This window comes from Oncorhynchus masou, chromosome 27 (assembly GCF_036934945.1).
Source record: "Oncorhynchus masou masou isolate Uvic2021 chromosome 27, UVic_Omas_1.1, whole genome shotgun sequence".
In the NCBI taxonomy this organism is placed as follows: Eukaryota; Metazoa; Chordata; class Actinopteri; order Salmoniformes; family Salmonidae; genus Oncorhynchus; species Oncorhynchus masou.
In genome coordinates this window covers 42791392-42935570 of record NC_088238.1, presented here as the reverse complement: position 1 = coordinate 42935570, position 144179 = coordinate 42791392, and the positions used below count along the sequence as shown (strand labels likewise).

At 43.8% G+C, this 144179-nt stretch overlaps 4 protein-coding genes across 7 annotated transcripts in view; 2 read left to right on the top strand and 2 right to left on the bottom strand.

Moving 5' to 3' along the window:
- Window positions 1-36024, top strand: part of haus3 (HAUS augmin-like complex, subunit 3) — a 41151-nt gene extending 5127 nt beyond the window's left edge. The window contains exons 2-7 of one of the 3 annotated variants that reach the window (XM_064940349.1): window positions 9099-9225; window positions 28487-29521; window positions 29715-29927; window positions 30160-30398; window positions 34236-34530; window positions 35331-36024. In XM_064940349.1, coding sequence (XP_064796421.1) covers window positions 28514-29521; window positions 29715-29927; window positions 30160-30398; window positions 34236-34530; window positions 35331-35561 — 1986 coding nt within the window. In that variant the 5' untranslated portion in view covers window positions 9099-9225; window positions 28487-28513 and the 3' untranslated portion in view covers window positions 35562-36024. Of the gene's footprint in view, window positions 1-9098; window positions 9226-12196; window positions 12295-26419; window positions 26602-28486; window positions 29522-29714; window positions 29928-30159; window positions 30399-34235; window positions 34531-35330 lie in introns of those variants that run through there. The other 2 variants (XM_064940351.1, XM_064940348.1) reach the window with 2 other exon arrangements.
- LOC135516221 (prostaglandin reductase 1-like) lies at window positions 14507-26407 on the bottom strand. Of its 2 annotated transcripts, none has more exons than XM_064940352.1 (10): window positions 26309-26407; window positions 24884-25008; window positions 24704-24749; window positions 23665-23724; window positions 22745-22912; window positions 20875-21031; window positions 20642-20758; window positions 20317-20422; window positions 19054-19172; window positions 14507-14851 (listed from the first exon to the last, which is right to left on the bottom strand). In XM_064940352.1, the coding sequence occupies exons 1-10, from the start codon at window positions 26323-26325 to the stop codon at window positions 14741-14743; spliced, it is 1026 nt and encodes a 341-aa protein (XP_064796424.1). In that variant the 5' UTR covers window positions 26326-26407; the 3' UTR covers window positions 14507-14740. The 2 variants fall into 2 exon arrangements, with proteins under 2 accessions (XP_064796424.1, XP_064796425.1); XM_064940353.1 differs by having other exon boundaries at window positions 26277-26351.
- A 6174-nt stretch (window positions 36025-42198) lies between the features above and the next one.
- Window positions 42199-124535, top strand: poln (polymerase (DNA directed) nu). Its single transcript, XM_064939123.1, has 24 exons — window positions 42199-42778; window positions 43483-43613; window positions 48171-49013; window positions 50516-50685; window positions 50799-50911; window positions 51015-51157; window positions 52091-52159; window positions 52587-52647; window positions 52837-52901; window positions 55223-55306; window positions 55381-55476; window positions 55566-55622; window positions 55736-55792; window positions 56192-56257; window positions 87697-87754; window positions 90205-90282; window positions 98315-98426; window positions 102081-102163; window positions 111456-111587; window positions 121029-121139; window positions 121227-121305; window positions 122125-122192; window positions 122520-122581; window positions 123260-124535. The coding sequence occupies exons 1-24, from the start codon at window positions 42199-42201 to the stop codon at window positions 123350-123352; spliced, it is 3411 nt and encodes a 1136-aa protein (XP_064795195.1). The 3' UTR covers window positions 123353-124535.
- Window positions 124536-128267: 3732 nt separating this feature from the next.
- On the bottom strand, window positions 128268-143939 carry LOC135516218 (N-acetylaspartate synthetase-like). Its single transcript, XM_064940343.1, has 3 exons — window positions 143506-143939; window positions 141640-141804; window positions 128268-133418 (listed from the first exon to the last, which is right to left on the bottom strand). The coding sequence occupies exons 1-3, from the start codon at window positions 143819-143821 to the stop codon at window positions 133051-133053; spliced, it is 849 nt and encodes a 282-aa protein (XP_064796415.1). The 5' UTR covers window positions 143822-143939; the 3' UTR covers window positions 128268-133050.
- Between the last annotated feature and the right edge of the window lie 240 nt (window positions 143940-144179).

The window sequence follows — 144179 nt, the reverse complement described above, 5'->3', positions numbered from 1 at the left end:
CCGCCGATACCGATACCGATTATTGGAGGACCAAATAAAGCCGATACCGATTAAGCGGACGATTTTTAAAATTCATTTGTAATAATGACAATTACAACAATACTGAATGAACACTTATTTTTACTTAATATAATACATCAATAAAATCAATTAAGCCTCAAATAAATAATGAAACATGTTCAATTTGGTTTAAATAATGCAAAAACAAAGTGTTGGAGAAGAAAGTAAAAGTGCAATATGTGCCATGTAAGAAAGCTAACGTTTAAGTTCCTTGCTCAGAACATGAGAACATATGAAAGCTGGTGTTTCCTTTTAACATGAGTAGTCAATATTCCCAGGTAAGAAGTTGTATGTTGTAGTTATTGTAGGAATTATAGGACTATTTCTCTCTATACCATTTGTATTTCATTAACCTTTGACTATTGGATGTTCTTATAGGCACTTTATTATTGCAGGTGTAGCAGTATAGCTTCCGTCCCTCTCTTCGCTCCTCCCTGGGCTCGAACCAGGAACACAATGACAACAGCCACCCTCGAAGCAGCGTTACCCATGCAGAGCAAGGGGAACAACCACTCCAAGTCTCAGAGTGAGTGACGTTTGAAACGCTATTAGCGCGCACCCCGCTAACTAGATAGCCATTTCACATCGGTTACACCAGCCTCATCTCGGGAGTTGATAGGCTTGAAGTCATAAACAGCGCAATGCTTGATGCACAACGAAGAGCTGCTGGCAAAACGCACGAAAGTGCTGTTTGAATGAATGCTTACGAGCCTGCTGCTGCCTCCCACCGCTCAGTCAGACTGCTCTATCAAATCATAGACTTAATTATAACATAATAACACACAGAAATACAATCCTTAGGTCATTAATATGCTCGTATCAGGAAACTATCATCTCGAAAACAAAACATTTATTCTTTCAGTGAAGTTCGGAACTGTTCCGTATTTTACCTAAGGGGTGGCATCCATTAGTGTAAATATTCCTGTTACATTGCACAACCTTCAATGTTATGTCATAATTATGTAAAATTCTGGAAAATTAGGTGGCACAAACTGTTGCATATACACTGACTCTGTGTGCAATGAACGCAAGAGAAGTGACACAATTTCACCTGGTTTATATTGCCTGCTAACCTGGATTTCTTTTAGCTAAATATGCAGGTTTAAAAATATATACTTCTGTGTATTGAGTTTAAGAAAAGCATTGATGTTCATGGTTAGGTACACATTGGAGCAACGATACGCACCGCATCGATTATATGCAACGCAGGACACGCTCGATAAACTAGTAATATCATCAACCATGTGTAGTTAACTAGTGATTATGATTGATTGATTGTTTTTTATAAGATAAGTTTAATGCTAGCTAGCAACCTACCTTTGCTTACTGTATTCGCGTAACAGGCAGGCTCCTCGTGGAGTGCAATGAGAGGCAGGTGGTTAGAGCGTTGGACTAGTTAACTGTAAGGTTGCAAGATTGATTCCCCTGAGCTGACAAGGTGAAAATCTGTCGTTCTGTCCCTGAACGTTCTGTCGTTCTGTCCCTGAACGAGCCATTTAACCCACCTATAGGCCGTCATTGAAAATAAGAATGTGTTCTTAGCTGACTTGCTTAGTTAAATAAAAATTAAATAAATGTGTAAAAAAATAAAATAATAATAAATACATCGGTGTCCAAAAATACCTATTTCAGATTGTTATGAAAACTTGAAATCGGCCCTAATTAAATCTGTCAACCTCTAGTAGATAGTGTGGTCTACCGCTTATCATGAGGTACTCGACCTCAAACAAGCAATACCTCGAGACTTCTTTAATATTAGACATCGTGCACCATCTGTTATTGACAAAAAGACACACCCCCAAGTCTTACCAGACTTAGCATCTCTGTTCTGCCAGTGCATGGAAAATCCCACCAGCTCTATATTATCCGTGTCGTCGTTCAGCCACGACTCAGTGAAACATAAGATATTACAGTTCTTAATGCCCAGTTGGTAGGATAATCGTAATCGTAGGTCATAAATGAGATTTTCCAATGACTGCATGTTAGCAAGTAGAACGGATGGCAGTGGGATGGCAGTGGGAGTTTACTCGCTAGCCTACGGATTCTCAGAAGGCAGCCCGATCTGCGTCCTCTTGTCCTTTGTCTTTTCTTCACGTGAATGAAGGGGATTTGGGCCTGTTTCCGGGAGAGCAGTATATCCTTCTCGTTGGACTCGTTAAAGGAAAAAGTTTCTTCCAGTTCGTGGTGAGTAATCACAGTTCTGATGTCCAGAAGTTATTTTTGGTCATAAGAGACAGCAACATTATCTTACCTCATTTCATGTGTAACTCTGTGTTGTTGTGTGTGTCGAACTGCTTTGCTTTATCTTGGCCAGGTCGCAGTTGTAAATGAGAACTTGTTCTCAACTAGCCTACCTGGTTTAATAAAGGTGAAATAAATAAATAAAAATAAAAACATTATATGCAAAATAAGTTTAAAAAATAAGTTAAAACAATGCAAAAAAACTAACAAAATAGCACAATTGGTCAGGAGTATGTAAACCGTCAGCCATCCTCTTTGGCGCCATCTTAATATGCCAAGGACAGAGTTTCTCTATCTACCAGGACTACTCCCCCACTGTGTCCAGGCAGCGCGCAGCTTTCAGGCAGACCACGGGACCATCCATTTTTCATGATGGAAAAGACTACACCTTTGATTCTCCGGAGGAGACTATGGCTCACATTCAACTACACACCAAGAAGTCTTGAACTTGCTCATAGATCAGCAACTGTTGCTTGCTAACTGTGGATAGTAAGTAAGGAGTACCCGACCTGTGGTATAACTATATTTAGTTATAACTAAAATTCCTGTAAAGTTCGGGAGTTGGCGAACCCAGGTGAGCTACTACTCAGGCTCATTTGATGTGATCGAATGTTTTGATCATCTAGTGTGCTTGCCTTAAAAGCATTCTGTAACGCTTGTCGTTGTAAGGAAGAGTGGACCAAAGCGCAGCGTGGAAAGTGTTCATGATCTTTATTGTCTAGAATCACTAAAACAAAACAAAAATAACGACTACGAAAGCGAACAGTTTCGTCAGGGACAGATACTAAACGGAAAACAAAACCCAAACGGAAAATGACAACTTATATATGATCCCCAATCAGAGACAACGATAGACAGCTGCCTCTGATTGGGAACCACACTAGGCAAAAACAACAAAGAAATAGAAAACATTGATTCTCCTACCCGAGTCACACCCTGACCTAACCAAACATAGAGAATAAATTATGATCTCTAAGGTCAGGGCATGACACATTGTCATTTTTATTTCATTTAATTAAGGTTTTACGTAATTCCTTTGTTTCTATGCTGTCTCAATGACCTATTCAGTATGTTTACATATTATCTCATTGACTTTTGGTTATTTGTTTACCACATCCGTTTGTCTCAACCCAGTAAACAGTAAATGTTCTGAGGCTACATGTTTTTGGGGGTCTTTACTTCAATGTTGAAGGCTTTGAACATAATTTATACCCAGCAAACGTTCAATGTTGCACAGACGTAGTTTTGTGGTCTTGGCTGTACATTGTCACATCGTCCAACTAGATTTTTTTTTCCTACAATTTGCTTACATCAAATGAGAGGTTTTTGGCTGAGAGCTTGTCGTGGCAGAATCAGAATCCTTTAGGTAACATTTATAAATAAGATGTTTTATTAATTTTTATAAGTATGCTTATGTGGAAAAGGTTACTTGGGCCCAGAGAGGTGAGAGGTCGGGTTAGTCTTATCTGTGAATGTGTCTAACTATTCCTAAACCATGTGAAGGGATGGTGTGATTAATGGGGAACCAGTTAGGTTGGCTCCACAATGTCTGTGTGCCAGTCACGTCTCTCTGTAAGCTTGTCCAGGAGGGGGTGTATCTGATATACAGTGGGGCAAAAAAGTATTTAGTCAGCCACCAATTGTGCAAGTTCTCCCACTTAAAAAGATGAGAGGCCTGCAATTTTCATCATAGGTACACTTCAACTATGACAGATAAAATGAGAGAAAAAAAATCCAGAAAATCACATTATAGGATTTTTAATGAATTTATTTGCAAATTATGGTGGAAAATAAGTATTTGGTCACCTACAGACAAGCAAGATTTCTGGCTCTCACAGACCTGTAACTTCTTTAAGAGGCTCCTCTGTCCTCCACTCATTACCTGTATTAATGGCACCTGTTTGAACTTGTTATCAGTATAAAAGACACCTGTCCACAACCTCAAACAGTCACACTCCAAACTCCACTATGGCCAAGACCAAAGAGCTGTCAAAGGACACCAGAAACAAAATTGTAGACATGCACCGGGCTGGGAAGACTGAATCTGCAATAGGTAAGCAGCTTGGTTTGAAGAAATCAACTGTGGGAGCAATTATTAGGAAATGGAAGACATACAAGACCACTGATAATCTCCCTCGATCTGGGGCTCCACGCAAGATCTCACCCCAAGGGGTCAAAATGATCACAAGAACGGTGAGCAAAAATCCCAGAACCACACGGGGGAACTAGTGAATGACCTGCAGAGAGCTGGGACCAAAGTAACAAAGCCTACCATCAGTAACACACTACGCCGCCAGGGACTCAAATCCTGCAGTGCCAGACGTGTCCCCCTGCTTAAGCAAGTACATGTCCAGGCTCGTCTGAAGTTTGCTAGAGAGCATTTGGATGATCCAGAAGAAGATTGGGAGAATGTCATATGGTCAGATGTAACCAAAATATAACCTTTTGTTAACCTAACTCGTCGTGTTTGGAGGAGAAAGAATGCTGAGTTGCATCCAAAGAATACCATACCTACTGTGAGGCATAGGGGTGGAAACATCATGCTTTGGGGCTGTTTTTCTGCAAAGGGACCAGGACGACTGATCCATGTAAAGGAAAGAATGAATGGGGCCATGTATCGTGAGATTTTGAGTGAAAACCTCCTTCCATCAGCAAGGGCATTGAAGATGAAACGTGGCTGGGTCTTTCAGCATGACAATGATCCCAAACACACCGCCCAGGCAACGAAGGAGTGGCTTCGTCAGAAGCATTTCAAGGTCCTGGAGTGGCCTAGCCAGTCTCCAGATCTCAACCCCATAGAAAATCTGTGGAGGGAGTTGAAAGTCCGTGTTGCCCAGCAACAGCCCCAAAACATCACTGCTCTAGAGAAGATCTGCATGGAGGAATGGGCCAAAATACCAGCAACAGTGTGTGAAAACCTTGTGAAGACTTACAGAAAACGTTTGACCTTTGTCATTGCCAACAAAGGGTATATAACAAAGTATTGAGATAAACTTTTGTCATTGACCAAATACTTATTTTCCACCATAATTTGCAAATAAATTCATTAAAAATCCTACAATGTGATTTTTTGGATTTTTTTTCTTCTCATTTTGTCTGTCATAGTTGAAGTGTACCTATGATGAAAATTAAAGGCCTCTCTCATATTTTTAAGTAGGAGAACGTGTACAATTGGTGGCTGACTAAATACTTTTTTGCCCCACTGTATGCCATTGGGTGAGGTAATGTCTGGGTCCTAAGTGGTACCAAGAACGAGATAAGAGCTTCGGTTTAGGAGACCAAACTGAACGATAATTTATAGCTAATGCTATAAATTATGGGATACTCTTTTTTCTGGTAAAAGGTTCTTTGTATAATGTTCCTAAGATCTGTTATTCATCATGTGAGTTTTGATGGGTGTGTCTTGGCTATAATGATACTAAGGACTGTTTTGTAAGCACTCTCAGAGAATTAATTTATAGACACTGAATTGATCTGAGAGTCACAGGGCTATGGTGAAGCTCATATAATTAAAAATGAACTTTATGATAACTCTGACTTGTGTGTGGTTTGCTCTCTCGTGATTTGGTAATACAGGAAATTTCCACGACAAGCCTTAGTACATTTTATTTATTTTCTCTCTCAATACCTGTTATAAGACTGGGAATATCATTTTATAAATCTGGTGCTTTTCAAATTTTGTTTGCACATGGGATTCACTTTTTTTTTTATTCCGTTTATTTTGCTGCTTGATTCACTAACGCAGAAAGCTACTTCAAATGGCGGGACTGTGGGTTTGGGTTTAACACCGCACTCTCACACACATACTGTGTGAAGAAAACATGTTTGTGCCTCGTTTGGGGAGGTATTGTCTGGGTTGGGGGGAGGAAAGAGTTTGAATTGTTCAGTTCTAATGTTGTCATTCTGTCTTCTTTTTAGTTTTTTTCCTGTACTTTTTCCAAGTATCTTACACCGTACATTATTACTCAGACAGGTTATTCTAGGGTTTTTGGCTATTCATTGTTTTTCCACTCTATGCTCTAATGACAGGGTTGTATAACGGGAGTGCTCGGGGTGTCCGAAATAATACCATCAAGTACATTTCATGGAACATCAAATGGGCTAACAAGAGGGTGCTGACACATTTTAAAGGGTTTGAACGCAAATTTAGCAAGAGGCTGTCTTGAAGACTGGTGAGCACTTTAAGATTAGCAGGGACTGGGTTGGTCAACTGTGTCACTCAGACTTTCATAGTAAATCAAAGGGTGCTGCCATTTTGGTTGATAAATCTACTCCCTTTGTAGCTTCTGAGGTTATTGCTGATAATAAGGGACAGTGCGTCATAGTAACTGTTAAACTTTTCTATCCCTCTTGTTTTGGCTAGTGTTTATGCCCATAATTGGGATGACACAAGTTTCACTTTTACCTTTTTATCTGCTATACCCAATGTAGATTCCCATTTGTTGATTTTAGGGGGGATTTCAACTGTACAATATCCCCAGTTCTTGACAAGTCCACACAAAGAACTACAGGCCCATCTAAATGTGCCCTACTTATTCAATATTTTCTTCAGAAATATGCTATGTGTGAGGCCTGCTGTTTCCTTGACAGTATTCATTTTTTTCTCTCATGTTCATCATAACATACTCCTGCATTGATTACTTCTTTGTGGACAAAAACGCCTGCCTAACCTTCGGCAGTGTACTTATGAGAGTATTGTTATTTCTGACCATTCACCGTTAATGCTTGAACTCGAGTTTTCCCAGCGACCTCCTATGTGTTATCAATGGCGTCTTAACCCCATTTTACTCTCAGATAAGGAGTTTGTCAATTTCATTTCTTCTGAAATCACCTTATTCCTAGAAATGAATTCAACCGCAGGGATGTCCTGCTCTTCCATATTGGAGTCCTTCAAAGCATACCTACGTTGCCAAATTATTTCTTATACAACCAATAAAAACAAAGCTCGCTCTGAGCGGCTTCGAGACCTGAGCGAAGCCATAGCTACATTGGATGAGAAGTATGCCACAAATCCGTTCCTCTGATCAATATAAAGAACGCCAGCTACTCCGATCTGAATTTGACAAGCTCTCTACCAGACAAGCTGAACAATTACTCTTATGAGGTCGATACAGAGTGTATGAGCAAGGCGACAATGCCAGTAAACTACTTGCACGTCAGATCTGTAAATTGGGGGACCCGGATGTGGTGGTTGCGCTTGATGCCTAAAAAGCTTTTGACGGCGTTGAGTGGGACTACCTAACAGCTGCTCTTCATAGATTTGGCTTTGGTCCCAAATTCATTGCTTGGATAAAGATAATTTATTTCTCTCCCATAGCTTCAGTACGGACTAATAACTTGTCTTCTGACAATGTTCCCTTGCACTGTGGATCCAGACAGGGTTGTTTTTTTGTTGTAATCGAGCCCTTCGCCGTCATACTGCACACGTATGATGCTATTCAAGATATACTCAGGAAAGGCTTAGATCAGAAAGTCTCGCTATATGCTGACGACCTCCTTTTGTTTATCTCCAACCCTGATGCCTCATTACTACGTGCCTTATCTATTCTTAAACAGTTGATTTCCTGTACAGCTTTTGGATCGGGTTCAGCGCAAACTGAACATTGTAGGGAGAGAGGATTGACATCAATTAATTTGCAGCTCCAATTTTTTTTTGAATATGTTGATCAAGAATATGAACATTTTACTTTGCAGGCTCACCAGCAATGGGGAATAAAGCAACAATGCTAGCATAGGACTGCTGGTCTTTTGGCAAGTCAAAATTGCTTGAAACATTTAGACCGATTTATGAAACTTGCATTTGGAATTTGTTAAAATTAATTACATAACCAAAATGTGTGAAATGGTCTATCTGGTAGCCTCAATAAATAGACAAAGATCTGTAGTTTAACAAGTCATTGCCTGTATAGATTTTTTATACTTGACTTAACTTGTGGCCTGGCTTAACTTGCTCTTAGAATGCAAGATTTGGACGTGACTGGAGACTCGACCCATTCTACTTGGGACTCGACTTGAGACTTAGAACTTGCTTGTGACTCAAATAATAGTGACTCGAAAACCGATATGGGACAGAGTGCACTTAAAATACGCTGCATGCAATACGAATTGCCTTGATCGTAATGAAGAGGTACTCCGTTAGCCATTTAGCCAATTTATTGAAAGTGAGGGCAATGTAAGTTTTACTAGCATAGCCAGCTGTGTAAATGTCAAGTTGCGTTTTATTAGCTAGCTAGCTCTGTCAGCAAATAAAAAAAATGTAATCATGTTTTGGCATGGTGGCGCTACAAAGTATTAACTTAAGGGGGCTGAATAATTTTGCACGCCCAATTTTTCAGTTTTTGATTTGTTAAAAAAGTTTTAAATATCCAATAAATGTCGTTCCACTTCATGATTGTGTCCCACTTGTTGTTGACTCTTCACAAAAAATACAGTTTTATATCTTTATGGTTGAAGCCTGAAATGTGGCAAAAGGTCGCAAAGTTCAAGGGGGCCGAATACTTTCGCAAGGCACTGTATGTGGTCAACTCCAGATAAACGGTTGCTGGCCCACTGCTGTATTTCAGAGCCCCTTGTAGCTAGCAGTTGTCGCATTCTGACCAGTAGTTGTTTGGACTCCTGGATGGTGGGAAGGCTTTGTAGACTTATCTACATATGAGTGCAGTACTGAGTTGTTCTCTCAGTTGTACAGCACGTTTCTGCAATGCATATGTGGCACAACATGGACTGCAGGTGGCGCCAAAGGGTAAGACTTGCCACTCATATACATCTGGGGTTTTTCCTTTCACTCCCCTCCACAGGAATCTCAGGAGAGAGCGGTTTTTGGGAGGCCGTCGTACCTGGTGAAACATGGACTCGATGTCAGCACTGATGGCGATGCTGTTCTGGCGGAATCGGAGGAGCACATTGAGCAAGGATGGTCCCAAGGTGGGTCCAGGGAGATGTTCATTCTGGGATTCTCCTTGGTACAGGAAGGAGTAATTGAACATCATGATGATGCGGGATTTACCAGAATGCTTTGTTGGGGTCCATCTACTTGATCTGTGTTGAGATGGCATTGTAGCCAGCATTGACCAACTTCATTACCTTTTGGTAGTAGATGGTAGCCAACTCAGGTTTGTGCTCTAATTGCCTCTCTGTATGTCGGAGGATAGGTATGACTGCTACCTTGGGAGCATGGATTTGGGGTGCCATATTAGTGTGAAGGAGGTGTGTTGAGTAGTGGTCAATCCCATTAATGGAGTCTAAGGACATGGCTTCTGTGTCTTGCTTGGATCAAGTGGTTAGCTTCTCATCCTGGAAAGGGAGCACATCAACTTGCCATAGTTTCTCTATGTTGTAGAGTAAGTTAGATTTAGGAGCAAGGGATGTTGTGAGCAGGCACTGCTGCAGAGTGGACTGGTCTAGGAGATGGGTATGGCCTTGGAGTGTCCATCCAAGTCTAGTCTTTAAGTCTGCTGGTGCTCCTGGTGGACCTAGGTGAACATGCTCAATTGGAGTGATGAGATGGGGGGGGTTATCAGATCCAATGAGGAGGAGGTTAAACTCTGGAGAAGGCACACAAAGGGAGGCCTTTGAGGTGATGGTGGCATCTCTGCATTATATCTACTGGGTAGCTTTGTTCTTCAAGGCCCATCTTGTTGGAGGTGAATGCACCCTGGATGGTGAATTTCTTGTTGCAAGTGGACTGTGGCTCCTGCTAGTGTCTCTGTCGCTTGTAGGATTGTCCAAAGCACTAGGTCTTCAGCTGCTCCGTTGCGCCCTAAGTGCTTGGTAGCAGCTGACAGTAGCAGTATGCGTTCTGAGCCATCATCCAGAATAACAAAGATCAACATCTTGAGATTTATGCCACTCAGAAAGACTTTAACAACCTTCAAGAGTACTTTGGGGGAATGGCTTTGTGGGTTGACATAGACTCTAGAGTCTGGTTTTCTGTTGTGGACATCATGCAGGATGCCAAGATGCTTCCTGTGACACTTGGTGCAGGGTTTCTTCAAGTTACACTCTGAAGCCATATGTGGGTGTATGGAACATTGTCTGGTGGGTGAGGATTTGGAGGTAGAATTGGAACCATGCAGGACTGTAGCTGTATTAGATGAGGGCTTGGAGAATGTCTGGCAACCTTTCCTTTGTGTCCAAGATGGTGCTTGGTGGAGCTCACAAACCTGGGCAGCAACAGCCTGACACTCTGCTTCATCTTGCAGCCACGAGGAGAAGTCCTTCAGATTGTACTGGACACCTGGCCTGGTTCTGTGGGCATGATGGGCATAACTGGCAACTTGTTCTCCTGATAACTTACTGAGGAATTGCTAAACATGGGAGGAGCAGGCCAGCTCAGCAGATCCCTCGCCATGCTGGAATGACTGGAGCATCCCCACCAGTGAGCGGATTCGAAGGGCAAAAGCTACTGAAAGCTCTTGCTTGAATCACCTGGGCATATTCTGAATGGTTGCTATCTCTCTCAGGACTAGGTGGTGAGGTTGGCCATAATTCTGGTCCAGTGCTGAGGAGTATGGCTTGGGGTCATTAGCATAAGCCAGGCCCATGTGGCAGGCAGAGACCAAGTGCAGGTGATCCAAGAGGATGTGGTACTTGTACTTCTCCGTTTCCTCCTCTGGCAGTAGGTTTGTGAGGGCCATTCTTAACGTTGCAAACTCTAAAGGATCTTCGTGAATGAAGTTGGGGAAGGAAGGTTCCTCTATCCGGGATGAATACCTGGGTCTCTCCGGAGCTACTTGTGGGGTGTGAATTGGTACTACTGGGACTAGCTATTGGTCAGACCGTTGGAAGTAGTGAGCAGTAGGCACATCGAAGGCTTGTGAAACTGGTAAAGCTGGTTGGGGTCTACCATACTGCTGAAGGGCAGAAACTGAAGGGTAGCACACTGGGGGGGGGTTGGTGTAGGACTGGCATAGGACGGGGTAGGATAAATCTCTGGGTGGAGGAGGCTGGTATTAGTTGGAATAGACTTGAGACTTGAGGCTCTGGATAGTATTGTGGTTGTTGGTGAAACTGCACAGGAGGTCGATAGCGCATGGAAGGCCGGTACACATCAGGTAGGGATGGAGCTTGTGAGGATGCTGATTGTTCAGGCTGAGGGGTTGGTAACATGTAACCTGTAGGGAGGGGAAGAGACTCCGGTTTACTTTGTGGAGGTTTGGGGGGGGGGGGATATGCTTCTTAATAAAAACCTATTTGAAGCAAGCCATTACACTTCGTTAATATCATGGCATTGCATTATTATTATTCATGTTATTACTTAAATATGAATCAACAAATTAAGAAATGCCAGGCTGGAGAGGATACGTCACATTTTTTTATTGACATTATTGGAATCAAAATAAAGATATAATGTATGCCTCCCTGGTCTTTGTCTGTTGGCTTTTCTGCATATAATTTGTTATAATACAGGTCCTATTTCGACGCACAACCATTCAAGCAAAGTCCGATGGGTTTCCTCGGATAATGTCACAAACCCTGCTGCTGCGGTCCTTCGATGGCCGTGGCATTGACATATGTTCTTCAAAGAGAGGATGGCGTAATGAGAGAAATAAGGTAGCCTAAGCTACTGAAAACAGGCATTTCATAAGATTAAATCATGACAGGAGCATTTCATTCTTATTAAAGAGAGATGGAGTCCAGACATGGTACTTTAGGAAACTTTCTGTATAGAGATAGGCCTATGGAAAGAATCATTTCTCTCTCTTTCTCTCTCTCTCTCTTCCTCTCCTCTCTTTCTCTTCCTCTTTCTCTCTCTTCTCTTTCTCTCTCTCTTCCTCTTTTGTCTCTCTCTCTTCCTCTCCTCTCTCTCTCTCAGCACCCGTCAATCATGTCAGTTACAAGAGGAAATATTTATCCTTTGCTTAAAATTGCAAGTGTTGGAAATGTTTTTCAAATACTGTGAGGAACTATTATAATTTGAATGGATGTTAAAACAGATATTTACTTTGACTCACGGTGTTGAAGCATTATTATATTTCTTTTTCTACTGAGAAGGTGAGCTGGGAACTTTCCTTCATTTGTGAGAAGCAGTTTTACTTTATTTAATATCAAAGTTAGCAAGCAATGAAAACGTGCATTGTATAAAAGGAAGTACACACAATGTTTTTACTAAAGTCCCATAGCTGATAGGCTCTACATACCTGCGCGTCTCGGGATTAGCTGGTCAAGCATCAAAGGTCAATTGGAAAGAGATGTAGAACATTTTAATAGACAAAGTTAGAAAAACAATTGCTTTATAATCATTAGTAAATACTCCCGCTATTAGGTCAAGTTTATCTTCATAAAAATAAAGTTAATAAAAATAAATCCTAAAATGAATGTAGGCCTATTTAAAATGTTTTTATTTTATTTTCATGGTCTTCATCCCTAACCGTCAGTTACACGGTAAACGTCGCAGCCCTATGCATATGGGGTCTCAATGTCTTAATAGTGACGGCAGGGCTAATTCTAACTGCAGGACTTGGTGACTAGATAATGGGAGACGAAAGTGAGAGATGATGATAATGAGTAAAGACGCCTACCTTCCATCTTTGAGGACATGCATTTCCATCGTTAGAGCGGTCACCCTACAGTGTAAACATTGTTAATGTCGTAAATGACTATTGTAGCTGGAAACGGCTGACTTTAAAAAAATTGAATATCAACATAGGCGTACAGAGGCCCATTATCAGCAACCATCACTCCTGTGTTCCAATGGTACGTTGTGTTAGCTAATCCAAGATGATCATTTTAAAAGGCTAATTGATCATTAGAAAAACCCTTTGCAATTGTTAGCACAGCTGAAAACTGTTGTACTGATTAAAGAAGCAATTTAACTGGCCTTCTTAAGACTAGTGTTACGTAAAAGAAAGTTCAAATAAGAGCAGCAGTAAAATAACAGTAGAGAGGCTATATACAGGGGGTAGCGGTACAGTTAATATGTGGGGGCACAGGTTAGTTGAGGTTATTTAAGTAATATGTACATGTAGGTAGAGTTAGTGACTATGCATAGATAATAAACAGAGTATCAGCAGTGTAAAAGGGGGGGGCAATGCAAATAGTCTGGGTAGCCATTTGATTAGCTGTTCAAGAGTCTTATTGCTTTGGGGTAGAAGCTGTTAAGAAGCCTTTTGAACCTAGACTTGGTGCTCCGGTACCGCTTGCCACGTGGGAACAGAGAGAACAGTCTATGACTAGGGTGGCTGGAGTCTTTTACAATTTTTAGGGCCTTCATCTGACACCTCCTGGTATAGAGGTCTTGGATGTCAGGAAGCTTGGCCCCAGTGATGTACTGGTCCGTATGCACTACCCTATGTGTAGTGCCTTGTGGTCGGAGGCTGAGCAGTTGCCATACCAGGCAGTGATGCAACCAGTCAGGATGCTCTCGATGGTGTAGCTGTATAACTTTTTGAGGATCTAAGGACCCATGCCAAATCTTTTCAGTCTCCTGAGGAGGAATAGGCTTTGTCGTGCCCTCTTCACAACTGGCTTGGTGTGTTTGGCCCATGATAGTATGTTGGTGATGTGGACACCAAGGACCTTTAAGCTCTCAACCTGTTCCACCACAGCCCGTCGATGAGAATGGGGGTGTGCTCGGTCCTCCTTTTCCTGTAGTCCACAATCATCTCGATCACGTTGACGGAGAGGTTGTTATGACCACGCTGTTTAGTCAGATTCATGATATTCCACACCGTTCAGGTGGATGAATTATCTTGGCAAAGGAGAAATGCTCACTAACATGTATGTAAACAAATTTGTGCAGAAAAGGAGAGAAATAAGCATTTTGTGTATAGAACATTTCTGGAATCTTTTATTTCAGTTCATGGAACATGCGGCCAACACTTTACATGTTGTTATATATTTTTGACCAAGTGCGCATGCACCAAATCCACTTAAAGGAGAATCGTCATTCAACGTCTCCTGTAAGCCCAGATCCTGGTTCAGACTAGGCTGTGTTTTTCTGGGTCTATTTAGTCAGTTATAGTATCGTCAATTGTCACTGAAAAATAGGTGTTTGACGAATATTTAGTGACTTTTTGTTGAAGAAATTAAAACTGGAGCAGAGTTATTTTTAGAGCTATAGCCTGCAATAAGACAGAACAACCTAGATCTGGTACAGTGTGGCGATGCAGATCTTACCATTACTAAATTACTACTTGCTTGCCTACGAAACCCTATTAATTCATTTGAAACTGATTCGTGAGTAAAAATATGTAGTCAGACAACCTTTTTACAAAACAAAAGCCTGAAAGGACTTTAATACTTCATACAAAGTAAACATTTTTGAGTCAAGGACGGACTATGATGTGCTGGTATAATAGGGTTGTTCTACGAATACACTCTACAATACAAATAATTCCAAAATGCATTGTCATAGTTACACTGTGGCTTTCCTATGGGTAGAATAGAATGCTCCTTGAATCCTAATTCTATGGGTTATAGAGTATCTATTGAAGCCACATCAAACTTTAACAATAGCTTTTCCAATGTTTTCTCCCTGCAGCATTCCCATAAAGGCAGCAGGCATGTTCTCAAAGCCTTCAGTGACTTGCTCACGACACTGCAGTTTCCCCTGCGGATGAAAACACTACATTATGAGGTGGTCATTCAGCAGTCACCTCCCAGCAAGCACATTTGGTTCCTTGGAAGTTTTGGGAATGTACGTTTTTGGTTTCCCATTGATTCTGGGAACGAAGCCATAATTTTCCTGATTGTTAAAACAAAATGTTTTTTTAAACGTTGTGAGTACGAAAGTGAAAATTGTAAAAGCTGGCAATTAGGCCTACCGGCTAATGGAAGATTTGATAAGCCTTTTCAATTCTAGTTAAGGATACGATAGTTATCACATTGGATTTATTAACTACAAAAAGGTATTTTAATTTTAATTCTGATGCCACAAAAAAACGATATACAGTCACTTTTCTGGGGTTCGAACCGGTTCAGAACTTTATTTTGCTTGTCAGAGCAGTGGAACGGAACAAAAAAATGTGGAAAAAAATTTGTTCCAACCCTGCTTTTAACTTCTTTAACTCATACAAAGCTGTTCATTTCAGATCCTATTTCAAAGGATCATTAAGATCAGGTGTGGCCAATTATTGGGCGCGGCCCACAAACATGAACACACTTAGCAAGAAAGAATTATTATTATTTAAAAAAATATATATAACATTCTTACTACATTCTTTGAACGTTGCTAATGTTTTCTTATGGAAGGTTTTCTTAATGTTCTGAGAACGACTTTAAATAGAACCATGAGGAAACCCGTCAAACGTTATGCTGAACTACTGAAATTCCCACAGAAGAACGTTGTTTCTTAAGGTTTCAGACGATTGCTTTAAATATAACCATGAGGAAACATTATGGGAAGGTTGTATGCAATATAACAATCATGCTTTAAGAAACATATGGTTCTCAGAACGTTATGTGCTAGCTGGGTATAATCTAAAGTATACAGTGTCAAGAAAAAGTATGTGAACCCTTTGGAATTACCTGGATTTATGCATAATTTTGATCTGATCTTCATCTAACTCACAACAATAGATAAACAAAAGTGTGGTGAAACTAAAAACATAACATCATTTAAACATTCATAGTGTAGGTTGGGAAAAGTATGTGAACCCCTAGGCTAATGGCCTCTCAAAGCTAATTGGAGTCAACTAACCAATCAATGAGACGAGATTGGAGATTTTGGTTAGGGCTGCCCTGCCCTATAAACACTCAGAAAATTTGAGGGTTGCTATTCACAAGAAACATTGCCTGATGTGAACCATGCCTCGAACAAAATAGATCTCAGAAGACCTAAGAATTGTTGACTTGCATAAAGCTGGAGAGGGTTACAAAAGTATCTCTAAAAGTCAGTCCACGGTAAGACATTGTCTATAAATGAAATTTCAGCACTGTTGCTACTCTCCCTAGGAGTGGCCGTCCTGCAAAGATGACTGCAAGAGCACAGCGCAGAATGAGGTTAAGAAGAATCCTAGAGTGTCAGCTAAAGACTTACAGAAATCTCTGGAAGATGCTAACATCTCTGGACGAGTCTACAATACACTAAACAAGAAAGGTGTATATGGGAAGACACCATGGAAGAAGCCACTGCTGTCAAAAAAACCCATTGCTGTACATTTGAAGTTCGCAAAAGAGCACCTGGATGTTGCACAGCGCTACCGGCAAAAATATTCTGCGGATAGATGAAACTAAAGTTGTGTTGTTTGGAAGGAGCACACAACACTATGTGTGGAAAAAAAGGGACACCACACCAACATAAAACCTCATCCCAACTAAACTATGGTGGAGGGAGCATCATGGTTTGGGATAGCTTGTTATCATTGACAGAAAGTTAAACAATTTGTCTGCCAATTGAAGCTCAACAGATGTTAGGTGATGCAACAGGACAACAACCCAAAAGACAGAATTAAATCAACAACAGAATGGCTTGAACAGAAGGAAATTCGCCTTCTGGAGTGGCCTAGTCGGTCCTGACCTCAAACCTATTGAGATGCTGTGGCATGACCTCAAGCTGTTCACACCAGACATCTCAAGAATATTGTGGAGCTGAAGAGGAATGTTCCAAAATTCCCCCTGACCGTTGTGCAGGTCTGATCCGCAACTACAGAAAATGTTTGGTTGAGGTTATTGCTGCCAAAGGGGGGGTCAACCTGTTATTACTCCAATGGTTCACATACTTTGTCCTACTGCACTGTGAATGTTTACACGGTGTGTTTAATAAAGACATGAACAATTATAAATGTTTGTGTTATTAGTTTAAGCAGAGTGTTTGTCTATAGTTACATGAATGACTTAAATGAAGATCAGATGGGCCTCCCGGGTGGCACAGTGGTCTAATAGCTGTGCCACCAGAGACTCTGGGTTCGAGCCCAGGCTCTGTTGCAGCCGGCTGCGACCAGGAGGCCCATGGGGCGGCGCATTGTTGGCCTAGCATCGTCCGGGTTAGGGAGGGTTTAGTCGGCAGGGATATCCTTGTCTCATCGAGCACTAGCGGCTCCTGTGGCAGGCCGGGCGCAGTGCACGCTGACCAGGTCGCTAGGTACACAGTGTTTTCTCCGACACATTGGTGCGGCTGGCTTTCGGGTTGGATGCGCGCTGTGTTAAGAAGCAGTGCGGCTTGGTTGGGTTGTGCTTTGGAGGACGCTTGACCTTCGCCTCTCCCGAGTTGTAGTGATGAGACAAGACAGTAGCTACTAACAATTGGATACCACGAAATTGGGGAGAAAAAGGGGGTACAAAAAAAAATGAAGATCAGATAAAATGTTATGACCAATTTATCCAGAAATCCAGGTAATTCTAAAGGGTTCACATACTTTTTTCCTTCCCACTTCCCGGATGTCGTACTAAAATTCGCCAATATATGAAGTATACACACAAAGGACGCTATTTCCTTCAGGGCTCATAGTGAAATTCAGAAAATGGGCTTGGCTTCACATCGTTTTCAGATTTTAAGAAAATGGCAGAAAATATGCAGCCGAATTCCAACGATAGCGGATACAATTTAATTGCTTTAACTAATTATGACAAATGTTAAAATGTTGAGCAATGTAATAAAGTAATTACTTTTCAAATAAGTTACCTTACACGTTATGCTGGCTGACAATTTGTTAGCTACGCTGTCCTTACGAACCACATAGCATATCATTACAGCACACCGTATGTTAGCTATGGGAAGGTAAACTTGCCACTTGTCAAACTTGCCAGTATATTAATTACAGTCTCACTAACTACCCAACGTTAATTGACTTGATTATTCCCGTTATTCTTAGCTTAGCTAAATGGTATAGTCGTTGTGAGTTCTCAATGGACATTCGGGTGCCTTCGTGAATTCACTTCGGCTATCTAATGTGATTTCAGAGCATTCTCCTGAGTGTAGCAGAATAATGGATTTACGAGCGCTCAACTCCGGTTGAATATGGCCTGTGTGAGTTAACGTCGGCAAAAACGCGTAATTAAATTGTTGCCAGAAACAGTCACCAACGTTCTGGATAACAAATTGCCGAACCAGCTCTGTCAGGGCGAGTAAAATTGACAGAGCGGTCACTCATTTGAGTCTGGAAGTAGCTAGCCAATGTTAGCTTGGGTGCTTGACTGCAGTTGTAAGGTCAGAACGCTCAAATCAACCCTACTCCTCGGCCCCAGCGTCCAAATGTTCGTTTGTAAATTCAGAGCCTTGTCAGATTGTTCGTTTGTAAATTCAGAGCGATCTGACAACGCTCTGAATTTACGAGCGTACTCTGACACTCCAGATTGAATTTAAGAACACACCCTAAATCGTAAAATGTCGAACTAGTCATTTGTTATGCTACCTAGCTAGCAGGTGGTTGCATAGCAACATCATCAACTTCCGCTAGATCGGCGAAAAGCTAGTACGCTCAACTGAAAGGATACTGTTCCGTTGACAGTGTACTAAAATGAACTAATAGCATGTAGTATACACTATTTTAGTATGGGTATTTGAACACAGCTATAGTATGTGGCAAACATTTAATATTGTAAATGTGAATACCTGCAAGCAGGGTGTACAGTTAACAGACATATTCAGAATATGTAAAACATGGTGTCCAAATTGATTACCATAGAATTGTCATGATATGGTTATGATTGGACAGTTTTATCTGTCCTGAAATCTCAAACCTGTTTTGTGCTAACATTCCACTCCTTGTACTCCATGCCAATGCTAAACTGTGTGCATGACAATGAACAAGGAGTGGAATGATGGCACAGACTGATACCCAGGCTAGTTTTTATCCCAAGTACTGTACTTGCCTCTCTCTTCCAAGCCATGAGTCTCCTCAGAGACTCTGGGTTCTTATGCTCCCACCTGCCCACCATGAAGCCCTCCATCTTTAGCTGCTTGAAGATCATGGTCAGGTGGGGGTATGGGCCTGATAGATAAGATTAGATACAGTGCATTCAGAAAGTATTCAGACCCCTAAACTTCTTCCACAGTTTGTTGTGGAAAAAGGCTGTAACATAATAAAAAAAAACTGAAATTACATTTACATCAGTATTCAGACCCTTTACTCAGTACTTTGTTGAAGCACCTTTGGCAGCGATTACAGCCTTGAATCTTCTTGGGTATGACGCTACAAGCTTGGAATACCTGTATTGCAATTTAGAGTCCCAAAGGGTCTGAATACATATCTAAATAAGGTATGTTTTTTATTTTTAATCACTGTGCACTAATTTCTAAAAACCTGTTTTTGCTTTGTCATTATGGGGTATTGTGTGTAGATTGCGGAACATTTTTTAATGTTATCCCCTTTAGAATAAGGCTGTAACTTAACAAAACGTGGAAAAAGTCAAGGGCTCTGAATACTTTCTAAATGCACTGTAGATAGATTGATATAGACAGAAATAGGAGAGAGAGGTGATGTATAGGCATATTTTTTGATGTTGATTTGACCATTTAAAATACACAAAGAAGCCACACCAAGCACCAAATACATCTACCGAAATGGCAGAGGATTATATACACAAAAAGTCTAGACTTGTTCCCATTGTGGTCCCATATAATGGAACACAGAGTTCCAATATGTTAATTCATATATTTCTATGTAATCTCTCATGGCCAGATCTATGTAAACATAACTGGTACAGTAGAATATTTTGTGACTGAGCGAGGTGCATACGGTTGTTCCGTTGTTTGAGTTTTTCGGTGCTAGCATCTATTCAAACATGGGACATTCAGAGAGGGGGAATGAAGCGTCTTGTTCCGGTTCCTCTCCTTGTTTTAGCATTTCTTGATCCCTTCTCTTAACATGTTTGGACCCAGAACTTAATCAAGTAGTTGACCAATTACATGAGACTAGTTCTGGGTTAATCGAGATGATTTACTATGCAATGAAACATGAGTAAATGCATTCAGTTGGTCACAGGTCAGTCTGAGTGTAATGCTGGCTAATGGTGCTCTCTAGTGGAATATTAAAATGAGCAACACTGACAACATATCAACGTACCAATACAGTATGAGAGTTAGGCAATGTAGACTTGACATCTTTGAATGGTTTTGAAGATGAGAGATCAGACCTGTCTGTGGATTGGTGTCATTATAGGTTGAGATGCTGCCGCACACAGCTATCCTTCCAAACTCCTTCATCTGAGGAATGGCGACACTGGAGAAAAGTCCTCCCACCTTGAAAACGGAGAAATGTCCATTATTTCGAGCAAAATATGTTAAGATGAAATAACTTTTACCCAATACTGACAATTTATATTCATGTCTAACAATATTAAAACCAGAGAAATACTACTTTATCACTAAATATTAACCCTCCATATCTAACAATATTACCAACTACCAGAGTGAATTACTACACTTTATATAACTACAACTAACTACTTTATAACCTACGTTCTCAAAGAAGCAATCGTATCCTTCGGGCGAGGCAGTCTTCAGGACCTCCTCCAGTGAGCTGACTGTTTTGTAGTTGAAGGCCTCATCGAAGCCTAGCTCCTTGAGGAAGGCCACCTTGGCATTGGGAGAAAAAAAAGTGAATGCTGGCCCCTTTTTCATTTTCTGGATAAGTAAGGATAGAGATCACTAGAATTTGTGCCTCCCACTATTTCATCTTAATCCCCTTTTACCTTGCCGTCGGACCCAGAGGAGCCCACAACTCTGCAGCCCTTGATCTTAGCGATCTGGCCCACGATGGAGCCCACGGCCCCAGCTGCAGCATTCACCAGTAGGGTCTCTCCAGCCTGAAGTCCCAGTACCTCCTCCAGACCGTACAGGGCTGTCAACCTGAAGTCAGAGCACAAAGGGAAGATGGAATAGAAAACAACTTCCATTCAAACAGAAATGTGTATTTTGCGATTTGTTTATCCATTCTCAACCTCCTGGAAACCATGCACGTACACACTGGTGACAAGTCTGCAGTCAGAGAAAAAGAGGGGTAGCTCTTTAATAAGAAATGTAACTACAGTCACCTAGCTACAGTAAGATCGACGTCGATGGAGTTTACTTCCGTTAAAACAAACAGTATCAAACTCATTATCAACACAAGCAATCATACACATAACATTTGTGTATCACCACCAATTGTCTCGTCATCCTAAAGCACTGATTACCTTTCTCCCCCTCGTCTCAAAACAATCCTCGCTTCAGTCATGTGTAACATTTAATTACTTGTAATCAGTGTTGTAGTACTCGAGTCCAGTCTCGTGACCACATATTGAGTATCTTCGTCTTGGATACATTTTTACTCCGTCTTGGACACGAGGACTCATTTCTTCCCGAGACCAGCTGAGACAAACTCAGAATTATCAGCTTCTTTTCTGTCAGCGCATAAAACCGCTTCCCCAGGCCAAATAATTACAGTCCATGTATGACACATGAATATCTTATCACCTATTGAAACTTGGGCCTCCTACTTTACTCGTAGCATTACCGTCCTTTCCTTTTGTAGAAAAATATCCTCAAACTTGGTGGCGCTCATCAGAATTTCCTTGATTCCCTGGCAGGGAAGAGTGGGGGAAATGGTTTGAATGTTCTGCGCTCACTTTTAGTAAGGGAGATCGGGGAAATTGTAACAGTGTTTATCTATTATAGGCCTGTTTGAGTTCGTAATCATTTGTAGAGTGGCACTGTATTTGCCCTCAGCATCCATTTGTTTCGCCATTCTGACTGGCTAAAGAACCCATATGTTGTTCTGAAATATGAACACAGAAATACTGGATATTTTTAGCTCTTATAATGGTGGCGATTTGACAAAATTACAATTTGCTTCGGTCTTGAATCGGTCTCGCTTTAGGTGGTCTCAAACCCAACACTGCTTGTAATATTGTAAATTCAAAAGATTTGTGATTCAGTAAAATCTGCTTTTTGTTCTATGTTGCTATGTCTGTATGCTACGTCTTGCTTGTCCTATGTTGCTCTGTCTTGCTTGTCCTATGTTGCTATTGTCTATATATTTTAATTGTTTTTAATAACCTGCCCAGGGACTGCGGTTGAAAATTAGCCGGCTGGCTAAATCCGGCACTTTTACTGAAACGTTGATTAATGTGCACTGTCCCTGTAAAAATAAAATAAACTCAAAAACTCTTTAAAAGAGTTCTGTTGGAAAAGAGGAACAGGACCATAAGTGGTGACCGTGACCTGCTTGCGAAGATACCTGGGGCCCAGATGTTTATTTTGTCAACCTAGAAGGAAAACATGCAGCTGCTTTTCCTGGCAGACTTGAACTCAACATTTTTTTCTGCCTTTTATTCTGTGAGCTAAAACTATGAAACAGTTGTGCTGTAAGCTCTCCCACACTAGCTCCACTGTTAGCATAAACGGTTATGTTAGCATTTTAGCATCCCTCTTTACCCAGGACGCCAGAGTGTGACATGCATTTCTCTTCTGGCACGAAAATATAAATGTTCTACTCTTTGTGGCCAGAGGTTCATAGTGACTGCCCCCTCCCCCATATTTTACCCAGAAAGCACCGGCACTCAGGAAGCCCCTCCTCCTTACCCTGGCATGCCGATGGCCCCCAGAGCCAGGGACATGGAGACATCCTGAGGCCAGTCAGACAGAAGGCATGTCAAACCTGTCCCGTCAGACACAGTGTGGGTCCTCCAGCCGCATCTACCAACCACATGGCACCCCACAGGGAAGGCTGGGTTGATGCTCTGGATCACCCTACAAAAAAAAACACACACACAAATAAACAAACTGAATTAATGAGGGTTGTTTATTATAATTAAAGTCTGTCTACAACAAGCCTGTGTCAGAAGACACAGATTGTAAAGTATGCTTAATGGAGAGTCTTCCATTGAAGGTGCTTTTTAGTTACAGAGAATGCTTAATCTGGGTCTATATGAACCACCCTTAGTGGTTGTTAAATGGTTTTATCTGGAGGCTAGATCAAAGACATGCTGTAGGAAGAGTCAATGGAAGCCTTTGGGATTTTCCCGAAGTATCTGTACTCCTTTATAAAGACAGCACTCAGGCAATTTAAATTAGTGAAATAATTTTAAAAGCCCTAGGGGGCAGGGAAGAGTCATTGGGTTCTGTATATTTTCCCAGACTGACTCACTCTCACAAACAAACTTTCTCAGTGAAAACACATTGAACCACTCACTTGTGGCAGGAATGGAACCTCGGAACACACTGCCAAGTACATTCAATTTGTTCTCTTACAACTGAAGTCATGAAGAATAATCTATGGCCTCAGAAATTAAAAACAGGTGCAGGACTTTTTCTCTTCCAGTAAACAGCAGGCATGCATGTCACCTCATGGTAGAGAGATGAAATGCAGATAACTTGGCCTGCATCCCAAATGGCACCTCATTCCCTGCATAGTGCACTGCTTTTGACCAGGGGCCTAAAAGCAGTGCACTATGTAGGGAATAGGGTGCCATTTGGGATGCAAACTTGTTTATTTTCCTTACTTGGCCACTTGAGTTCCGATCATCACTTCCCCCTCCTTCATACGCACTCGGCTGAACGGTCTGGAAACAACCACAGATGGCAGGAGAACAATCAGACGCAATGTTTTTCTGTACTATCTACTGAAGTATGTGATTTAGTAACGTTATGGAAAAGTCAATACTGTTCAGAGAACTTTCAATGTTCTAATATGAAGAGTAACATCTGCCACACTGATCCTCAACACTGGGCCCCTCAGGGGTGCGCGCTTAGTCCCCTCCTGTACTCCCTGTTCACCCCCAACATAACCAACCAGAACACCATCATTAAGTTTGCTGACAGCACAACAGCGGTAGGCCTGATCACCAACAACGATGAGACCGCCAATGGGTAGAAGATCAGAGACCTGGCAGTGTGGTGCCAGGACAACAACCTCTCCCTCAATGTGAGTAAGACAAAGGAGCTTATCGTGGACTACAGGAAAAGGAGGGCCGAACAGGCACCCATTAGCATCGACAAAGCTTGAAGTGCAGCGGGTCGAGAGTTTCAAGTTCCTTGGTTTCCACATCAAGACAGTTGTGAAGAGGGCATGACAACACCTTTTCCTTCTCAGGAGACTGAAAAGATGTTGCATGGGTCCTCAGATCCTCAAAGTTCTACAGCTGCACCAGAGAGCATCCTGACCGGTTGCATCACCGCCTGGTATGGCAACTGCTCGGCATCTGACCGTAAGACGCTACAGCGCGTACAGCCCAGTACATCACTATGCGGTGTCATCACTAAAAATTGTCAAAGACTCCAGTCACCCAAGTCATAGACTGTTCTCTCTGCTACCGCACGGTAAGAGGTGCCGGAGCGCCAAGTCTGGGACCAAAAGGCTCCTTAACAGCTTCTACCCCCAAGCCATAAGGCTGCTGAACAATTAAATGGCCACCCGGACTATTTACATTTGATCATATTCCGTATAGATATCACATTACATGAGTCATGACAAAAAGCGTTCAGTGGCAAACGTTAGGGGAATCCCTCCCTGTCCATTTTTCTGTCGGAATTTTCTCCTACCTCATGTATGGATCTACACTGAGAAACAGTGCCTCCAAAAGCACCTCTGAAACAGAAAAAAACTAAAACATTAATGTATGACATCACTTGGCTTTAGTCAGGTACAGGAATGTTGTATTTAGTACAAGTACAGGTCCAGATAGCCTCAGTAATAGTGCAGATGAAACCTTCAGTCATTACCTCCATCTTTAGGCTCTGGCAGCTGCTCCAGCTTCAGCTCAAAGTTGCTGTCCTTCGGGAAGCCTTCAAAGTGACGTGTCAGGACCCAGGTCTTGGCTTGAACCATGGCTCTTTGCTTTGGACAACTGAAAGAATAGGCTGTTTACTTACTACTTAGTTAGTTATTTGCTATGCCAAAATCTGAAGTGATCTCAGAGCTCATCTTGAGAACCGTTTTCTTCTTTTCTATATGTGCTAGGAATTTTAAGGTAAAGAGAAGAGCAGTCAAACAATATCTATTTGCTTTATTACAAGTTGTAAGAGGGACACACCTCCAGCACAGAAGCAGAGAAAATGTCTAGCAAACCTCTTGGAGACCCTTTATATCCTAATCAGACAGCACCAAACATTCTGTTAACACCAGCCCGGGAGGATTGTAGGAAGACAAACAAAAAGGAAGTGACTGAGCTGCAACAGAATCACACTGTGTTCACACAATGTCATCAATACAACAGTGAATAATCCGTGTCCTCTGTCCTTGGACCTCCAGTCTGGTGTCAATCACTATCAACAGAGATGAGGATAATCCATAACTTGCAGGATCAAGTCTAGTGACCATCAACCCACACCTAGAGTTTCACAAACAGAACACTGGGAATAATGCGTATTTCAGAGAGGGAAAATATATAAATATGCTAAAGATCACTCTAAACTGAATTTGAACTTCAGTTACATTTCCCCATAACAGCAAACTTTTCTACTTAAGTATCCTACATTTAGCAACATGTTGCTGTCAAGTCACCTATATACAAATATCATACTTTGAGATCTAAAATAGCCAAAGTGAAGAAATGTAAAAGAGACAGTTGAAATACCCACATGAGTCTATCATAGCAGGAAGATGAGAAACTTGAATACTTCAACAAAGGTTGTTATTCAAAGACTTTACCTCACTCTCTCTCTCTCTCTCTCACACACACACACACACACACACACACACACACACACACACACACACACACACACACACACACACACACACGAGGAAAGGAAAGAGGAGGAGGAAAGGAAAGAGTGCACTGGTGCCAGAAGATGCTGCACAACTGAAAAAAATATGCTGTTTACTTTGTTTAGTATATGCATTGATTTACAGTACTGAACAATTCTGACTGTAGTGCAGGTTGCTATCTAGAATAGCTAAATTCACATGGATTTATTTGCAATCTACTGCACTAGCTTAGCTTGCTAGATAAAGGACTTGCAGAACCTAGGAGAGCGCTGTGCATTGTTGCAAAGTGAATGCCATGCAAGCCCGCTTCACAGTGGGCTGTCAACCACAACCGGTGAAGAAACTATCTAAACATTTCTCTCCAAGGACGGGGTTTAATATCATGCGGTACTCAGCAAAACTCACCTCGAATAAATGATCAACAAATGGACACCTACCGGTCACTGCTCTCCATGCAGAATGAAAGAACTATCCAAATTTCACAGAAAGGACAAAGAGAGCGTGGGTAGGCTGTGCTCGACTACTTTATCATTGGCTAAAAACGGTTGTTAGTTGATCCGCCTCCGCGTGACGTACTCTACGCAATGTTTCCGGAGTGAATTCATTTTGGATGAGAACGCGCGCATTTACCTAGCCGAATTTTGGCTAACTGTTACCCGTTTCCTTCTACCAGAGAAACTGTCGGAAAACAAGTCTGAAACGGATTTCTTCGTCGAAATTACTTGGCAAGGTAAAATAATACTTAAAACAGATGGACAAATTACTTCAGAATTGACGGTGGTTTTGGAAAAATTATTCACGAACCTCAGGCGTTATATATAGCATGAATTATGCTGTGGCTAGCGGTTAATTAGCTAACGATAGCTAGCTTGCATAGCTATCCGTGAAACAACTTATTATATCGTTAGCTAGCTAGCCTGTAACGTAAAGGACACTGATAGTTTAACTGTCATACCAGTTATAGGTAAACAAAACAAGTGTTTGGTAAAGTATTTCTACAATGATCAGCTCTATAATGCCTTTGCATGAGTAAGTAACTTAGCTAGCAAGCTAAGTAACTTAGCTAGCAATCATTGTTGTGATTTCTTTCAATTTCCTCGCCTCCTAATAAACGTGGGCTAACTAGTTACCCATCTAATAAATGGTGGATATTTTTGACTGACATACAGGCGATCATCAGGGCAGAGAAACTCTGCTCCTGGCAACTTGTTTGTCCTTATAGATTTCACATTAAAATGGCTAGTTAAGACTGGGGAGGATGCCTCATTTCAGGGACCGTCTTCTCCACAGGAAATTGTCTCGCTTTAATCAGTGTTTCCCCTAGGATTTATTTCTGCAGGGTGGCAGCACCCCTGATAAATGAATATAGGGGAAGCACTGCTTGATGGTACCATTTCTATTAGGGGTGTAACGGTTCACCATGGTTCAGTACTTATTGTGGTTTTGGGGGTAATGATTTGTTTTCTGAACAGTGGAAAATGAGATGCCAACAGTTACTGTAGTTAATTTGTTTAAGAAAATAGAAAGTGTTGGTATTCCTGATTCCATTTGATCATGTGTCATATAATGCCTGATGACTGCACAATCAGGAATAACAACACTTTTTTAATTTTCTTAAATCAACAACAACACTAAAATAAAGTGCAATATCTGTGTGAAATCAACATGTAAACATGGCTCAGACAATGTATAAGCTTATGTTATGTTGCAAAGAGGAAAAATATGCTCACTTGTGTCACTCATAAAAGGGGCGTGTGTTTAGCACAGTAGGCCTACTTTTCGTTTCCCTCTTTTCATTTCCACTGCGGTGTAATGTGATGGGCTGTCACTTAACTAGCGCTCTGTAACCCTGGAGGTCCATCCATCTGCAGAAAGGGGATACCCAGTCAGTTAAACAAATCAAGACTGGTTGAGAGAATGCCAAGAGTGCAAAGCTCTCATCAAGGCAAGGGGTGGCTACTTTGAAGAATCTCAAATATAAACACTTTTTTTGGTTACTACATGATTCCCTATGTGTTATTTCATAGATTTGTGGTATTCACTATTATTCTACAATGTAAAAAATAAAGGAAAACCCTGGAATAGTAGGTGTGTCCAAACTGTTTGACTGTTACTCTAGGTGCGAAAAGGCAAAGTTCGTAATTAACTGGGCACTTCCACGAAGTGGAACCACCGAGAATGGTCGCACATCTGTGGCTATAAGCAGACCTATTGCTCATGTAATTTATTTGGCCCGGTCAGAATCGACTGCGGTTTGTCTTGCTCCAGTGGTAGGAATACTGGGTTTATGTCACCGTAAATGTGTCAACATGTTTGAGGTGTTGGCGGTTGCATAGGCCGTTCTCATTCAGCAGTGGCGACACACACTCTCTTTCCAGGCATAGCCTATAGGCCTGGTGTTTAATATTTTTATTTATAATTTTTATATGTATTCATTCGGGTTCACTGTGCGGATCGAAGAGGTCCCCATACCGAACAGTTTGTTACGAATACGTGCACCGCTACACCCCTAATTTCTATTGAGTGACTGATTTTACAGTGTAAATATCGTTGATTATCTTTCTGTCAATTCTCATCTGTATAACTCCCACCCTTGACCCTACTGCTTCTGACAGTTTGGTAGCCTGTAGAGTGCTGTCATCATGTTAGACGGTGGTCAGTTCGTGGAGGCGTTGGGTCGCCTAGGTTACCCAGGCACCCCATCCCTGAAGGGCTCTGAGTTTGACTGGCTCTTCGACTGCGCTCCGGAAAACCTCCAACTCCTGCGCTTTGTCTGCCGCACCCTCAACCAGGGAAATGTGCTCACCCCAGAGGAGGCCCGGGCCTTCAAGGCCCTCCGCAACTCTGGCAAGCCCATCCTCGATGGGACTGCGCTTGATGAGGTCCTCAAGACCTGTGGGCCTGCTGCTGGAATAGGTTTGGTCGGTCCTTCCTCAGCGGAGGGGGAGGTGAGCTTGGAGGATCTAGAGGCGGAGCTATCTGCTCTGAAAAAGGAGAAGCAGCTAAAACAACGCAGGTACAAGAAGCTGCAGGTGCTCGCTACCGCCCGGGCTGACGTTGCGCTCCGATTGGCCTCCCAGCAGGACGCTGCCGCCAGCAGGCTGAAGGACGCCAACGCGGCGCTGGGGGCGGAGAACGCTGGAACCAACGCTGCACTACAGAACCTCATGGACGAGGTGAAAAAGCTAGGATCATTCCTCAAAATAGACCCAGTGTCCAACGAGGGAATGGCCCAGGGAGAGGCTGCTGCCTCTGGTTCTGTGACCATCACCGCCCCTCCAGGGCCCCCTGTCCTGCTCTCCCAGCTGTCCCTGGAGCCCTACCTCCACCAGGAGGAGCTTAACACAAAGGCCCTGGCCGCCCTCACCCAGCGCCAGTTCTTCCAGGGCATCAGCAACATGGTGGAGACGTCCTGCTCTGAACGCTTCCAGCTCCTGGACCTCAGCCTCTGCGATGACGGGGATGAAATAAAGGAGAAGGGTGGAAAAGAGACGGAGGAGAGAGTTGTGGAGCAGAGGAGGAAGGAGATGGCCAGGCTCCAGTGGAGTCATATGGTGGCCCAGCACCAGCTGATCAAGGCCAGGGCAGAAGAGCAGGGAGCCAGGGTTGGGCTGGAGTGGATCACAGGGAACCTGCAGTCATTCACCAAGGTAAGGCACTGGAGAGGGTTAGAGACTAGAGTAGTACATCTACCACAGTTCAGCCTTAGTCTTTAGTGCTGTTGGTTTTGTAAGTGTTGCATGCTCTGTAGTCTGTACACACAATCACACCAGCCTTACAAACAAACATCATCATACCTATTCTCTAATGCAACCTTTTATCGTTCTTTCTCTCCTCTCCCAGGGCACCACCAACTCTACCTCTGCTCTCCAGGCGCGTGAAGCCGTGTCTAGGCGTGAGCTGCAGGGTGTGGCGGCTGATCTGGAGTCTCTCCTCCAGGGGTCTCTACCGGCTGCTCTGAGGGAGAGCGCCAGGCTGCTCAACGTGCCCGTGGTGAGGGGAGACCTGGACCTGCAGCTGGCCAGACAGGACTACTACACCTCCAGACAGGAGCAGGTACAGTTACTTAGTTTTGTACAAATGCTGTTTTGGATCTTGTTGTTAGAATATCCATACTCAGATCTGCATGGGTTTTCCCATTTTAGTTTTGAACACCAGGTGAAACAATTATCATCATCCAGCCCATCATTATCATCTTGTACGTATTGTCAATGTTTCTATTGTTGCCCTCCTTAGAGGATAGTAACATTCTCTATCTATCCATCCATTCATTCATCTCTCCATCTAGGTCCGAGACCACCTCCTGCGGCAAAAGGCCTCATTCGAGCTGCTCCTCCTGGCCCAGGAGATGGAACTGAGGATGGGTAGGCAGGTGCTGAAGCAGCTTGGGGAGGTGGCAGGCCGGCTGGGGGAGGGAGGAGAGGAGGCAGCCCTCAGGATCCAGGCCCTAGCCCATCCTGAGCTGTCCCATAACCCCAGACCCAGTCCTCAGTCCATCATCAGCTCCAAGGATGCATCCTTCACCAGGTAAGGATTAGAGGAGGACAGGAACCAGGGTCGTGCTCAGTCAGGGAGCAAGGCGTTCTTATTGGACGGGTTTAGGTAGTTATTTCCCGTTTCACTGAAAGCGACCCAGATGTATTTGCTTCTCTCACACTAAAAGAAATATGGAACACAGTGCATTGATAATCAGTACAGTAGTGATTGGGGTGGGGGGTATTGATACAGTTGCATATCACAGTATTATTTTTGGAAGATATATTGATATTTGACTCCAAGTGTTGATTTGTAAATAAATAAATAAATAAAAATATACAGTGAGGGGGGGGGGGGGGAGTATTTGATCCCCTGCTGATTTCACGTTTGCCCACTGACAAAGAAATTATCAGTCTATAATTTTAATGGTAGGTTTATTTGAACAGTGAGACAGAATAACAACAACAAAAATCCAGAAAAAACGCATGTCAAAAATTGTATAAATTGATTTGCATTTTAATGAGGGACCCCCTCTTAATCAGAAAGATTTCTGGCTCCCAGGTGTCTTTTATACAGGTAACGAGCTGAGATTAGGAGCACACTCTTAAAGGCAGTGCCCCATAATCTCACTTTGTTACCTGTATAAAAGACACCTGTCCACAGAAGCAATCAATCAGATTCCAAACTCTCCACCATGGCCAAGACCAAAGAGCTCTCCAAGGATGTCGGGGACAAGATTGTAGACCTACACAAGGCTGGAATGGGCTACAAGACCATCTCCAAGCAGCTTGGTGAGAAGGTGACAGTTGGTGCAATAATTCGCAAATGGAAGAAACACAAAAGAACTGTCAATCTCCCTCGGCCTGGGGCTCAATGCAGGATCTCACCTCGTGGAGTTGCAACGGTCATGAGAACGGTGAGGAATCAGCCCAGAACTACACGGGAGGATCGTGTCAATGACTTCAAGGCAGCTGGGATCATAGTCCCACCAAGAAAACAATTGGTAACGCACTACGCCGTGAAGGACTGAAATCCTGCAGCGCCCGCAAGGTGCCCCCCGTTCAAGAAAGCACATATACATGCCCGTCTGAAGTTTGCCAATGAACATCTGATTGATTCAGAGGTCAACTGGGTGAAAGTGTTGTGGTCAGATGTGACCAAAATGGAGCTTTTGGCATCAACTCAACTCGCCATGTTTGGAGGAGGAGGAATGCTGCCTATGACCCCAATAACACCATCCCCACCATCAAACATGGAGGTGGAAACATTATGCTTTGGGGGTGTTTTTCTGCCAAGGGGGCAGGACAACTTCACCTCATCAAAGGGACGATGGACGAGGCCATGTACCGTCAAATCTTGGGTGAGAACCTCCTTCCCTCAGCCAGGGCATTGAAAATGGGTCGTGGATGGGTATTCCAACATGACAACCCAAAACACACGGCCAAGGCAACTTGTGATTGCCACAAGGGTTTTGACACCATGAACTAAGTAATGTTTTGCAGACGGGTCAAATACTTATTTCCCTCATTAAAATGTAAATTAATCTAACATTTTTGACATGTGTTTTTCTGGATTTTTTGTTGATATTCTCTCTTACTGTTCAAATAAACCTACCATTAAAATTATAGACGGATCATTTCTTTGTCAGTGGGCAAACGTGAAAAATCAGCAGGGGATCAAATACCCCCCCCCCCCTCACTGTAGTTAGCGTTAATCGGCTGTACCTGCACCCAAACTTTTTTCTCCATTCTGTGTTTATAATTAGTGAGCCAAAATGTTTTCAGCACCTATATTTCCCCGACTAGCTAGCTCGGTTCCATCCAATTGGCGACAGATTTTAATACAAATATTCTAAAATCTACAGTAATTAAAATAAGCACATTTTACCACCAGAGATGTTCCCATAAAATGTACTTGTTGCGGATAAAAGTCTGTGTGATGACGTAACGCACATTTATTTTAATTTTTTACCCCTTTCTCGCCCCAATTTCGTGGTATCCAATTGATCGTTAGTCTTGTCCCATTGCTGCAACTCCTGTGCGGGCTCGGGAGAGGCGACGGTCGAGAGCCGTGCGTCCTCCGAAACCTAGCCATGCCGCACTGCTTCTTGCCACAATGCCCGCTTCACCTGGAAGCCAGCCGTACCAATGTATCGGAGGAAACACTCTACACCTGGCGACCGTGACAGTGTGCTTTGCGCCCCTCACAGGAGTCGCTCGTGCGCGATGGGACAAGAACATCCCTGCCAGCCAAACCCTCTAACTCAGAAGACGCTGGGCCATTTGTGCTGCCCCCCCCCCATGGGTCTCCCGGTCACGGCCGGTTGCGACAGAGCCTGGACTTGAACCAGGATCTCTAGTGGCACAGCTAGCACTGCACCTCCACCACTCGGGAGGCCCCACCTGACCAACATTCGGTGAAATTGCAGAGCTCCAAATTCAAAAATAGAAATAATCATAATAAACATTCAAATAACATACAAGTGTTATACATCAGCTTAAAGATTAACTTCTTGTTAATCCAACCATTGTGCCAGATTTCAAAAAGGCTTTATGGCGAAAGCATACCATGCCATTATCTGAGGACAGCACCCAGCACACAAAACATTACAAACACTTAACTGCCAAGTAGAGGAGTAACAAAAGTCAGAAATCGCGATAAAATTAATCACTTACCTTTATGATCTTCATATGGTTGCACTCACAAGACTCCCAGTTACCCAATACATTTTTGTTTTGTTCGATAAAGTCCCTCTTTATATCCAAAAACCTCAGTTCTGTTGGCGAGTTTTATTCAGTAATCCAATGGCCCCAAGGCGGTCACAATAGGCAGATGAAAAACCCAAAAGTAAGTATAAACATGTCGAACGATGTTTATAATCTATCCTCAGGTTGTTTTTAGTCATAATAATCAATATTTCAACTGGACAATAGCTTTGTCAATATTAAAGAAAAGCAAGAAAGGTGTGCTCTCGGTCGTGCGCAGTAAACAGCTCTGGGACACTGCAGGGTCCACTCATTTAGAGTGGTCTTACACTCATTTTTCTAAATACAAGCCTGAAACAATTTCTAAAGACTGTTGACATTTAGTGGAAGCCATAGGAAGTGTAATCTGAGTCCTAAGTCATTGGATCCTGTAAAGGCAGTCAATGGAAAATTACAAACATAAATACATCCAGGAAGTAGGATTTATTTATTTTTTCTCAGGTTTTTGCCTGCCATATCAGTTCTGTTTTTTAAAATCATTTCTGACATTTTTTAAACAGTTTTGGAAACTTTTCATTCCAAATCTACCAATTATATGCATATCCAAGCTTCTGGGCCTGAGTAACAGGCAGTTTACTTTTGGGGCACGCTTTTCATCCGGAGGTGAAAATAGTGCCCCCTACCCTAGTGAGGTTAAATTCTGCAAAAAAAAAAGTAAAAAATAAATAAATCGGGCTCTATTGGTGGTTTTGTCACATTTTGTCTGCGCTCTGGTATTGACTCGTGCGGTTATAGCCTACATAATAAGATTATGGACAAAATGGCACAATTATTTTTATTTGTCAAACGGCAGCCAAGCTTCGATAACCAGAATAAAACACTCAATATTTATTGGAAACAAGCATCAAGGTCATCACTGTGCACTTTCATCACCCTGTGAAGTTCATCATTTATTTCATCTGTAGCCAAATAAACTATGGTTTCCCGAGTCGTACTGGGAGGACCACACACCATATCATCGTGTGACTCCAAGTTTACTTCGATACGATGGTTATTATATCATTATTTGCGCATAAAAGCGTTTCCACCTCCATTTCTCCCATGATGCAATAAGATCCCACCTAATCTAGCGTGTTTACAGTATGTAAATATACAGTATGTTTCACACCTCTCACTCCCCCAGGCTTCTCCGGATCCTAGAGTCAGGCCACGCCTCAGGACGTGGTGGCCGCGAGGAGCCCTTCCGTACCTACGAGGGGTTGGAAAGTGCTGCCCGCGACCTCCAGGAGGAGCTCCAATCCTGCCGCGAGGCCCTGGCCGGAGCCGCCCGCCAACAGCACTACACGGGCGCCCGTCTCCACGGCGACTGCGAGGCGTTGCGCCGGGCAACCTTCTCAGGGTTGCAGCAGCTGTTCTTGGCGCCGCAGGTATGTCCTACGGCGACGTCACTTGACCAGGATCTCTGCCCCAATGCACAGGTAAGTTTATGAACACCCACACACTTCCTCGTTATCATCGTCTTCTTCTCAAAGTTGCGTGAGTTAGCAGAGTTTTATTCTAAAACACGTTTGGGAGATGAGGTGGTAGCACAGGTCCTATGGATTTTATACGTAATTTGCACTGCTGCCGGAGTAATTGCCCGTTTGATAAATACAGTATTTTGAAATGAATGGAATTCTGTTTAGTGGTGGATTCACTGGTGATGCTTCACTTGTAGAACACTGCATTTGTATATGGGTTTTGTATAGTGACTGCACTGGACAATGAGGCACTGCCACTTCTGTAATGTACAATATGTAAAGAGCACACGTTTATTTCTTCCAGATTAACAGGGATCCTTTTCACCCCCTCGGTTCTTTTCTTCCTCTATGTAAAATGTACTAAATTCATGTTTGCTTCATACAGGGTTTCATCTCAATTCCCCCTGCAGTAAAGAGACACTTTCGTTTCTCTCTAAAAATGTGTCGTTGTTTTTAAATGTCTTATTGTCAAAAAAGCTGTGAATAACCTTCTGTGCGAGGAACTGTTGGTGTATGTCATTCAGTATTCTAGAAAAGCTCAACCACTTGTGGTATGCAGATGTGAGAAAATACTGAGTACTGTTCTTGCAGTACAGGATAGGACTTTTAAGTTAGTGCCCCCACTATTTGTTACTTTATCAGCACTAGCTAGCAATTATCTGACGTGTCTCTCTGGATGTCTACTAAATGCCCCTTTCCCTCCATCCTTCCTCTCTCCCCTGTCTTTCCTTTCCATCGTACCCTCCCCCTCTCTCCAGGAGTTGACAGTGAAGCTGGGAGAACTGGAGGTCCAGCAGAACAGTCTGTATAGGCTGATGCAAGACGTGATGGGGGAGGTCCGGGGTAAACGCTCCCAGCTGGACCACAGCCCCCTCCTCAGGAGAGAGAGGGAGCTGTATGTTTACTTCCACCTGGACCCCAGGCTGCTGAACACAGTAGTGGAGGAGCTGGAGAGCAAAGCGGCTGCTGCCAAGAAGGGCCAGTTGTAACGGGGCTCTCTTACCACCTCCTACCTCACCTCTCTTCCCCTCTCCACGACCCCTTTCTCTGGGTGTGAGCGCAAAACACAGCTCATACAGAACAGTGGAGAATCCTGCAGAAAGTAGTGGCGGTGCTTCAAGGTGAAGTGGCCCCTGAGAAAGGTTCCTGCTCTGCCTTAATGAACCCTGGCTTACCCATTTCCTCTTCCCTCTCGCCACCCCGGGTGCCAGTTCAATGCCAAGCACCTTGGATTTGGAAATACAATATGGAGAGAGGGTTCTGACCAAAAGACAATTGGATGAGGATGACTATTGGATCTCTTCTGTTTTCTTGTGGCAATGTTTCAATTCAATGTAATGTCACTTGTTTTACTGCTAGTGTTCTTTGTTAATGTTCCTGTAAGCGCCTCTGTGTAATTTGTTTCGTAAGAAATTATAATAAATATTAATGTCTTCACAACTAATAGAAAAATGTTTTGTGCGAGTATTCCGTTTTATCGTCCCCCCCCCAAATTTATTTGAAGACAATTCGGCTTGATATAACCAGTGACAGGACAGAGAAAGCATGATCATAACTCTGATATTCTTCCTGTTCTTTGTGTAGGCAGCTAGAAGGAATAGGAAATGGAGAGGTACAGTAGCAGCAGTAATAGGCTGTACTCGGGGCCTCTGTCTGCGTCTGGACAGAAGATCCTAGCAGCTCTCCGAGCCCAGAGCCACAACCACTACTCTGACACAGCCAGGGCCCAAAGCTACAGACAGCGTGAGTCGGCAAGGACTGAATAGTGCAGTGCAATATTTAGAATGATGCCGATAGAAATGTGACCTACATATATTCTATAGACCTGACACCACTCTTTTATTCTGAACAATCGTAAGCAGTGATGTAGTGGTAAAAAGAAGTGGGTAAAGTAAGTATTCTCTATTCTACTGTACTTGTAAAAATATATTGTAAATGTAATGGTAAAAAGCCTTTGTTCAAATGTTAGATGAGCGGTATGACAGCAGACCGAGAGGGTACCAGTCAGAGGCCAGCTGGAGCAGAGGAACACAGGGGGAGAGGAGAGGGAGAGAGGCAGACCGGTGAGGAGATGATACAGTAGCAGGGGAATAAAATTAAAAAAAAGCAATTGGGTTGGGTGTATAGGCCGTGTTAGTTGTCATTAGCAACCAAACATGGTACAGAATGAAGTGACAAACTATTTTATTTGGTTAGGGATAGGCAGGTAAGAGGTGTCGTCAGAAACATGAAATGCAGTAAGATGGTATGTTCTTCAGGGAGATGGATTGAGTCCTTACTATATGACTGGTGCATGTGGTGAAATTCAATTAACTATTGGTCCCTTGAGGAAACATCTGGTGATATTTCTTGTGCATGCAACAGACACAGAACATATAGGCCAGTTTCCCAGATGCAGATTATGCCTATAGTCCTAGACCAGGGATGAGTAACTGGCGTGGTCCCTATTTTGAAGGCCCTTAGAACTCAGTCGGGGTCTCGACTTAATGTTGCGAGTTAGCATAGTATAATAGACAATGTGCCACTTTGAAATTTGGTTGTGCATCGTCAGTTTTTCTCTTGTTTCGGTCACTGATAGTCAAGAAGCCCATGTCAGCCAATTTGTTTTTAGATCGCTACATAATTTAGTGGCCAGCTATCAAAATTTATGGTTGAATTACCAGCCGTGGTGCCCCCATTGATTTTGTTTGTCTCATTCAGATGTCATTAAAATCTAACATTTCTTTCCACCCTCTGACAAAATGTGTAGAATTGCAGGAAATTTGCTGTACAACAGCTTATTTTCCTATCCGCCCCATGGCAAAATGAGTAGAATTGCATGAAATTAGTTATATAGTTGCAATATCTTCTCTAGGCTCCATGGCAAAATGTGTGGAGTTGCAGCAAACTTGCTTTCAAACTAGTGTTGTGTTTGAGACCAGCTATAGTGAGACCGGTTCAAGACCAGAGGTCGGGGCGAGAATGAATAAAGACCGGGAGGAGGACAACGAGACCAAGTCGAGACCAGAAAAATGCGAGTCCAATTCAAGACGATGATTGTGATTTTGTCAAATTGCCACTATAATAAGAGTTAAAAATGTCCAGTATTTCTTCTGTTCATATTTCAGAAGAACATGTGGATTCTTTATACATTCAGAATGGTTTAAGAAAGGCATACTGAGGCCAAATAGAGCCACTACAATTGATTACGAACCCAAACACTGGGGACCAATGAGGGCTTTTATATTATTACATTCAATGATGTTCTGATTTAATCTATTCAGTTTTTGTTTGAAAGGAAACAGTTAACACTGAATTTGAAATAAAATGTTTCTTTGGTCTCCGGGGAGATAAATCTAGCTAACTAAGTCAGCCATTGGCTAGGCCATCAGAAGCTAGATAATAAGCCTCTGCCATTCAACTGTATTAATTAGGGCAACATTTTGGAGTGACAGTGGACTCATCACTTTTTGACTGGGACTGTTTTTACAAAAGCTTATGGAAACCTCTGCCTTCAGGAAGGCCAAGAAGTCACTGCAATACCAAAGAGTAGTTTTCCCAAGGTCCAGCTAGCCAGCTTTTGCTTTAGGCTTGTTTGCAGGGGCTGTAGCAGGTGTTATCGAAGAGGATGTTTTGTTAGCTTCTCCCTTTTCAAGAATAACTTTTAAGACTAGGAAATACACATCATGACCAAAAGTAAGTGGTCACTTGCTTGTCGAACATTCCAAAATCATGGGCATTAATATGGAGTTGGTCCCCCCTTTGCTGCTATAACAGCCTCCACACTTCTGGGAAGGGTTTACTCATTCGATGCTAGAACATTGTAGAGACATGCTTCCATTCAGCCTCGAGCATTAGTGAGGTTGGGTGGTTAGGCTTGGCTCGCAGTCTGCGTTCCAATTAGTTCCATAGGCAATCGATGGGGTTGAGGTCAGGGCTCTGTGCAGGCCAGTCAAGTTCTTCCACACCGATATCGACAAACCATTTTTGTATGGACCTCACTTTGTGCACGGGGGCATTGTCATGCTGAAACAGGAAAGGGCCTTCCCCAAAGTGTTGCCATAAAGTTGGAAGCACAGAATCGTCTCGAATGTCATTGTAAGCTGTAGCGTTAAGATTTCCCTTTATTGGAACTAAGGGGCCTAGTCCGAACCATGAAAAACAGCCCCAGACCATTATTCCTCCTCCACCAAACTTTACAGTTGTCACTATGCATTCGGGCAGGTAGCATTCTCCTGGAAACCGCCAAACCCAGATTCATCTGTCGGACTGCCTGATGGTGAAGAGTTCCAAAGAACAAGTTTCCACTGCTCCAGAGTCCAATGGCGGCGTGCTTTACACCACTCCAGGCGAGGCTTGGCATTGTGCATGGTGATTGTAGGCTTGTGTGCGGCTGCTCGGCCATGGAAACCCATCTAATGAAGCTCCCGACGAACAGTTCTTGTGCTGACGTTGCTTCCAGAGGCGATTTGGAACTCGGTCGTGAGTGTTGCAACCGAGGACAGACGATTTGTATGTGCTTCAGCACTTGGTGGCCCCGTTCTGTGAGCTTGCACGGCCTACCACTTTGCGGCTGAGCCGTTGTTGCTCCAAACGTTTCCACTTCACAACAACAGCACTTACAGTTGACCAGGGCAGAAATTTGACGAACTGAAATGTGGCGTCCTATGACGGGGCCATGTTGAAAGTCACTGAACTATTCAGTAAGGCCATTCTACTGCCAATGTTTGTCTATGTAGATTGCATGTAGATAGCCTACTACATAATTGATCAATTGTATTCAACTACACTACTTGAATATGCATAATTGGGGGTTAAGAAGTGAATATATGCAATATGAAAACAAAGTGGGTATAGGACGTATATCTGCATGTAGCATAGACTACACCACTGACCTCTTTTGTATTACAAAAAATCAGAGGTGTGAAGTACTTAAGTAAAAAGTACTTTAAAGTAGTACTACTTAAGGTGTTTTTTGGGTTATCTGTGCTCTACTATTCATATTTTTGGTAACTTTTACTTCACAACATTCTTAAAGAAAATAATGTACTTTTTACTCCATATATTTTCCCTGACACCTAAGAGTTTGAATGCTTAGCAGGACTGAAAAATGGTCCAATTCACACACTTATCAAGATGTCATTCCTACTGCCTTTGATCTGGAAAACTCACTAAACACACTTGCTTCGTTTGTAAATGATGTCTGAGTGTTGGAGTGGTGCCCCTGGCTGTCCGTAAATGTAAAAACAAAGAGAATTGTGCTGTCTGGTTTGCTTAATATGATCATTTTGAAATTATTTATACTTTTATTTTTTACTTTTGATACTTAATAAGTATATTTTAGCAATTACATTTACTTTTTATACTTCAGTATATTTAAAACCAAATACTTTTAGACTTTTACGCAAGTAGTATTTTACTGGGTTACTTTCATTTTTACTTGAGTCATTTTCTAATAAGGTATCTTTTACTTTTACTCAAGTATGAAAATCCTGTACTTTTCCCACCACTGCAAAAAGTACATTCTCCTACATAAGTGCCCTGATATTACGGTTGTTTCAGCATCACGATGCTAACCCTTACCCCATCATCCTTTCAGCATCACGATGCCTGTCACACTGTAGCCGAGATCCAATAGGTTTGCCACTGTGCAAACATGTCTGTAATAGATGTAAAAAACTGTTACAAATCCCCCTCTCTCCCCTTACTAATAGTGAGGGCACAACTTTCCAAAAATTTCCCTCACTCTTCCTTACCAGTGACTCAAGGAAATGCGTACAGTTTGAGGATATTTTTTTATCGAAAGTAAAGGACAGTACTGTTACTAGTAAAGTAGGAATCCCAGGTTTCAGTACATGATAAGATATTCATGTTTCAAGAAAGGAGTGTGTATATTTGACCTGGCAAAGCGGTTTTTATGCGCTGACTGAATGGAAGCTGATAATTCTGTGTTTTTTTACTCAGTTTGTCTCGGGAAGAAATTACAAGTCCTTATGTCCAAGATCAAGTAAAGCTTTATCAAAATCTTGGAGGGGGGGGGGATACGCAGACCCGCGAGCAACTGCGGCCTCTCATGATGAGTTAATATTTTTTTTGTGGCCCCCAGCCCCATTAAATTTGCTCATCCCCGTCCTAGACAAACAAATATCATATTCAATGGAGATTCTCCATAAAAATGCTTCAAAACTAGGCTTAATCTGTGTCTGTGAAACTGTCCTGTAAATCATTAAATGGTACCATCCTTCTCTGTTCATGTATTTTTAGTACATGTAAAAGAGACAAAACATAGAAATAAATGGTAATATCCTTCTCTGTGCTGTGTACCAGGCCTTGGTCCAGACCCCAGTCCTATTCCCAGTCTTCCTCCTCATGGGACGCTGCATCCCAGAGGGACTACTCTCAGACCCCAGCACTGTCCCAGGACTCTGCCTCCTCTTCTACCCACAGAATGAGGTACCCTTTGTCTCTCCACACGCCCTCAAACGAGCCTCACTGGAGAGAGTGAGTATCTAAGCACCTTTCTAATACATAACAACAACTAGCCCCTAGTACTGCTAGATTCTTATTTCTCCTCAGCGTGACAGATGCATCAAGCTTGGGTTCAGTAGGGGATTTTTTAATTTAAGAGGTACTATCTCCGAACAGATTTTCATTTTCTCTGTTGACTGATTACTTTTGGTCTTTTTCCATAGCGCTCCTGAAGAGACAGAACCCACCTTCTCACTCCACTTCGCCTTGGAGGACCAGGGCCCTTCCAGACCACCCTTGCCCAGAGTGGAGTACCAAAGAGAGAAGCCAACTGGGGCCTGTGGACCACCATTCTCCAGAGCTAATGTTAGCGTAGCCCCAAAGAACCACGTCAAAAGCCTAGAAACTCACAGTGAAGGCTGGCACTTAGGCAGTGGAGATGGGGAAAGGCAATGCCCTGAACGTAGCCAAGAAGAAACCTCCATAGCCCCAGAGGACCAAAGAGAGAGGCTGGCTAAAGCCAAGCCCATTGAAGTAGCCTTAGCTGGTGGAGGAGATGCTGACCGTCGGGCCCCAGTGCCTGTTACTAAATGGCAGTTTGGGAGTATAGTACTGCCTCCACCTCAGAGAGCTTACAAGGCCGAAGAGAAGGCAGACTGTGACAAAAAGAGACCAGCGAGAGGGCTGTTACTTCCTGCATCAGAGAGTGAGGACTTCACAATGGAGATGGACAGTGGTCCGAGCTTTGAACTAAGAATGGAGGATGACACTGGAGAAAGTTGTGCATTGGAGAAGGATAGCTTTGGAGCAAGTCACACGGTAGAAAGGGATGGCTTTGGAGCAAGTCACACAGTAGAAAGGGATGGCTTTGGAGCAAGTCACACAGTAGAAAGGGATGGCTTTGGAGCAAGTCACACAGTAGAAAGGGATGGCTTTGGAGCAAGTCACACAGTAGAAAGGGATGGCTTTGGAGCAAGTCACACAGTAGAAAGTGATGGCTTTGGAGCAAGTCACACAGTAGAAAGGGATGGCTTTGGAGCAAGTCACACAGTAGAAAGGGATAGCTTTGGAGCAAGTCATGCTTTGGAGAGGGATCGCTTTGGAGCAAGTCAAGGTTTGGAGACTGACTTTGGAGCAAGTCACACAGTCGAAAGAGATGGCTTTGGGGCAAGTCATTCAATGGAGCGAGATTGTTTTGGAGCAAGTCATTCACTGAAGAGAGATGGCTTTGGAGCAAGTCATGCTTTACAGAGGGATGGCATTGGAGAAAAACTGCTATTCAATGAGGGTGACGTCACTGTGGGCCACAGGGACAGCACAGAAAGCCCGTGTGTAGTTGGGTTAGTTGATCAGCAGGGGGCGCTGCATGGAGACACAGCCCAGTCAGAGGAGGAGATCGTGACAGGAGGAGGACCAAGGGAGAACCTCAGCGAGAGAGACCCCTTTAAGAGGAAACGGCTCTTCGGTGATATGACTACTGACAACCAGAGAGGGATGGGGGGTGGAGAGATGGGGGGAAGAGTGGAGAGGGAGAGAAAGGATGACATCAATAAAGGAGGGTTGAAGAATAAGCTGGAGAGGAAGAACAGCAGGAGTAGTACCAAACCCCACCAGCAGAGGAAGGTGTCACCCTCACTGGGGCGGATGAGGGATGGAGAGGGCCAGGGGGTGACAGAGACGGATAGTCACCCAGAAGAGAGAAGGAACATGGATGGGCCATTGGTGACAGCTGCAGAGAGGAACAGTGGAGGGAACACAGGTTAGTTCAGGACCCGCCCGCACACACACACACACACACACTTACACACAGGTTAGTTTAGGACACGGATAGATAAGGTTGCCTTTTAGTACAATATATGAGAGCGGATTGTTGGGGATTTATATGCTGGGCAAATTGGCACTTTAGTAATAAGCCACTAGATGGCGGTACAGCACTTCATTCAGTAGTTACCGAATGAAGTTGTCCATAGATGCTATTTTATGGTCAGTTTTGCATTTTCCTTCTAAGCTGATCCTAGATCTGTGCCATGGGCAGCGCTGCTATGTCCAGCAATCTATAGGGCCCTGAGTTTTCCCCTGACCACAAGGCCTGACTAGGGAAAACTCAGGGCCCCAGTGAGCTCATATATCACAGTGCTGATTAAATAAAAAGTGTGAACAAGTATACAGCAATTATGAAGGACCAGTCTGAACACGCTGACAGAATCTGGACTGCTCTTGTTTCAGTACACAGGAAGTGTGTGCGTGTGTTGTGTGAAATGCTCAGTCAAGAACAGCGTAGTGTAGTGGCAGAATATCAGTCCTGAGCAATGCGTCTGAGTTTAGCTGACCTCACTCTATGCAGACACAGGTCTCGTATTCAAACGCAATCACACACACACATTTACTCATTCAGACACAAGTACACACACACACACACAATTTTAAGCAGAGAGAACGCATATTTATTTTTAATTTTTCCAGAACCCTTAGCTGCTGGACATTTCATTCCGAAGCCGTCTCAGGAGGGTGGGAGAGTATTCAGAGCCCCCACTCTGCAGGGCACCTGTCTGGGACAGACCCCCCTGGCTACTAATCATCACAACGACACTCAGGTATTTTACCGCTTCAGCCAGAGGACCATACTGCTTCTGTGCACATAATAGAATGTTTTATCTGCAGTCTGTAAAAACAAAACAAAATGGCCTCCCAGACGCCATTTGTTTTGGTGAACAGTGAGGGATGGGCCTGGAGAAATGTAAGCTTGTAATAGTTGGTATTTAGCTACCGTGCAGAAAACCACTGAAACCTCAACCCCCTGTCCCTCTCCCAGAAACCCCTTTTGCTGCATCCTAAATGTAACATTTTCGTCATTTAGTAGACACTCTTATCCAGAGTTAGTGCATTCATCTTAAAGGGATACTTTGGGATTTTGGCAATGAGGCCCTTCATCTACTTCCTCAGAGTCAGATGAACTTGTGGATACCCTTTTTATGTCTCTGTATCCAGTATGAAGAAAGTTGGCGCAATGACTGGAAGTCTGGGTATCTGAAAATAGTCAAGCGCGAGTGTTAGTTCAATCGAGTACAGGCTTAACTGAATGAACAACAGAGACGAATACAATATGGAATTTTCTTAACTAGTTTGGGGTAAGGCCTCAACTCTGAGGGATGCTCCTCGGAGGCAGATGCTGATGACAGGTTGCTATGCTTTTATTTCTTTTTTTTACGGGCAGAGGGGTGCTGTGGGGTTATTAAGGATACTCTTTGAAGAGGTTTCAGCTGTTTTCGGGGGTTGGGCAGGGACTCTGCTGTCCTACCATCAGGGAGAAGCAGGTTCAACTATTGGGGTGCCAGGACAGGGAAGAGATTTGACTGGGCTTAGCGGGAGCTGCCTTCCCGTAGGGGTCAGAGGGCCAAGAGACCAGAGGTGGCAGAACGGAGTACTCGGGTTGGGGTGTTGGGTTTGAGCAGAGCATGAAGGTAAGGAGGGACAGTTCCTCTTGCTGCTCCGTAGGTAAGCACCATGGTCTTGTAGGCGATGCGAGCTTTGACTGGAAGCCAGTGGAGTGTGCGAAGGAGCGGGGTGACATGGGGAACTTGGGGAAGGTTGATCTTGGGAACTACTTTTGACCAGAGCTCTATGGGTCTTGATCAAAAGTAGTGCACTACATAGGGAATAGGGTGCCATATGGGACGCATCCTGGAGGGTGAGGGGAGTGAAATAGAGAGAATTCCCCCAATGCTCATTCCCCTTCATTTCCATGGAAATGGAAGACTTCAGCAGTATTACACCACACCACAGGAAAGAGAGGTGATGACTCCCAGTTGGTTACTAAAGTAAAAGGCCTGGCGATCGGGCCTTCTAGTCTATTTACTGTATGTCTCTGTGTGCGTGCGTGCGTGTGCGTGCGTGCGTGCGTGTGCGTGCGTGCGTGTGCGTGCGTGTGTGTGTCAGTGTCAGCAAGTAAGCGTTTCTGTTTACAAGGAAATGAGCAGAGCTCTCCCTAGAGAGCTGAATCAGTTGATGATGTTCTCTTGGTAGAACACACACACACTGTTCCGGCTGACTATTTACCTCTACAGTCCTATATTCCCTAGAGCACAATTCAGTTCACTCACACACATACACACGCACACATTGACTCGAACTCTGCACTCACTTTGCATTAAAAATGGAGTTTCTTCCTATGAATAATGCCAGTGTTCCAGTGCAGAGTAGAGAGACTTGGAAGGTTAGATGGAGGTTAACCTGTTTTCTCTGGACTGGGAAGTCTGGACTCACTGTCTGGGACTAGCTGTGCCGTAGAGAGCACTGTCTGGGACTAGCTGTGCCGTAGATTGCACTGTCTGGGACTAGCTGTGTCGTAGAGAGCACTGTCTGGGACTAGCTGTGCCGTAGAGAGCACTGTCTGGGACTAGCTGTGCCGTAGATTGCACTGTCTGGGACTAGCTGTGCCGTAGAGAGCACTGTCTGGGACTAGCTGTGCTGTAGAGAGCACTGTCTGGGACTAGCTGTGCCGTAGAGAGCACTGTCTGGGACTAGCTGTGCCCTAGAGAGCACTGTCTGGGACTAGCTGTGCCCTAGAGAGCACTGTCTGGGACTAGCTGTGTCGTAGAGAGCACTGTCTGGGACTAGCTGTGCCGTAGAGAGCACTGTCTGGGACTAGCTGTGCCGTAGATTGCACTGTCTGGGACTAGCTGTGCCGTAGAGAGCACTGTCTGGGACTAGCTGTGCTGTAGAGAGCACTGTCTGGGACTAGCTGTGCCCTAGAGAGCACTGTCTGGGACTAGCTGTGCCCTAGAGAGCACTGTCTGGGACTAGCTGTGCCCTAGAGAGCACTGTCTGGGACTAGCTGTGCCGTAGAGAGCACTGTCTGGGACTAGCTGTGCCGTAGAGAGCACTGTCTGGGACTAGCTGTGCCCTAGAGAGCACTGTCTGGGACTAGCTGTGCCCTAGAGAGCACTGTCTGGGACTAGCTGTGCCCTGGAGAGCACTGTCTGGGACTAGCTGTGCCCTGGAGAGCACTGTCTGGGACTAGCTGTGCCCTGGAGAGCACTGTCTGGGACTAGCTGTGCCCTGGAGAGCACTGTCTGGGACTAGCTGTGCCCTGGAGAGCACTGTCTGGGACTAGCTGTGCCCTGGAGAGCACTGTCTGGGACTAGCTGTGCCGTAGATTGCACTGTCTGGGACTAGCTGTGCCGTAGAGAGCACTGTCTGGGACTAGCTGTGCCCTAGAGAGCACTGTCTGGGACTAGCTGTGCCCTAGAGAGCACTGTCTGGGACTAGCTGTGCCCTAGAGAGCACTGTCTGGGACTAGCTGTGCCGTAGAGAGCACTGTCTGGGACTAGCTGTGCCGTAGAGAGCACTGTCTGGGACTAGCTGTGCCCTAGAGAGCACTGTCTGGGACTAGCTGTGCCCTAGAGAGCACTGTCTGGGACTAGCTGTGTCGTAGAGAGCACTGTCTGGGACTAGCTGTGCCGTAGAGAGCACTGTCTGGGACTAGCTGTGCCGTAGATTGCACTGTCTGGGACTAGCTGTGCCGTAGAGAGCACTGTCTGGGACTAGCTGTGCTGTAGAGAGCACTGTCTGGGACTAGCTGTGCCCTAGAGAGCACTGTCTGGGACTAGCTGTGCCCTAGAGAGCACTGTCTGGGACTAGCTGTGCCCTAGAGAGCACTGTCTGGGACTAGCTGTGCCGTAGAGAGCACTGTCTGGGACTAGCTGTGCCGTAGAGAGCACTGTCTGGGACTAGCTGTGCCCTAGAGAGCACTGTCTGGGACTAGCTGTGCCCTAGAGAGCACTGTCTGGGACTAGCTGTGCCCTGGAGAGCACTGTCTGGGACTAGCTGTGCCCTGGAGAGCACTGTCTGGGACTAGCTGTGCCCTGGAGAGCACTGTCTGGGACTAGCTGTGCCCTGGAGAGCACTGTCTGGGACTAGCTGTGCCCTGGAGAGCACTGTCTGGGACTAGCTGTGCCCTGGAGAGCACTGTCTGGGATTAGCTGTGCCCTGGAGAGCACTGTCTGGGACTAGCTGTGCCGTAGATTGCACTGTCTGGGACTAGCTGTGCCGTAGAGAGCACTGTCTGGGACTAGCTGTGCTGTAGAGAGCACTGTCTGGGACTAGCTGTGCCCTAGAGAGCACTGTCTGGGACTAGCTGTGCCCTAGAGAGCACTGTCTGGGACTAGCTGTGCCCTAGAGAGCACTGTCTGGGACTAGCTGTGCCCTAGAGAGCACTGTCTGGGACTAGCTGTGCCGTAGAGAGCACTGTCTGGGACTAGCTGTGCCGTAGAGAGCACTGTCTGGGACTAGCTGTGCCCTAGAGAGCACTGTCTGGGACTAGCTGTGCCCTAGAGAGCACTGTCTGGGACTAGCTGTGCCCTGGAGAGCACTGTCTGGGACTAGCTGTGCCCTGGAGAGCACTGTCTGGGACTAGCTGTGCCCTGGAGAGCACTGTCTGGGACTAGCTGTGCCCTGGAGAGCACTGTCTGGGACTAGCTGTGCCCTGGAGAGCACTGTCTGGGACTAGCTGTGCCCTGGAGAGCACTGTCTGGGACTAGCTGTGCCCTCGAGAGCACTGTCTGGGACTGACAGGTTTGCTCTGTTAACGCAACTAGACACCCACTCTCTTTCTCTCTTACTCTCCTCTCTTTGGCTCTTCATCCTTTCACTTTCTTTCTCTATCTCTCTATCTGGCTCCGTTGCGGTCTCTCTGTCTCTCACTCACTCACTCACTCACTCACTCACTCACTCACTCACATACACAAACACACATTCTCTTGCTCATAGGTGGAAGGAATTGAGAGAACAGCGAGGTTTATTTTCAGTCTACTCATGCTCATTATCTGTAACCAGAGAATTTAATCACCATCCTTCTGGACTTGAGCCTTCACACTTATCTCTCTATTCATCTAAACTGCGCCCCAAATTGCATCCTATTCCCTACATAGTGCACTGCTTTTGACCAGGGCCCATAAGGTAGTGTGGTATATAGGGGATTTGGTAGTGCACTATATAGGGAATAGGGTGCCATTTGGGTCGCTAACCATTGACTGTAGTAGTAATAGAATCAGAGCACAGTCTATTTTAAGTTTCAGAATGAATCGCTTCCTGTGACTGGAATAATGCGTCTCTTGTTCTCTCTTCTCTTCCTCTCTCTCTCTGTTGTGAAGGCTGGTGATGGAGGCTCCAGAGAGAGGGGGTTGAGTATAGATCCTGCACTAACCAACCCCTCTCTTGCTGGGCATGGAAGGGCCGCAGTGCTGGGGTCCGGCCTGACCTCTATACGTGCTAGTGGTGAGGAGGAGAGCAGCGGCCATCACCCTCTCCTCTCTGCCCAACAACCGCCCCTGACCCCTACCTTCTCCCTCAAAAGTAAACACGGCACCCCTCTGCCCAAAATCACCCTTTTCAGGCGGCCGGTGAAATGGGAACCCCCTCAGTCCTGTCAGGAAAAAGCAAGGACCTTGCAAAGGGGCCAGGAGTGCAAAACCCAAACCCCCAAACACCCAGACCTGACCCCAGCCTTTAGCCTAGACCCCCGAGCCAAGACCAAGACCCTCCACAAGACTGAGGGAACCAAGAGTGTTGCTCTAACCCCTAACCCCCCACATCGACCCCCAGCCAACCCAGTTAGGCCAAAACAGGGGGTCCCAATGGGGGAGAGGGGGCTTGAATCAACCAGGGACCATTCTAGTTCAGACACTCCTCAGCATAGATCCTCCAAAACCCCCAAACCACCCAAGCCGAAGCGGGCCAAACCTGGACCTAACCAGTGTCAACTCACCCCAGAAACTGAACCAGAGGGGGGAAGCGGTGCCGGTGACCCCCGGGCCCAGTCCAACCAATCCAAAACCTGTCTGACTACAGCCATGATCTCTGACCCCAGAGTAAGGGATGCTGGGAAGTTGAGTCCTGAAGAGAGAGGCAGGGTGCTGGAGGAGGCAGGGCAGGCCAGTGCGCTGGTTCTGACCATGGTGTACCAGGACGGAACCACTCAGATGGACCCAGAACAGGTGGGCAAGAGTTGGCGAGGCCGGATTGGCAGTTTACTTTTGACCTTCCAGAAAGTCAAAGCAATGTTTCTAACCTCAGTCCAGTAGACCTGGGCAGAATAGTTTTTATTTAGTAGCTTATTAGAAATACCAATTTTTCAAATACTCAAGGTGGTCAAATATAACCAATCAACTAATGGCAATTTTTGCCTTTGATATCCGAATACAGGTCTTAGAAAATACAATATATAAACCAATATTTAAAAATATTTTGAATACCTCTCAGAAAAACAAATCATATTTGATATGCAAGTTATTTGAAAACCGACCAAATATTTATTTGATGAAGAACAAAAAAAACTACAACAGTTACTTTGTACATATTTTGACTGATTAATCATTAGCACACATATCCTCGAATAAAATACGTAATGATTGAAGAAAAATAAATAAAGACACGCTAAACAATATGAACTAAGTAATGGAAAGTAATAGAAACATAAACCAAACAGGCATTTAGCTAGATGTAGAAATGTGTTTGTGAGGGACATGGAGTCATCTCAACATTAGAGTAGACCACTTTTGCATTTTCAAAATGACTGAAATACATTTTCATAATGAGACATAGGGTGATACAATACCTAACAACACTAGACATGTAATGTTGTTATTACTACATTGTTACATAGACATTGCTTTATAATTGCATAATAATGGAATAATTAGGAACAGTCACTATTTCTCTTGTGTACAGTAGTGACAACATCTCAGCTCGTTGCAATGCAATTTAAATACAATTTCCAAAGTATTATGTAACATCATGCTAATAAAATGTTGCTCTAAAAGTAATTCCAGGCTCAAGAACACTTTAATTTGACTGAAAATACTAACAATAACTGTTCAAACATGACTATTAGGTCAAGGGAACTAAATATCTCAAAGCTGCCTTGTTGAATCAACTACAGCCGACATAAGTGGAAAATCATGTTGATTTGTGTTCTGATTTAAAATATCCCTTTGTAGCTCGAAATGTGAGTATCCAACTTCCTGTTCGCAACGTTACCAAATGGCTTTGCATTACTCTGCAGTATTTTCAGGTATCGCAAAATGAATTGTAGCTTTCAACCTTTTCAGCGGCACGTTGGAACAGTCATACAATAGTGGAGTGTCGCAACTTATTTATACTCATCATCTGTACTTCATCTGTGCTATACTATATCATCTGGATGTAGTGGTGCTACTGCTGTAAGCCTGGCAAGCAAGGCTAATTTGTGTCCCAAATGGCACCCTCATTCCCTACGTAGTGCACTACTTTTGACCTGGGTTTATAGGGAATAGGTACTATATAGGAAATAGGGTGCCATTTGGGACGAACTGCATTTATGTTGTTATGTCTACTCTGTGTGTCCTATAGACCCTCAGTCTGTCAGTGTGTGGGGTCCTATAGCTGCAGCAACTACGCAAGTATGCTGGTTGGCCATATTCACTGACATTAACTGCTCTCTTGTCTATGTGTCCCGTAGAAGCTCAGTCCGTCAGTGTGTGGGGTGCTGGTGATGTTGAAAAGAGATCTGGACCAGACTGGACCAGAGGAGGGGGTGGCACAACGAGACAGTCTGGTCTACCTCAGACTGGAACAGAAACCTGCATGGGCCCAGAGCCACCAAGACCACAACCTAGACCTCTTCAATAGGTATGGTATATGTGTGGGAGGGAGGATAGGTGCACTACATAGTACAAGTCTGGGGGGGGGGGGGGAATCCCAGTGATGATTTGCGTCCCTCCCTGTGTTTGTGTGTCCTGTAGAGAGATGCTGCTGCAGGTAGTGTCAGGGTCTCAACTGGTGGTGTGTTACAAGGCCAAAGACCTGCTCCGTACAGCACTGCAGCACTACAGACCAGACCTACACTGGAAACAATGTAACTTTGATAAGGCTGTTAAGAACTCCCTCCATCTGAGCTCTGTTGGGATTTTGGGATTTGGGATTACAACATTATTCTGTTGTGTTCATCCCCCCCCCAGTCTCATCTTGTCGCATCCAGGACCCCCAGGTAGCAGCCTGGCTATTGGACCCAGCTGACCCATCTTCCTGCTTCACCAACCTGCTCACCAAACACTGTAGGACACCCCCCAGAACCCCCACACCTGCCCTGGGGGCAAGGAAGGTCTGTAGCACCAAACAATACAATTAGTCTCTCTGGCACACCGGCCATCAATTTTAATTTTTTTATTTTTTATTTTTACCTTTATTTAACCAGGCAAGTCAGTTAAGAACAAATTCTTATTTTCAATGGCGGCCTAGGAACAGTGGGTTAACTGCCTGTTCAGGGGCAGAACGACAGATTTGGGGGTTTGAACTCGCAACCTTCCGGTTACTAGTCCAACACTCTAACCACTAGGCTACCCTGCCGCCCCAAGTCCGCCATTGAAGCAGAAGACACCACCAATCCTGGTCCAGAATATCGATAAGGTGTGCAGGCTTTATTTCCAGCCCAGCATCACCACACCTAATTCAACTGATCTCTCATTTTTGTCCTTTATCTGGAGCCCTGCACAAGCATGTAATTTAGGCCCGAGCTCTACCCATGCCCGCAACGTTAAGGCCCTACCCAACCCGGGCCCCATTGCTTCTGCAAAATTGAAGACCCGGCCGTACCCGAAATCAGAAATAAATTTCTCTGTCAGTATATCCATTAGCTGCTCCTCTGTCCGTCCCCCGCTCCCTGCACGGCCCCCTCTTCCCTGAGTGTGTGAGTATCCACAGCAACGGCTCCGCTGGGCCGCCTGCTCAATGACTACGAGACGTCAGAGAGCTGTTAGCCGGCTACATTTCGTCACTCGAAACTCTGACCAAACTCACAGAACATTATTGTTTTCTGTGATTGATATAATCTCTCCTGTCGACTCCTTACAATTGACGAGGTTGAAGCACCTCTAACACCATGTTATGATCTTAGTCGGGTACGGCTGTACAGAGAGACACTGTGCAGCGGATTATGAGCAAATAGCTCTGCCTCAAAATGTAAGCGATCAATTTAGTCTTGAAAATGATAACCTACACCGGCCCGTACCCCCCCCCCCTCCCCCCTCTCTGTCAGGTGTGCCAGGTCATCTCCAGTCTGTCTCTGCTCTACCAGCTGAATATGGAGCTACGCTCTAAACTACAGGTCAGTCCCTCCCTGAGGATCCATGAGACCATGAAACTTCTCAGACGTATGAGCCTCTCTCTTGTAGTACACACACACACACACACACACACACACACACACACACACACACACACACACACACACACACACACACACACTGATACACAAACAGGTTTTGTTCTCCTGTCCTCGTGGGGATTTCCATTCAAAATCCTCGTTTCCCTTTGCCACAAGGGAGAATTTTCCATGTTTTACTATGCTTGTTGGGACTTTTGTGGATTTCAGGTCTTTATTTGTATTGCATTTAAGTCTTTTAATGAATTCTGATCTTATTAACACTTTATTCTAGCTAGTTATTTGTGTAGGTAGCTGTCAAGTAAACAAAATGATTAAAAAAAACACACACACACACACATCCTACCTTACTGTCTCTCTGTGTATCCAGAGCCAAGGTCTGTGGGAGCTGTACTCTAACATGGAGCTGACTATGATCCCTGTGCTGGCAGGTAAGGACACCATGTTGAGAGGTCATCACGATCCTATGACCTGACCATGCTGAGCTCATATAACTAGAGGTGAAAGGAGACAAGCAGGAAGGACATGAGGAATCAAGGAAATGCAGTTGACATTCTGTCTAGGCCCATATGTATGTGTACTCTGCTACTATTTATATCATGCTACTCTCGTTCTCTAAGCCATGGAGAGCCACAGGATCCATGTGGACACGGAGTCCCTAAAGACAACATCAGAGATGCTGGGGGTAAGAACTATAATTACAGTACTGTAAAAGGGAGAAAACAGAGAGGGTTTAAGTAGTACACACACACACACCATGATGCCTCCAGTAGGTGGATGTTTGGAGAGTGTGTCCTGTGTCTTGCTGTGCTCTATAAATAGAAAGGAGAGTCTCTCTGTCTGTTTCCTTCCTTTAGGGTGGAGTGTTGCAGTAGGAATGAGCATCGCTGTCTTACACACACTCACTAACGTACGCACACACACGCTAGCTTGCGCGCACACACCACGCACTGATTAAAAATTGCTGTGATAATCCAGCAGAGTACTAACCAAACTTTTCTTCTGTTTCTCACGACGACCCACACACAACACATGATGAGGATGCAGAGGAGGAGAGAGAGAGGGAGGAAGAGAGAGAGAGAGAGAGAGAGAATGATTTAGGGATAATATGTTGCAAGGGAGAATGGAGAAGTACTAACAATCATATTCTGAACCGAAGTGTTTGTTTTTCAGTGTGTGTGTGTGACACCTACACAGTGTAAGCACATTACAAGTCTAACTGAAACAGACAGTGCTTTTAAACGACTGACAGAGATCTGGAGAGAGAAAGAGAGAAGAAAAGGGGGAGGGAGAGACTCATGGAGGAGGAGAGGGAGAGACGCACCGAAGACTGACAGAGAAATGGAGAAAACTGAGAGAGGAGGGAAACAGAAGGGAGGACGAGAGGGGTGGTAAATGGAGATGCAGGGACAAATAAAAAAAGAGAGTAAAGTGGGAGAGAGAGTGACATAACAAAGTGACGATTTAGATGTACATTCCCCACCGCAGGAGGACAATTAGGAAAATGTTCATTCAGATATCTGACAGTATATCAAATCAAAGGTTATTTGTCACATGCGTCGAATACAACAGGTGTACACCTCACCGTGAAACGCTTACTTACAAGCCCTTCATCAACCATGTAGTTTTAAGGGAAATAAGTTTAGAAAATATTGACACAATAAAGTAAAAAATAAATAAATGAATGAGTAACAATAAAATAGCAATAACGAGGCAATATACAGTGGGTGCTGGTGCCAAGTCAATGTGCGGAGGTACAGGTTAGTCGAGGTAAATGAGGTAGTATGTACAGTACCTGTCAAACTTTTAGACACACCTACTCATTCCAGGATTTTTTTATTATTATTTTTTACTCTTTTCTACATTGTGGATTAACAGTGAAGACATCACAACTATGAAATAACACATTTTCATTCATGTAGTAACCAAAAACTGTTCAACAAATCAACATATATTTATATTTGGCTTCAAAGTAGCCACCCTTTGCCTTGATGACAGCTTTGCACACTCTTGGCATTCTCTCAACCAGCTTCATGAGGAATGCTTTTCCAACAGTCTTGATGGAGTCCCCACATATGCTGAACACTTGTTGGCTGCTTTTCCTTCACTCCTCAGTCCAAACCACCTCAATTGGGTTGAGGTTGGGTGATTGTGGCAACCAGGTCACCTGATACAGCACTCCATCACTGTCTTTGGTCAAATAGCCCTTACACAGCCTGAAGGTGTGTTTTGGGTCATTGTCCTGAAAAACAAATGATAGTCATGTAGGTGTTCAGGAGTCTTATGGCGTGGGGGTAGAAGCTGTTCAGAAACTGTTCAAGCCTCTTGGACCTAGATTTGGCGCTCTGGTACTGCTTGACGTGCGGTAGCAGAGAGAACCATATATGACGGGTGGCTGGAGCCTTTGGAGCCAATAGAGGTATTGGATGGCAATTGAGTCTTCATGTATTTGTCTGTCTCTCTCTTAACATGAAAGGACACTCTTAACAACAGAACATGTTGCATCTCTCTCTGAGATAAAATAACTGATTACCATATGCTTTGAAACAGAAAAAGAGAACAGAAGCAACGCACACACACACACATGTTATTGTGCTGTGTTGTCTGAAAGCCAGAGGGAAACCCTTTGGTGGAATGTGTTGTTTGATTTCGAGAACATAGATGAAATACATCAAACATAGGAGAACACACACACACTCTGGCACACGTATACTGGCACACAGACATTGAAGAGTGTGTATAGCAGTCAGATTAGCCCAGCTCTGCCCGAGGTTTAGGAGAGAGCAGTGATAAGTCCCTGTACTGACGATTATCTCCCTGTCATCACAGCAACCCTTCTCTCTCCCCCTTTCTCTCTGCCTCTCTCTCCCCCTCTCTGTTCCTGCTCTCCCCCCCTTCTCAACCTCCCCCTCTCTCACCCCTCTTCTCCTCTTTCTGTCCCTCCCTCTCCCCCCTCCCCACTCTCTCTCTACCCCTCCTCTCTCTCTCCCCCCCCCTCCCTGTTAGACTAAGATGAAGCAGCTAGAGCACGAGGCCCACCAGGCAGCAGGCCAGATGTTTCTAGTGACCAGCAGCACCCAGCTCAGGACGGTCAGTGTGTGTGTATAGGCGTGTTTATAGGTACTATGTATGTGTGTGTGCTGTCCTAATCCTGCTCTCTACAGGTTCTGTTTGAAAAGCTGCATCTGCAGGAGCGCTGTGAAAACAAGAAGCTCCCCAAGACTCTCAACAAACAACAGCAGTCTACATCTGAGGCTGTTGTGAGAGATGCACACGCTGATACAAACACACACATTTGCATTGCCCTTCAGTAGTATGAGGTAGTGACGCCTCTCTTCTCTGTGTGTAGTTGTTGCAGCTCCAGGACCTGCACCCCCTGCCGAAGATCATTCTCGAATACAGACAGGTCAGTGATGAACACAATATGTTTGACTGACTGATTGATTGATTCATTGGTATCTGCTCACATTACTACATTACTATATGACTTTGTGTGTGTGTGTTTTTCTTACCCCCCAGGTTCATAAGATCAAGTCCACCTTCGTCGATGGGGTTCTGTCTTGTATGATGAGTAAGGTGAGCACAGACGCTCTGGCTGGGATTAAAGCATCTCTAAAGTAGCTGATCTTCTGCACTCCTACTCTGACAAGCTTTGTGAATAAGGGGCCAAGGAGTAAAAACATTTAAATGGAGGGACCTTTCTATCTCTTCTTCATTCCCTATAACAGACACTAGAGGGCAGTACTAGTTAATTGTCTTTTGAAGCTTTTGTTTATTGCAAAAGCTCTGTAAGGAAATGTAGCTTTGAGTCTGTTCTCTGGAATTTCTTAATGACATGTACAAAGAGACTTTTGATGTTTGGTTGGTTGTTACATGCTGAACTGCTCTCTTTCTTCCTCTCTCGCTTCTCTCCCTCTCCTCCCCCTCTTTATGTCCTCCCTCTTTCATTGCTCTCTCCCTCTCTCTGTCCCCAAGAACTTCATCTCGTCCACATGGTACCAGACCAGTGCAGTGACTGGAAGAATCTCTGCCAAACACCCAGTGAGTCCCTCATCCTCCATCTCAGGGTTACTCATCCTTTCAACCCATCCCTTTCCTCAGCAATGTCCTTGGCTTAATTTCTCTTTCTCGCTCCCTCTTTCTCGTTCTCTCTCTTTCTCACTCTCGCTCGCTCTCTTTTTCAAACGTTCTCTCTTTCTCCATCTCGCTCTCTGTCTTTCTCCCTCTCTCGCTCTTTCTCTATCTCTCTCTTACACACACACTCTAATGTCTGATGTATTTTTGCTGAGAAAAGCTACTCTCTCTTGTCCGAACTAGAGGTCGACCGATTATGATTTTTCAACGCCGATACCGATTATTGGAGGGCCAAAAAAAGGCCAATACCGATGAATCGGCCGATGTTTATATATATATATATATATATATATATATATATATATATTTGTAATGATGACAATTACAACGATATTGAATGAACCCTTTTATTTGAACTTAATATAATGCATAAATAAAATAAATTTAGTCTCAAATAAATAATAAAAGATGTCACATTTGGTTTAAATCATGCAAAAACACAGTGTTGGAGAAGAAAGTAAAAGTGCAACATGTAACATGTAAAAAAGCTAACTTTTAAGTTCCTTGCTCAGAAGATGAGAACATATGAAAGCTGGTGGTTCGAATAACATGAGTCTTCAATATTCCCAGCTAAGAACTTATAGATTGTAGTTATTACAGGACTATTTCTCTCTATACCATTTGTATTTCATATACCTTTGACTATTGGATGTTCTTATAGGCACTATAGTATTGCCAGCCTAATCTCGGAAAGGCTTAAATTCATAAACCGCTGTGCTTCAAGTACTGCGAAGAGCTACTGGCAAACGCAGGAAAGTGCTGTTTGAATGAATGCTTACGAGCCTGCTGCTGCCTACCACCGCTCAGTCAGACTGCTCTATCAAATATCAAATCATAGAACTAATTATAATATAATAAACACACAGAAATACGAACCTTAGGTCATTAATATGGTCAAATCCAGAAACTATCATTAAGAAAACAAAACGTTTATTCTTTCAGTGAAATACGGAACCGTTACGTATTTTATTGAACGGGTGGCAACCACACACAACCTTCAATGTTATGTCATAATTATGTCAAATTAATTACGGTCTTTGTTAGGAAGAAATGGTCTTCAAAGTTCGCAACGAGCCAGGCGGTACAAATTGCTGGATATACCCGGACTCTGCTTGTACTGAACGCAAGAGAAGCGACACAATTTCCATAGTTAATATTGCCTGCTAACATGAATCTCTTTTAACTAAATATGCAGATTTCCAAAAATATACCTGTGTATTCATTTTAAGAAAGGCATTGATGCTTAGGTTGATATGTGCAACGATTTAGCTTTTTTCCCGAATGCGCTTTAGTTAAATCATCAGCCGTTTGGCGAAGTAGGCTGTGATTCGATGATAAAATAACAGGCACCGCATTGATTATATGCATTGCAGGACAGGCTAGTTAAACTAGTAATATCATCAACCATGTGTAGTTAACTAGTGATTATGTTAAGATTTATTGTTTTTTTTATGAGATAAGTTTACTGCTTAGCTTGGCTCCTTGCTGTAATCTCGTAACAGGTGGTCAGCCTGCCACACAGTCTCCTCGTGGATTGCAATGTAATCGGAGTCCCCAAAAAAAGGCTGATTACCGATTTGTTATGAAAAATTGAAATCGCCGTATCAATTAATCGGTCGACCTCTAGTCCGAACCTTTCACTCAGGTTTTATTTTAGTCACAGACAGGAGAGAGAGAGAACTGTCTGGGTCAGAGTACTGTGATGCGTTCATGTGTGTCCATGTGTGCTTGTAGGCTGTGGTTGTGATAGGCTCCATGGACTAGAGGGGCTCTTGCGCGCAACCACACACACAACTAGTGAGTCGTGGTGATTGAGTGAGTGAGTGCTTTAAAGCGTTTATATTTGAGATTCTTCAAAGTAGCCACCCTTTGCCTGGATGACTGCTTTGCACACTCAAGCAGCTTCATGAGGTAGTCAGTCACCTTGAATGCATTTCAATTAACAGGTGTGCCTTGTTAAATGTTAATTTGTGGAATTTATTTTTGTTTGAGCCATTCAGTTGTGTTGTGACAAAGTAGGGGGGTGGTATACAGAAGATAGACCTATTTGGTAAAAGACCAAGTCCATATTATGGAAAGAACAGCAAAAATAAGCAAAATGAAACGACAGTCGATCAATACTTTAAGACATGAAGGTCAGTGAATCCGGAAATTCAACTTCAATTGTTCTGAAGCGACTGCGTGAATCAGGCCTTCACGGTCGATTTGCTGCAAAGAAACCACTACTAAAGGACACCAATAAGAAGAAGAGTCCAAATTTGAGATTTTTGGTTCCAACCGCCATGTCTTTGTGAGATGCAGAGATGATCTCCGCATGTGTGGTTCCCCCCGGGGAAGCATGGAGGAGGTGGTGTGGGGCTGGTGACACTGTCAGTGATTTATTTAGAATTCAAGGCACACTTAACCAGCATGGCTACCACAGCATTCTGCAGCGATAAGCCATCCCATCTGGTTTGCGTTTAGTGGGACTGTCATTTGTTTTTCAACAGGACAATCACCCAAAACACACCTCCAGGCTGTGTAAGGGCTATTTGACAAAGAAGTAGAGAGATGGAGTGCTGCATCATGTCACGTCTGCTCCTGCTCCTCCCCTCCGACGTCGCCAGAGAACTAACCACCGGTCCTGGGATTCATCATTACGCACACCTTCCAGGCAGTAGCAGCTTCCAGTGGATGGAATGAGCCTGCGCTCAGCACGTTATTTAGAAGAGGTCTGCGCGAGGAGGTCCAGACGGAACTGGCCTGCCGAGATGACAACCTCACCCTGAACTCATTGCGATGGCCATCCATCTGGATAACCTCAGGGAGCGTTGGCATCTACATTGCTTCTCTCCCTCTTTCTGGGAGAGTTTGGGATCAGAGCCTGAACCCATGGAGGTAGGGGGTCACACGCCTTCCCGCGGCGGAATGTCGCAGACGGGGCTCTGTGGCCAGGGAGGGCACAAGCGCCAGCGGTGTCCGTTACATATGAATTCGGGATCCACTGGAGCAGAGGGACGATCATGTGATGTTACATCCCTGGACTAGGAGTGATTATTCCATCTACTGCTCTTCCTGTCAGACTCTTTTTAGTACCCATCATTCTGGCTGACTGTCCCTCATGCCCTGTGTCTACAGCTTTAGTAGATTCCGTTGCCGCAGGGAATTTTATGGATCAGACCCTTGTCTCCTCTCTCAATATTACTACCTACCCGCTCTCCTCTCCTTTTCCGGTTCAAGGTCTTGACTGTCAGCCTCTATCACACACATCACCCAACCACTCACCCTCACCGTGGAGCCCAATCACCAGGAAAACATCCCCTTCTTCATCACCAGTGCACCAGTTCACAAGATCATCCTTGGCCTACCTTGGCTTCAGTGCCATAACCCTACCATCTCACGGTCGAGGATGAGAATCACTGACTGGTCACCTGAATGCCGGAAGACCTGCTTTCCTGTCCCCTGTCGTTCCACGTCGGTTGAGAGTCCTGTGGTTTCCCTCCAGCCCAAGATCCCGGAGGAATATCAGGATCTAAGGGAGGTATTCTCCAAGACCCGCACTATCTGTCTCCCTCCTCATCACCCCTGGGACAGTGCCATTGACCAGTTTTCCGGTGCTACACCTCCGCACAGATGCATCTACCCTGTGTCAGTGGCTGAGACCCAGGTCATAGAGGACTACATACAAGAGGCGCTCCAACAGGGTTTCATCCAAAGGTCCACGTCTCCTGCGTCAGCTGGTTTCTTCTACGCGGCCAAGTAGGGAGGATTACGCCCTTGTATTGACTACTGTGGACTCGATGATATCACCACAAAGTATCGGTACCCTCTCCCGCTGGTGCCGTCAGCCATCAAGCAGCTCCTCGGAGCCCGGTTATTCACAAAACTGGACCTGAGGAGTGCCTACAATCTCATTCGCATCCGGGAGGGGGATGAGTAGAAGACGGCGTTCAGCACGATGTCTGGGCTCTACGAGTACTTGGTTAGCCAATGCTCCGTCAGTGTTCCAGGCATTCGTCAACGAGGTGTTCAGGGACATGCTTGGACTTCAGGTGATTTTGTACATCGATGACATCCTGATCTTCTCGACCACCCTGGAAGATCACATCACTCACGTTCGAGCAGTACTGTAACGCCTCTTGGCTAACCATCTGTTCATCAAGGCGGAGAAGTGCCAATTCCACCAGAGGGCGGTCTCCTTCTTGGGCTACCAAATCAGCCTGCAGGGAGTGAAGATGGAGGACAAGAGGGTAGATGCGTTAAGATCATGGCCAGTCCCAACCACCATCAACGGGTTGCAACGGTTTACAATGGTTTTTGGGGTTTGCCAGCATTTTACCGCCGCTTCATCAGGAACTTCAGTGCCGTCGTCGCCCCTCTCACCTCCCTCCTCAAGGGTGGGCCTCGTAGTTTGGTTGGTCTCCAGCAGCCGACGAGGCCTTTCATCTCCTCAAGGGGCGTTTCACCTCCTCCCTATTGCTAAAACACCCAGACCCAACGCTACCTTTTGTGGTTGAGGTAGACACATCGGAGGTGGGTGTAGGGACAATTTTGTCACAAAGACAGGGGGACCCACTAAAATTGTGTCCTTGTGCTTTCTTCTCCAAGAAACTGTCCCCCACAGAGAGGAATTACGACGTTGGCGATCAGGAGCTCTTGGCGGTGAAGTTGGCATTACAGGAGTGGAGACACTGGCTGGAGGGTGCCAAGGAATCATTCGTCATCCTCACCGACCATCAGCAACTTGAATACATGCAGACAGCGAGGAGAATGAATCCGCGCCAAGCCAGGTGGTCCCTCTTCTTCACCAGGTTCGACATCACGCTGACCTCTCGCCCAGGTTCTAAGAACATCAAGGCTGATGCCCTGTCCTGTATCTACGATTCGGGAGAGGCTCCTGTCCAGAGGGCACCCATAATCCCATCCTCCCGAGTCGTGGGTCCAGTGGTTTGGGACGTAGATGTGGACTTCCGCCAAGCTCTAGAGAGAGATCCCGCACCCCGGAATGGTCCTCCCACACGCATTTACATTCCCACAGGGATAAGGGATCGAAAGATGACCTGGGCACACACAGCTGTCGTTGCTGGACATCCAGGTATTTCTCGCACCGTCCATTCCATCACTGAGAAATACTGGTGGCCCACCTTGGTGCAGGATGTTAATCGGTATGTAAACTCCTGTTCCATGTGTGGTTAAACCAAGTTCCCCCATAGTGCTCCAGCAGGGAAGCTCCTGCCGCTTCCCGTGCCTCAACGACCTTGGTCCCAACTATCCATTGACTTTGTTACTGATCTTCCCCCTTCTGATGGTTTCACCAACATTCTGGTGGATGTGGATATATTCTCCAAGTCATGTTGTATATTCCCTGAGCCTGGTCTTCCCACTGCTCTCGAGGTCGCTGAGGCACTCTTCCAGGAGGTCTCCTGGCATTATGGCCTTCCGGAGGACATCGTCTCGGACCGCGGCCCCCAATTCACATCCCGAATATGGAAGGCCTTCTTGGAGAAGCTCGGGGTCACGGTTAGCCTCACATCTGTATATCAGCCTTAGTCTAATGGGCAGGTGGAGAGGATGAATCAGGAGCTGGGGAGGTTCCTGAGGAGTAACTGTCAGGACCGAAAGGGTGAGTGGGCACGTTTCCTTCCTTAGGCAGAGTACGCCCAGAACTCTCTTCGTCACTCCTCCAATGGGTTGACCCCCTTCCAGTGTGTGTTGGGTTTCCAGTCGGCCCTTGCCCCATGGACCCCGGTCCAGACTGCGGTTTCTGCGGAAGATGAGTGGTTCTGGCGCGTGGAGGAGGTGTGGAACAACGCGCTGTCCATCGTCCGAAGGAACAGGCAAACCGTCACAGCAGTGAGAGCCCTGTGTTCCATCCTGGGGGTCGCGTCTGGTTCTCTACCAGGAACCTCCTACTCCGGCTGCTCTGCAAGAAACTGAGCCCCTGGTTTGTGGAGCCGTTCAAGGTTCTCTGGAGGGTCAATGAGGTCACATACAGGTTACAATTGCCCAGTCACTTCCGTATCTCTCCCTCTTTTCATGTCTCTCTTTTCTGGCTGGTGGCCCCCCCCCCCTGGATATTGAGGGGAGCCCGGCGTACGCTGACAAATCCATACTGGACTCCCGGCGTCGTGGGGGTCGGCTCCAATATGCTGTTCATTGACTACAGCTTAGCGTTCAACACCATAATGCCCTCCAAGCTCAGGACCCTGGGACTGAACACCCCCCTCTGCAACTAAATCCTGGACTCCCTGACAGGCCGCTGGCAGCAACAACAGATCCACCATGCTGACCCTCAAAACAGGTGCCCCTCAGGGGTGCATGCTTTGTCCCTTCTGTACTCCCTGTTTACCCACAACTATGTGGCCGTGCACAACTCCAACACAATCATTAAGTTTGTTGACGACACGATGGTGGTAGGCCTGATTCCCGACCACAATGAGACAGCCTATAGGGAGTTGGTCAGGGCTGTGTGCTGCCAGGACAATAACCTCTCCCTCAATGTCAGTAAGACAAAGGAGCTGGGCCGAGCACACCTCCATTTACATCGATGGGGCTGTAGTGGAGCGGATCGAGAGCTTCAAGTTCCCCGTTGTCCACATCACTAAGGACCTATCGCGGTTCAAACACACCAACACAGTGGTGAAGAGGGCATGACAACGCCTCTTCCTCAGGAGGCTGAAAATATTTGGCATCAACCCTCAGATCCTCAAAGTTCCCCAGCTGCACCATTGAGAACATATTGACTGGCTGCATCACTGCTTAGTATGGCAACAGCTTGGCATACGACCGCAAGGCTCTACAGAGGATATTTATCAATACTTTCTATTATTTCTCGATTTTCTTTCTCGCTGCGTTGTCGGAATGGCCCGTAAGTAAGCATTTCACTATTAGTCTGCACCTGTTGTTGTCAAATAACTTTTTATTTTATTTGACACACACAGGCACTGATGCGCTTTACCTTATACACACAACCACATATTCAAATGAGGCATATTGCAGAGCGATACACATTCATCTGAAAGGAGTTCATTTGAGGTAACTGCAATCTGCAATAACAAAACGGAAGAACAATAAACGCACAGAGTTTGAAAAGACGTAACGCATCGACCAAGCCAAAACAAAGGGATTCTTCTCTTTCTGACAGCTTTATCTTGCCCAAAAATATGTGCATGTCCCAGTCTCTCATCTCTATCGCACACAGAAGCAGACGGCTCACACACACCCTCTATCTCTCTCTCTTTCGTTCTGTCTTCCCCCCCACCCCCCACAGAGACACACACCCAAAAGCAGTTGGCACATACACACACACTGACATGGATGCCCTTGACAGTGAAACCAAAGAATGCAAATGAGATCAAGCTTCCTCTCTCCTTTTCCCCCCCCCTCTTCCTTTTTTATCTCGTTTGGCTGGTTTGAAACGGCGGGGCCCAAAAAGCATTCAGATTTTCGGGCCTCTCTTCTCTGCAGCATTTTCTTTCTTTCTCTCTCTCTCTCTCTCTTTGTCTCTCCATCACTTTCTTTCTCTCCCCCTCTCTTTCTCCCTCTGTCTCTCCCTCCATTCTCTCTCTTCTGAGTTTGTCTGCCAAAGCTTTGAATCAGGTTCATTTCTGGTCCTTTTATGTTTATGATGATGTTCACACACACTTGAATACGATTTAAACACCCTCACGCACGTGCTTGCGAGCGCACACACACACTCTCTCTTTCTCTGCCTCTCAGCCTGTGTATATGGGTGTGGGTTAGAGATGAGAGCAGCACAGGGGACCTCATTCATGACTGTGTAATTTTAAAAAGGCAGTAGTCTTGCACTGTGCTATCCGGGGCAGGAGATAGGAGCAGCAGTCAGGGACATAGACTACAAATGAATAAGGTGCAGGGTGGTAGTCCATTCAGTATGGGATCACTGTGAGGGAACCCAGTATGGGATCACTGTTAGGGAGCCATTTTAATGTAGGATTGAGTTGGGGTTGTGTGTGTTTGGGGAGGGTGTGTGCCTGTGTGCTTTTCTCCTGTGATGACTCATTAAATTGGTGCAGTGTGATTAAATCACTGCACACCCGCACAGCAATCCCCATCTGTTTAACATGGGGGTCCACTGGGACCATTCTCTCTTTCTCCCTCTCCCAACTCTTTCTCCTTTGCTATCTCTCCCCAACCCATCTTTTCTCCTCACTGTCACTCCCCAACCTCCTCTTAGAGCACTGTCATGAGTCTCACCCCTTCTCGGGAGTCTCAAACAAGAAACTGCATACATAGAAGCATTTCAGACGCGATGTGTGTGTATGTTTACATTTACATTTACATTTAAGTCATTTGGTGAGGAGGGTGCTCTTGAAGAAGGGGAAGATGGTGCCTCAGCACAGGCTCATTTGTGTTGAGTTGCTTAGATGTGTACAGTGTCTTGCGAAAGTATTCACCCTCCTTGGTATTTTTGCTATTTTGTTGCCTTACAACCTGGAATTTAAATGGATTTTTGGGGGGTTTGAATAATTTGATTTACACAACATGCCTACCACTTTGAATATGCAAAATATGTTTTATTGTGAACAAACAAGAAATAAGACCCCAAAAAAACAAACTTGAGCGTGCATAACTATTCACCCCCCCAACGTCAATACTTTGTAGAGGCACCTTTTGCAGCAATTACTGCTGCAAGTCTCTTGGGGTATGTCTCTATAAGCTTGGCACATCGAGCCACTGGGATTTTTGCCCATTCTTCAAGGCAAAACTGCTCCAGCTCCTTCAAGTTGGATGGGTTCCGCTGGTGTACAGAAATCTTTGTCATACCACAGATTCTCAATTGGATTGAGGTCTGGGCTTTGACTAGGCCATTCCAAGACATTTAAATGTTTCCCCATAAACCACTCAAGTGTTGCTTTAGCACTTTGCTTAGGGTCATTGTCCTGCTGGAAGGTGAACCTCCGTCCCAGTCTCGTCTCTGGAAGACTGAAACAGGTTTCCCTCAAGAATTTACCTGTATTTAACGCCATCCATCATTCCTTCAATTCTGACCAGTTTCCCAGACCCTGCCGATGGAAAAACATCCCCACAGCATGAGGCTGCCATCACCATGCTTCACTATGGGGATGGTGTTCTCGGGATGATGAAAGGTGTTGGGTGTGCGCCAGACATAGCGTTTCCCTTGATGGCCAAAAAGCTCAATTTTAGTCTCAACTGACCAGAGTACCTTCTTCCATATGTTTGGGGAGTCTCCCACATGCCTTTGGTGAACACCAAACGTGTTTGCTTATTTTTTTCTTTATTAAGCAATGACTTTTTTTCTGGCCACTCTTCTGTAAGACCCAGCTCCGTGGAGTGTACGGCTTAAAGTGGTCCTATGGGCAGATACTCCCATCTCCACTGTGTAGCTTTGCAGCTCCTTCAGGGTTATCTTTGGTCTCTTTGTTGCCTCTCTGATTAATGCCCTCCTTGCCTGGTCCGTGAGTTTTGATGGGCGGCCTTCTCTTGGCAGGTTTGTAGTGGTGCCATATTCTTTCCATTTTTTTATAATGTATTTAATGGTGCTCCGTGGGATGTTCAAATTTTGGATATTTTTTTATAACCCAACACTGATCTGTACTTCTCCACAACTTTGTCCCTGACCTGTTTGGAGAGCTCCTTGCTTGGTGGTGCCCCTTGCTAGTGGTGTTGCAGACTCTGGGGCCTTTCAGAACAGGTGTATATGTACTGAGATCATGTGACACTTAGATTGCACACAGGTGAAATTTATTTCACTAATAATGTGACTTCTGAAGTTAATTGGTTGCATCAGATCTTATTTAGGGGCTTCATAACAAAGGGGGTGAATACATATGCACTTCATCAATTTTGGACTGTTTTGTGTATGTCCATTACATGAAATCCAAATAAAAATCCATTTAAATTACAGGTTGTAATGCAATGAAATAAGAAAAACACCAAGGGGTGAATACTTTTGCAAGGCACTGTACAGCAGTGTCATCCACCCACCCGCACACTATCTCAATCTGTCTTTCTCTTTCACACACACACACTGCGCTCACACACACACACACAAACACACTCACTCTCTTTTTAACACACATTAATTGTGCGCAGTGCACCCACTGCACACTAGAGGTCGACCGACTGATTTTTCAACGCCGATACCGGTTATTGGAGGACCAAAAAAAGCCGAAACTGATTAATCGGCCGATTTTTATATACATGATAATGACAATTACAACAATATTGAATGAACAATTAACACTTTCCTTTTAACACATAAATAAAAATCAATTTAGTCTCAAATAAATAATGAAACATGTTCAATTTGGTTTAAATAATGCAAAAACACAGTTGGAAAAGAAAGTAAAAGTGCAATATGTGCTATGTAAAAAAGCTAACATTTAGAAAATGTTCAGAACATGAGAACAAATGAAAGTTGGTGGTTCCTTTTAACATGAGTCGTCAATATTCCCAGTTAAGAAGTTTTTTAGGTTGTCATTATTCTAGGAAATATGACACATCGACTATTTCTCTCTATACCATTTGTATTTCATATATCCTTTTGACTATTGGAAGTTCTTATAGGCACTTTAGTATTGCCAGCCTAATCTCAGGAGTTTGATAGGCTTGAAGTCATAAACAGCACTGTGCTTCAAACATTACTAAGAGCTGCTGGCAAACGCAGTGAAGTGCTGTTTGAATGAATGCTTACGAGCCTGCTGCTGCCTTCCGCCACTCAGTCAGATTGCTCTATGAAATATCACATCATAGACGTAATTATAGTATAATTAACACACAGAAATACGAGCCTTTGGTCATTCATATGGTAAAATCCGGAAACTAGAATTTTGAAAACAAAACGTTTATTCTTTCAGTGAAATACGTAACCGTTCCGTATTTTATCGAACGGGTGGCAACCCTAAGTCTTCTTATTGAGGTCACATTGCACAACCTTCAATGTTATATAAAATTCTGGCAAATTAATTACGGTCTTTGTTAGGATGAAATGGTCTTTACAAAGTTCGCAGCGAGCCAGGCGGCACAAATTGCTGCTTAAATCTTGACTCTGCTTGTACTGAACGCAAGAGAAGTGACAATTTATCTAGTTAATATTGCCTGCTAACATGCATTTATTTTAACCAAATATGCAGGATTCAAAAAATATACTTCTGTGTATTGATTTTAAGAAAGGCATTGATGTTTATGGTTAGGTATATTTGTGCAACGATTGTTTTTTTTGCGAAGTTGAAGTAGGCTGTGAAACAATAATAAATGAACAGTCACCACATTGATTATATGCAATGCAGGAAAAGCTAGTTAAACTAGTAATATCATCAACCATGTGTAGTTAACTAGTGATTATGTTAGGATTGTTAAAAAAAAAAGTTTAATGCTACCTAGCAACTTACCTTGGCTCCTGCACTCGCGTAACAGGTGGTCAGCCTGCCACGCAGTCGGCCGACCTCTACTGCACACACACACACAGCGGTAGCTGCCAGACCCATGTGGTGTATATTTTTTATTTAACCTTTATTTAACCAGTTAGGCCAGTTGAGAACAAATTATCATTTACAACTGTGACCTGGCCAAGAGGGAGGTAAGGCAATAAGTAGGCCATAGTGTGGAAATAATTACAATTTAGCAATTAAACACTGGTGTTATAGATGTGCAGAAGATGAATGTGCAAGTTGAGATACTGGGGTGCAAAGGAGCAAAAAATATAAATAACAGTATAGGGATGAGGTAGTTGGATAGGCTATTTACAGATGGGATATGTACAGGTGCAGTGATGTGTGAGCTGCTCTGACAGCTGGTGCTTAAAGTTAGTGAGTCTCCAGCTTCAGTGATTTTTGCACTTCGTTCCAGTCATTGGCAGCAGAGAACTGGAAAGAAAGGCGGCCAAAGAGGAATTGGCTTTGCCGGTGACCAGTGAAATATACCTGCTGGAGCGCGTGCTACGGGTGGGTGCTGCTATGGTGACCAGTGAGCTGGGGCTTTACCTAGCATCTATATCTCAGAATCCTGTATTCCTCCACCACTTCTGCTAGTTTACCCACCAAGCATTAGCCTGTATCTCATTAGCACAACTCTGTGTATGAGCCTGTTCCCATATTATTACCATTCTAATTCACAAGCACTGTGTTAGCATAGCGCTTAGCGGTCAGTGTGCCATCCATCCATCCATAGACACAGACAGAGAGAGACAGGCAGGCAGGCAGAGCTAAACCACACCCATTAAGGACAGCGTATTGTTCCCAAGCTAATTAAATCAAGGATAAAACATGAATAAAACATAGCTGACACACGCTCTTGTCACACACACAAAACATCACACACACTGTTGTTCATATAAACACACAACTGTTTAAATAAGCATACACACCTGCTTATAAACACCTGCTTACTAACACACACACACACTCCCTTTCCCAGGCTCATTGATTCTGAATGGGCCACTCATAGTTTTCATATTGTCCCCCCCCCCTCTAACTATGAATGGACACCCTTGGAAATGAGTCCATGTTTTTGTTTCCTTATTGCCTTGTCAGCCTCATATGAGCTGACAATGCCAAAACACCGGCTAGTAGTGTTAACCAGGGGATTGTTTAACATTTAAATATTTGTGTTGTTTTGGTTGCTTGTGGCCTGTGTTGCTTTCCTCCATGTGGCCTGCGGAGAATAAACAGAGTTGGTAGTCTATACAACATCCTAATGGGATCTGGTCTAAACATTTTTCAGTATCACATACGCCGTATGTTTATACATGCATCGTCTTATTTATAGAAATTAGGGCCAAGAGTTTTATTTTTTTTCTGGATCCTAGCTATAGCTAGAACTAGTTTCAATCGTTTTGTCATGAACAAGTTTCGAATTGTAACAAGGGTTTTTACTGACCATGTGACCTGACTTCAGACAGTAGAAGCTGAGATGTGATGTGGCCTTAGAGAAAGTAGTGTTGACTGATGGGCTACAGAGAGTAGTGTTATCTGTCTCTCTGTCTGCCTTTCTGTTTCTCTTTCGGTCTGTCGGTCTGCCTGTCAGAGAGCCTCTTACATTGAGCTGCAGGGTGTCTCGGTAAGAACAGTGCAGTGTTAGTGGTTGTCACTTCAACGTGCTGTCCCTGTGTGATGATTGAGCTTTGCTGCGTTATCTCGTTGTTGCTCTTTTTGCTGACGGGGGATCATTTGAAGGGTGTGTCGTCATAACAACACTTTCAGAATTACAGTTTGAGGAGACTTTAAAAAGATTGAGACAGTTGTGTGTGCGAGCGTGTGTGTGTCTTCAGATGTATTACACTTGAAGTTTGAGGCAGTTCAAGGATGTCTGGGTCATTCCACGAAAAGGGTACCTTTTGTGTCCCTTTGATATTTGAAGGAGAAATTGTGCACCAATATTGCATTTTTACAAGGCTGTTATATTAAAGGGCCTATCAGCAGTTGAAAAAAATAACCAAGACACTATTCCAGTAAAGAGGCAATACAGTGTTCTTCTACATTTACCTTGTTTAAAAACATTGGTGTAGAACAAGCTTATATTTGGGTTCTGATGGAGTCCAACAGTTAAACTAAGCTCATGAGGCATACGATAAGTTATATTCTTCAAGAATCAATGGGTACATATAATTAATTTATAAGTTCAAAAATGTATGTATCAATTTATTTATGTGCTTCTTGCCCCTTTAAATGAAGTGCCCTTTAATAATTTTTCATGTTCAAAATTGTGCACTCTCAAACAATAGCATAGTATTATTTCACTGTAATAGCTATTGTAAATTAGATTAACAAAGAATTTAAGCTTTCTGCCAATATCAGATATGTCTATGTACTGGGAAATGTTCTTGTTACTGACAACCTCATGCCAATCGCATTAGCCTATATAAGCTCAACCGTCCTGTGGAAGGGACACCGATCCCGAAGACGTTTTAATATACATATTGCGCACATTTGGGCAGTCTTGATACAAAATGTTGAACACAAATGCAATGTTTCATTGGATCAGTTTAAAACGTTGCACATACACTGATGCCATCTAGTGGCCAAAATGTAAATTGCACCTGGGCTGGAATAATACATTATGGCCTTTCTCTTGCATTTCAAAGATGATGGTACAAAAGAACAGTTGTTTTTTTCTTTGTATTATCTTTTACCAGATCTATTGTTTTATATTCTACTGCATTCCTTTCACATTTCCATAAACTGCAAAGTGTTTCCTTTCAAATGGTATCAAGAATATGTATATCCTTGCTTCAGGGCCTGAGCTACAGACAGTTAGATTTGGGTATGTCATTTTAGGCGAAAATTGAAGAAAAAGGGCTGATCTTTAATAAAGACCACATACTTTTATTAAATGAATAAAGACTTGGTGAAGTGCCAAAATTCTGCAAGTTGACATGTCCTCTTTGACTTTCTTCACATTTTCACCATCGTTGTAAAGCCCTAGTTATTTAGTTGCTTGACAAAGTCATTACGAAGATTATTATGTATTTAATGTGATTAATGATTAATTTATGTCTGTCCCTCATTTTAAGGTCAAACCTGTTACGTGAACTGAAGTCTTGTTTTAATATGGTGAAACTCTTCCTTTTAAAATGTTTAAAAAAAAATAACATTAAACATTTAATAGTCAAATCATAGTGTAAAAGCAGGTGAGCTGGTTCGACTCTTTTTGTCCGTTTTATGTTGGGAAACTGAGATGGTCGAGCATAACAGCACAGACTGGAATATGTTCCGGGATTCTTCCGATGTCTTTGAGGAGTACACCACATAAGTCTCTGGCTTCATCAATAAGATGACGTCGTCCCCACAGTGACTGTACGTACATACCCAACTACTTTGCAGACAGAGTTCAGTGTGTCAAATCGGAGGGCATGTTGTCCGGACCTCTGGCAGTCTCTATGGGGGTACCACAGGGTTCAATTCTCGGGCCAACTCTTTTCTCTGTATATATCAATGATGTCGCTCTTGCTGCGGGTGATTCCCTGATCCACCTCTACGCAGACGACACCATTCTGTATACTTCTGGCCCTTCCTTGGACACTGTGCTCACTAAGCTCCAAACAAGCTTCAATGCCATACAACACTCCTTCCATGGCCTCCAACTGCTCTTAAATGCTAGAAAAACCAAATGCATGCTCTTCAACCATTCGCTGCCCGCACCCGCTCGCCCGACTAGCATCACCACCCTGGATGGTTCCGACCTAGAATATATGGACTGCTATAAATACCATAGGTGTCTGGCTAGACTGTAAACTCTCCTTCCAGACTCATATCAAACATCTCCAATCTAAAATCAAATCTAGAGTCGGCTTTCTATTCCGCAACAAAGCCTCCTTCACTCACGCCGCCAAACTTACCCTAGTAAAACTGACTATCCTACCGATCCTCGACTTCCACAATGTCATCTACAAAATAGCCTCCAACACTCTACTCAGCAAACTGGATGCAGCCTATCACAGTGCCATCCGTTTTGTCACCAAATCACCTTATACCACCCACCACTGCGACCTGTATGCTCTAGTCGACTGGCCCTTGCTACATATGCGTCGCCAGACCCACTGGCTCCAGGTCATCTATAAGTCTATATGCTAGGTAAAGCTCCGCCTTATCTCAGTTCACTGGTCACGATAACAACACCCACCCGTAGCACACGTTCCAGCAGGTATATCTCACTGATCATCCCCAAAGCCAACACCCCATTTGGCCTCTTTTCCTTCCAGTTCCCTGCTGCCAGTGACTGGAACGAATTGCAAAAATCTCTGAAGTTGGAGACTTTTATTTCCCTCACCAACTTTAAACGTCAAATCTCTGAGCAGCTAACCGATCACTGCATCTGTACATAGTCCATCTGTAAATAGCCCACCCAAGCCCACTACTGTTTTTATTTTATTTACTTTTCTTCTCTTTTGCACACCAGTATCTCTACTTGCACATCATCATCTGCTCATTTATCACTTCAGTGTTAATCTGCTCAATTGTAATTATTCGCTCCTATGGCATATTTATTGCCTACCTCCTCATGCCTTTTGCACACACTGTATATAGACTTTCTTTTCTCTACTGTGTCATTGACTTGTTTGTGTTATTGGCTTGTCTATTGTTTACTCCATGTGTAACTCTGTGTTGTTGTCTGTGTCACACTGCTTTGCTTTATCTTGGCAAGGTCGCAGTTGCAAATGAAAAGTTGTTCTCAACTAGCCTACCTGGTTAAATAAAGGTGGAATAATAAAAAATACCCCAACCAGAAACCATGGATTACAAGCAACATCCGCACTGAGCTAAAGGGTAGAGTTGCCGCTTTCAAGGAGCGGGACTCTAACTCTGACTCTAAGAAATCCCACTATGCCCTCCGACGTACCATCAAACAGACAAAGCGTTGATGCAGGACTAAGATCAAGTCGTACTGCACCGGCTCTGACGTTCGTCGGATGTGGCAGGGCCTGCAAACCATTACAGACTACAAAGGGAAACACAGTTGAGAGCTGCCCAGTGACACGAGTTTACCAGACTGAGCTGAACTACTTCTATGCTTGCTTCAAAGCAAATAACACTGAAACGTGCATGAGCGCACCAGCTGTACCGGAAGACTGTGTTATCACACTCTCCGCAGCTGATGTGAGTAAGACCTTTAGTCAGGTCAACATTCACAAGGCTACGTGGCCAGACGGATCACCAGGACGTGTACTGCGAGCATGCACTGACCAACTAGCAAGTGTCTTCACTGACATTTTCAACCTCTCCCTGTCCGAGTCTGTAACACTAACATGTTTCAAGCAGATCACCATAGTGCCTGTGCCCAAGAACACTAAGGTAACCTGCCTGATTGACTACCGTCCCGTAGCACTCATGTCTGTAACCATGAAGTGCTTTGAAAGCCTGGTCATGGCTCACATCAACACCATCATCCCAGAAACCCTAGACCCACTCCACTCGGTCTCTAATGCACTCCGCACGGCCCTTTCCCACCTAGACAAAGGGAACACCTGTGTGAGAATGCTATTAATTGACTCAGCATTCAACACCATAGTGCCCTTTGAAGCTCATCAATAAGCTAAGGACCCTGGGACTAAACACCTCCCCCTGCAACTAGATCCTGGACTTCCTGACGGGCCGCCCCCAGGTGGTAAGGGTAGGAAACAACATATCCACAACGCTGATCTTCAACACAGGGGCCCCTTAGGGGTGTGTGCTCAGCCCCCTCCTGTACTCCCTGTTCACTCATGACTGCATGGGCAGGCACGACTCCAACACCATCATTAAATTTGCATATGACACAACAGTGATCACCTGATCACCGACAACAACGAGACAGCCTATAGGGAGGAGATCATAGACCTGGCCTTGTGGTGCAAGTACAACAACCTCTCCGTCAACGTGATCAAGAAAAATGAGATGATTGTGCACTACAGGAAAAAGAGTACCGAGCACGCCCCCATTCTCATCAACGGGGCTGCAGTGGAGCAGGTTAAGAGCTTCAAGTTCCTTGGTGTCCACATTACCAACAAACTAACAAGGTCCAAGCACACCATGACAGTCGTGAAGCGGGCATGACAAAACCTATTCCCCCTCAGGAGACTGAAAAGTTTTGGCATGGTTCCTCAGATCCTCAAAAGGTTCTACAGCTGCACTATTTGAGAGCACTGATTGCATCACTGCCTGGTATTGCTCGTTCTCCGACCGCAAGGCACTACAGAGGGTAGTGCGAACGGCCCAGTACATCCCTGGGGCCAAGCTTACTGCCATCCAGGACCTTTATACCAGGCGGTGTCAGAGGAAGGCCCTAAAAATAGTCAAATACTCCAGCCACCCTAGTCATAGACTGTTCTCTCTGCTACCACATGGCAAGCGGTATCAGAGCGCCAAGTCTAGGTCCAAGAGGCCTCTAAACAGCTTCTACCCCCAAGCCATGAGACTCCTGAACATCTAGTCAAATGGCTACCCAGACTATTTGCATTGACCCCCCCCCCCCCCTCCACACCACTGCTACTCTCTGTTGTCATCTATGCATAGTCACTTTAATTAACTCTACCTACATGTACATACAACCTCAACTAACCGGTGCCCCCGCACATTGAGTCTGTACCGTCACCCCCCTGTATATATTGTTATTATTTTTTTTACTGCTGCTCTTTAATTACTTGTTACTTTTTCTTATTCTTATCCAATATTTTTTTAAACTGCACTGTTGGTTCGGGGCTCGAAAGTAAGCATTTCACTGTAAGGCTGTATTCGGCGCATGTGACTAATACAAGATTTGATTTGATGTTGGCAATAGAATAAGCTTTCAAATTATGCCCACCTGACCTAGATTGTGATTTGTAATGGAAAGTTTTGTAATTGTGTGATGGTTAATTTGATTGAAGTTTTAAAAAGTCTTCTGAAATGTATTTACTTTTTAACATGTCAGACTTGATTTGTCCTGATTTAACATTTATCAACCCCTACAAAAATGTCCATTAACTATAATCCACATAATAATTCACCTTTTCTTTTGCTTCAGGGTTATTTTCCTGCTGCAGCAAACTGGCTCAAATTAAGATCCTACATCTGTATGCTTTTATAGTTCTTCTGTTAGAAACATTTCAATTTGGCCCTATCCATATAGGCCAGGGTAAGGGGTTAATTTGGTAGTATATACTTTTTATTTAACCTCTTGAGATGGGAAAACGTTTTTTTTTTTATTCCTGAAGTTAAACGTGCTTTTTTTGACAATGTTAAAATTGAATTGTAAAAGATGAATTGTAGGACAAAATTGCACTTCTTAAAAGGTACCGGATTAGTGGAACGACCCATCTGTAGAGGATTTAAAGGCTTATGGAAGTAAGGCTTGGTTCACAAGGCTGACTGGTGTAGAATAGTAGTATATATGGCATTCTGGCAGAGTCCGTCATAGTTATTCAAACATATACAGGATTTCAACATATCAATCCTGGAACAGGAAGAGGACTGACAAATATAGCAATGAAAATAAAATGAGGGTCAAGTCCTGGGGGGCAGCCAGACACTATGGTTGTTTTGTCTGTTGCTTGTTTTCCATGATTGACTCCACACAGACACACACAATCTTAACCTAAACCATTAGTGGGAAAAATGCTAAACTGACCCGAGATCAGCATCTAGGGGCAACTTCACCGTAAGAACTAAGAGAGTGGTGTAGATAAGATAAGGACCTGGGTGAAGAACTCTCTGTGTTCTGTGTAAGAGGAGTAACTGATTCAGGGTCAGTTTTTCTGAGAGCACTGAGCAGAATGCAGGTTCAGCAATGACAGTGTAGAGCTGTGTGTTTGACAGAGCGGTATTAATCAGCCGCGTGTGTGTGTCTCGTACTGTCAGCAGTAGCAGAGGTAGCTGATCCAAGCTTCTTTATTTTAGCCTTCCCTCATTCATCCATCTTCGGTGTCCGCCGTGACGTAGTTGACACGGAGGCTGAATCTCACAAACACTCACACACCGCACACATGCCATCCATCACCCTTAACCCTTTACATTTGTGGGAATTGGCCTATATGTATAGTGCTAAATTGAAATGTTTCTTACAGAAGGAATATGATAAGCATGGTAGTGTTGTCTTTACTATCATTAAATTGAAGACAGTTTTATCAAAGATTCCCTGTCATTAGTATAACGCGATCAAAGTAATTAATCGTGTAACTGTAATTAACTAGGAAATAGGGGGCACCAAGGAAAGTATTCAGATTACAAAATTATAATTTCCCAATATAACCTTTCAGATATTTTCATATCTGATCAATAGTCTTCTGATTTATTTATTTTACCTCACGTTAGTCTCATTCCAAACGTCGTAAATTGTTGATTATCTGCACAAATCCGGTCTTGACTATGAGTCATCCATACATCAATTGTCTTAAATCATTTATTTATTACTAACTAATTAATTCACAGAAATGCATAAACAAACAGTAAATATGGTTACATGAAATGATAGAATGTGCCCTAGTGGGCTGAACCGACATGGCAGCTTGTTAGACAGAGGGGCAATGGTGGGTCGACTAAGAAGTCCCTACAGAGTTAATTATAACAATTAAAATGCTAATCCCTTACACATGAACGCTCCCTCATTCGGGAACAATTGCAATCAATATATATATTTACGCTCAGTGTGTCGTCTTGATCGCTGTTGAAAAGTTAATTTCTTTTGCAGAATTGTCCATTTCTCTCCCTCTCTCCGGGGATTGTTCAGAGTCACATTCGTTATAGAATGGGTGTTTCGGCGGTTGTCGTTCTTCTCATTCAATGATGCCGAATTCCTAGCTGCAGACTAGTAATTAGTATCAAAGACTTATTCTTATTCTGTCGGTATCGATAGTCTAAGAGTTTTAACCACGTGGTATGGTTAAAAGATTCAGCAATGGTCTACAACCTTCAGTCCCTCCCCTAATGGAGAAAAACATGGACTACTGATAATTTCTCAAAGTGGGGTTTTATTCAGAGTGGCAGAAGAGGGCTGTCCCAGGATGTCTGGCCATTAACTGGGCTCAGGGGCGGTCCTCTGATTTAGGTCAAATCAAAGGGAATTGTACTTTTCTTCATTAAACAGTCCACAATCATATTACACCATTATTCAAACAGTATCATCCTCACTCATTCATCTTATACAACCATTAGATGTAAACCTCATATCTGAGGCTATCATATAAACAGCGTTATGGTAATGTGGCCACACCGTCTCTCTTGAGCTTCCCAAGTTGTTCCAAACGCACCAGTTTGTAGCTGGATTCTTCACCGATCTTTTACACTTTCTCTGGAACATGAAATTTGTTCGTACCTCACGTTCTGTGAGGTGGAAGGATTTCCTTTGTCAACATGAAAACTACTCTCTATAACTGTGTGTCCATGAGGCAGGGTCTTCCTTAGGAATTTACGACCTCACTCTGCCCACAGCAGTCTGGTTGTAGAAGCAGAGAGCGGGTGATGGTGCTCGATGTACTCAAAGAGGGCGACATCATGACAGTAGCAATTTAAACATCTGGTTGCAGTTACATCTATTTGGAGATTATGGTGACATTTTCAGGTTGAAGGTGAGGACACAACAGTTCACCTGACACAAGCCTGAATCCAAAAACATCACACTGTTGATTTTATATGCGATCGCTGATGAATTTGTTTTTGTACAACGTCCCTTATTTTGAAGTCACACGAACGACTTCTAGGATGGCAGTTACAGATTGAATGTATGTAGCGATCGATAGAGCGGCGGAATGAAATTCAGGGTGAGTCGTCAGGCAAAGAGCTTTCAACTTTTAGGTGCTTTTTTTAATTTGTGGCTCTCCTAGCTGTGCCGTTGAGGCAAGCACGCTTGTAGTTTTTTTGTTTGGAAGACAGTCTTGCATCCCCATCATCACACAATTACAGTTGTGTTTACACAATTCAAAAACAGGCCATTATAAATCTCAATCTGGGTCAGGTGGGCATCTTTTGAAACCTTGTTCTATTGCCAACATGACTAGCTAAATGATAAAATACGATCTTACCGTTTTGTTGCGCATAGAATGGAGTCATTCAGGTGGATGTTTCCGCAAAACAAATTTTCTCCACTATAGAGCTCGCCAGTTTGTAGTCCTAAAAGCCTTATACATTTTGTTCTATGATGTAATATCAGGCAGTTAACTTTTATGAATTATAAAGGCTTTATGTGCTTATTTTGTTGATATAAATGCTTCAAAATTCACAAAAGCTGACTTTAGCTGATGAAGATTATCTCATAGAACAAAATGTCTAAGATCTCCTAAGCTCGTACCCCTGCACATTGACTCGGGAATGGTACTTCTTGTATATAGCCTCATTATTGTTTTTATTGTGTTACTATTTCCCCCTATCCCTACCAACATGTTCATACTGTATTACCTCAACTACGACTTTTTCCACATTTTGTTTAGTTACAGCCTTATGCTAAAATGGATTACATTTAAACAGAAAATCCTCAGCAATCTACACACAATACCCCATAATGATAAAGCGAAAGCAGGTTTTTTGAATTGTTTTGCAAATTTATATAAAAAAAAAATGAATACCTTATTTACAAGTATTCAGACCATTTGCTATGAGATTCGAAATTGAGCTCAGGTGCATCCTGTTTCCATTGACCATCCTTGAGATATTTCTACAACTTAATTGGTCGGGACGGCAGGGTTGCCTAGTGGCTAGAGCGTTGGACTAGTAACTGGAAGGTTGCAAATCTGTCGTTCTGCCCCTGAACAGGCAGTTAACCCACTGTTCATAGGCCGTCATTGAAAATAAGAATTTGTTCTTAACTGACTTGCCTAGTTAAATAAAGGTAAAAAATAAAATAAACAGTTGGCAGTGCATGTCAGAGTAAAAACCAAACCATGAGGTTGAAGGAATTGTCCGTATAGCTCCGAGACAGGATTGTGTCAAGGCACAGGTCTTGGGAAGGGTACCAAAACATTTCTGCGCCATTGAAGGTCCCCAATAACACAGTGGCCTCCATCATGCTTAAATGGAAGAAGTTTGCAACCACCAAGACCCTTCCTAGAGCTGGCTGCCCAGCCAAACTGAGCAATCAGGGATAAGGGCCTTGGTCAGGGAGGTGACCAAGAACCCGATGGTCACTCTGACAGAGTTCCTCTGTGAAGATGGAGGAATCATTTCTGCAGCACTCCACCTTTATCGTAGAGTGGCCAGATGGAAGCCACTCCTCAGTAAAAGGCACATGACAGCCCGCTTGGAGTTTCAGGCCATGAGACTCTCAGACCATGAGAAACAAGATTCTCTGTTCTGATGAAACCAAGATTCTCTGTTCTGATGAAACCAAGATTAAACTCTTTGGCCTGAATGCCAAGCGTCACGTCTGGAGGAAACCTGGCCCCATCCCTACTGGGAAGCATGGTGGCAGCATCATTCTGTGGGGATGTTTTTCAGAGGCAGGGACTGGGAGACCAGTCAGGACCGAGGCAAAGATGAACGGAGCAAAGTACAGAGAGATCCTTGATGAAAACCTGCTCCAGAGCCCTCAGGACCTCAGACTGGGGCGAAGGCTCACCTTCCAGCAGGACAACGACCCTACGCACACACCCAAGACTTGAACCCGATCGAACAGATCTGGAGAGACCTGAAAATAGCTGTGCAGCGACGCTCCCCATCCAACCTGACAGAGCTTGAGATGATCTGCAGAGAAGAATAGAAGAAACTCCCCAAATACAGGTGTGCCAAGCTTGTAGCATCAGACCCAAGAAGACTTGATGCTGTAATCGCTGCCAAAGGTGCTTCAACAAAGTAGTAAAGGGTCTGAATATTTACGTAAAACTGATATTTTTTCTTTGTCATTATGGGCTATTGTGTGTAGATTGATGAGGAAAATGTTTTTTGTAATCCATTTTAGTAATGTAATGTAACAAAATGTAGAAAAAGTCAAGGGGGTCTGAATACTTTCCGAAAACATCTGGATTTAGAGAGCCGGTTACTAGCACTCAGTGTGCACTGAAGCAGACAGTGGATGAATATGAAATGTTTGGCTGTGAGTGATAATAAAATAAAAAAATTATTTGAAGAATGTTATGGATGTTTTGTGTACAAAGGTAATGACTAAAGTGTCTTATTTAAAGAAGAATAATAATTTGACTTGTCTCTGAGAATTGTCATTTTGGGCATGACTTCAACTAAACTGCAATACCAGAGTGGGCCTGTAGGTGCAGTGAATAGCGTGTTTCCAGCCCGGAAACACTGGGACTTGTTCTCAACCCCTACACGGTTGTAAAGGGTTAATGAGAGACGACAGATCTGCTGGGACATTGCAGACACACTCCTTCTCTTTCCTCTCCTTTTTTTCTCTCCTCTCTTCTCCTTCTTTCCCTTATTTAGGCTACCTTCCCTCTCTTTTCTCCTCTCTTCCTTGTTTTGTCTTCTCTGATTCCTCCCTCTCTCACATTTTGTCTTCTGTAACTCTTGCTCTGTCTGTCACTCTCACTGTTTGTTTGTCTGTCTGTCTTCTCTCACTCACTGTCACTCTCTCATCTGTCTTGTGGTGGTTTGTTCGCTGTGCTGCAGGATTGGGTTTTTGTGTCTGTGCATTTCTGTCTTCTGCAGTTGTCTGTATCTGTCATTTTCTTTGTGTGTGTGTCTGTCTGTCATTCTGTCTCTCTCCCTGTGTGTGTGTGTGTGTGTGTATTTGTGTGTATGTGTGTGGTCACAGTGCTGTGCTTCAACATATGCTGTGTAGGAGCAGGGGCCGGGAGAGAGACCTGCAGGGGCGGGGTCAAGCCTTCTGTCAACCTGGCAGCTCTCGCTCTCTGTGTGTGTGTGTGTGTGTGTGTGTGTGTGTGTGTGTGTGTGTGTGTGTGTGTGTGTGTGTGTGTGGGAGGTTTTAGCCTGATCCTGATATCTGCTGCCCTCGAAGGAATACAGTGCATGATGGGAAAGCTGAGCAGACACATCTGACACTGTGAATCACCTGCCATGCCACGGCCAGAAACCTCTCTGTTTCACAGACACACACACACACACACACTTGACACAATATGGTTATACCTAGAAAACGTGTCATTACACACATTCAACAACACACACTCAGCATTATTTTGCTGCCATTTACTGTTTTCTATGTCCACTGTGGGAATGTGCTCAGCTCTGTCCCCACCCTACTGCTGCAGTATCTCTCTCTTTCCTCCCTTCCCCTCTCCCTCTTTCTCTCTCACACCATCCCCTCTATCTCTCTCTCTTCCCCTCTCTCTCTCTCTCCCGCCCCTTCTCTTTTCCCCTCTCTCTCTTCCCCTCTCTGTCTCCCCTCACTTCCATCTCTCTCACTTCCCCTCTCTCACCTCTCTCTCTCCCGCCCCCTCTCTCTTCCCATCTCTCTCTCCTCCCCCACCTCACTCTCCCGCTCTCCCTTTTCTCTTTCCCTCGCCCTCCATCTCTCCCTCCCCATATCACCCCGCCCCTCTCTCTGTCGAGTGAATAATAGATGATGTGCTGTAGGTACAGAGTGCTGCTTTCTCTGTCAGATGACACAGACTGGGAGGAGGTGGCTCGTGTTAATGTCTGTTTCTACTGCAAGTATGTGTTTCTACTGTGATGATGTGTGTTTCTGCTGCAAGTGTGTGACTACATTACATTTCAGTACTGCAGATCTTCTTTCCTGGTTCTCCCCTATTTAACCATCACCATCACTCACACACACACACACACCCTCTGCAGCAGTGTCAGTTCCAGTGTTATAGATCGTGAGGTGTGTGTGAATGTAGTGGGAGCAGTGTGGACTGGTCTGGATAAACAGGGATTACAGGGAAAACAGTTGAGCCCGGCCCAATCTCTCCCTGCGCCTCATCAATCCTGTGTGTGCATGTGTGCAAAGGCTCAAATTCCTTCGTGGATCGATAGTGTTGATCTGAGGTTATTTAAAGTTCTGCCTCGGCACAGAGAACTCAATAGACCTGATGACATCTTCGCTACCCAACCTCATCTGACATCACACTTTGGTTTAAATACTATTCAAAATCATATCAGCTACTTTATCTGGGCTTGATTGAGCCTGCCTGGTGAAATAGAAACAATAGAATAGTCCCAAAACTGCAAACCCTGCCCATCTGGCACTCCAAGCAGGCTAGAGAAAACACTCTAAAGTATTTGAAGGATTTTCAAATACTAATTGAACCCAGGTCTGGAAGACATTTTAGTTGTTCTATCTCCACCCTGATCTGAGGCCAGGGTTTATATGTGGTCACAGGTTATGTGACGAGAATCATTGTACCATCTAAACTGCTGTGAAATGTCTTTTCCATAACCAAAAATATTGTGTTTTCAGCTGTTTGAAGCTGGTGTACACAACCGAAAGTAAAAGCCGCAAAAACAAAACTTAAGAGCAGAAGGGATAAAACGCATCTACTGCTTCTTAGACTTACTTTCAATGAAAATTACATATCTATAACTCATATTTCTATGTGAATTTGGTCGGGTTGCGCAAAAAGTTACATATTGTACCTTTTAAAATCTCTACGAAAATCTCTATACTGGGATGGTTGAGTTAACGTCCGCTAATGTGATTAGCATTAGAAAGAACAAGAACATTTCCCAGGGCATAGACATGTCTTATATGGGCAGAAAGCGTCAATTCTTGTTAATCTAACTGCACTGTCCAATTTACATTATCTATTACAGTGAAAAAATACCATGCTATTGTTTGAGGAGAGTGCACAACAGCAAAAAACTGTTATCACTGCAACTGGTTTGATACATTCACTTCTGAAGGTAAATAATGTACTTACATTCAGTAATCTTGCTCTGATTTGTAATTCTGAGGGCCCCAGAGATAAAGATTTAGCATAGTTTTGTTTTATAAAATCAATTTTTATATTCAAATGTAGTAACTGGGTTCCACAGTTTGAACCACTGCTGTCTCTGGCTCCACACCCACCCCGCCCGCCCGGCCATCTAGATGTGTGAAAGTTAGTATATAAGATAATGATCCATCATGTATGACATTCCTGGCAGTGTGTAAACTTAAATGTTTTATTACCATATCATTTTTGTATGTTCTCCATAGTTATGTGTTTGAAAATGTATCAATTGACCAATTCGGCACATTTGGGCAGACTTGATTTAAAATACTGTCCAGTATTGCAATGCTTCACTGGATCAACCTGAAACTTTGCACACGCACTCCTTCCATCTTGTGGTCAAAATATGAATTGCGCCTGAACTGCAATATTATATTATGGCCTTTCTCTTGCATTTCAAAGATTAAATATTGTTTTTATTTTTTTGAAAACACGTTTTTTTGTTTATTGTCTTTTACTAGATCTAATGTGTTATATTCTCCTACATTAATTTCACATTTCCACCCACTTCAGAGTGTTTCCTTTTCAAATGGTATCAAGAATATGCATATCCTTGCGACAGGCAGTTAGAAATAAAAATGTAAAAAAGGGTCAGATCCTTAAGAGGTTGCATCAAACTGATCAGGGAACAGTGTTTATGATTATTCCAAAACATCCATCCTGCTTGCAACAAGACACTAAAGTAATACTGCAAAAAATACAACACATTACTGAGTACCGCTCTCCATATTTTCAAGCATAGTGGTGGCTGGATAATTTTACGAGCATGCTTGTAATCGTTGAGGACTGGTGAGTTTGTCAGGATACAAAATTAACAGAATGGGGCTAAGCACAGGCAAAATCCTAGAAGAAAAGTTGGTTCAGTGTGCTTTCCGCTAGACACTGGGAGATTAATTCACCTTTCACCAGGACAATAACCTAAAACACAAGCCCTAATCTACAATGGAGGTGCTTACCAAGAAGACAATGAATGTTCCTCAGTTTTCACTTTGTGATTGTGGGGTTTGTGTGAAGATAAGGGTTAGGAAACATGTATATTTAATACATTTTTCATTCAGGCTGTAACACAACAAATATGGAGTAAGACAAAGGTGTATGAATACTTTCTGAAGGCACTGTATATACTATACAGTACAGAGGCCCAGCCCGTATCCCTGACCTTATTAGTGTGTGAACAGCATCCCATTGCTATAACCCCATCCCATACTGACTAGTAATAAACTAGGGGTCGCCAATTAATTTCAGCCGTGGGCCAATTTTTCCTTGAGCGGATGGTCGGGGGACCAGTACATAGTTATAAATACTTTGCACACTGAAAAATGACTGCAAGAATCCCAAACAGATATATTATTAGATATTTTTTAATATATATTTTTTTACAAACCTTGATTAAGTTTGCCTGGCTACCCAGACTTCTTGCTCCGGCCAAACGCTACACCACACCCACAGACGTTAGTTTTGTCTCCGCAATGAGTCTGGATCTGAGTACCTCGCGGATGATTTCTAGAGCGGAAAAATATTCTAGCTGTTCTGACCGGTCCCGGAAACCGATGAGTTGGGCCAGAGCCGGAACACACGTGGCTGAAGTGGCGGTTTGAAAATGTCTCATTGGCTTTGATACTCTGATTGGTTGGAGATGATCCAATCTCTGATGACTTTTTGTACACCACCCCTCATTTTGACGTCACCACAAACGACTTCAATGATGGCAGTCTCAAACTGAAGTTTGTAGCAAACGATAGAGCAGTGGAAGAACTCAGTTTGCCCTTACCCACCTCTACAAGAGGAAAAATATGTGAGAATAATGTTCATTGACTACAGCTCAGCGTTCAAAATCGTTGTCCCCTCCAAGCTCGTCACCAAGCTTACGACCCTGGGACTGAACGCCTCCCTCTGCAACTAGATCCTGAACTTCCTGACGGGCTGACCTCAGGTGGTGAGTGTAGGCATTGTTACAGACTCCCACCATCCAAGCCATAGACTGTTCTCTCTGCTTCCGCATAGCAGACGGTACAGGTGCATCAAGTCTTGACACCAACAGACTCCAGAACAGCTCCTATCCCCATGCCATACGACTGCTAAAAAGCTAACAAAATGGCTACACGGACTATCTGAGTTGACCCATGTATTTTATTCTGATTTTTGCTCTGTCTCTATGCACACTTACAGGGCCCAATACACTTACGCACACTGATACTCCAACACACATAAACAGTCACTCCCATCATTTGCTCACACACACATACTATGCAAATACGTTTATACTGACTCTACACACACCCACTCACATACAATCATCATATACGCTGCTGCTACTCTTGTTGATAGTATTCAGTATCCTGATTCCTAGTCACCTTTACCCCTATACATATCTACCTCTATCAATATAGTATCCCTGCACATTGTAAATTTGGTACTGGAACTGACCCTGTATATACTTTGCTTACTTACTTTATTGTGTTCTTATTCTTATTTGTATATCTTGTTTATTTTTGTTCTACCTTGTTAATTCTAGTATTAGTGTTATTGATTACTGCATTGTTGGGGTTAGAGCTAGCAAGAAAGGCATGTCACTGTACTTCTGCATGTGACATTCAAACTTGAAACACAGATTTTACCACCCGACACCGCCTCCTGGGTCTATGATGTGAAATAGAAATTGGATGAATCAGACTGTGGCTGTGAGACAAATGAATTATATTACTTTTATATTACTTTAGAATCCCTGAGGGGAAGTGGATTTGTCAACGCAGCAAACAAAATAGACTACTATAAAAACTCTCCCTTCTGAATGAACGCTCCATCCACTCCACCACTGCTTTGATCTCCTCCCATCAGGTCGGACATACCAGACAATGAAATGTCGCTCTGAACTCTTCGGTAGGAGTTTCATCCCTGGGGCTGTCACTATAATGAACAATTCTATGTACTGTGCCTTCAGAAAGTATTCATACCCCTTGCCTTACAGTGCCTTCGGAAAGTATTCATACCCCTTGCCTTACAGTGCCTTCGGAAAGTATTCATACCCCTTGCCTTACAGTGCCTTCGGAAAGTATTCATACCCCTTGCCTTACAGTGCCTTCGGAAAGTATTCATACCCCTTGCCTTACAGTGCCTTCGGAAAGTATTCATACCCCTTGCCTTACAGTGCCTTCGGAAAGTATTTCAGACCCCTTGACCTTTCGCATTTTGTTACGTTACAGCCTTATTCTAAAATGGATTAAGTATTTTAAAAATCATCAGCAATCTACACACGATACCCCACAATGACAGTGAAAACATGTTTTTAGAAACCTTTTCAAATGCATAACAAATTAAAACAGAAATACCTTATTTACATAAGTATTTAGACCTTTTGCTATGAGACTCAAAATTGAGCTCAGGTGCATCCTGTTTCCATTGATCATCTTCGAGCTGTTTCTACAACTTGATTGGAGTCCACATGTGGTAAATTCAATTGATTGGACATGATTTGGAAAGGCACACACCTGTTTATGTCAGGTCCCACAGTTGACTGCATGTAGGAGCAAAAACCAAGCCATGCAGTTGAAGGAATTGTCCATAGAACTCCGAGACAGGATTGTGTCGAGGCACAGATCTGGGGAAGGGTACCAAAACATTTCTGCAGCATTGAAGGTCGCCAAGAACACAGTGCCCTTCATCATTCTTAAATGGAAGAAGTTTGGAACCACTAGAGCTGGCCTCCCGGCCAAACTAAGCAATTGGGGGAGAAGGGCCTTGGTCAGGCAGGTGACCAAAAACCCGATGGTCACACTGACAGAGCTCCAGAGTTCCTCTCTAGAGAAGGGAGAAACTTCCAGAAGGGCAACCATCTCTGCAACACTCCACCAATCAGGCCTTTATGGTAGAGTGGCCAGACGGAAGCCACTCCTCAATAAAAGGCACATGACAGCCCGCTTGTTTGCCAAAAGGCACCTAAAGACTCTCAGACCATGAGAAACAAGATTCTCTGGTCTGATTAAAACCAAGAATGAACTCTTTCAGGTTCTCTTTCTCCCTGCCTGAATGCCAAGCGTCACGTCTGGAGGAAACCTGGCACCATCCCTACGGTGAAGCATGCTGGTGGCAGCATCATGCTGTGGGGATGTTATTCAGCACCAGGGACTGCGAGACTAGTCAGGATCGAGGGAAAGATGAACAGAGCAAAGTACAGAGAGATCCTTGATGAAAACCTGCTCAGGACCTCAGACTGGGCCGAAGGTTCACCTTCCAACATGAGTGACCTTAAAATAGCTGTGCAGCGACGCTCCCCATCCAACCTGACAGAGCTTGAGAGGATCTGCAGAAAAGAATGGGAGAAACTCCCCAAATACAGGTGTGCAAAGCTTGTAGCGTCATACCCAAGAAGACTCGAGGCTGTAATCGCTGTTAAAGGTGCTTCAAAAAAGTATTGAGTTAAGGGTCTGAATACTTATGTAAATGTAATATTTGCTAAAATTTCAGAAAATATGCTTTTGATTTGTCATTATGGGGTATTGTGTATGGTTTGATGAGGGATTTAAAAACATCCATTTTAGAATAAGGCTGTGACGTTACAAAATGTGGAAAAAGTCAAGGCTTCTGAATACTTTCCGAATGCAATGTATTGTGGAGTGACTACATTTTTCTAACTAGAACTTGTCTCCATTAGTAACACCTGTGTGTGGCATGGGGCACTGCATGCCAGCTTTGTCTGTGTGCCAGCCTTTGCCAAGTCTCCAACCATCCCTCTCTCCATCTCTCTATCTCTCTCCTTCCTCCCCATCTCTTTCGCCAACCCCCCCATCTCTCCCCCTCCCTCCGACCGTCTACCTCCCTTTCTCCAGTCTCTCTTGTTAACAGTGGTAGCTGTTCAGATCTAATGATGTCGTTGTAGTAGAGCCAGTCAGTGTTAAATATCAACTGCTCCTGTGCCTTTTAACACTCACTGACTGAAGGTTGGGATTCATTACCTGGGCAAAGCTATTTTGTACATTCTAAAAAGCCTCAGAGAAAAGGTATCTTGCTCTCTTATTTTCTCTAATTACCATGCATTTTGATATATTTCTCTGGGTGTGTTGTGCTTTGCTTGACTATAAATGTTTTGTGATTTTAGAACTTCCAGGCCCTCCCAAGGCAGCCGGTGCAGATCACTAAGAAGCAATATGTTCAAGGTACAGTTAATCACACAACACACACACATTCAAATTCAAATCCGGTCTAATTATGCATTATGCACAGCCTCTCCATATGTTTAAGGTAAAATGAATCTCCACTCGCACACACACAAATACACACACACACACACACACGCTTTTTGTACAGGCTTCCTACTTTTCACACTGTCATTTAGGTTAGTATTGTGGAGTAAATACAATGTTGTTGATCCATTCTCAGTTTTCTCCTATCACAGCCATTAAACCCTGTAAATGTTTTAAAGTCACCATTGGCCTCGATCCCTAAGCAGTTTCCTTCCTCTCCGGCAATAGTTGTGTACAGGAGATTCGTCACACTAGTCATGCAGACATGTACATTTTCTCCTTTTATTCACCCTGGTCATCACTAGTTCTATGGTTCTCTTTCTCCCTGCCTTCGGTGAGTTGTAGGTGCTAGCATTAGCACCCCCTGCCCTGCCACTCACCCATCATATCCCCAGAGCACCTACTCATCAACTATATCTCTCTCTCGCTCTCTCACTCTCTTTTTCTCTCTCTCTCTCAATTCAAGGACTTTATTGGCATGGGAAACATATGTTAACTTTGCCAAAGCAAGTGAAGTACACAATAAACAAAAGTGAAACAATAACAATTAACAGTATACGTTCCACAGATGTTCCAAAAGACATTTCAAATGTTTTCTACTGCCAAGTTTACACCTTCACTATTACAGTGGAACGCTTTGTCCAGGAAGTTGTCTATAAGGAATTTAATTTGTTGTTGCCTAATTGTTTTTTGGTAGGTTTCCACACTACTTTCCTTCCATTTATAGCATTTCTTAATATTATTCACTTATTTTGGCTTTGATGCCTCATGATTGAGTATTGCTCTGTTCAAGTAGACTGATTTTGCTGTGATCTGATAAGGGTGTCAGTGGGCTGACTGAACGCTCTGAGAGACTCTGGAATTGAGGTCAGTGATAAAGTAGTCTACAGTACTACTGCCAAGAGATGAGCTATAGGTGTACCTACCATAGTAGTCCTCTCTCTCTCTCTCTTTCTCTGTCTCTCTCTCTGTCTGTCTGTCTGTCTCCTCCTACTCTCTCCTTTTTTCACCTCTCTTTCTCCCTCCATCAGTCACCCAGCCCTTATTTGAAGGTGATTGAAGCCCTAACCAGTCCTTATTAGAGGTGTTACACTGGGTTTTGTTGCCCTGTGTGTGTGTGCGAGCGTCCGACGTGTGTGCGTGCCTGTGACGTTGATGGTGAACAGTAGGGGACGTTTTTCCTCTTTTACTCAGTCGGGGTCAGCACTTACCTGCCCAGGATAATGACGTGGCGTTAGATTCGTCCTGATGGGATTCTGATTACCTCAACCAACGACCCAGCTTCTTACCTAGCTAGTTTACTGCCAACCACAACCCCAGTTTCTTACCTAGCTAGTTTACTGCTAACCACAACCTAGTTTCTTACCTAGCTAGTTTACTGCTAACCATGACCCAGTTTCTTACCTAGCTAGTTTACTGCTAACCACGACCTAGTTTCTTACCTAGCTAGTTTACTGCTAACCATGACCCAGTTTCTTACCTAGCTAGTTTACTGCCAACCACAACCCAGTTTCTTACCTAGCTAGTTTACTGCTAACCACAACCTAGTTTCTTACCTAGCTAGTTTACTGCTAACCATGACCCAGTTTCTTACCTAGCTAGTTTACTGCTAACCACGACCTAGTTTCTTACCTAGCTAGTTTACTGCTAACCATGACCCAGTTTCTTACCTAGCTAGTTTACTGCTAACCATGACCTAGATAGTTTAATGCTAACCATATAGTGGATGATGGACTAACTGTTCATCTCTCCCTCTTGTCTCTTTTTTTCTCTCACCTGTCTACTACATCTCTTTTCTTTCTTTCTCTCTCTCTCTCGCTGTCTTCTCCATCGCTCCTATATATTTTCCCTACCTCACTATTTCTCACTATTTCCTTCTCATGTTTCCATATAGAAAAAAAACACTAACTTAATTATTTTTTCCTCTTTTAATTGAAGTCAGGAGATGTCCTCCAGTTAACTTCTCACACATGTTGTATTTATAGGGCTGCCAGTTAATTAAAGCACTGACTGGCTGGCTGACTGGCTAGGAAACTCACCAGCACTACTCACTACAGAATGGAGAGATGACAAGGCGGTTATAACACATGTATAACCTGAACAGTGTAATTACATTATTCAGGCTCACCGTAGGATGGCAGCTGTGTTATATCTTTATAAAAGTGGAAGTTGGATTTTATAACTGGGTATTTCGTTTTAAATTCACTTTATTTTCTTTATCCAGGATAGTCCATTCAGATTCAGTAACACTTGCCACTGTTTTCCGGGGAGTCCTGGGTAATAGGATTGTACTATATTAACATGGTTGGTACAGTAATGTGGTACGGTAGGTTCATGGTGGCTGTGTGTTTTGGTTCTCTCAGGAAAGGAAGCGGAGGTGGTGACGGTTCACCCACGGGCCATGTTCATCCCCCAGGATGGCTACACCTTCCTGGCTGCAGGTAGGCAAGGTCACACTGGCCATATAATTCATTATTAGTGTACTTGTCAGCAAGTTATTCCACATGCTTATTGTTATTATTCTCTTTTTTTTATACTGCTTGAAGCAAGCACTCTTTTTCTTTTTTTAGGAAATGTACCTTTTGTATTTTTTTTATATTTTTTTTTAACCCCTTTTAGAACCAAGACACACAAAATATCAATTGAGTGAATGTTTCACTTTCAGGGGTTAATGTACTGTATCGTTTTCCCTTCATTTTATTTTGCTGAGATGTAGGCCTAGATTATACTGTGTGTACAGTGGGGCAAAAAAAGTATTTAGTCAGCCACCAATTGTGCAAGTTCTCCCACTTAAAAAGATGAGAGAGGCATGTAATTTTCATCATAGGTACACGTCAACTATGACAGACAAAAGGAGAAAAAAAATCCAGAAAATCACATTGTAGAATTTTTAATGAATTTATTTGCAAATTATGATGGAAAATAAGTACTTGGTCACAACTTCTTTAAGAGGCTCCTCTGTCCTCCACTCATTATCTGTATTAATGGCACCTGTTTGAACTTGTTATCAGTATAAAAGACACCTGTACACAGCCTCAAACAGTCACACTCCAAACTCCACTATGGCCAAGACCAAAGAGCTGTCAAAGGACACCAGAAACAAAATTGTAGACCTGCACCAGGCTGGGAAGACTGAATCTACAATAGGTAAGCAGCTTGGTTTGAAGAAATCAACTGTGGGAGCAATTATTAGGAAATGGAAAACATACAAGACCACTGATAATCTCCCTCGATCTGGGGCTCCACTCAAGATCTCACCCCGTGGGGTCAAAATGATCACAAGAATGATGAGCAAAAATCCCAGAACCACACGGGGGGACTTAGTGAATGACCTGCAGAGAGCTGGGACCAAAGTAACAAAGCATACCATCAGTAACACACTACGCCGCCAGGGACTCAAATCCTGCAGTGCCAGACGTGTCCCCCTGCTTAAGCCAGTACATGTCCAGGCCCGTCTGAAGTTTGCTAGAGAGCATTTGGATGATCCAGAAGAAGATTGGGAGAATGTCATATGGTCAGATGAAACCAAAATATAACTTTTTGGTAAAAACTCAACTCGTCGTGTTTGGAGGACAAAGAATGCTGAGTTGCATCCAAAGAACACCATACCTACTGTGAAGCATGGGGTGGAAACATCATGCTTTGGGGCTGTTTTTCTTCAAAGGGACCAGGACGACTGATCCGTGTAAAGGAAAGAATGAATGGGGCCATGTATCGTGAGATTTTGAGTGAAAACCTCCTTCCATCAGCAAGGGCATTGAAGATGAAACGTGGCTGGATCTTTCAGCATGACAATGATCCCAAATACGCCGCCCGGGCAATGAAGGAGTGGCTTCGTAAGAAGCATTTCAAGGTCCTGGAGTGGCCTAGCCAGTCTCCAGATCTCAACCCAAAAGAACATCTTTGGAGGGAGTTGAAAGTCTGTTGCACAGCAACAGCCCCAAAACATCACTGCTCCAGAGGAGATCTGCATGGAGGAATGGGCCAAAATCAAATCAAATCAAATTTTATTTGTCACATACACATGGTTAGCAGATGTTAATGCGAGTGTAGCGAAATGCTTGTGCTTCTAGTTCCGACAATGCAGTAATAACCAACAAGTAATCTAACTAACAATTCCTAAACTACTGTCTTATACACAGTGTAAGGGGATAAAGAATATGTACATAAGGATATATGAATGAGTGATGGTACAGAGCAGCATAGGCAAGATACAGTAGATGGTATCGAGTACAGTATATACATATGAGATGAGTATGTAAACAAAGTGGCATAGTTAGAGTGGCTAGTGATACATGTATTACATAAGGATGCAGTCGATGATATAGATTACAGTATATACGTATGCATATGAGATGAATAATGTAGGGTAAGGAACATTATATAAGGTAGCATTGTTTAAAGTGGCTAGTGATATATTTACATTTCCCATCAATTCCCATTATTAAAGAGGCTGGAGTTGAGTCAGTGTCAGTGTGTTGGCAGCAACCACTCAATGTTAGTGGTGGCTGTTTAACAGTCTGATGACCTTGAGATAGAAGCTGTTTTTCAGTCTCTCGGTCCCAGCTTTGATGCACCTGTACTGACCTCGCCTTCTGGATGATAGCGGGGTGAACAGGCAGTGGCTCGGGTGGTTGATGTCCTTGATGATCTTTATGGCCTTCCTGTAACATCGGGTGGTGTAGGTGTCCTGGAGGGCAGGTAGTTTGCCCCCGGTGATGCGTTGTGCAGACTTCACTACCCTCTGGAGAGCCTTACGGTTGAGGGTGGAGCAGTTGCCGTACCAGGCGGTGATACAGCCCGCCAGGATGCTCTCGATTGTGCATCTGTAGAAGTTTGTGAGTGATTTTGGTGACAAGCCGAATTTCTTCAGCCTCCTGAGGTTGAAGAGGCGCTGCTGCGCCTTCTTCACGATGCTGTCTGTGTGAGTGGACCAATTCAGTTTGTCTGTGATGTGTATGCCGAGGAACTTAAAACTTGCTACTCTCTCCACTACTGTTCCATCGATGTGGATAGGGGGGTGTTCCCTCTGCTGTTTCCTGAAGTCCACAATCATCTCCTTAGTTTTGTTGACGTTGAGTGTGAGGTTATTTTCCTGACACCACACTCCGAGGGCCCTCACCTCCTCCCTGTAGGCCGTCTCGTCGTTGTTGGTAATCAAGCCTACCACTGTTGTGTCGTCCGCAAACTTGATGATTGAGTTGGAGGCGTGCGTGGCCACGCAGTCGTGGGTGAACAGGGAGTACAGGAGAGGGCTCAGAACACACCCTTGTGGGGCCCCAGTGTTGAGGATCAGCGGGGAGGAGATGTTGTTACCTACCCTCACCACCTGGGGGTGGCCCGTCAGGAAGTCCAGTACCCAGTTGCACAGGGCGGGGTCGAGACCCAGGGTCTCGAGCTTGATGACGAGCTTGGAGGGTACTATGGTGTTGAATGCCGAGCTGTAGTCGATGAACAGCATTCTCACATAGGTATTCCTCTTGTCCAGATGGGTTAGGGCAGTGTGCAGTGTGGTTGAGATTGCATCGTCTGTGGACCTATTTGGGCGGTAAGCAAATTGGAGTGGGTCTAGGGTGTCAGGTAGGGTGGAGGTGATATGGTCCTTGACTAGTCTCTCAAAGCACTTCATGATGAACAGTGTGTGAAAACCTTGTGAAGACTTACAGAAAACGTTTGACCTCTATCATTGTCAACAAAGTGTATATAACAAAGTATTGAGAACTTTTGTATTTGACCAAATACTTATTTTCCACCATAATTTGCAAATAAATTCATTAAAAATCCTACAATGTGATTTTCTGGATTTTTTTTCTTCTAATTTTAATTTTGTCTGTCATAGTTGAAGTGTACCTATGATGAAAATTACAGGCCTCTCTCATCTTTTTAAGTGGGAGAACTTGCACAATTGGTGGCTGACTAAATACTTTTTTGCCCACTGTATGGTATGTGCAGTTTAAGTCGGAAGTTTACATACATGTTAACCAAATACATTTAAACTCCGTTTTTCACAATTCCTGACATTTAATCCTAGTAAAAATTCCCTGTCTTAGGTCAGTTAGGATCACCACTTTATTTTAAGAATGTGAAATGTCAGAATAATAGTAGAGACAATGATTTATTTCAGCTTTTATTTCTTTCATCACATTCCAAGTGGGTCAGAAGTTTGCATACACTCAATTAGTATTTGGTAGCATTGCCTTTAAATTGTTTAACTTGGGTAAAATGTTTTGGGTAGCCTTCCACAAGCTTCGCACAATATGTTTGGTGAATTTTGGCCCATTCCTCCTGACAGAGTTGGTGTAACTGAGTCAGGTTTGTAGGCCTCCTTGCTCGCACACGCTTTTGCAGTTCTGCCCACACATTTTCTATAGGACTGAGGTCAAGGCTTTGTGATGGCCACTCCAATACCTTGCCTTTGTTGTCCTTAAGCCATTTTGCCACAACTTTGGAAGTATGCTTTGGGTCATTGTCCATTTGGAAGACCCATTTGCGACCAAGCTTTAACTTCCTGACTGATGTCTTGAGATGTTGCTTCAATATATCCACATAATTTTCCTACCTCATGGTGCCATCTATTTTGTGAAGCGCACCAGTCCCTCCTGCAGCAAAGCACCCCCACAACATGATGCTGCCACTCCCGTGCTTCACGGTTGGGATGGTGTTCTTCAGATTGCAAGCCTCCCCCTTTTTCCTCCAAACATAACAATGGTCATTATGGCCAAACAGTTCTATTTTTGTTTCATCAGACCAGAGAACAGTTCTCCAAAAAGTATGATTGTTGTCCCCATGTGCAGTTACAAACCGTAGTCTGGCTTTTTTATGGCAGTTTTGGAGCAGTGGTTTCTTCCTTGCTGAGCGGCCCTTCAGGTTATGTCGATATAGGACTCGTTTTACTGTGGATATAGATACTTTTGTACCTGTTTCCTCCAGCATCTTCACAAGGTCCTTTGCTGTTGTTCTGGGATTGATTTGCACTTTTCGCACCAAATGTTCATCTCTAGGAGACAGAATGTGTCTCCTTCCTGACCGGTATGACGGTTGCTTTGTCCCATGGTGTTTATACTTACGTACTATTGTTTGTACAGATGAATGTGGTACCTTCAGGCGTTTGGAAATTGCTCCCAAGGATGAACCAGACTTGTGGCGGTTTACAATTTTTTTTCTGAGGTCTTGACTGATTTCTTTTGATTTTCCCATGATGTCAAGCAAAGAGGCACTGAGTTTGAAGGTAGGCCTTGAAACACATCCAGAGGTACACCTCCAGTTGACTCAAATTATGTCAATTACCCTATCAGAAGCTTCTAAATCCATGACATCATTTTCTGGAATTTTCCAAGCTGTTTAAAGGCACAGTCAACTTAGTGTATGTAAACTTCTGACCCCTTGAATTGTGATACAGTGAATTATAAGTGAAATAATCTGTCTGTAAACAATTGTTGGGAAAATGACTTGTGTCATACACAAAGTAGATGTCCCAACCGACTTGCCAAAACTACAGTTTGTTAACAAGAAATTTGTGGAGTGGTTGAAAAACGAGTTTTAATGATTCCAAGCTAAGTGTGTGTGTGTGTGTGTGCTTAGGCCAAGATGATATGACCCTTAGGACTTATCAATTGTAGATGCTCTATCTTTGGCCATCTTATTTTCTTCCTGTTGGGATCAATAGGAAGATGCTAGTTGGTAGTGATTTTGTCACTAAACAACATCTCGCTGGTGCAGACCTAGCCGAAACAACTCTTTTACACACACGCACACATGGGCAAAGCACGTCCAGACACACACACACACACACACACATAACCCCCATAACCCCATAATCCCACACGTAGTATTTTCTGGGCTACAAATGGTCCCAGAGGGAAATGTGATCTAACGCATAAAACAATGATGGAGAGACATTTAGATACTCCCCTTTATCTGCCTATCATCATCAGAAACACGCACACTCATGCATACACACACACACACCCTTTATCAGCCTATTATCAAAGCACACTGCACTAAACTAGCTATATTTATACCAGCCAACCAATATTAAACCAGACAGGCCCAGCTCATCTAGCACAGTCAGGCAGACACTATTTATCATTTTATAGCCGATTTCATTCGGCTGCAGAAGGGAAATGTGATTGTTTTGTCATTTTTATGAGAGGAGTGGGGATGATAGGGTTGCGGTTGAGAAAATTGTCTATGCCGCTGTCGAGAGAGTGACACCGTTGAGATAGACCAATGACTGTATATGAATGGACAAAGCCATCGATCATGTGACACCATTCATTCCTATGTGAAGACTCAGTAGTGCATTTGAAACCAAGGAAGCCGATATGTCATGGAGACAGCATGCGCAGTTTGAGCTACTCCAGGAAGATACTTTGCAGGCTCGCTCAGTGCTGCCATTTCTCATTGAGTATCTCAAGTTGAAGGCCGACCGGGGTACTGCAGGCTGCCATTGGCTACTCAATTAACCTTATAACTTCTTCTATGTGCAATTTTTAAATAATCTGTTCAAGGTCAATACATCTGGTGTCCTAGAAGCCAATGTGGTGGTATGTGTGTGTGTCTACATTTGCAAGATGGGAGTGACTCGGTCAGTTGTTTGTGTGTGTGTGTGTGTTTGTGTCCTCGTGTGTTTGTGTGTCATGCATGTGCGTGTTTTCGTGTGTGTTTGTGTGTCCTCGTGTGTGTGCATGTGTTATGAAGCTCATCAAAAGACATCGGTAGCTAGCTAGATAGTAATTTGGTTAAAAACAATGTGTTACCGCGCTTATCGTTGCTGCTCAGCGTTACCATGGCTTCAAACATCGCTGTCGGTGATGTCGAATCCAGCGTTTTTAGCTTCAGAGTTATTCGTTAGTGTTCTGTAGCTCAACCGTTTCGTAGTTAGATGTACTTTCTCTTTAAAAAAAATGGAGCCAGTGGCTTGTGCGTGAGTATCAACAACATACGCTGTGAGACCAGTCATTGAGTACGGCCATGTGTAACCCCACCCACCAGCCTACTTGGTTGGAGGTCAGTACCAGGTATCAAACGAAGCTGGATATATCCCGCTTGGTTCCAGGAATCAAGCGGACCATGGGCAAGTGGGAATGAAATAGAAGAACCGTGATATTCACAGCAAGGCACGGCCCTGCAGTGGAAAAACATCATTAGAGGCTAATAGCCGAGTACACGTTTGTTTTACTGTGGAGAGAGAATACAGGGCCGGCCATTGACATTCTCATCAAGTCCAGTTTGGAGCCCCAGCACTAAAATCAATGTTCAATCCACTAATTGAATTACACTGAATTACAGTGTGATGTGTGTGTCAGCATTCCCCCTCTATCTCTTTCTCTCCAGTAGGTGTATGTCAGTAATGGTAATTCTCTTGAACATTCCAGCCTGACAGCAGTATGATAAGGGATAGCAAGGTGTGGCTCACACAGACACTGTCACGTTCTGACCTTTATTTCCTTTGTTTTGTCATTATTTAGTATGGTCAGGCCGTGAGTTGGGGTGGGCAGTCTGTTTGTTTTTCTATGATTTGGGTATTTCTATGTTTCGGCCTAGTATGGTTCTCAATCAGAGGCAGGTGTCATTAGTTGTCTCTGATTGAGAATCATACTTGGGTCGCCTGGGTTTCACTGTGTGTTTGTGGGTGATTGTTCCTGTCTCTGTGTTTGCACCAGATAGGGCTGTTAGGTTTTCAGGTTTCTTGTTTTGTTAGTCTGTTCATGTATAGTTGTCTTTATTAAAGAACCATGAATAGAAACCACGCTGCGTTTTGGTCCGCCTCTCCTTCAAGTCAAGAAAACCGTTACATACACACACAACAGAGACCGTGGTCTGTCTGTCTATCCGGAGAGGAACATGCGTACGTGTGTCATCATCATGTGATAGGCTGCGTTTGGGAGGGAGGGGTCTTGGAGATGGGGGGTGGGGGGGTGTCACAGATTATAAGGGGTTAGGGGGTTCGGGGTGTTAATGGGATTGGGGTAAGGTAACTCGGGCCCCCAGGCGTCTCACAGGAGGGGCTGTCTGGTTGGCTGGCTTGCTGCCTGCCTCATCAGCCATTCTCTCTCATCTGACAACAGGATCAGGGTGGGAGGAACACTCATCTGTTCCCCTCCTCTCTTTTTTCCTCTCTCTCTCGCTCTCCCTCTCTTTATGTATCTGCCTCCTCCCCATTATTTTCTCTCTCTCCACCTCTCCCATCCCTCTCTCTCTCCCATCCCTCTCTCCACCTCTCGCAACCCTCTCTCTCTCCCAACCCTCTCTCTCTCCCATCCCTCTCTCTCTCAACACACGTGGTGTTTACAACCTCTCCCTCTATTCTCTTATCTCTCTTTGCTTTTCTGTTAAATGACATTACCGCTGACTACCTGGTTCATTATCAGCTGATTACATTGTCAGTTAATATACAAATGTTGAGCGATGATGGTAGTGAAAATGAACAGTAGTGTGGAGGAGAATGATGGTGGTGTGTGTGTGTGTCAGATTTCTGCCAGGTGGAACTGCGTCTGCTGGCTCACCTCTCGTCAGATCCTGAGCTGCAGAGGATCTTCAACAGCCCACAGGCCGACGTCTTCACCATGCTGGCCTCACAGTGGTGGGTCTCACACACACACACACACACAAACAGTCTCGCAGTGGGGGGTACCACAGACAAACACAGTCTCTCAAACTCTGACACACACACAGTCTCGCAGTTTGTAGTATATTCACTCAACTCACACAGTTTTGCCTCTCATTTCATAGTTCTATGACCTCTGATTTCCTCCCTGCTACACTAGCTAGTTTCCTCCTCTCTGTCTGTCTTTTAGTTGTACTCAACAGGACTGCTTTGGGCATGCTCAGTTCACACACCACTCAGCCGTTTGGGATGAGCCTATCAACCCAGACACACACACTCATCGACAGAGCCTCATACCGTATTCCCACGTTCACACTCTCTCACACACACACACACACACAGCCCATCAGTCTGCCCAAACCGCAGCATCACTTCAAACGCTCGCAGCCTTGTTGCCATGACTACAGCAGCAACCGGCATATGAGGCTCCTTCCTCTCTGTCAGGGCACCCCTAGGCCGATCGCCGCAGTGATTACACTTTTTGAAATGTGTGCGTGCATGTTAAAAAGGGACCCTGTGGTGAGAAAAACAAGGGAGACCATTAGAACTGTTAGAACCCTCTGTCAGAACACTGTTAACCCACTGATAGAACTGTTGGTACACTGATAGAACTGTTGGTACACTGATAGAACTGTTGGTACACTGATAGAACTGTTGGTACACTGATAGAACTGTTGGTACACTGATAGAACTGTTGGTACACTTATAGAACTGTTGGTACACTGATAGAACTGTTGGAACACTGTTAGATCTGTTGGAACGCTGTTAGAACTGTTGGAACACTGTTAGATCTGTTGGAACGCTGTTAGATCTGTTGGAACGCTGTTAGATCTGTTGGAACGCTGTTAGATCTGTTGGAACGCTGTTAGATCTGTTGGAACGCTGTTAGATCTGTTAGAACGCTGCTAGAACTGCTAGAACTGTTAGAACTGTTAGAACACTGCTAGAACTGTTAGAACACTGCTAGAACTGTTAGTATACTGTTAGAACGGTTAGATCTGTTGGAACGCTGTTAGATCTGTTGGAACGCTGTTAGATCTGTTGGAACGCTGTTAGATCTGTTGGAACGCTGTTAGATCTGTTGGAACGCTGTTAGATCTGTTGGAACGCTGTTAGATCTGTTGGAACGCTGTTAGATCTGTTGGAACGCTGTTAGATCTGTTGGAACGCTGTTAGATCTGTTGGAACGCTGTTAGATCTGTTGGAACGCTGTTAGATCTGTTAGAACGCTGCTAGAACTGCTAGAACTGTTAGAACTGTTAGAACACTGCTAGAACTGTTAGTATACTGTTAGAACGGTTAGATCTGTTGGAACGCTGTTAGATCTGTTGGAACGCTGTTAGATCTGTTGGAACGCTGTTAGATCTGTTGGAACGCTGTTAGAACTGTTGGAACGCTGTTAGATCTGTTGGAACGCTGTTAGATCTGTTGGAACGCTGTTAGTATACTGTTAGAACTGTTAGAACACTGTTAGAACTGTTAGTATACTGTTAGAACACTGGTAGAACTGTTAGGACACTGGTAGAACTGTTAGGACACTGGTAGAACTGTTAGGACACTGGTAGAAGTGTTAGAACGCTGTTAGAACTGTTAGAATACGGAACTGTATTTTATCTAACGGGTGGCATCCAGTCTAAATATACCTGTTACATTGCACAACCTTCAATGTTATGTCATAATTACATATTGGCATATTAGTTTGCAACGAGGCGGCCCAAACTGTTGCATAAACCCTGACTCTGCGTGCAATGAACGCAAGAGAAGTGACACAATTTCACCTAGTTAATATTGCCTGCTAACCTGGATTTCTTTTAGCTAAATATGCAGGTTTAAAAAATATATATTTCTGTGTATTGATTTTAAAAAGGCATGGGTGTTTATGGTAAGGTACAGTCGTGCAACGATTGTGCTTTTTTCGCAAATGCGCTTTTGTTAAATCATCCCCTGCGTTGCATCGATTATATGCAACGCAGGACACGCTAGATACACTAGTAATATCATCAACCATGTGTAGTTAACGAGTGATTTTGATTGATTGTTTTTTATAAGATGAGTTTAATGCTAGCTAGTCACTTACCTTGGCTTCTTACTGCATTTGCGTAACAGGCAGGCTCCTCGTGGAGTGCAATGAGAGGCAGGTGGTTAGAGAGTTGGACTAGTTAACCGTGAGGTTGCAAGATTGAATCCGGGAGCTGACAAGGTAAAAAATCTGTCCTTCTGCCCCTGAACAGGCAGTTAACCCACTGTTCCTAGACCGTCATTGAAAATAAGAACGTGTTCTTCACTGACTTGCCTAGTTAAATAAAGGTGTAAAAAATATATATTTATATATATAAAAAAATCGGCCATATCGGTGTCCAAAAATACAGATTTCTGATTGTTATGAAAACTTGAAATCGGCCCTAATTAATCGGCCATTCCTATTTAATAGGTCGACCTCGAGTTAGAACACTGTTAGAACGTTCTTAGAACGCTGTTAGAACATTGTTAGAATGCTGTTAGAATGCTGCTAGAACGCTGTTAGAACTCTGTTTGAACACTGTTAGAACGCTGTTAAAAGTGTTAATATCACTGTTAGAACACTGTTAGAACACTGTTAGAACGCTTGTTTGAATGCTGTTAAAAGTGTTAATATCACTGTTAGAACACTGTTTGAACGCTGATTGAAAACTGTTTGAACACTATTAGAACTGTTAGAACGCTGTTAAGTGTTAATATCACTGTTTGAACACTGTTTGAACTGATAGAACACTGTTTGAATACTGTTAGAACACTGTTTGAACTGATAGAACACTGTTTGAATACTGTTTGAATACTGTTTGAACACTGTTTGAACACTGTTTGAACACTGTTTGAACACTGTTTGAACACTGTTTGAACACTGTTTGAACACTGTTTGAACACTGTTAGAACACTGTTTGAACACTGTTTGAACTGATAGAACACTGTTTGAATACTGTTAGAACACTGTTTGAACACTGTTAGAACACTGTTTGAACACTGTTTGAACTGATAGAACACTGTTAAAATGCTGTTAGAATACTGTTTGAACACTATTTGAACTGATAGAACACTGTTAGAATGCTGTCTAGAATAGATAAATACTCTGTCCACCAGGTGGTGCTGAGCACTTTTAATTTGTCTTTAGCCCCAACCATCTGACTCCACCATTTGACAGCTCTGTGTGTGTGCGCGTGCGTGCGTGCGTGAAAGAGAGTGAGCGGGCCGGAGGTACGACAGATAAAACGGTTTGAAAGTCTGTCCCTGGGGCTACAGGCAATGAAACTAGGAGAGAGAAATAACAGGTAGAGATGGAGAGAACCGATAGAGAGACAGAGAGAAAACAAAGAGGGCGAGAGGACATGTATAGAGACAGATAAACCAGAGAGAGAGAGAGAGAGTGTATGTATGGGCCCATGTGTGTGTGCATGTCTCTGTGCATCTGTGTGCGAGTATGTTCTGTGATGTGATGTTGCAGTCCCTTGTCAGGCCCTTTGGGACTCTCACTTTGCAGACATGGGAGTTGCACTCCAGTAGGACTTCCTTACATAACGTCTCTCTCTCTTTCTCCCCACCCCCTCTCTCTTCCCCTACTCTCTCTCTCTCTTCCTTCTCTCTCTGTATCTCTAGGAAGGGTGTGAGTGAAGGAGAAGTGAGTTCAGAGGATAGAGAGCATGCCAAGCGTATCGTCTACTCTGTAGTGTATGGAGCAGGTGAGAACTACCCACATGACTCAGTTAGTTCGCCACATCACTTCAGTCGCCCTTAACCAGGGAAAGAGAGAGCGGGAGAGGAAGAAAGAGAGAGAGAGCGGGAGAGGAAGAAAGAGAGAGAGAGCGGGAGAGGAAGAAAGAGAGAGAGAGTGGGAGAGGAAGAAAGAGAGAGAGTGGGAGAGCAAGAAAGAGAGAGAGAGTGGGAGAGGAAGAACGAGAGAGAGAGTGGGAGAGGAAGAAAGAGAGAGAGAGTGGGAGAGCAAGAAAGAGAGAGAGAGCGGGAGAGGAAGAAAGAGAGAGAGAGTGGGAGAGGAAGAAAGAGAGAGAGAGTGGGAGAGGAAGAAAGAGAGAGAGTGGGAGAGCAAGAAAGAGAGAGAGTGGGAGAGGAAGAAAGAGAGAGAGAGGGGAGAGGAAGAAAGAGTGGGAGAGCAGAGTGGGAGAGCAAGAAAGAGAGAGAGAGTGGGAGAGGAAGAAAGAGAGAGAGAGTGGGAGAGGAAGAAAGAGAGAGATAGTGGGAGAGCAAGAAAGAGAGAGAGAGTGGGAGAGCAAGAAAGAGAGAGAGTAGTGGCGTGGGTAGTAGGGTGATGGTAATGATAGCAGTTTAATGATGGTGTTGGTAGTAGTAGTAGTAGTAATGATGATGGTAGTTGTAGTACTGATGTAATGGTGAAGATGACAGTTATTTAGTTATAAGTTAGTTATAGTTTCATTTTCCATGTTTAGCTTTTTATATTTCTTACATTTATACTATATTGTTGTTATTTTTGTATTCCGTTTAGTATTATTATTTACTACCATTTTATGTAATTCTTTGTTATTGTTTATAATTTTATTACAATGTATATTGCAAACATTGTTGCTTTGGCAGTATTGACACAATGTTTTTCATGCCAATAAAGCAGCTTGAATTTGAGAGCGAGGGGAGGAAAGAGAGAGAATGGGAGAGGAAAAAACAGAGAGGGAGCAGGAATGTAGAAAGGGCCCGTGTGGCCTAAGTATGCCTTCTTCATTTGTGGCCCATTTAATACTCACGCACTCGCACACGCCACACATTTCCCTGCTGTAGCCAATGGAAACTATTTCAAAACGCTGGCCCCGTGACCATAGATTTCTAACGTGGAGGGAATGTACATCGTGAAAGTGTAATGTGTGTGTGTCTGTGTATGTAAGACTATTCTGTATCTGGGTCACTTTGCATTGTCTGTTATGTATTTCTATCCTGTTGATTAACAGCCTGTTATATGAGTGTTGTTGTTTGTGTGAGACTGAGTCACACACTCTGCTGCTGTATCTGGACCTCACTGTTGGCTCACACTCATCAAGAGACACACACAGCCTTGTACAACTAACCTTGTGGGGACACACGATTCAGTCCCATTCAAAATCAAATTGTCCCCAACTTTTACCTGTAAACCTTAACTTCACCTTAAACCTAACCCTAGCCCCTAACCCCAACCCTAAACCTAATTATAACCCTAACACTAATTTTAACCTTAACCCTAAACCCCTGAGAAATCGCATTTGACCTTGTGTGGACTAATAAAATGTCCCCTGTTGGTAAAATGTTTGTAAATGTACTATTCTTGTGAGTATAGTTAAACACGTCCACACACACACACACGTGCATAGCAGTAAGGGAGCCTTCAGGCTGTGCTGTCAGGCAGGCAGGAGTAGAGGATTGGGAGACGTTGAGAGGTTGTGATGGCTGGCAGTGGTCTGTCAATGTTAGTGTGTGTGTGTGGCTGGCTGACTGGCTGGCTGGCTGGCGTGAGTCGCCAAGCCTCTCCCGTCTGCAGTTCAGAGATCAGACGAGTGCAGTATCATTGCCCGGAAACCACCACTCAGACACAGTTACAGCTCTGACATGTATGGGTGTTTGTCTTTTCACAGATGAGTGTGTTCAGTGACAAAGGGACTTGATGATGGAGTTTTCTTTGGTCTTTCAATGACATGTTTCATTATGACTGTGTGTGTGTGTGCGTGTGTGTGTGTGTGTGTGTGTGTGTGTGTGTGTGTGTGTGTGTGTGTGTGTGTGTGTGTGTGTGTGTGTGTGTGTGTGTGTGTGTGCGTGCGTGCGCATGGTTGAGAGGGAAAGAAGCCTCACGGCTGATTTGAATGTTTTTAATAGCATAAGGCGTGATACATTGTGTATCTGTCGTCAATGAGGATAAGAGAAGCTGAGAAAGGAGGAGAGAGACAGGGAGGAAAGGAGAGGGGGTTAGTGGAGTGAGGGAGAGCGTTCGTTTTCAGCGTCGACAGCCTAGGCCTTCCTAGTGGCTCGTCTCCTTGGTTACGGAATACTAAAAGGAAGCTTTCTCCCGGAGACAATAATCAGGCAGAGGGAGAAGAGGAGGGGGGAGGGGAGGTATTGGCCATGGAGACAGACGCACACACAAATGGGTCAGAAGAGAAAGAGGCCAAGTGTTGACTGTTGCACTCTGGGAGAGGGACAGGGGGAACGAGAGAGGAAGAAAGAGAGGAGAGAAAAAGAGACAGAATTGGAAAAGAGGTGTGGGAGAGAGAAAGAAATAAAGAGCAGAGAGATTGATGTGGAGGAGAGAGATTGATGTGGAGGAGAGAGAGATTGATGTGGAGGAGAGAGAGAGATGTGGAGGAGAAGGAGAGAGAGAGATGTGCGTGAGCAGTAACGAGGCTGGAGGGTCACACAGGACTGACCTGGCATGTGGTGCCTCACACACACACACACACACACACTCCATTGTAGACTTCCTCACACACACACACACTACTGCCTTCTTGCAATCCTTACCTGCCCTGTGGCAACCGGTTGCCTTCGCTCACTCCCTACAATAGACCTTCTCCTCACTCACACACACATCTCCAGTGGTAAACTGTTATCAGGTGAAGGGTCAAAAATGATTAGCTAATCACACCGCTTTAGTATGTAATTTCTAGCCTGATCATATGGTGTGTCTAAATCAGTGTTACTCATTTTAAATTCATTGGATTTCATTTCTACCAACTGAGGTACTCAAAGAGCTTCACATAGTAGGGGGAAAACTCACCTCATCCCCCACCAATGTGTGGATGAGGTGGCCACACTTCAGCTGTCAGGTGTAGAGGTGAGAAGTGATATATGCCAATTAGGAATGAGGGGGATGATTAGGTGGCCATGATGCCATGGGGCCAGGTTGGGAATTTAGCCACGATATCGGGGTTAACACCCCTACTCTTACGATGAGTCAGGATACCTGTTTTAACGTCCCATCCGAAAGACAGCACCCTAAGGGCAATTTCCAATTCACTGCCCTAGGGCAGAGGGAGTTCCACCTACTGGCCCTCCAACACTGCTTCCAGCAGCATCTGTCCTCCCATCCAGGCAGCAACCCTGCTTAGGTTCAGAAGCAAGCCAGCAATGGGATGCAGGGTGGTATGCTGCTGAAAGGAAATAACATTGGATTTGAGCATTTGTGGCCTCAATTTACCTAAAATGTATCATTGGTGTTCCCACTCCTACTAGTGGTACAATGTTATCATAGTCATTGAGCTACCATATTACAGATGTGGGATCTTAATTTGAGCCAGTTTGCTACAGCAGGAAAGTAATCCTGAAGCAACAGGACATGTGAATGATCAAGTCAGAATTGTCAGAGTGGAAATTACAAAATTCAGAAGCCTTTTGAAATGGAGACATTTTCTTTTTTACAGCCAAATCTCTATTTTTGATGTAACTGGCATCTTATAGGATGGTCCAGACACCTTTTTTGTGATTTCATTTGTTTTTGAAAAAATCAGCACTGTGTCAATTACCTACCTCGTACTCGCCTGTACACGCTCACTCACACACTCTTTTGCGTGCACACACACACGCACACACATCCAAACTGCACTGATACATACTGACACTCACACAGAAGTATATGATTTTCACAAACAGACCAACTCCATCTCTCTGTGTGACATAGAGCCGCCCTCCCCCCAAAACACACTCACACTATCCCTGCATGTTCACACTCTCTCCCTGTGTTTCCCTGGGTGTGTGTGTGTGTAGAGGGCACGGGGGACACGTCCACCCAGGCAGGGGCCCCAGACTGGCACAGATTTGGGGCTTAGCGCTTGTCTCCGCTGGGCCAACTGCCCCCTCCTGCTGCACCATCCCTGGCGCTCCCTCTGTCTGGCAGAACATTATTCATCACCAGCCGCGCGTTAACCCACAGAACACAGACACACACACACACACACAGTGCCACGGAACACACACACACGCTGCGAATAAACACACTGTGAACACACAAACACAGTGCTGCAGAACACGGACACACACGCAGTCTGTGAACACAAATATACACAAACATTCTGACCCTATGAACACACATACAGGCACAGGCTCACATACTGAGCACACAGAGCCACGACTCTCTCGACTCGAATCTCCTTTGGGCCAGAGCTAGGGTGGAATGGCCAATAGTTATCTGCACTCACATCGTAGATCGGGCAAGCAGTCAGTGGCATTACTTTGAGATTATTTTTCTATATATTTACAGTACCAGTCAAGAGTTTGGACACACCTACTCATTCAAATCAAATCAAAGTTTATTTGTCACGTGCACCGAATACAACAGACCTTACAGTGAAATGCTTACTTACAGGCTCTAACCAATAGTGCAAAAAAGGTATTAGGTGAACAATAGGTAAGTAAAGAAATAAAACAACAGTAAAAAGACAGGCTATATACATTAGCGAGGCTATAAAGGTAGCGAGGCTACATACAGACACAGGTTAGTCAGGCTGATTGAGGTAGTATGTACATATAGATCTGGTTAAAGTGACTATGCATATATGATGAACAGAGAGTAGCAGTAGCGTAAAAGAGGGGTTGGCGGGTAGTGGGTGGCGGGACACAATCTCTTTCATATCGTCTGAGATCCTCAAGGACTGGAAAGCTGCCGCAATCATCCCCCTCTTCAAAGGGGGAGACACCCTGGACCGAAATTGTTACAGACCTATATCTATCCTGTCCTGCCTATCTAAGATCTTCGAAAGCCAAGTCAACAAACAGGTCACTGACCATCTCGAATCCCACCGTACCTTCTCCGCTGTGCAATCTGGTTTCCGAGCCGGTCACGGGTGCACCTCAGACACACTCAAGGTACTAAACGATATCATAGCCGCTATCGATAAAAGACAGTACTGTGCAGCCGTCTTCATCGACCTTGCCAAGGCTTTCGACTCTGTCAATCACCATATTCTTATCGGCAGACTCAGTAGCCTCGGTTTTTCTGATGACTGCCTTGCCTGGTTCACCAACTACTTTGCAGACAGAGTTCAGTGTGTCAAATCGGAGGGCATGCTGTCCGGTCCTCTGGCAGTCTCTATGGGGGTGCCATTCTGGGCCGACTCTTTTCTCTGTATATATCAATGATGTTGCTCTTGCTGTGGGCGATTCCCTGATCCACCTCTACGCAGACGACACCATTCTGTATACTTCCGGCCCGTCCTTGGACACTGTGCTATCTAACCTCCAAACGAGCTTCAATGCCATACAACACTCCTTCCGTGGCCTCCAACTGCTCTTAAACGCTAGTAAAACCAAATGCATGCTTTTCCAACCGTTCGCTGCCAGCACCCGCACGCCCGACTAGCATCACCACCCTGGATGGTTCCGACCTAGAATATGTGGACATCTATAAGTACCTAGGTGTCTGGCTAGACTGTAAACTCTCCTTCCAGACTCATATCAAACATCTCCAATCCAAAATCAAATCTTGAGTCGGCTTTCTATTCCGCAACAAAGACTCCTTCACTCACGCCGCCAAACTTACCCTAGTAAAACTGACTATCCTACCGATCCTAGACTTCGGCGACGTCATCTACAAAATAGCTTCCAACACTCTACTCAGCAAACTGGATGCAGTTTATCACAGTGCCATCCGTTTTGTTACTAAAGCACCTTATACCACCCACCATTGCGACCTGTATGCTCGAGTCGGCTGGCCCTACATATTCGTCGCCTTGCCCACTGGCTCCAGGTCATCTACAAGTCCATGCTAGGTAAAGCTCCGCCTTATCTCAGTTCACTGGTCACGATGGCAACACCCACCCGTAGCACGCGCTCCAGCAGGTGTATCTCACTGATCATCCCTAAAGCCAACACCTCATTTGGCCGCCTTTCGTTCCAGTTCTCTGCTGCCTGTGACTGGAACGAATTGCAAAAATCGCTGAAGTTGGAGACTTTTATCTCCCTCAACAACTTCAAACATCTGCTATCTGAGCAGCGAACCGATCGCTGCAGCTGTACATAGTCTATCGGTAAATAGCCCACCCATTTTTACCTCATCCCCATACTGTTTATATTTATTTACTTTTCTGCTCTTTTGCACACCAATATCTCTACCTATACATGACCATCTGATCATTTATCACTCCAGTGTTAATCTGCAAAATTGTAATTATTCGCCTACCTCCTCATGCCTTTTGCACACAATGTATATAGACTCTCTTTTTTTTCTACTGTGTTACTGACTTGTTAATTGTTTACTCCATGTGTAACTCTGTGTTGTCTGTTCACACTACTATGCTTTATCTTGGCCAGGTCGCAGTTGCAAATGAGAACTTGCTCTCAACTAGCCTACCTGGTTAAATAAAGGTGGGGGAAAAATAAAAAAAAATTAAAAAAACAATGCAGATAGCCCGGTTAGCCAATATGCGGGTGTCACGATGTTCGTAATAATGGTCGGACCAAGGCGCAGCGTATGTTGAGTTCCACATATTTTAATGAAAGTGGAACTAAGCAACGACAAAAACAAATAAACAATAAACTAACAACAAACCGTGACTACAGATATGCTATGTGCACTAACTCAAAACACATACGTTCAAACTATATCCCATAACCCACAGGTGGAAAAATGCAACTTAAATATGATCCCCAATTAGAGACGACGATTACCAGCTGCCTCTAATTGGGAATCATACACAAACCCCAACATAGAAAATTAAACCTAGAACCCCACATATAAATAATAAACTAGACTAAACCCCTAGTCACGCCCTGACCCACTCTACCATAGAAAATAATAGCTTTCTATGGTCAGGACGTGACAGCGGGAGCACTGTTTGGTCGGCCCAATTGAGGTAGTATGTACATGAATGTATAGTTAAAGTGACTATGCATATATGATAAAAGGGGGTAGCAGCAGCGTAAAAAGAGGGGTTGGGGTGGACACACAATTCAAATAGTCCGGGTAGCCATTTGATTACCTGTTCAGGAGTCTTATGGCTTGGGGGTAAAAACAGTTGAGAAGCCTTTTTGTCCTAGACTTGGCACTCCGGTACCGCTTGCCATGCGGTAGTAGAGAGAACAGTCTATGAGGGGTGGCTGGGGTCCAGGGTTTTTCTTAATTTTTACTATTTTCTACATTGTCCAATAATAGTGAAGACATCAAAACTATGAAATAACACATATTGGATCATGTAGTAAGCAAAAAAGTGTTAAACAAATCAAAATCTATTTTAGATTCTTCAAAGTAGCCACCCCTTGCCTTGCTGACAGCTTTGCACACTCTTGACATTCTCTCAACCAGCTTCATGAGGTAGTCACCTGGAATGCATTTCAATTAACAGGTGTGCCTTGTTAAAAGTTAATTTGTGGAATTTCTTTCCTTCTTAAAGCGTTTGAGCCAGTCAGTTGTGTTTTGACATAGTAGGGGTGGTATACAGAAGATAGCCCTATTTGGTAAAATACCAAGTTCATATTATGGCAAGAACAGCTCAAATAACCAAAGAGAAACAATCATTACTTTAAGACATGAAGGTCAGTCAATCTGGAAAATTTCAAGAACTTAGAAAGTTTCTTCAACCATAAAGCGCTGTGATGAAACTTGCTCTCATGAGGACCGCCACAGGAAAGGAAGACCCAGAGTTACTTCTGCTGCAGAGGATAAGTTCATTCGAGTTACTAGCCTCAGAAATTGCAGCCCAAATAAATGCTTCACGGAGTTCAAGTAACAGACACATCTCAACATCAACTGTTCAGAGGAGACATCGTGAATAAGGCCTTTATGGTCGGCTGTAAAGAAACCACTACTAAAGGACACCAATAAGAATAAGAGACTTGCTTGGACCAAGAAACACGAGCAATGGACATTAGACCGTTGGAAATCTGTCCTTTGAGTCCAAATTTGACATTTTTGGTACCAACCATCGAATCTTTGTGAGACGCAGAGTAGGTGAACGGATGATCTCCGCATGTGTTGTTCCCACCGTGAAGCATGGAGGAGGAGGTGTGATGGTGTGGGACGTGCTTTGCTGGTGACACTGTCAAAGATCTATTTAGAATTCAAGGCACACTTAACCAGCATGGCTACCACAGCATTCTGCAGCGATAAGCCATCCCATCTGGTTTGAGCTTAGTGGGACTATCATTTGTATTTCAAGAGGACAATGACCCAACATACCTCCAGGCTGTGTAAGGGCTATTTTTGACCAAACACACTTCCAGGCTGTGTAAGGGCTATTTTTGACCAAGAAGGAGAGTGATGGAGCACTGAAGCAGATGACCTGGCCTCCACAATCACCTAACCACAGCCCAATTGAGATGGTTTGGGATGATTTGGACCACAGAGTGAAGGAAAAGCAGCCAACAAGTGCTCAGCATATGTAGGAACTCCTTCAAGACTGTTGGAAAAGTATTCCAGGTGAAGCTGGTTGAGAAAATGCCAATAGTGTGCAAAGCTGTCATCAAGGCAAAGGGTGGCAACTTTGAAGAATCTAAAATATATTTTGATTTGTTTCACACTTCTTTGGTTACTACATGATTCCATATGTGTTATTTCATAGTTTTTATGTCTTAACTATTTTTCTACAGTGTAGAAAATAGTAAAAATAAGAAACCCTTGAATGACTAGGTGTGTCCAAACTTTTGACTGGTACGGTACATATTGTGGTACAAATATTGTATCACTTTGTATCACTATGCTATGGTATAAGGCAGGGGTATTTAAATTTGGACCTTGGAGGTCCAGAGTACTGTTTGTTTTCTGTTCTACCTGATAAGTAATTGCACTCACCTTGTGTCCCAGGTCGAAATCAGTCCTTGATTACATATACACTTTATTTTTTGTTTGTTGTATTGTTTGTATATCACATTTGGGTGTGTGTCCTTGTCTGTCAATGTACCAGTGTTTTGTTACTTGTCATGTTTTTTGTGAACCCAGGATGAATAGCTGCTGCCTCTGCAAAAGCTCATGGGGCTCAAAAATAAATAGAGGGGAATGGATAAAACTGGCATTGAATGTGGGCGATATATGTTATGGTTGTCTGTCTCCCCCAGGTAGGGAGCGTCTGTCGGGCATCCTGGGTGTTAGTGCTGAACAGGCCAGCCACTTCCAGGACAGCTTCCTCCACACCTACAGAGAAGTCCAGACCTTCATACACACCACCATCCAGCAGTGCCACAAACAAGGTATGTGTGTGGGGTGGGGAGGTGGGCTCACTCTGTGTGTGTCTTTCTGTGCGTATGGGTGGATGCGGGTTTGTGGGAGGGAGGAATCCACTTTGTCTGCATTGGTGGGTGAGGAAAAATATGTGCTTGTATTGGCAGGACTGAGACAAACTGCCTGTGGATGGGGAGGAAAGAGGTTGGTGGTGTAATGGTTCAACTAGGACACTCGATATATCTTGGCCAATATGCCTACACAGTACACCTGAGACTGTAGCACTGCGGCCTAGAGTCAACACACACACACTCCCTGGTCTCTTCACTCTCAATCACACTGAAAACATGTAGTTCAGGCAATAAGGCCAATCGACGTCTTTGAACGCTGAAAACACCTTTTACAGCTTAAAACTCTGATATGGAGGAAAGACGTTGGTTGGTGTGACTAAGATTTCTCAAGAATGATTCAGGAATACTTAGCTTTTCTTGCGTCTTGTGTTCATTGAGATTGACCTGCCCCCTAAACACATGTTCTGTGTTATCCTGATATCTTACATATTGATACTTTTTACAGTTGGAACATTTTGAGAAAATATTCTGATAAAAATTCTTATCGTAGTCAGTTAAAATATGCAGTTCAAGTTTAAACTTCTAGAAAGAGTATAGCAGAGAGGGTCTCTGTCACTGTGGCATAACAGCCATCGACACCGACACGCACTCTGTCACCCGTGGCAACCAATCACCGTTACTACACCCTCTTCATCTCTAAATGAGCCGAGCGCAACGGAATGCTTGTGAGACGCCACACAGATAGCCACAAAAATGCTGTAACTGAGCATGCTCACTGGGGACCCGTGTAATGTCGCCCGGAACGGACCGTTTTAATTTCAGTCATCGCTGTGGCGCCACTCCTGGGATTTATCAGCCTCACCTGTCAGGGCTGGAGCTCTCTCTCTCTCACAAACACACTATCTCTCTCCCTAACCTCTTTCTCTCTCGCTGTCTCTCTCTCTCTCTTTATTTTTCTCCTTCTATTTCTCTCTTTTTCCCTCCTCTCACTCTCTCTTTCTCTCGCTTCGTTCTCCCTAACTGTCTCTTTCTCCCTCTCTCTCTCACAGCCTAACAGAGATTTCAGTTGATCAATAAACATCTCAGCTTGCAATCTGCTCTAGCTAGGCCCAAGAGACGTGTGTGTGTGTGTGTTTGCGTGCGTGCGTGTGTGTGCGTGTAGCCATTTTCTCTAACTGAATATAGTGCTATCTAGCAGTGCATGCCTCTCATCAAAGCAGAATTGTTGATTTATACTCTGATGTTGAAATTAGCTCTAGCCTCATTTCGTACTGGCATCCTCCTTATTTTCCATATACTTCCTTAGCCATCACACACTATCAGGGAGGTCCCCAAAGGACAAGTGTCATACCTATACTTCTAAAGACATGATGAAGGGAAGAGGAGGAGGTGGCGGGGAGCTTTATATATCCAGTACCAACAGGGGAAATTAAAAGAGAGAGAGAGAAAATAGGACAAGTCATCAAGAGGACACAGTGAAAAGGGAATTTACAGATGCATCTTAAGTTCAAACACTGATGTATAATAGATAGTAAACCTACACACACACACACACATCAAGAGACTGTCCATCTTCACAGACTTCACTGCCTCCGCGGCCAAGAAACGAGCAGCGTTTGTCAACGCAAAGCGGCTTCTGCACACCTGTCCGGGAGTAAAGTTTGGCCTCTTCTTCCCAGCCGAGCTGAGGATCATGCTACCGAGCGGAGCTCTTCACAAGTTCAACGACCCGACCGCCGCAAACTTTATCTAGAACTTGAAGGAAACTGCTCCCCCGGCCTGACCGGAGCAACGAGATGGACACTTAGCCTATCTGCAGTGCAGGCCCAACACATGGAGCCTACTACAGTGCCTTCTAGTGTTCTATTTGCCTGATACGTACATTCTCCTCGTCGTCAGCTGAAATAGTAAGTCTCAATTAAAATAAAAAATCTTAGATATTTCTTCACTGTTTTATGTGTGGGCTTGTGAATCAGGTCAATTTTTATTTTGATGAATGACACGAGATCGGCCATAAGCTGTCATGCTGCCTATGTTATTTGATTTAACACCTTGTTGTTACTATACTTGTCACTATTGGTAAACTGCTTTCTATAGTTTTTGTTGTTGTTGTATATACAAAGTATGTGGACACCCCTTCAAATTAGTGGATTCGGCTATTTCAGCCACACCCGTTGCTGACCAGTGGTGGAAAAAGTACTCAATTGTCATACTTGAGTAAAATTAAAGATACCATAATAAAAAATGACTCAAGTAAAAGTGAAAGTCACCCAGTAAAATACTACTTGAGTAAAAATCTAAAAGTATTTGGTTTAAAATATCTGATACTTAGAAAAGTAACAGAAGTAAATGGAATTGCTAAAATGTACTTAAGTATCAAAAGTAAAAGTAGACACCGTTTAAAAAATGTGTTATATTAAGCAAACCAGACGTCACAATAAAACATTTGTAAAAAATAATAATAATAATAATAAATGTTAATTATTTATTTTTAATTGACAGATGGCCAGTGGCGCACTCCAACTCTCAGACATAATTTACAAATGAAGCATTTGTGTTAAGTGAGTCCACCAAATCAGAGGCAGTAGGGATGATCAGGTATGTTCTCTTGATAAGTGTGTGAATTGGACCATTTTCCTGTCAAAATGTAACGAGTACTTTTGGGTGTCAGGGAAAATGTATAGAATAAAAAGTACATTATTTTCTTTAGGAATGTAATGAAGTAAGAGTAAAAGTTGGCAGAAAGATAAATAGTAAAGTACAGATACGCCAGAAAACTACTTAAAGTATTTTTACTTAAGTACGTTACACCACTGCCGGTGTATAAAATCGAGCACACAGCCATGCAATCTCCATAGACAAACATTGGCAATAGAATGGCCTTACTAAAGAGCTCAGTGACTCAGCTTGGCACCGTCATAGGATGCCACCTTTCCAACCAGTCAGTTCGTCAAATGTTTGCCCTGCTAGAGCTGTCCCTGTCAACTGTAAGTGCTGTTACTGTGAAATGAAAATGTCTAGGAGAAGCAACGGCTCAGCCGCGAAGTGGTAGGCCACACAAGCTCACACAACGGGACCACTGATTGCTGAAGCACGTAGCATGTAAAAATTGTCTGTCCTCGGTTGCAACACTCACAACCGAGTTCAAAACTGCCTCTGGAAGCAATGTCAGCCTAATAACTCTTTGTTGGGAGCTTCATACAATGGGTTTCAATGGCTCGCCGCCATTGGACTCTGCAGCAGTGTAAACGCGATCTCTAGAGTGATGAATCACGCTTCACCATCTGGCAGAGAGGGGGGACCAAAGGGGGGGACCAACTTCATATGAATGCCCACGATTTTGGAATGAGGTGTTCAACGAGAAGGTGTCCACATACTTTTGGTCATGTAGTGAAATTGTCACCACGCTCCACTTGGTAAGAGTTTAGCCTAGCTACTGTAACCACTATGTTTTCTGGAGCGTATTTAGGAGCTTGTGTACTAGCATGGGATGCGCGGGTCTTGTTTGGGAAGACACTTCAACTGATGGGAGGTAGTTCAACTGTTTTCTTGTATGTCAAGTTTGGTCTTATGCTTATATTTAAATTAATTTAAATTAAAGGATGATGACTCAACAACCTAATTTAATAGGATATTCGGCTAGGAGTATACTTACATGTTCTAGTTGGAACTGTAAATATTTGAACCAACCAGTCAAACGTGGTAGAGTACTTCAGCATCTTCAACATCTGGAAACACAGTTTGCTTTCTTACAAGAGACCCATCTGAGAGTTTCTGATCACTTTAGAATGCAGAAAGGTTGGGTATGCCATCTTTATCAAAGTAAAGGGAGAAAAGCTGCAATTTTCATACACAAATTGGTGCCTTTTGTCAAATCATGTCACTTACTACTTTTGAAAGAAAACAGAGGGAAGGCAGACTGAACTGACAATTCAAATTTTGTACGCTACCTCACCATCCCCAAATGTGTACAGGGATCGACTCTCTTTACACGCTGAATTCGATACTTTGTCAACAGGCCTCGTGATATACTCACTGTGAGTATGGCGACAAGGGAAGTAAATTGCTTTCTCATCAACTTTGCCAGTCTTCCTCTACTCACAAAATGTCTCAAATTCAAACGCCCACAGGTGCAACAATCGATCCCCAGCTCATAAATTATCAGTTTTTAAGGACTTCTATGCATCTTTATAGACTTCTGAACATTTTGATAAATGTTGTAATACTCTAGCTGCCCCTACTATTGATTCAGTTGGGCTGCCAACTTCCATGTAATTCAGTACTGGATGCGTACAGATGCCCCACATGTCATTCCAGCATGGTTGAAGATAGAGTATTTCCCCCTGTATGCCATTCTCATTGGCTGCTTTGGCAAACTCGCCTATTAACTCTGCTATTTCAGGTTATGCCAGAACCATTTGAGTCAAAACCACTCTCGAGATCTGGAACCAGTTTAGACATCACATTGGATTGCAAACCTATTCATTAAGTGCCCCTCTAATCAGAAATCACGTTTTCTCCGTCCATCGATAGTAGATGGAGCCTTCGCCGTTGGGTTTAACCTTGGCATCAAATCCTTCAATGATTTGCATGTCGACGGCACATTTGCATCGTTGCAACAACTCTCAGCTAAATTCCACCTTCCCAATAGTCATTTCAATAGATAGAAAGGTGCAGCTTTATCTGTGACATGAGTAGTACAGGTGCATTTTGCTCCTCCTACTGTCATAACATAACATTATTCTTTGATAATGGCAAAATATAAATCAGACTTTGTAGCCTTTTTGAGTTTGTTGTGGCAAGAAGGTTGATTTTACTTCGGTGGAAATCGCGCTCTCCTCGTTTTGTGTGGATTAAAGATGTCTTACACTTTAGTAAATTGAAAAAGATTGCATTTGTCCTATGGGGTTCTTCTGGCAAATTCTTCAGAATGTGGCAGCTTTTCTTTACCTACGTAGAGACACTGTAATTTCTCTCCACAGGAAACTGCCTGTTCTTATCTGTCTTTGTGAGTGTTTAATATTAGCTTGACTTTTAATCATTTTGAAGACCAGCTGTGTTTTTCTTTTCCTTTGTTGTTGTTTTTAATGTACGTTTTGTTATGAAAGTATTATTTTAAGTATTTCATTTTTTTTATAGGCATATACATTCCTACCTCCTTAAAAAAAAACGGTGGGCGGTGGACCATTCTTGATACACACGGGAAACTGTTGAGGGTGATAAACCCAGCAGCGCTGCAGTCCTTGACACAAACCTGTGCACCTGGAACCTGCTACCCGTTCAAAAGCACTTAAGTCTTTTGTCTTGCCCATTCAACCTCTGAATGCCACACATACACAACCCATGTCTCGAGGCTTAAAACTACTTTTTTAACCTGTCTACTCCCCTTCATCTACACTGATTGAAGTGGATTTAAAAGTGACATCAATAAGGGATCATAGCTTTCACCTGGATTCACCTGGTCATGGAAAGAGCAGGTGTTCTTAATGTTTTGTACGGTCAGTGTACACACGCACGCCTCATTCATGGCTCCAACACAGTCAAATGTAAACATTCACACCCATGCACATTCCTATGTACGACCATCACACTAGCCATCCGTGACTCTGAATGAATGTTGACAACCAGTTAGCCCTTTTACATGCTTGTCATTATACCCTCGACCAATAGGTCACATTCCTGTAGGCCAGGTCACGCGTGTAGCCCCCGCTGTATGGGGTGAAATAATACAACCGACACACACTCACTGCGAACACACATGCTATGAATGAACACCCACTCACTGCAAACACACACAAACACATTACAGAGGGTCATTCTGTGTGTATGGCTGTGGATTACCTCACTGTGTTCCAGAAGGATTTGCCTGTAAAGCCTGGGGCCTTTGTCTAATACTGGAATGCACTAGGACAGACATGCCTGACGTGGGCACGTGTGAGTGGGTTGGTGTTTGGGAAGTCTGAGTGTCAGGGATGGGAAGTGTGTGTGTGTGTGTGTGTGTGTGTGTGTGTGTTTGCCACCCAACTAGTTTACAATGCTGTTATGACAGGGGACTGTGCTTACTGGAGTTACATAAATGCAGTCATGCCATCTGTTTTATTGTTAGAACAGGGATTTTTCCCCATTGAAATTCTTGGGCCGGCCGTCAAACAGTGTAACATTGTGATTTTTTGTTATTTACATTTTTGGGATATAAAAAAACACTTTCATGTGTAAAATGAATCGAATAAAAGCACGATATAACATATGTAGAAAAGATAATGTACATACAGTATATATTTTTTAGGCCGCAGCAGCGAATGCTGAGTTTTCAGCCCCGCCCCTCTGGAAACGTCTTGCTCAAAGCTGTGGATATGGATCAAGTTCTGCGCATGACTTATTTTACACACACAGCACCCTTCACGGTTCTCTCTTTAATCACCCTCTTATGAACCATGATGATAGAGTAGGTCTCTACATCATATTTCTGCACAGCTGAAATAAAAACCCTGTGGTGATTTGAACGAGCATTCAAGGCTACATTATGAAGGCTATATAATGAAGGCTACATTATGAAGGCTACATTATGAAGGCCACATGAAGGCTACATTTTGAAGGCTACAATGAAGGCCATTTATCTGTTGTAACGGATATTGCGGTTGAACTACACATTGCATTGGAGCAAAACAATCTGTATTTTGTGTGATGTTGTAGGCTAATCTTTATACTTGCTGCCATATCTTAGCTACTAATCAGAGTTGCTGAAAAGGAACGCTACTACTTTGACTGCTTGTCTGCCTTCTGCTTAGCCAATGTTTTCAATGATGATGAAAAAATAACATAAATGTGTTAATTAGACTGCATGTCTAACCCTTTGATATTCTGCTTAGATAGCTGCATTATGAAAGCTACAATGAGTAGCCTTCAAAACATGCTGACCTCTTGCCTTTATCCATTTTTAGTTTTACGTTACAGCCTTATTCTAAAATTGATTAAATGCTCCCCCCCCCCCCTCATCACTCTATACACAATACCCCATAATGACAAAGCGAAAACAGGTTTTTATAAAATTTTGAAAATGTATATAACAAAATATATATCAGAACTACCTTATTTACGTAACTATTCAGACCCTTTGGTTTGAGACTCAATTGATCTCAGGTGCATCCTGTTTCTATTGATCATCCTTGAGATGTTTTTGCAACATGATTGGAGTCCACCTGTGGTAAATTCAATTGATTGGACATGATTTGGAAAGGCACACACCATAAGGTCCCACAGTTGGCAGTGCATGTCAGAGCAAAAAGACAAGCCATAAGGTCAAAGGAATTGTCCGTAAAGTTCAGAGACATAATTGTGTCAAGGCACAGATCTGGAGGTACCAAAAAATGTCTGCACCATTGAAGGTCCCCAAGAACACAGTGGCTTCCATCATTCTTAAATGGAAGAAGTTCCTCTGTGGAGATGGGAGAACCTTCCAGAAGGACAACCATCTCTGCAGCACTCCACCAATCAGGCCTTTATGGTAGAGTGGCCAGGCGGAAGCCACTCCTCAGTAAAAGGCACATGACAGCCCGCTTGGAGTTTGCCAAAAGGCACCTAAAGGACACAGACCATGAGAAACAAGATCCTCTGGTCTGATGAAACCAAGATTGAACTCTATGTCTTGAATGCCAAGCGTGATATCTGAAGGAAACCTGGCACTATCCCTATGTGCTCCCGAGTCGCGCAGCGGTCTAAGACACTGCCTCTCAGTGCTAGAGGCGTCACTACAGACACACTGGTTTGAATCCAAGCTATATCACAACCGGCCCGTGATTGGTTGTCCCATAGAGCGACGCACAATTGGCCCAGCGTTGTCCGGGTTTGGCCGGTGTAGGCCGCCATTGTAAATAACAATTTGTTCTTAACGGACTTTCCTTGTTAAATAAAATTGTTGTGGCAGCATCATGCTGTGGGGATGTTTTTCAGCGACATGGACTTGGAGACTAGTCAGGATGGAGGAAAAATGAATGGAGCCAAGTACAGAGAGATCCTTGAAAACCTACTCCAGAGCGCTCAGGACCTCAGACTCAGGGCAAAGGCTCACCTTCTAACAGGACAATGACCCAAAGCACACAGCCAAGACAACGCAGGAGTGGCTTCGGGACAAGTCTCTGAATGTCCTTGTGTGGCCCTGCCAGAGCCAGGACTTGAACCCGATCAAACATCTCTGGAGAGACCTGAAAATAGCAGTGCAGCGACGCTCTCCATCCAACCCGACAGAGCTTGAGAGGATCTGCAGAGAAGAATGGGAGAAACTCCCCAAATACAGGTGTGCGTCATACCCAAGAAGACACAAGGCTGTAATCACTGCCAAAGGTCCTTCAACAAAGTACTGATTAAAGGGTCTGAATACTTAAGTAAATGTTATATTTCAGTTTTTTATTTTTAACACCTTTGCAAAAATGACTAAAAACCTGTTTTTGCTTTGAAATGATGGGGTACTGTGTGTAGATGGATCAGGGAGGAAAAACAATTTAATCCATTTTATAAAAAGTCTGTAAGGTAACAACATTTGGAAAAGGGGTCTGAATACTTTCCGAATGCACTGTAACTGCATTGGGGCAAGAAACAATCTGCGAGTTTGTACAAACACGTTGATCTTTTGTGTACAACATGTAAATAGCTGCATGTAGCCTAGCTCCCCTCCTGAAAAAATAACATAACTCGCTTATGTTTAATAGTTTACTGAGACATGGAATGCAGTAGTTGTTGACCATGTCCTTAGTGTAAAACATGAAGTGTGTAGGCTACACCAGTCAAAGGCGTTCATCACCAATCAAATGTGTGCACATTATTTATTATACATTATTTATTTTTTTGCCGCATAAAATCGGATTTCCAGAAAATCCGGAACCACAGCCACTCTGTAATTTAAAAAAATATATATAGTCTTTGAGAACTAAAAATAATCACCAAAATAAAAGCTTGAAAATGTAAAAAACAATGAATTTAGCAGTATTGAGTTTGATATTATGTTTGAGCAAAAGAACACAGCATTAGCCAATGCAAAATGCATAGAATTGCAGGAAATTAGCTTTGAAACTGCCAAATGTTCTCTCAGGTACATGGCAAAAAGTGTAGAATTGCAGCAAATTAGCTTTAAAACTGCAAAAATGGATCCCGGCTCCATTAAGAAATGTGAAGAATTGCAGGAAATTGACTTAAAAATACCAGCATTTCTCTACACAGCTAAAATGTTCTCTAAAATTCAGCCGGGCCAACCACACCCATTGCAACTACTGCACCCACCACCTAAGCCCCCTTTTGATCCAGAATAAAACCTGTTAGAATACCAAACACATCATCCTTACTCATACCTTTCAATTGCAGTGTAAATAACCTCTAGTACTGTACCTGTGTGTTGTTGTTGCCTAGGTTACGTGGTGTCTATTATGGGCCGGCGAAGGACACTTCCTCACATCCACTCTACAGACTGGGGAGTCCGCATGCAGGCTGAGAGACAGGCCGTCAACTTTGTGGTCCAAGGTAGTGTGGAGGGGACGGGTGTGCGTGCGTGCGTGCGTGTGTGTGTGTGTGCTTGGGTTAACTTCTCTTCTGGTTTCTTCTCTCTAGGGTCAGCTGCTGACCTGTGTAAGATGGCCATGATCCGTATCTTCTCTCAAGTCTCCTCCTCCAGCTCTCTCTCTGCCAGGTTAGACCAAGACTACATCTCAAATGGTACCCTCTTCCCTATATAGTGCACTACTTTTGACCAGAGCCCTATGGGTTCTCGCCATTAGTAGTGCACTATCTACAGAATAGGGTGCCATTTGGGATGCAACCCAACTTTGCCTCTCCTCACCCTTCTCTTCCTCCTGTTCTCCATACAATAATGGGCTATTTTCATTCCAGGAATTGACTTTCAATTTATCTTCTGAGTTCAAATTGAATCTACCAACCCTGCTGCCAAGATTCTCTTTCCCTTCCACCATCCGTCCCTCTTTCCCTCCCTTTCTATCTCCCTCCATGCCTTCCCTTCCTTGCCCTCTCTCTCCCCTCCCTCCCCCCATCCCTTATGATCATAGCTCAGGGTCATCAAGTCACTCCACATCATTCACTTACCTTGCCGCAATCATCAGTTACAACCACTCATCTTTCTCTTTTTACCCTGAGTGCTCTCTCTGACGCAACCCACGTGTCTTCTCTACTCCCTCCCTCTATTTCTTTTTTCTTTAACCTTTACTTAACTAGGCAAGTCAGTTAAGAACAAATTCTTATTTACAATGACGGCCGTCCCCGGCCAAACCCTCCCCTAACCCGGACGACGCTGAGCCAATTGTGCGCCGCCCTATGGGACTTCCGATCACGCCGGTCTGTATTGACGCCCCTAGCAATGCAGTGCCTTAGACCGCTGCTCCAGGCGGTGTTTTCTTCTCTATTCCTTTGTCTCTCTCACCTCTTGTCCCCTTTTCTTTCTTTCTCTCTTTCTTTCTTTCTTTCTTTCTCTCACTATCTCTTTTGTCCTGTCCAGGCTGATAGCTCAGCTCCATGACGAGCTGCTCTACGAGGTGGAGGACTCTCAGGTGGGGGAGTTCGCAGGTGAGACATCACACAATCACACAAAGGTCAGACGTCACACAATCCCCCTCTTCTCTCCAGGTCATACACATGAGATATAGAATCTTCACGCTTCATCCTACTTCAACTCATCAGAGATATTCATGTGTAATATGTGGTCCCGTGTGGTTCCGTTGGTAGAACATGGCATTTGCAACACCAAGGGTCGTGGGTACGATTCCCGCTGGATCCACCCATACAAATGTATACACACATGACTCTAAGTTGCTTTGGATAAAAGCGTCTGCTAGATGGCTTGTATTGTATTATTTATTAGCATGTGTTTCTGTCTGTTCCTTTGTGACACAGTGTTGGTCAAGAACACTATGGAGTCCCTGCAACACATCGATTGTCTGGGAGTTCATCTCAAAGTAAGTGAATAGGACTAAAGAACTAAAAGTAAGGAAAAGTATTTTATTTTTAATTTTTATTTGTACTGTAGCAGTTGTGTGTATTTCATTTGCTGATATTGTCAACCAGGGAGACTGGTTAACTTAACCTATCGTTATGCTATTTTTTATTCTAAAGGAAATAGCGCCGGTCGCTAGCTAAGATATGTGCTTCGCCTTTATGATCTTCAGTAGTTCGCAGAGAGACTAGCAAGGAATCTCGCTAAGTTAGCTTAGAGTAGGCTTAGTATGTGTTTTATTGGTAAGGTAGTAGCTACAGTAGCTAGCAAGGAAACTAGCTAAGTTAGCTTAGAGTAGGCTTAGTATGTGTTTTATTGGGAAGGTAGTAGCTACAGTAGCTAGCAAGGAAACTGCTAAGTTAGCTTAGTGTAGGCTTAGTATGTGTTTTATTGATAAAGTAGTAGCAACAGTAGCTAGCTGCTTCCTGTCTTGCTGTGTGACAGCGGGAGGCCAGGTGAGTGATGATGAGACCCTGAGAGAATCTAGGTCAGTGTGGTGCTACGCACACGCTGATGTCACACACACACACACACCTCTTCTCCACACTCCTGCCAATGCTGATGTCTTACACACGCTTACATATACACAGATACACCTCAGTTTGATGTCCCCCTCCCCCACCCGGTGTGTTTTACCCAGGTCCCCCTGAAGGTGGCGGTCTCAAGTGGCAAGTCCTGGGGCTCCATGTCCGAACTACACCTCCCCCAAACATCTCTCCCCCCCTCTTCCTGAGTCCCTCTCTCCATCTCTTACTCTATCTCTCTCCCTTATTGTGCTGCATCTCCATCGCTATGGAAACCAGGCAGCTGCAGCTCCTCCAAGCTCCCAATTCTCCTTCTCGCTCCCTCTCTCTCTCCCTCTCTCTCTATCCAATTTTCTTCCTCACACACACACACACACACACCCCTCTCTCTCTCTCTCTCTCTCTCTCTCTCTCTCTCTGCCCGTATCAGGGGGCAACGGTAGGAGCCTCCCACTGGAACGCATCAGTTTCTTTTTTTTCAACCTCCCTCCATTTTGTGGAATTGTAGTCCTCCTCGCTTCACATTTTTCTGTTCTCACCCCTCTTCTTTAGATTTTTGGTTTCTGTCTTCCGTTGCCAAGGCAAAACCACACTTTGAAAAATTTGTTTGGCACTGTTGCCTTTTTTAAAGTATTTCTCAGCTAAAGTAAATATACCTCATTAGCTAGATAACAGTCAGAGTTTTTTTTTTTGAAGGTTCTATACTGTTTGATTGTATTTATTAACTGATATCCTGTCTGAATTTCCTATTATTGCATTAATTGTCAAGTAAAGCTGGACTCATCAATGTATTTCTACAATAAAGTGAAACGATCTAGTCTTTGCATTTCTTTAATAAACTTATATTTTCTTTATTAAACCTCTCGCTCTTCTCCCATTGGAGTGATTCGCTGATTTCAAACAGATCGTTTAATTCCACTCGCCCTAGGCGCAGTCAACCATTCCTTGTTCATTCTGAAATAGTCTTTTATCAGCTTATTTGGCTACTGGAGAGCCTCGCTCTTTTGTCTCTCTGTCACACACAGTGCCTGACCCAGTTCCTGGTTGCTGCCAGAGATGGTGAGATCTTTGGCGGCAGGTAACCGACCTGTTTGATGAATGTCAAAACATCACTGGGTAATATGAAGCGTTTAGTTGCTGTTTAGAACAAAAATGGCCCAATATCACTGGGGTGCTAATGTGACGTTTTTAGTTGTTGTTTAGAACACGTGTTCTCTATTGTCCTGCCATGTCTTCAGACATTCAGAATATACCGTATGTCTGTCCTTTTAAGTGCAGTTGCCATAGAAATAGAATAAGGATACATGTTGCAGAGTACACCTATGTGTCTTTATTTTGGAGATGATCTTGGAAAGTATCAGTCAGCTTACAGGGATTTTTCAACTGAGTGTATTTTACCCTGACCAATGGTCTGGTCACTACAATAGCAGGCAAGTTCCCTCCTCTCCTCCCCTCCTCCTTTTCCCTTTCATTGTTCCACAGCTCAAGGGAACCCAGCCACAGCTCAAGGGATGGGGGACGGACGGACGTGAAAGTGGCATGTGTGCAATGTTTGGAGAGCGTGTTCACTTCAGGGGGAGGATGGAGGGTAGTGGAGGAGAGCCTCAGTGTGCGAGTGACTCAGCCTACTACTACACAAGTTGATAATGGTTACAACCTTTGGTAACCCAATGCTTTGTTTGTATGGAAACAGACGGTTCTGTATGTGTTATATAATGACTATTACGTGAACGAGTATGATGTGTGATGGACGGCTATTTGTGTTCATTATAATAACTAAAAGAACAGAATGGTATGTTAACAGGAAACCAAGGCCAAAGGGTCCCTTAAAAGCCTGCAGTTGTCAAGGGCAACAGAGTTATCTCCAGATAGCCCACCAGCATCCCCATGGCGACAGGGTAGATGGGTGTTGAGTGAGAGAGAGACCTAAGGCTGGATCCATGCTGATGGCAATTTAAGGTTAACAATATAGTTGTTTGATTTTTAAAGCCTCTATATTAAGGTGAATATTGTAGAGTTTGCTTTTTGGAGCCTCTATACCAAGGTGAATCTAAAATGATAGTCTTCTCTATTGCCTTTAGCCTGGGTACCAGTCTGGTTGTACTAATATTCCTGTCCTTGTACTCCATGTCATACGCCAAACAGAAGAAACCCAACACAGGTCTGGACTTCAGGCTATATTGCCTATAGTTCTAGTTGAATCTCTCATGGACAGACTACATAAACATAAATGGTCATGATACAACAGGATGTGTGAAATAACAAGCAGCATTAGTTCCGGTGCTTTGGACAAATCCCGATTTTGTAGGTGTTGGCATCTTTCGAATTTCGGAAGGGGGGGGATAGTTGGCCCATAGACTTGCCTGCAACTTGCGAAGAGAGAGGGGGGAGCTCTTAGTTCGGGTTCCGATCCCCGTTCTAGCTCTTCTCTTTACACTTAATCGAGCATCTGACCAATTACGCAAGACTTTAGTTCTGGGTTAACCAAGATTAAGCTGAATCTAATAGTGTCCACTTTCTTTAATATGACAAACGATATGATATTACATGATCATTTAAATCAACGTTCAAATCAATTGACCGGAGGAACATATAAAAGCTTTATGCATTGTTGTTTTAATTGATACAATATGTACATCCATTTTTCTTTCACAATGCAGGAAATCTTTATCTTACAGTGTTCCCATTGATCGGCAAAAAAAAAAAAAAATGGTTAATCAGTAGTAACAATACAGCAGTCAAAAGAAAGGAACGTCAGAAGGAGGAACATAAAGAATAGTCCGTTCATAAAGTGTCTCAAAGTAGGAGTGCTGATCTAGGATCAGGTTTCCCCAGTCCATAAAATTGTATTCATTGTGATCTAAAAGGTCCAACTGATCCTAGATCAGCATTCCTACTCTGAGATGCTTTGTAAATACGAGCCCAGAAAGGTACACCAGGTCATCACTGCATCTACACTCTATTCAGGGAAGGTCAGGCGTGGTCTAGTCGAGCCGGCCGTACCTTAACCGCGTTTTAACCACGGTCAAATCCCTCTGCCTTTTGACCACCTTTCACCTCTTTTCTGCTTGGCTGACCTCTTGCTAAGGCCTTGAGCCAATTGAACCCGTCTCCCTTGGGTTCCCCTAGCCCTCTTCTCATTTGCTCTTCAGTCTCAGACCCTCAACTGTCTGCGATCGCACCCTGATCCAACTTCTCTGTAATAACCCTCTCTTTTCCCTGTCACTGTTTACCTAATTTTTCTTCCCCAGTGGCCTACTTTAAGCACCCAAGGCATCCTCATACAAGGTTCCCTCGCCCCTCTTAATCATAGCCTTAGCCTTGCCACACACTCACTCCCACACTCCTCCCCCTCTCCCTCAGGGGCGGCCCGGCTGGTTGACCTGCCTGCCTCCTCACTCCCTCAGTGTGGCTGCATATCATTTCCCTGCTGCGCTTTGTGTGGGTTGGTTTCCTAGCAACAGACAGCCATGACAGCTCAAGATCTGAAAGTGGAGAGAATATGTTGCTGCTGCACACTCCTAGGGCTAGCTAATACACTGGCTGAGTCTGAAATGGCACCCTATTCAGTGCAGTACTTTTGACCATTCCCCTATGAGCCATGGTCAAAAGTAGTGCCAGGGAATAAAGTTCCATTTTGGACACATCCACTAAGTGCTGTGCTACAGTGTTGGGTGCTCTCCAGCCACTGACAGGCCACTCCCTCTCCATCACAACAGGACAAAAGTAGGCTTTTCTCTCTGACTACTGTGGTTAAACCACACAGCACCTTGATCCTGGGAAAGATGGCAGTGGTCTCTGAAAGAAGTTGAAAATGAACCAACGGTCTCTGGCTTGGTGAGTTTAGTGAGAGTTGAAAAGATCATTACAATTGAATCTCAGGTTTGGATATATTTTTTTTTAAGTGTGTGTGATTTTGTAAACTTTGTTTAAAAAAAAGTTATATTAAGGTATTTCTGTTACAAAATGATCATAAAAAATACCTGTGGATGCTATTTACAGTAAAATACACTTTACAACTTTATTAAATTGTTGATAGTATATATAAAATAAATGTAGAATCGCTTTCATGGAAATCACACAAGATTTTCATTGGGGTTTTTTTCAGCTTGCGTTTTAAACTTTGATATGGGCTAATTGATTTTTATTTTCAGTAGTAGTGACAAACCCCTGGCTGTAGTTGAGTTACTGTGATACTCCTCCTGACTACTAGAGAATCAGAAGCAAGATTTAGACTGATAAATAAAGCTCATATGACTGATAGATAACAGAGACCACTTTCAGAAACTCTGCCATCTTTCACCTCTCTGCTGGGAGGGACTTTTCTCCCCCCAATACTCCAAATAACACCTGTACAAACAATGCAAGTGGTACACCAGTAGAATTCATCTTCAAGTTTAAAAAAAAACACACAAAAATAAACAAAAAAAAACATTTGAAACCTCTTATAAAGAAAAAATACAAAAATAATCATTATACAATCACAACTCTTATTCAGGCCTCAACATATCGTCAGTGGTGATGTGTTGCCATGCCAACAGTGATAACGTCACGGCGACCGACCCTCTGTCACCAGCATATGAGATATAACAACAATGCAGCATTTCGCACTAATAAAATAATTTATACGATTGTATCTCGTTATCTCATTGTTTGTTTGTTTTTATTGCTTGATTAGATGGCACGTGAGCAGGGTTTCCAAAATGATACCGATAAATACGGGATTTTGTTGACACTTCTTGAACACAACATAGCAGTTTGAGAGAAAAATGCAACAAAACTTTCACCTTTGGCAAATTTCAAACTTCAACAAATAGCCACGGGTCATAGTAATGCATTTCTTTATATAACGTTGTCTTGTATATAGGCTTATGATACATACGGTATATGAGCAAGAGGGGTAGATATTGGCTAGGAGGAGAGAAAAAATCCATACTCAAAGAAAAAAAAGACAATTGTGCTACAAGTGCTTCTGCGTTCTTGGTACCTGTGGCCACAGTGGAGAGTTATAGTCATCCTGTTAGCCACAGCAGAGTGATAAGTTCACCAGAGGAGTACAGAGAGAGGGAGAGTCCATTTTGTCCCGTCCCCCCCAGGTAAACTGCCTCAGTGGCATGTCCCCCCCCCCACACACGTTTGGTGGAACATTCCAAAGACAGCCATCTTCTCAAACAGACAGTTCCAAAGTCCATTATTTTAGCATTGATGAAATCAGAAATTATATATATATATATAATTTCTGTATAAACTGTATATATATAAACTAGAAATCAAAACAACAGTGATAGATATAGCTATGTACACAGTCACTCTTAAACATCAAATGTTGTGGTTTTCTCAGCAATAGAAGAACCATTAGCTGCTTTTTGTCATTTTTTGTCTTAATCCTTTCTCTCTTAAAAGAAAAAAAAAATGTTTTAACAATTTCTCGCAACAAAGACCCTTAGTAACGGCACCCATATACATTCATGTCTGCTATTAACTAACTCCACGGCCTTTGAAATCTGCACTCGCCCAGGACAAAACACCTATACTCACAGGAATACTATTTGTGCGGTTTTGATATCTATACTTCTACAATAGTGTGCGTGTTCAACTTGACATCTGGATGACAGACGTTGAGGGATTTTTGTCTCATACTTGTATTTCCAGGTGGGAGGGACTACGATAAAGTATGAATTGAGTATTTTGTGAGCTTGCATGGTTTCTTCACCACAATTTAGGTGATTGGATGATAGTTTTTGGATTGGAAAGCACTCGATAAAGGAGCGCTCCAATGAGAGAGGCGTTTAGTTCTGATGCGGCACACATGTCTGAAACCCTTTGCAGATAACAATACATGAACATTCTCCTATGTTCCCAAGTCAACACTAACAATATTTCCCTATTTTCTCAGAACCAAAAGAAAAGAAAAAAAAAACAAACATTTTCTCTTGGATTGTACATCATCAGAGGTTCAGTGGAATGGTATGGAATAGTATTATTAAGTTACAGAATCACACTAGTGGTGGTGGTTGCATACAGTATTTCTTCTACTTTCTAATACTGCGTATGCTTTACCAGAATCAAGAAGTACTAAGACCAGACCGAACAGGGCATAGCATAGCATTCCCCATATAAACACAGGCTTGACCCTTTTACGAAACAGAATACAGTAAAATGCATTATAGGCTAGTGACATATCAGTGTAGTTTGTCTGTTCGTCTCTAACAACTTAATACAGGAAATGAATCATTCGCTACCTTAAGCCATATAGATTGTTGGTGGGATATTTGATATCAGCATGTAATTATTACAGTACATAAGGCTTTTGCGGAGTCTTGGTATACTATTACGTCATTTATCAAGAACACAAATAGTAGCCTAGTCTGAGATCACCCACAATGCTTAACGAGAGGGTATATTATTATTGAAATGGCGACAGCAGCATTCATGGCTCAGTTTGATAAGACTTCACATTCATCTTTTAGCAGACATGAGTCCACTTACTACGTTGCTATGTAGTGTACACTTGTAGTGAACACCAGAGGAGGCTGTGGGAGGAGCTAAGGAGGAAGGGCTCATTGTAATGTCTGGAATGGAATTATTGGAACGGTATCAAACATATGAGAACCACACGTTTGACTCTGTTTCATCTACTCCATTCCAGCCATTACAATGAGCCTGTCCTCCTACAGCTCCTCCCACCAGCCTCCTCTGGCATACGTTCTTAGTAAGTGCGCTCTTATAGCCTCACCATTTAACCTCTGCCTCCTACATTCTGGTGGATCCACGCCAAAATACTATACCCAGGTCTGTTCTGAATTTTTCAGATGGGGGGGATTGATCATAATTTAGATCATTTAGTATGTCCCAAATTGCACACTATTCCCTATATAGTGCACTACTTTTGACCAGGTCAAATTGGAGAAGGAGAAAAAATCTGGGCTAAATGGTTCATTTTTTGTGCCCTCCACATCTCAATTCACATGGTTGAATGAGGAAGAGGGGGTTTCAGAACAGTGAGAAGTCCTCTGATAATACAGCAGACAGTTAATCGAATGACCCAACATCTGATACATCAACATGATCTCACTGCTTTATTTGACGTTTGTCAAAACGACCCAAGGACAAACTATGACCTTGTCACATCTCCATAGGATTCTTCTCACTGTGCATGATATCACCACTCCCTTGATAAAAAGAGTCCATTGATAATATCAACTTAATACAAAAATGAAACGTTTAATCTCCACTGCTTGCCATGTGGTACAATGTATCCTCTAAGACGTTTTCATTCAAAGACACATCTCATGCAAAAAAAAAAAGTTTTTTTTTCTCTGACAAAGAAACACATTTTTGTTTATATGTTCAGCTAAAAAATATATATATTTTTTTTTAAACGTCGTTTTCCGATTATTTTTCCAGGGCAGGCACCGTACGTATATACGCACACACCAGGAACAGAGGCATGCCACACTTGCATTGCTTTTGCATTTTACAATTGGCAGGCTTGATGTCATCAAGGCAGTGCTGCGCTGCGGTGAGTGGGTTTAATGCACCTCTTCATATACCCTACCTCCACACACAACCACACACAGACACACACTCAACACACACATACACGCTCAACACACACATACACGCTCAACACAAACACTCAACCAGACACTCAACACACACAAACAGAAACTTAACACACACACCTATGCATCCTCCACCATCGTTGCAGGGAGGGGCTAGACTGCTTTGATGACATCACAATAGGGGCAGGTTTTTTTGAGGGGGGGGTTGTGTTACAAGCTCAAATGGAATAAAAGCAGCGCAGCAAGACTGTGGCGCATGCAGAGATGGGGTGGGGAGTGGGTAGAAGAGAGGGGAGGGGTGGGGGGGTCTGGCCCAGGGTTGCAGTCAGATTTATGAATGGGGGGTCAGAAGGGGGAGTAGAAGTCAAGGCAAGGAGGATCAGCACAATTCATGACATCTTTTTGTCGACTTTTTTTAAAAATCTGTGTTTTTTTATGATCTTTTTTTTTTACATTTAATTTCTTGATTTTTGTACAAGTATGACAAACTCTTGGGCTCATAGAAGTTGTATCTCTCCCTGCTGGTTCTGTCTCTGATAGGATGATGGAAATGGAGAGAGTGGTTATCTTTATGAAGGGGAGGGAGAGGGACGTCTTTTGGGTTTGTCAGCTACATACTGTACAGAGTATTCCAACTGTATACACATTAATACATACACAGAAGGATATAAATATACCTGTAAATTGGATATAGTATTGTGTCTAAATTCAAATTGAAACATTTGTGCTTCGATACATTTTGTTAAGCCAGCTATGTACTGTAAGTCCGCAAATATTTTGAATAATGTATTAGGTCTACCCAAGTAGTTTCCCCCAGTTACCTGGTTTAAATATATACTAGATTGCGGTTACTATGTACATGTAGGAGTATCCATAAAATGTGCATACTACAAAGTAGCAATGCTTCCATCAAATGTTGTGAATAATAATAACAAAATCTCTAATTTCTCAATCAAATACCAAACATATTCAAAATGTTCAAATTTATCTTGATTCAATTAGTAAACCATTGATAATTACACATAAAACTCAGTAACACTCAATGTTTCATTAGATTAGATCATTTCCTCATTAGAAAAACCCATGATTAAATTAGTAATATGATTAACATTGACACAGTATTCACCCTGCATGGGTACGTACCCCTGGCCTGAACTACCCTCTCGTCTTCCCAACCAATCAGAGAGACCCTCTTCATAGTTCCCATGCAGGTGGAATGGAATCATAGAATTAGATTCTGACACTGTGTTGAATGAGGGGAAGAGAACGTGACCAAAGATGGAGGAAATGGTGAAAGCAGAAAGCAGGAGGGTTTAGGAAACAGAAAATGCACTGTGTCTGCATCTAAAATTACACCCTTTTTCTTACACCGTGTACTACTTTTGACTAGAGCCCTATGGGCCTTTGTTAAAAGTAGTGCAATATATAGGGATTAGGGTGCCATTTGGGACGCAAGCCTGTTTGTGTTTGTTTTCCTGCCTATGCAGGATCCACAGTGTGTGTCCACAGTACACGTCCTGCCTGTTCCTCCTGTCTCTCCACAGGGCTGGTACAGTACACTTGATGACCCTTGCTGTGCTTCAATATGGGCTGAGCTGGAGAAATGCCAACCTACTTTGTCTTTTTGTCCAGGTCTTTTTGGGCACAAACGTTGTTGTGACAATGGAGAGGGCTTAGGCGGGCTAACGAGAGACAGGGTGCGTTTGAGATAGAAACTATTCAGATAGAAATGCCATGTATAGGGTGGACACGAATGCCTGTTTTCCATGGCAAAGGACAATGTCTGTTCTACGTGATATATTTCTATCTGAATGTTACGGAACACGCCACCCTCCTGATTAAGCCTCTGATTGGTGTTCTGAAGGGGGTGGGAGGGGATTTTAGTAAAGGAAGGGTGGAAGGAAGGGGGGGGGGGATTTTGTCATGGTGATCGAAAAACTGATTGCAATCAAATTTCTATCAAAAGCAACGGGAACACTCAATTGATGATGTCATTTGAATAGGCATGGGACGGTGATATATGTTAGGGATTATTTTTTCTTACAACAGGAAAGGATGGGAAAATAGGCAAAACAAAATAATTTACTCAAAGGCGGGGGGGGGGGGGGGTAAAACACTAAATCTAAAATGTAAAACAAAAACCCATAAGTTAATGACTTAGAAATAATGAATAGACATAGTAGTGGTAAGTAGTAAGAAGAAGTAACTGATACAAAATAAAGTTGTCAGAGGAGTATAAGATTGATCGGGGACTTGGTCGAGGCTCGTCGGGCGAGGGGCTCTGCTTCGAGGAGGAGGTGTCGTTGCTCTCTCTTTCCATCCCTCTCTCCCTCTCTCACCCCTCACTCCTCGCGGAGCTGCAGGCGGTAACGCTGGTAACGGATCTGAAAGAAGAGCCTCTCTAGCGGCGAGCCGCTCATGCCAGGCAGCATGTAGTCCTCGCTCCCGCCCGTCCGCCGGAAGCCCAGTGACTCGTACAGCTTGTGGGCAGCCATTTTGACGGCGGTGGTTCCCAGGACAACGGCGGCGTAGTTGTTGTGCACGGCGAACTCCAGCACGCGGCGCCCCAGCACCTTGGCGATGCCCTTGCCGCGGAAGCGCGAGTCCACCGACATGCGGCGCAGCTCCACCGTGTTATCGTCCTCCCGGCCCTGCGCCGCCACGATGCCGACCACCTGACCCTCCAGCACTGCCACCCAGAAACACGAGCCTGGAGGACCAGAGAGCCCAGTTAGACACACACACTATACCAACACAACACATATCACATACCACTGCCAACAGCACCAACACAACACATATCACATACCACTGCCAACAGCACCAACACAACACATACCACTGCCAACAGCACCAACACATATCACATACCACTGCCAACAGCACCAACACAACACATACCACTCCCAACAGCACCAACATAACACATACCACTGCCAACAGCACCAACACAAATCTGACAGAATATATACTTTACATTTAAACCCCAAACGACCTGATGTGAAGGGGCTGAAGCAATAAGGGAGTGGCAGCCGGACCTATGACTGCCCACGGACCACGGCTGTCCTTATTGGACTACTGGTTGACTCAGTGAAGGACTGACGCAATAAGAAGTGAGCAGAGCTGCCCCATTAGCCCCCTACACTATTTGCCATAACCCTGGGACCTCATTTGCAGGCCAGCTAACATTAACATGTCATTCATCACAGACCTCAGAGCCTCTGGCTGGGTGAATCAAATGTAGAGTGGACTCCCATCCCCTAACTATGGCCAGTACAACAATCATTAAAGCCACAATCTGCAATATTTCCTGCTGTTCAAAGGCCATTTGAATGAAATATGCCTACAAGGTGGCAGCCTGGGCTTGTGAAACAGCAGATTGTGGCTTTAACCCGGCACCACTGCTCATGTGTATCGGGATATCTCATCAATTACGGACTGGTGTTAATGAGTTCAGATTACAGAGCAATTAGAGGTTGCTTTACAATGGCTTCTGTCGAGTAACACGACCATGTGATGCAGTTAAGATGGCAAACATGAGGATGGTTCACTCTTGGCTGTCCCCGTAGGAGAATCTTTTGTAGAACCCTTTTGAGGTTCCATGTAGAACCCTCTGTGGAAAGGGTTCCACGCGGAACCCAAAAGAGTTCTCCTATGGCGACAACCAAAGAACCCTTTTAGGTTCTAGATGGCCTTTTTTTTGTCTAAGAGTGTTGGCAAGACCGGTGTAAAGCCTGTGGTAAGGACAGGCTAGCTGCTTTGACAACACCATAGCACTGTATCATTTACATTTGAGTCATTCAGCATAGCTCCTACGCAGAGCTACTTACAGACTAAGGTTAGGAGGGGGAAAAAACAGACACATATTGCAGGTAGACCTTTTTCCTCGAAATAGCCCCTGTCAGCAGAATCAGGGCAAGGGAAGGGGAAAAAAAGCAAGTACTAATGTGGGTGCAAGAAAGTGAGGTGGAATATCGCATAGCCCTGGAACACACATCATAGAGCTGTATGAGAGAGCCTGTCCTGTTGGTAAGATATGCCAGTTATGGCCTTGTCAAACCCACTAACTGGATGGATCTACTAAAAGGAAGCAAGGAAGGAGGGATTCTGCACACGAAACACTCCGGTCACATAGCAGCGGCTGGTGTTTCCATTGGCGACTGGAGTGAAGTGTATCAGAGAGATGGAGAGCATGAGAGAGAGAATCAACTGGAGAATGAGGGAGGTAAGACAGTGAAATTAAAAGGTGACAGAGGCTGGCGCTAACTGCTTAATAGCATTATTTGCTCTGAGAGATGCTCATAATGAAAAGTACAGTCGTAGGCCCGAGCTGTCCCTCAACGTTATGGCGATTAGACCCTCAGGGAGAGACAGACAAATACAGGCACACAGGACAGAGAAGGAAGGACACAAACACACACGTCAACAGTGAAATGTTCGTCCACAATGTAACCTGACCAGGGGGAGAAAGAAAAAAACTCCTGGTCTCAGTCATAGCAAAAGCAGTTTTATACAGTATTGAAATGTTTTCTGCTCAACTTCGTAACGTATTCTTAAGTCCGTGCCTGCCGTGTTTTTACCTGTGTCAGCATGCCAGATAGTAGTTGCGTCGACGAGAGTACAAAGATTCCCTGTCAGCCTCTGTTGTAATGTGAGAGTACAGCGCTGTCGTCTGTGTGTCGTAGCTACAGTATCTACAGTGTAAAGGGGTCGGTACAGTACCGTGTTGGGAGAGCGCTGGACAAGTCGTTGTAAACAAGACCGGCTTACTATATCCTCATTCTGATAAACCGTCTCCCCAAGTTGATTTTGGATTTGCAAACCCCTCCAAGAACTACAAGGTGAAAACAGACAACCTTTTCTCTTTCCTTCAGCAGGCAAAATGTGTTGCACGGATGCAACAGTAAACTGTTGCTGAAAATAGCATTTTGTCAATGTCAGCGGTATTGGTGACATGTCCTTGTAGTCAAGTACAGCACAGAGAATATTTGGCCTTTTCTGGGACTGACTGGTGAATGTAAAACCTGTGTGTCCATCTTCCAAAGGGTCACCGACACACACTATCTGATACTCGCACACACGCACATACCAGACACACAAGCACACTCTCTCAAACACATTGCGTCATGGGGCGAGTGGTGAAACGATGCGAATGTGCTGGAAGCCAACGTTATGAGGGATTTAAAGGGCCCTGTGGGATTCATTGGATTAGTGTTTGATTGAATAAAACAACTGTCAGATGTCCTGCGGCAGGGTCGCCGCGGTAACAAGCCTGCTGATCCAGACACACACTCCATGACATGTGGGCATCACAGCTGGGGAGGCAGTAGCAGGCAGCTAGATTTGCAAGCAGAGTGAATGGTGTGCCGGGACATTTTCCCCATTTGACCTTGGTCATATTGTGTGTGCAGGGTTCAGAGTGGGTCAGACAATGACTTCTTGTGTTGACTCTTCCTTGTCTGTAGTCCCAACGCAGGAGAATGTATGAGGTGTCTTTTGGAATAGTTACACTTTGGAAGGGGCAGATTCACTCAAGGTACGGTGTACCGTGTCAGCGTCTTTCATTTTTGTTAAAGGGTAGGTTTCACGTACTTTTCCCCCAGAAATCTAACAGTGTGGTGGTATTTGACCTTATACTCACAATGTGATAGCTAATTCAAAATCAGACTTTAGTTTCCAGTGCTTTATCTCAGAAGAGAGCATGATGTGAGGCATGCAGTTAGTTACCCAGAGGCCCTGTCTCTGGGGGGCTACAAAGAGGAAGGGGGAAGGTAGGGGGGTGAAGGGGGGTGAAGGGACGGCCACGCCTCTGAAACTGAAGCCGTCACCATCTGTCTGAGCAGGGCCTGTGCCAACAGTCAGCACGGGACAACCAGGCACGCCAGCCCTAGCTCTGTGTGTGTGTGTGTGTGTGTGTGTGTGTGTGTGTGTGTGTGTGTGTGTGTGTGTGTGTGTGTGTGTGTGTGTGTGTGTGTGTGTGTGTGGAGGGGCCTGAGACAGTGACATACACTCATGTCCTGTGTCTGACGCCGTGACGAGAGAAAGGTCGGTCGGAGAATCTCCGAAGCGATCCTTCTCTTCCTCCTTCTCCCTCTCCCCCTCCTTTGCGAAGCAGGGGCTATGAGAAGAAGGGATCTGCTGGTTAAGAGTCAGATATGTAGAACGAGAATGAGAGGAGATAGCTAGACGAGAGAGTAGGATCATAGAGCATGTAGGACATTCATTTGTCTTCAGTCCTCCTGTATTGGTAGATGGGGAGGGGGAAACAGGGAGGGGTTGGGGGTTAGACAAGGTAGCTGATCTATCATAGACCCGGGCCAGACCAAGATGAGCGCGGGGGGGGGGGGGGGTTCTTGGATTTAACCAGGCTAAGAGGACTCTACCACCGACCAAAAGGGGGAGGGATGGGTCGACTTGAAAGATAAAATCTCATGGCGGTAAGGAGGGAGAGAGAGCTAACGCGCTCTAAACGTACAGATTTTTTACTCAGGATTTATTGTGACGGCCTTTTGTCTTCTAACTGCTAAAGGAAAAGAACATGCTACCTGCCATGCATGTGCATTGGGTTGGAGACAGTTAAATATGGCGTTATGACACGACTATGAACCCTCTCCCTCCCTTTTTATTGTGCTTAACAAGATTAGTGTCTATCCTTTCCGTTGAAACATATGAGGGTAATTCAGTTGATAAGCGTTGAGTCTAGACGGCGCACACCCTGACTGTGCGTGTGTCTAAGATGAAACAAAAGCTCATTAACAGCTTGTGTCCTCTGAAAGTGTGTGTGCGTTCATGCTCGTTACAGATCATCCCTATTTTAGGGTTAAGCATGCCTGTGTGTGTGTGCGGGAGAGCAGTGTGATGTGTGATATCTGCAGTGCGTGGCCTCCTCACTCCCCAAGTCACAGACCCCTCCCCCCACGTGGAATGCTCCCTCCCCTGGGAACAGAGTGCATGTTGGGAGTATGGATCTGCCTGACATCTATACCACACCCTGATAGATGAGACTTGGACAAGGAGACCAGGGGCATACACATGCTTACATACACACACACACACACGTTTACACACATGAAGGTGTACGGGCACACACAGCACATGCCCAAACACACAGATCTCAAGACCAACAAGCTCCACCATATCTACCTGTGTCCAGTCATACATAATACTTCCTGCCCCTTGTACGTTACAACCAACTACACACACACACACACACCCAGCCTGCACTCGTTCTCCGTTACAGCTCCATTAGCTCTGAGAGGAGCAGTGTAAGAGCATTAATCACTTAAAGGGGCTGCAGCACTGGCCTTTTCCCATTAATTTAACTACCCAGCCCGGGCTAATCACTGTGTGTGTGTGTGTGTGTGTGTGTGTGTGTGTGTGTGTGTGTGTGTGTGTGTGTGTGTGTGTGTGTGTGTGTGTGTGTGTGTGTGTGTGTGTGTGTGTGTGTGTGTGTGTGTGTGTGTGTGTGTGTGTACACTTGTCCAATTTAGGTCCTTTCAATCCTAGGGTCAGAGGCTAGGAGGGATCATAAAAAGTCCCCCCCTCTTCCTTTAAAGCTCTACCCAAAACCATTTTTTATGAACCTCGAAGATAATGTGGCATAAGGCAGAGGAAAAAGTGCTATTGTCTGCGAGTCTCACCCGCATATTCATAAAGATCGGACCACATTATTGGTCATCCATTAAAGATCGGACCACATTATTGGACATCCATTAAAGATTGTATTGGTCACCTGGGAGTGACTAACTATAGTGTTCAGAAACTATAATGTTGTTAACATCTTATTTTGCTTCTGGTGTGGGTCCATTGTTGCCTAGCTACAGACTCCTTGCTCCGGCCAAATGCTAGGCCACGCCCGCTTACACGCCACACCCGTGGACGTTAGTTTCTTCTCCACGATGAGTCTGGATCTGAGAACCTCCCTGACCATTCACCGAATGCGAACACATTCGGGGGCGTCTGATTGGTCCACAAACCGATGGGTTGGGCCAGAGTCAGAACACACTGTCGTTTGAAAATGTGTCATTGGCTTTGATACTCTGATTGGTTAGAGATGTACAACGCCCCTCGTCACCACAAACGACTTCAACGATAGCAGTCTCAGACTGTAGAAAACAGAGCTACAACAAAAAAATATGTTTTTTGAGGAGCGGTTCTGTGCTATTGACGTGTGTTTGGTTGCGTCATTGTATTATGAATGAATAAGACGCATGCTGAAATTTGCTATGACATTTATAGAACATAAATTCAGTGGATGGAGAATAAAGAATTCTCTCTCTCTCTCTCAACAGGGACAGGAGGAAGAAAGGGAGTGGAAAGATAGGTGCAACATGTATCTATTGTGTGTAACTACCTCACCTTTGTCTGTACTCTACCTGGCAACCCCTATCACCACACACACGTGCCCACACTCCAATATAGCCTAGCTGTGAATCTCATTCACACACTCACACACACACAGAGCTAAGAACAGGTACCAGGGAGTGGCAGCAGAGGTGTACCTGCTCTTGCTAACCCCCTCAGAACAGAGTGAGCTCACCGTCATTAGCAGGGAAGTGAATAGGGCCAGACTGTTTGCTGCCGGCATCTCAAATGGCACCCTATTCCCTAATTAGTGCACGACTATATCGATCATGCCCAAGTAGTGCACTATATAAGGTATCATTGCCATTTGCGATTCAGCCGTGGATTGCTATGTCTAGACAGGACCCTACATGAGACAGGCCGTGGCCAGACTCAGATATGCTGATAACAACCCATCTGGCCAGTGTTATCACTGCTCTGGGGCTCAGGATGGAACCAGGTGACTGTAGTGTGGAGACACATTGGCCCACCTACTTATCCCCTCGGTTGCGTCCCAAATGGCTCCCTATCCCCTACATAGTGCACTACTTTTGACCAGAGGCAAACGGCAATAGGGTAACATTTGGGATTGGACCCAAGCTTTATACTGTCCTGTTGTGCAGTAGGTCAAGGAGCTTGGTTTTGCCTTGTGCCTATTCACGCCATTGAGGTATAAAAGAACTGGAGACTGCATCCAAGATGTCTGGCCGTTGTTTTCAACATAATGTACTCAAGTTCGCATACGCCGATTCATGGACCGTCTATATCCGGGTTGCAGCCTGTTTCCATGGCCCAACTTCACACGCGCAAAGGTAGAAACCGTGCTTCCACACCGGAACCCTGGCCCCTTGATTCACACAGATCGATATGTCTTGTATAACATCCTATAAGGCCTTGTTACTGTTAATTGTGTATGCTTGGTATAGACAACAGCACAGTGGTGTATATGTACAGGCCAGATGATTCAGTAAAGTGGATTGATTGGTTGGTTAATGAAACAGAATGTATTGATTGGTTGATAGTACCAAAGGGATTTCAGGGAGAACTCATGCTGGTAGAATGAATGTCCTGGTTCTTTTGTTGTTAAGAATCCCTAGTTAAACCCCCCCCCACCACCACCACCACCACCACCACCCCCCCCAAATGCCCCTATTGTTCCTGGTAAGTCCTATACACACACACACACCTATGAGCTGAGCAGAGGATTGAAGTAACAGCTGGCCTTTAGTGACAGTGGGATGAATAAACGCACACACACACACACACACTGAAGAAGAGATAACCGTATTTATCTTTTTCCTGGCTAGTTGAGGCCGGTAGACATAACCGTGTTGCTGCTCATCGTGTCAGTGACTGGCCCTCTCACCCTGCACTGTATGACTCACTGACTACTGACACATACACACACACTGCCCATGGCAGGAACGTGAAAGGGTGGAGGTCACTGTAAATCATCGCACTCTTACTATCATATGACGCCTGCTCTTTCCCTCTCTCTTTCTCTCTCGCTCTCTCTCTCTCACACACACACACACACACACACACAGTCTCTCTTTGACAGACCCACATGCTCACACACAAAAAGACCTGCAGTGGTTAATCCCATTAATATCCTGTGTGACTCCTACACACACCCACACACACACACACACACAGTGGATAACTGTAGCTGCCGGACACAAAGCGAGAGACAAAGAAAATAATCAAAGAAGGGCTTAACGAACACCTGCCCTTAAGTAGCTTCGCAAATAGGGTCCGACTGACCCCAAAATGTAGGGTGGATGGAAGTGTGTGTGTGTTTTAGAGAGAGAAAAAGGTTTGATTTGATTATAGCACAACGTTTTGGAACGGAACCAGGAGGAAGTGTGGTCACAGCTCAATTCCTCTTATCAGAATGGATAAGAGGATCATAAGAGAGTGATTGATTTTCCTAGTTAGGGAATATTGTTGAGGAAATGACTCCAATGAGGCTTGGCCGACACAGAGTGGACAGACTGCTGCAGAAAGTGTATCAGCAGTTTCCATCTCAGAATCAATAGGCCCAGTAGCATGGTGTGCCCTGGCTCCCTCTGTAACTAAGTAGAGCGGAGCGAGTCACCCCGCATACTTAATAGGCAGGCAGACTGCCTCTGTTTCTGAACACACAGGTTACATCCCAAATGGCACCCTATTCCCTACATAGTGCACTAGTTTTGATCAGTTAGTGTGCTGTGTCGGGCATAGAGTGCCATTTGGAATGCAGCCATGCTGTCACTATCCATCTCCTGCTGTGCTTAATACAGGCAGGGAGAGCCTATGACACAGAGAGAGACTATACTTTGTGGGTGTGTGTGTTTGCAGTGCATGTGTGTTTGTGTGTGTGTGTGTGGGGGGGGGGGGAGTCATTTAGATACTTTCAAAGGGTCTGTGATTCCATATTTGCATAGGGCTATGTTTTGTATCCCATCATTTTTTTTTTATCCCATAATTTACTAAAAGCTTAATGTCTGTAGATGAACTTTATATGCTGACAAAGACAACAGATCATAAATTTCCACAGATTATTTATAGTTTCTGTTTTGTGTCCAATCTCCCACTAGCCCTCTTACCTGTGGGTTTCATGTAATACTCCTCGATGTCCGCCATGTCAGTTCGGAGCGCGCAGGCCAGATAGTTGTGGATAACTTTGCTGCTGTAGAAGTAGCGCGCGGCCATGAGAACGAACGGCGCACAGCTGGTCAGCGTGAGGGATTTGCTCACAACAAAGCACATTACTATGGAGATAAGGAAGAAAAATAAACGATACCTGTCAGAAAAGAGAATCAAATGTTGGATTTTGGCGGAAGTCACACACATAATATATATTATATAACCAAACAGTGACATTCCAAAAAATAAGTTGCTTAAAAATAAAGAAGATCAGTCCCTTAATATCGCACATGTTGTTTACTGTAGAGAAAGCGATTGACAACCGACGAGCAAACATCACATGACATCCTATGTTGAGTCTATGTATTTATTTGACTCGATGCAAACATATATTCTACACAGCCTATCAATATCATCTCTGGTCCATTTACAGTCAGTGATTTTTGGAAGTAGCCTATTTCTCTGGTTTGGCCGCACGGAAGCGCCAGAGTGGAACCCGCCACACAGACAGGCTGTGCAGCAGCATTATGTTGTCGTCTGGTCTGCCATGCAAACATCTTTTACTCCATTGCACCACGACATGGCGTGCTTACTGTCAACATAGACATTAGGCTACATTGTAGCGACGTGGTCCTAAATTATAGTGTCATATCCATATTAAAGAACTTTAAATAAAGGTTAAATAAATAAAACAATAATACACACATTTTCAGACAAAATGTCAACAGTGAAATAGGCTTATGTGAGATGCTTTGTTGGTCATTATGGTCACTTACCACGGCACAGACAAAGGCATGAGGTGTAAAAAAAAAGGATTGTTTTAGATGGTGTACATTTAAATGACAATAATGTTTATGGAATATATATAGCGTAACACATGTTGTGGTGAATTGTTATTCGAAATTTGGTGCGTAATGCCATTCATTCACATCATAGACTAAGCTATGTGTAATGCGTCTGACCATATGGATCAAGTGTGCCATAAGAACACCCATGCATATCATACATGAGGAAATTTACGAAATTAACATCTCCACTAATTAATTATAAACAATGCCAACATGCGCACATGGCTAGTGGTGGTGGAGCATTAACGCACTGCCTGCAGGCACAGTAAAACACATGTGTGTAGCCTATGATGATGGAAACTGGTGATAGGGTGCAATTGGTGCACGCTAGCGCACACTGTGGGCCAATCCTCACATTTTATTAATTAATTAATGCATCCAACCTAACCGGCAACTGACATCATTGCCCCCTACATGCACACCAAACAGGCCCACCCGCTACATGCACCATGCGTTTTAACCATGCCTTTGTGTTGCGGTTTGATGCGGTGCTGCACATGAGCTACGCTACATGCCGGTATCGAAGATCCAACACACATCCACACACGAACTCGAGAAGAAATCGACAATTATTCAATGTATTAGTTGTTATTGAATTTGTATAATATGAAATCCTTTTCCTCTTGATGAAAGTTTCACATAGCATGTATTTGTGCCATTAAATGAATAAAGCACTTTAAAAAGAAAGAAAAGAGGTCAACGAATTATCAATTGACATTTCGATGCTCCAACAGATTATGGCTTTCCTTCAACTTAATTTCAACTCACTTCTAACTTTAAAAAATATATATATATTTTTTTTTTTTACAATAATTGATTTTCATGTGTTAGTATGGATGGGTTATTCATAATGTCTTTGACAAGAATAATTTGTAAATACATGAGTAAAATGAAAATAGTTTTTCAATGGGTAATGGCAACTTTTAACGAATTTCAGGTCAATAAATCGTTAAGTATAAGGGAAATCTTGTCACTTACGTGTCAGAAGAACATATAAGAATTGGGTTTGACTTTGCTGTAATATGCCTCTGAATGCGGTGTTGGGGATTCTCTCCATGATCCCCTCGTAAAAGATGCGGCGCACTTCCACATGGTCCGTGCGCTCAAACTCACGGATAAAAACCGTATCTTTCCTCACATCATTTTCCTCGATCGGATTCGGTGCCGGTGTGGAAGAAGTCCACATTTGCGAGGAGGAAACGATAATAGAATCTTTTTTGGTCCCTTGTATGGCATCGTGTTCATCCGCAACAATTTTAGTCTCGCAAACCATTTTTGGAGACGAACAATGCATGCAACTGGCCTCAAAGAACTGTAACCTCAGAAATAATATAAATGGGATATGATGCGTTTATAAATATGGAAAGAAAAAAGACGGGGAGTGTTTCTGCTGCAACCCTGAGCGTTTCTGCATGACCAAGGGTTGCAGGAAAACATTTAGCCTATTTATAATGGGCCGTAGTGGATGCATTCAGATTCAGGGGCCGGGGTGGTCCACATAGCGTGCACATTGGCTGAGGCGCTACGCCATTCGATTGTGATAGGCGGATAGAGACAAGAGAGGCACACGATGAAATTCTTTTAAAAACCTCAACATTCTTCTCATTGTTCCGGGGAAATTCTACACGTGTGTTTGAGTGGGACGGGGAGGG

Excerpts from the sequence above, each read along its gene's own strand:
- LOC135516218 (XM_064940343.1), bottom strand. The coding sequence starts at position 143,821 with ATGCATTGTTCGTCTCCAAAAATGGTTTGCGAGACTAAAATTGTTGCG. Across the intron at positions 141,805-143,505 it reads CTTATATGTTCTTCTGACAC|TAATGTGCTTTGTTGTGAGC; the intron begins GTAAGTGACAAG and ends TTATCTCCATAG. Across the intron at positions 133,419-141,639 it reads GTATTACATGAAACCCACAG|GCTCGTGTTTCTGGGTGGCA; the intron begins GTAAGAGGGCTA and ends CTGGTCCTCCAG.
- poln (XM_064939123.1), top strand. The coding sequence starts at position 42,199 with ATGGAGCGAGATTGTTTTGGAGCAAGTCATTCACTGAAGAGAGATGGC. Across the intron at positions 42,779-43,482 it reads GAACAGTGGAGGGAACACAG|AACCCTTAGCTGCTGGACAT; the intron begins GTTAGTTCAGGA and ends TAATTTTTCCAG. Across the intron at positions 51,158-52,090 it reads CTGCCCTGGGGGCAAGGAAG|GTGTGCCAGGTCATCTCCAG; the intron begins GTCTGTAGCACC and ends CCTCTCTGTCAG.
- LOC135516221 (XM_064940352.1), bottom strand. Across the intron at positions 22,913-23,664 it reads ATCGGAACTCAAGTGGCCAA|GGTGATCCAGAGCATCAACC; the intron begins GTAAGGAAAATA and ends TTTTTTTTGTAG. Across the intron at positions 20,423-20,641 it reads ACGATTGCTTCTTTGAGAAC|GTGGGAGGACTTTTCTCCAG; the intron begins GTAGGTTATAAA and ends TCCGTTTTCAAG.